The 144,179-nt window shown below is 36.3% G+C and overlaps 1 protein-coding gene across 1 annotated transcript; it reads right to left on the reverse strand.

Annotated features, from left to right (window-relative positions):
* Window positions 1-42,495: 42,495 nt before the first annotated feature.
* Window positions 42,496-95,202, reverse strand: LOC306844630 (contactin-3-like; the record flags this gene model as incomplete). Its single annotated transcript, XM_079376898.1, has 22 exons — window positions 42,496-42,881; window positions 43,724-43,889; window positions 44,691-44,803; window positions 45,587-45,773; window positions 47,791-47,900; window positions 49,666-49,900; window positions 51,042-51,112; window positions 51,445-51,594; window positions 52,556-52,714; window positions 53,406-53,523; window positions 56,956-57,131; window positions 60,667-60,794; window positions 60,878-61,028; window positions 61,521-61,650; window positions 62,997-63,133; window positions 65,701-65,885; window positions 67,500-67,602; window positions 72,975-73,178; window positions 80,299-80,394; window positions 85,108-85,283; window positions 92,878-93,022; window positions 95,148-95,202. The coding sequence occupies 22 exons, from the start codon at window positions 95,200-95,202 to the stop codon at window positions 42,787-42,789; spliced, it is 3,090 nt and encodes a 1,029-aa protein (XP_079233024.1). The 3' UTR covers window positions 42,496-42,786.
* Between the last annotated feature and the right edge of the window lie 48,977 nt (window positions 95,203-144,179).

Raw genomic sequence — 144,179 nt, forward strand, 5'->3', positions numbered from 1 at the left:
CTTGAAGGGATAGTTCACCCAAAAACAAATATTCTGACATCATTTATTCACTCCCATGTTGTTCCAGTCCAGAGTCAGTGGGTTGCAATATTGTTTTGACCCATGACTTTTAAAAATAGTTGGAATGTTCTTCCAAATTTAATTTAATTTAATTTAATTTAATTTTTTTTTTTTTTTAAACCCCATTTTACCCTACATTAGAAAGAAAGTGATTCAGGTTTGGAACAACATGAGTAAATGTTCACTGATCATTTTCATTTTTAGGTGAACTGTTTTTTTTGCACTGTATGATATTGAAAACTCCAACATGCTCATTAGAACAATAATTATTTGTTGAATTTTTAGTGTAGTTAACTTTTGCACATTGATCTGCTCTTCACTCATAAATTATAAAGCATCTTGAATGTAGCCTCGGTTCAAACAACCTATATATCATCCAGTAAACAACAGCTATTAATCACCATTTAGAGGTTTCTTGTGTAGACTTCCTCCGCTTCCATTCTGAAGGTTTCAAATGATGTCATGTATGAGACACTAATTGCAGCTGCCCGAGGTTTTGGGAAGCTGAGCAGGGCAATCAGCTACTTGATGAATTGATGTTCTCCTTGAACTTTATTTACGCAGAGTGGCTTTCAAAGCAATATTTCTGCAGAATGAGCATGAAACAGTAGATCTGAAAGGAGGTCACACTGCCTACTTTTTCTAAAGCAAGACTGCACTATGAATGTCACTGTGTGTTATGGTTATGTGTGTGAGACAGGGATGATGGGTAAGCCTCTGCATAGAGGACTTGGAAGACCTTGATGTAGTGTTATCTTACTTCACATGACAGTATTGTGCAAATATACCTTTGGATCATTTCAAGGGGCAGTTCACTGGGAACTGTTGACAAAAGTAGACAGCTCCCCAGAGTAGCTTGTGGCTCAAGCACAAACTGCATTTTTTAACCAACCCCATCCTTTTTCATTTCATCTAAAGGTGCTTTTGAATGCTGAGTGCGTACTCAAGTCCATTACAAATCACCTCAAGAGCTATTAAAGAACCTAAGCTTGAAATGTGGTGTCAGAATGAAGCACAGTTCTTCTTTCTCTATTTTATCTGTGAAGAAGATTGTGTTTTCATGTATTTTAAAGCCCTGGTTTTCATACAAATGAACATTGCATCATTTTCTCACCCTCATGTTGTTTCAAATAATTCAGTGACAATGTTCTCCTTTACTGCAGCTTTCAGAACTCATTCACTTTTGCATCTATTTAAATATAGTGCGTGAAGATGCATTGTTTTGATGTCAAAGATGCCAAACAGCATTGGTTATCATGTCTTAACTGCAAAAAATCTAAAGTTTGATAACAAGTAAGAGTGAGATTTTCAGTAAATACAAATGTTCATCACAGTTATTTCAGAAAACTTGACTATATACCCAAGTTTTCAAACTAGGATCTGGAGAATTTTACAAAAAGTGTTTTTATTAAAGTCAAGCTAACTTGTAAGCGTGAGATATTAAATATGTTAAATATATTTACATAATGTGTTGATTAAAATACCATTTATCACATCACAAATGATTTCAGATAATGCTGTTTTTCAAACTTTCTGGTCATTGAAAATAGCAACACAATTATTTTCAACACTGATCATGATAAGCATATGTTATGCTCAATAAATATCATCATGTTTCAGGAATTTCAGGAAGGGGCTCCCTTTCAAAATGGATCATCTTTGGGGGGTCTTGGCATCAAAAAACAGCTGCGTGAACAACATGTGGATGAGTAAATGATGACAGGATTTTCATTTTTGGGTGAAATAAAGCCTTAAATCTCAGTGGTTTGGCAATCAAATTGTCTTATAAATGAGCGTCTTTTTTTGGTTTTAGTCCCAAGTGAGAAAGTTGCGCCTGCCGTATCTAATTTATCTTTACTTTGAGTGTTTTACCAGCTTAGAAATATGTCTTTTTGGGAAATACGGTTTTCAAAACTGACAATTTATATGAGCAAACATCTAAGCAGAACGTAAGAACGTCATTCAGAAGGTAACATCTGGTTCGAGCAACTTTGTATTGAAGAACTGTCAAGCCACAGTCTGTGAGAATGACTAATGATGCCTGTCATTTAGAATAAATAACATAAAACTAAACATTATCACTTGTTAAGATCAATTAGTGCAAGTCAGTGACCAAGAACTTGCCTACTGGGAAATTCACCCTTCAAGAAGCTCGATGTTATCTTGTTAAGTTGGAACGCAGTTATGCTCTGTGAATAATGTCCATCCACCCATAGACTTTAATGACCAGAAGGTCTTCCCAAAGGATTGACATTCTGTCATGATGGGGGTGGGAGTTTGGGGCTGATGGGATGGCTGACTGGTGAGGGAGAGAGAACTGATCTCCCGATGCTTGCTGGTGTCTCATTAGACACAATATGATTTGACGTGTCTTGTCAAGGCTTGAACCCGTAACACAAATAACATGTGAGTACAAGGCTCCGGCCACCTACATCGACATCAGCTTGGCCCCTTGACACACGCAGACACGTGTACACATCCAGACAGATATAATCTCATCTCGAGAGGGGATTGCGAATCCAGTGGGGTGTGTTGAAATACCGAGCCAGTTCATCGTTATCGCATAAACATTCGTGCATCTGAGTGTCTCAAGAGCCGGGGATTTGTGTGTGTGTGTTTTTCACTTCTTCATGTGGGAATCGCCAGAAGGATGCCTGCCTGCTTCCCATAAAAATGTCAGTGTCCCATATCTTAATGAGATAAGTTAAAATGTCGGCCAAAACCACAGACAAATAAACACATGAGATGCTTGGGAATCTGTGCAAGAATGCAAATAGAGAAAAAAGGCAAGTTCACATGGTGGGAAAGATCAAATGGTACCAGGGTAGTTTTATTACACCTGATGGGGGGCAGTTATGACCTATATAAGATAGACTGGGGCTAGTTGTCACAACAAGGGCTGCATTTCAGTGACTAAGTGATTTTGAGTAAAATAATAATAATAATAAATAAGACAAATGTCATATTTTTAGTAAATAAATATCACTTTAGCAGTCATTCCAGCAAGGGCCTATGGATGCCTGTTTGTGCCACATACGAAATAACAAAATTTTCTTCCTTTTTCTTGCAATTCTGTGATTTTGAATTGTGATATGCAAAATTGGATTTCGAAATGAAAGATATAATCGTGAGATATAAACTCACAATTCTGAGGGAAAAAGGTCAAAAAGTCAGAATTCTGACTTGCTCTCAATTCCAAATTTACATCTAGGAATTTCTAACTTTTTTTTTTTTTTTTTTTGCAGAAATCTGAGTTTACATCTCCATTTCTTTCCTTCTGCCATTGAATGAAAAATTAAAAGGGAAATTGTGACTTTTTATATCAGAGTTCTTTTTTTTATCTTGCTATTATGACTGTTTATATAAATCCAAATTGTGAGATACGAACTCGTAATTACATTTCTTTTAACTAAAAGGTAAAAATATTTTAAATGTGTAATTTTATATGATTTACTCGAAAGTGGTATTTATATCATAGTCTTTTATTTATTTATTTATTTTTGTGGAACTATCTTGAATATTTTTGTATAATATTTATGATGAATATTTTTATTTTTTATTTTAATAAAATTTTTGACAATGATTTAGGCTGTCATTAATTTTAACCATTAAACAGAACATGTTCAATAAAACTTTTGTTGATCTTCTGCATCATTAAATGTTTTTTTTTCCTACCACAATAATATATTTTTTTGTATTTTAAAAGAGGAAATTTAATCAAATTTATTACTATGAATATTAACAGCACATTTAGGCTGCAGTGCATCAATAAATATGTTTAATTTACATTTGGTTCAAAGGGAAACATTAACTTTCAATTTTTGTGTATAGACTTTTCATACAAACAGTGTGACAAGCTATTCTGTCGCTTCAGCATCAGCTCTCGTATAGGTATTTATTTATTTTAAACAAAAACATTCTGTTCCTAACTGTCATACAATATGGCAGGGGAAAAAAAACAGTCTCTGACAGGGGAAGCTGTAGACAAACAGACTCCAGGCAGTATGGATGTTTTTTTTTTCCGTACACAGAAGGACATTAGTTGCTGTGGGTAAAGGAAGCACCATGCGGTATCTCACGGAAGAAGTGAGGGAGGGAGAGTGCAGGTCTGTTTATGTGTTTACTCTCTCAGCTTGCTGTCCTTTACGTCTGAACTCTGTAAATGAGTGCAGCCTCTAGGGCTGCAGAGGTGATGGGCTGCAGAAAAAGTACCAGGAGTAATCTCCAACTCCCTGATAAGGAACGGCTCTCATGAATGTCTTTCTCTCTCTTGCTCTGTCCGTGCCACCTTGGCCGCAACAGCCCATGTCCCCTGGCTCAGTACCAGCAGCTAAAAATAGCTGAGCTGGCATGTGTGTCCATGGAACCACAGTTCAGGACTTCATTTTTGTTTTATTTATTTCATTTTTTATCTCCGTTTCTCCCTTTCCGCTCTTTCCCAATGCGCTCTTTTTTTTTCCAACGGACATCTGTTCACAAATTTTTCATGAGGAGAAAAAAGAACTGATTAACTGAGGATGAAACATCCTCAAGGGGAAAAGGAGGGAAAGGGAGGCATGAAAACACCGGCAGAAACAGAGGGATGAAAAGTGCCACTGTGAGGCCTTGGCGACAACTCTCAGAACTTGTTGTAAATGATTCAGTGGGTTGATTTTTGACATTAAAAGGAGCATTTGTTATTAAATTATTGACACAACCTTTGAAAAAGAACAATAAGAACCTGACCTAAATGCACTGAATGCCATTCTGTACTGTTTACTGGACTGTTTTATTCAGTCTGTGGTCAAAAAAGGATAATGTGTCCAAGTTCCCCAGTGTTAATCGATGTGTTTGCCCTGTTTTCAGTAAAAGTATCTTATCATCCTAAAAGCAAAAAGCTATTATGAGGTGCAATGAGACATTCAGTTGGTCTTTTCTTACTGACCACAAAATTGCTGCTACTTGATGTAGGAGAGGGATCGGAGTGTGCGGAGCTATCCAGTGCTTATTGCTTATAAAAAGCTGGCAACAGCAATATGATAAAAGCTACCAATATTTAATAAACAGCAATTGGTAGTAGCTGAAATAAATAATAGTACTGGCATGTAATATTGTTCAAACCTGGCTATTCTAATCATAGTTGGAATTAAGATAATTTGAACTCAGTAATTACTGTATTAAGTCTGTCTAATGAAGTAGTACTAATTCACAGAAAATGTATGTAGAATCAATTCAATTGCAATAATATTTTTAAGCATAAATGTAATTTTTTATTTCCATTTTTGACAGTGTAGCATCAGTTAAAAAGTATATTGTTTTTCTCATGAGGTAGGCATAGCTTTTCAACTCCAAAACAAGGGCGTCTGTTCCTGTTTGTCATCTAATAAGAATAAATGGAACCAGCCAAGTTGAAAATATGCACCAGCACTAATATTTATAAAATGACTGCTATTATAATCCATATAGCAGCACTCAGATAAGACTTTCCAGCAGTGTAATTGCTTATAAATCTTACACTTAGATTTTTTTGGGAAATCTAAATATGCAGAACGTTTTCTGTGAGAGGTAGTGTTAGGGTAAGGGGATAGAAAATATGTCTATGAAAAGTCCCCATAAAACATGGGCAGAGAAATAGCATATGTTTCCTCCCTTTTGCTTTCTATTTCAAGGTATTGATTGATTAATTTATTAATTCATTAATGATTCCATTAACAGTTCTTTTAATGTTGGTCTACTGGTCTTAACTATATACTAAACAAAACAAACCCATTTTTTTATTTATTTGTTTTACATATATATTTTTTAATCCTAAAGTATAAAACTGATCGTGTATCACATTTTCACAAATCCCAGAGAAACAGTTCTTTTTGAGTTGGTCAGATGTTATGATTTGTGGTTCAGTAAGTCTTTAGATGATTCAAATGGCAATTCACGAATCTTTTGACTGATTCATTAAAAAGAATTGTTCAATCAAAAATAGTAATTTTCTGCATATTACAAATGTATTGTCTTATTTTGCAGCATCCGGTCTTTCTCTCTCAGTATATATTTGCAATTCAGACTGCAAGCTCATAAACTTTTTACATATTAAACATTTTTTGTAGATTCAATAAAAGTACGGTTAATGGAATTATCATCATCATAATCATTCAGTTACGGTATTTATTTTTTCTTCAGTCCGGTTTTCACACAAGTGTCATATGGTTTTAGAAGACAGAATATATTGCATAAGTCATGGACCAGTTTCATAGTGCTTTTTGTCATTTTGAATTGTTGTCATGCTGCATAATGATTGTTAACAAACTTCTACTATTGTGTTTCACTGAATAAACAACAGCATATGGGTTTGGAACAATGCAAGTAAATAATAACAGCATTTTGTTTTCTAGGTAGGCTGTTCCTTTTAAGAATGCCAAACAGTCACATAACAGCCATTTCCCTGCTGATAGACCTTGTTAAAGCAATTGTTTGTAAGGAAAAGAGATGAAAATAACCATTTTTCTTTGTTCCGCAGCCAGCCTCATCTTGCCAGCTAGAATGTGTATACAGTAGTTCTAACTTGGTTAAAACAAATATCACGGCATCAATGCTGTTTGAATATAATCGAGCTTAGCTCAATTAATTAGCCAGTTCTGTCTCTCATTTCACCCCTTTAATTAGCTGTGAGTTAATGAGCTGCACATTAATGGGAGTGATTCCTTATCAATTGAATAGCTTTCAGCAATTAAGGCCGTCTCAAATCAGCAGGTGAGAGAAAAAAGGCTTCAGTCTCACATCCTGATATTGATTCGAGCATAAGGCAGTGATGATTCAACTGGACTTCATAGACAGTGGAAACCATTAGCACATCTTTAAGTAAGACACAAATCACATGCTACTCAGTGGACGGAAGACACTTTAGTTGCAAAAATTCAATGCTTTTCAATGCAGGGTAATTGTGAGTAATGTTGTTTACTATAGCAAGCCTTGCTGTTTCACATACATCTCTGCATTATATCACCTTTTTACTAATGATGTTAGTAGCAATGACACATACAATTGCATGTCTGTAAGCAATTATGCTTTCTCTACGTTTATTTTACATCCTCTTGTGCATGATGGCACATCTTATGAGTAACATCAGACACTATAGACTGAAGTGGATGTCATTATCAGGCCTTGTTAGAGGTCTGCAGATTTCATGACGCTTTTCTGAAGAAGGCTTGTTTTAACCCCCCCCCCCCCAGCAGCCTCAAAATGTGCATCAATTCAGTGTGCAATTTACTGTCTAATTTGGCTACCTCCACTTCAGCATGTGTGCCCTGGGGCGGGGTAAATTGGTAACAAAAGCTTTGCATGCATTTCATGCCTTTTTGATCCAGCCGCTCATTTCTGTCTGATGAAGTTGGACTTGAATTCAAAGTGCCATTCTCAAAGCTGACAGAGCCTGTTGTTTTGACGTATTACCCACGTGCTGTCAGAGAAACATTCCAGCTTCTCTGATTACTTATCTCCAGAAAAAAAAGAAAAAAAAAAGTCTTCTCGTTATGCATGGTCGTGATGATTTTGGTGGAATAAGGGAGTTATTTTCTTAATGCAACGTGTTAAATGAATAGTTTAGCCAAAACCATCATTTACTCACCCTTATGTCATTTCAATACCAAAAAATGCATAATATAATAACAAATATTAATAATGAAATATTAGTTTATAGTGTTTGAAGTCAGCATTTCATTCTGCTTTCTAAATACTGGCGGACAATTATGATCATACACAAATTATATTATTCTATTGACCAAAAAATATACACTGTCCACTTAATAGAAAGTAAATATTTTGCAGATATTTTTTTTTTTTACATTTTAGCTTCTTTTACATTTTAGAAATATATATATATATATATATATATATATATATATATATATATATATATATTTTTTTTTTTTATTTCATTATTTGTAACAAGTGACATTTAAGGAGTTGTTTTGATTGACTTGGTTGATTTGGTTGGTTGATTGATTTGTTGGTTGGTGAAAATTCCCATAATATCTTCTTAGAATGCTTAAAGCTCAATTTGAATTCCGTTAGTCTGTGCACTCAAAAAAATAGATTTTTGCTGCTTGCTCAATTAATTTAAATGAGCCAGTGCAAAGCAATTCTTTGTCTTTCCACAACTTAATTGTACTGCATGTCATTTAAAAATAAGTAAACTAGAAGTTGACTTAATCCATTCTCTTTGAGATTTTAGGGTTGGTTTGTTTGTTTGTTTGTTTGCTCGGGAAGGGGATTTTCAGTTTCTAGAATGCTTTGTATGCGACTGGATGGGGAGAGGAAAAGTGTTATTGTTAGTGTTTTTGAGAAAGATGAGAGCAGGAGGGACTTGTTAGTGTTTAATGTTCTGTGAGGTTGAGATTCAGAAGAGGTTTCGTTATTTTCTGAGTTGTTTTTTGATTAAGTATGGAGCTTGTGTTCCGACTGATGTGTAGAAGTTGTTTTGTTTAGTCTGTTCTTTGCACTTCTGTCCCACACTGAACACATCTCAAAATATGAATTTTGATTGATCACAGTGACACAAGTTTTATGAAACTGTTCACCAAACAGATTATTTATTGACAGTATATATTTTCAGCGGTACAGTAGGTGGGAATAATCATGTGCATTTTTAGCTTTTTGAGTATGAAATTGTTCTGTTAATAAGCACAGTGCTATGCTTTATTGAAATTTGCATGTCAAGTCACCGTTGAATGTTTGTTGATCCAATTCGGTTTATTGTCTGCAAGTCAAACGAATGCTAGATATTTCTAGCTAGTAGTTAACTGCAAGATCTTCAGTTGCGTTATTGTTATTGTGTGTATTCATAATTTTTTCCCCTATATGGTAAGGTATTTAAGCACAGATTATGGTTTAATATTAAGAAACCTCATTTCTCATGTGTGTAACCACTGTTCAACTGATTTAAGTTCTGCCAAATAATTATTTTGTTAATGTGCTCGTCAAAACGCTCCATATTGTCAGAGGATCTGCTGAGTGTTTGACTGTGATGGACACGCTGAGTCCCAGGCCAGGTCTCCAGGGGGATCTGAGAACCCTGTGACTGGGATTTTTTGCAAAGGGGAAAAAGAGGGCAGCAAAAAAAAAAACTGACATCCTGCTGAGTGCTTGAAAACAGTGACTGTGGGTGAGGGCTTCGCTTAAACCAACCTCTCAGCTACATTTGAGACAAGGACAACAGGCTAGAGAGAATCAAGCTTGTTAGGGAGGTCATTTGAGCAAATGCCCTTCTTTTTCCATGGATATTGCATTCCTGTCTGAGGATAATCAGAAGTAAATGATATATGTGAGACTGTGACAGAATTTCTTGCAGGTTGTACGGCCACCATAGGTCAGCTTCCTTAGAAAGCAGCTCTATTTGACCTTTAAAGTGTCTATTTGACCTAAAAACATAGCTTGTTGGTAAATGTAACAAATGCCCAAAGGACAAAAATAACCTGCACTCCCTTATTGCCTTGCTTGACTAATATGAGATTTTATGGCATTACAAAATTAATGCTAAACAATACTATTTAATATTGATGTAAAACATAATATTTTGCTAAAAACAATCTTTATTATTATTTCAACATTTATGCTCCTAATGCAGTCCCATGCAAAGCATGCTGGGAAATATAAATCCGCGGTGTGTGTATATGTATATGTATATGTATATGTATATATATATATATATATATATATATATATATATATATATATATATATATATATATATATATATATATTTGTTATTTATTCATTTATTATTTTTTAATTTTTTAAATTGTAGAGCTTTTGTCTTTATTTAATTTTACTTATTTATTTATTGAGCTCCTAATAGCCTAGCCATTTCCCCCATAAACTTAAAATGGGATACGAATCTCATTATTAGAGCATTTTGTTAAAGGCTTTCCATTTATTTGGTTTCTTCTCAAAGAGTGAAGTTGAAATCTGATGGGCTGGTTACAATGGCAGAGTCTTCTCCAGTGGTTCTGTTTTAATTAAACGGGCTCTGAGTGGAGTGACGGCACTGCAGCACCATTGTGTCAGCTTCCAGGATGTGATCTGGGGAAGTGGCTGATGCAGACTTTTCAGACTGTTATGGCAATGTACACATTATATCTCAAAGCACACAAGTGTCTTTCTATTTGCTTTCATCAGAATAGGGGGGAAAGGGGTGACCCATTTTCTGAAAACTCTAGGATATGGGTCAGGAAACTGATTGTATGGTCTACATGCAAGCAGCGTTGTGAGCCATGTGTGGTGCACTCTGTCTTATGAAGAAAACTGCGAGGAAATATTGGTGGTTTTACACAATGTTACAATCTCAACAAGTTTGGCCAGAATACAAATGCATTTTGCTGAAAAAACTGAAATGTTATCCCTGTGTGTTTGTGTGTATGAATAAAAAATAAAAAATCTTATATACACACAAACACACACACACACACACAGAAGGAGGGATTATTATATATTATATTTTTAACTGTACACTTTTAACTGTACTGTATTTAAGCTTCAATCTTAAAAATATATAATATTTAAAAATGTATAACACTTTCCTTTTCAGGCTATGTGGTATTTTGAGAGTTTTATATTCCTGGAGGTAAATGCTCACTGGTAGTAACAGACGTAGGACAGAAGAAGCTGTTTGGAATTTTAATCATTTGAAGATGAGACGAACAAATCAATGGGCCGAGGAAAAAAAATGAACGTGGCACCTGGGAAATGTGCCATGAACATTTAAAATCTAGTACTTCCCCTGCTCAAAATCCCAAACAATTAAGAACCACACATCAGAGCTATTAAAAGGGAGACAATTCCAAGCCCTTTCCTTTCTTATTTGTTGCATGTATGTATTCAAAGGTGTTGCATGAATAATTTAAGACTTGCTCATCTAGCGTTCACTGGATATCTGGTGCTTTCGTTGTGCCTTCAGATTTCAAATCTCTCAGAGAATTTACTGTGTGAAAATCCAGACTCAAACAAAATGTTGCTCAAAGATGTAAATGGTTGCCTGCGGTCTTCCCAAAACAAGTCAGTAAATTTGATATTTGACAGGAATCTGCTTCATTAGGTGGTTGTGGATTCCTTATTCTTGACCATAACTCTTTCTTTCCCCGTCGGCGTGGTTAATAATGCAGTAGTGTGGTATGTTAGCTTGCTGCTGGTGGTAGACGAACACAAAATCAAAGATCAGGTGTGACTGAGAACGAGGCGTCTGCTTGGCCTGTACTCTACGCTCATGCATCATCCTTTTTCAAGACTTCTTTCCATGAATAACCATCACTTTCACAGCAAGGCATTAAAGAAGAATTAGTAAGTTTGATATTTTGAAGGAAGTGTTGGTCTAGATCGTAATTAAGTTTTCTAACGGGTGCTCTCTTTCCAGGATCGAAGGACTGATGTAAGCCGAGGCAATTCGGTGTCTCGCTATAAAAAATTATTCTGAACTCCCAGGTGGGAGTTTCACAGCGGTGTTTCCACTGACAGCTATACAAAAGACGACAAGCATGAGTGAGGAAATGACCCATGAGGGAGAAAACATGAAACGTGTGTTAAAAACATGGGAAATCCTGGAAGGAATGGCTGGAGCGAGGTCAAAAAGCATGTCCTGTTTCATTCTCAGTCTACACATGTGAATGTATACAACATGTCTATGTCTTGCTAAGGTTCAAGGACTGAATGCACCCTTAGCCCGAAGAATTAAACTTTGTATAGCGCTATAGATACCTCAAAGTATGTGGCTTGTTGCAAAGAGGTGCACTGTAGACTTAAAGGGATAGGTCACCAAAAAATAAAAATGTTGTCATTTACCAACTTTCTTGTTGTCCCAAACCTGTATGAACTTCTTTCTGTTGAACACAAGAAAATATATTCTGAAGAATGTGTGTAACCAGACAACAACCTAATTTTGAATGGATAAACACCACTCACATTTTCTTCAGGAAATATAACATTTTTTTGTTTACTTTGCTGTTTATTGAAATCAAAATCACATTGAATGTAATTAAAGAAGACGAATGTTTTTAAATCAACCTTCAATAAAATAAATTGTCATAAATATAGAAATATCTTCACATTGGTTGTGCCATTGCCTATCACAACAAACTGAGCTAAAGTTTTCTTTCCCCGTGTGATTCTGTCATTAGGTGGTTAATAACCTGTGATGTGATATGCACAGAGCGGCTTATCTGTGTATTACAAAAACACTCTTTAAGTCTTTTCTTTCTGTGATGTGAATAAGATATATCGGGTATTCATGTTGACGTTTATTAGCTAGCTCTGCCTTCTGGATGTGCACACTGAATCTGTCAAAGGCACAGATGAACAGGCTGCCTGCCACCAGTAATGGGGGTGGTTATGCTTGACGACATGCCAATAATCGAGACTTCATTTTCTAACTAATGAGATTAAGGCATATCAGCCTGAGAGGTACATGTCATGCTCTGTACATACTTAGACAGCTAGAGCTCGCTCTTTTTCTCTTTATTAAACATAATTTGAATTGCAACTACCCAAGTGTCACTGCTGTCTAATGCCTACGCGGGTAGTGATCTACATAAATAGCATAACTTTAATGGAGATGTTAGAAATAACAAACACAATGTTATGATCTGGTTGGTGATATATCATATGATGGAGGGTTGTGTTTAGCATGGAAATGAAATCATGTTAACCATAGAGTTAACCATTTGTTTCTATGGGAAACATGATGAGAAATTTCTAACAGATTTTGTTATTTTAAATAAGTCAGTCATGGTTTAAAAATTATGCGGTATTCATTTTCTTTCTTTCTTTCTTTTCAGTTTATATGATGAATTATTTTTTTTTACAGTTTTATATATTGAAAAATACAATTTAAAAACATTATTATAGAATTACCAGTTTATATAATTAGCAAAAGCTATAATAAATAACAAGGTAGCAATTCAACAAGGTGATGAAGTATGATGTTTTTGGGGAAAAAAAATTAATAGGCTACTTTTTTCAGCAAGGACATATTGGACACATGGTCTGAAGCGCATGGCTCAGGTGCACTTAGGGTGTGTCTGAATCCACTTTTGCTAGTTTAACAAGGGAAAAAACGGTCGGATTTTCCAAACGGGTTGTCCCTATTCTCTTAATGAATCATGGGTGTGTTTTAATGTGCAATAAACCAATCAGAGTTTATCCCTTTAAAAGTCAATTGCGCTTGTACCATGGCAGATTCGCTATTTACATGGCGTAATTTGCAAGAGCAAAGACCTGAACACTTCTTCAGAGCGCGAAAATCTTTTACATTGTAATCCTTTTATTTTTAATATTTAGCATGTTTGTGTGCTGCTGCGCGTCCCTGTGTGTATAATAAGCAGAGTGTGCGCATTGTGCACCAGCATATAGGCGCATATTACTAACGCACCCTTTAAATAAACAAATAAATAAAAATGATGGGTGTATGATAGGGCCCATTAAATTGATCTAAATCACAGTAAAGACATTTTTGTTACAAAATAAATAAATGCTGTTCTTTTGAACTTTCTATTCAAAGACTCCCCCAAAAATATCAGTTGTTCTCAGAAATACAGCAGCTGTTTTCAACACTAATAATAAAAATGTTTCATCCTCAACATATCAACATTAGAATGATCTCTGAAGGATCATGTGACACTGAAGACAGTAATGCTGTTCAAAATTCAGCTTTGCCATTACAGGAATGCATTTGCCTACATTTAAAAACCCAGAATTTAAAGGAGAAAATAACTAGTTATTGTGCATTATTTTAATATTTCTGTTTTTACTGTATTGTTTTGTTGAAAAGAGGCTTAAATAAATAAAAATTATACTGACCCCAAACCTCTGAACAGTGCTGTATTTGTATTCATATGTGTATTAGATTATTTTACAGATTTTATAACAGGTAAAATAAGTACTGCTAAAAATAAAACAGCTAAATTCAGTCTAATGGGATTGTTTTCCACCACAGTAAACCAAAGCCCCCATGTATGACAGGGCGCTGACTGCAACTATGAGAATGAATTGAAAGCAATATCAATATATATCGATCACAATCAGCCAACTGTTCCCACAGGCAAAATATGATGAATTATGCTGATAATATAATGCTAGAGGATAATACAAAAAAAACCTGGAATGGTAGAATTGCAGTGCTTTTAAGACTGTGAGTTAAATTGTAAATTGCTGTGTTAAATGTGGGATAAGACATGGTTCACAATGTCTTATTTTGGCTAGTCTATAATTTGGACCAAATTAGGTATCAGGATTGTTTTTCTCCAAGGTTTTGTCTATTTTTTTTATTATTTTAATTTTTTTGGTTTTCTATGTAGATTCAGGTTCAGCATATGAAGTAATGCGTGTCATGCACAGTGTCATAATACCTGTCATGCAGCTGACTATGGAGATTAAAATTTACTCTTGACTTACTCTCAGATACTTAAAGTCCAGTTCTGCCCCTGATCTGAAGTTTCTTTTCTAGTGTTGTACAGTATATCCTGCAGTATATCATTGACTGTGTTCCAGTGTGCTTGGAAAGATGTTGAAGTGCTATTTTTTTATAGCTACATGCAATAAACAGCAATTGCTCTGCCGTCTGTTTGGTAATGTCCTCCTCCGGCTTGTTATGAGCTTTTGCTCTGCTGAAGTCCTGCCTCAGGGTCTCAGTTTGGCTGCAATTTTGAGGCCTTCTCAAATACTGGCATGGCAAGTCTGTGTGTGTATACTGGCATGCAAGCCTTGGCATTACAGCATGTGGGTCAATGCCGCGGCTGAGGTCATTCATCCGAGCTGTCGTGTCCCAGAAACACTGAGTGAAAGAAAGATAGCGTACCATGAAAAAAGGAAAGGGAGGCTGGACTCTAAATGCAAGAGTCTTTCAAAAAGCATGTTCACAGATTATATAAAAACAAGCAGCAACATCTCTGAATCAGAAGTATCTTTCAGCATGGCAGGTAATCAATTGCAAAGCTTGTGATATAACACAGGGTCCTGTCCTCACTCCCATTTAGCGGTTTGAGGTCTATTACCTCCTGATGTGACTGGAAGATGTTACAAAACATTTCCTCAAGTATATAAGTGTTTGACATGGTATCTAACCCCAGTTAGACACTGGCTACATCCTAATTTGCATACATATGACACAGTGCAATGTCTTTATACCACATATTCTTTTACAAATGCACATTTAGGATGGTTGGTATGCAAATTGGTACACAGCCTCTGACTATAAAAGCTTTTAGCCATAGCAAGTCTTTTTGTTTGGTTCTGAATCTTTGCATTTTTAAAAACATTAATATTCAAGGAATGGTACTGGCGAATAAACCAACTCCTACTTTGAAGTGCAATCATCTAAAATACAGTTGTAATTTATTGTTTATTAATAGCTGCATGATCACAGGCTCTCGAATGACATCGAGCTTATAATTAATACCCCACTCATCCAAATCTCTCACATCAATGGAAATATTAAGTATCGCTCACATGGCTCATTGCGTGATGGATCTTGTGGTATTTTAAATCTCAAGACATCATGATCAAAGGGCAATTAAACAACAGAGTAGGCAGCAAGGCTGGACGAGAAAACACCCCTTTTATCAGCCATAATAAATAAATAAAAATGAATTAAATCAGTTTTCTGCTGGAACACGGCAAAAACAAAAAGTATCATATTTTTTTCAGACCTGCATGGTTCATGTTTTTTGGAGGTCTTATTTTAGACTTTTTCATGTTTTTGTATAAAAAATAACGTGCTTGAATGGGATATAGAAATAATATTATTTGGGAATATCATGGTACTGAAATCCCACTTAAAAATACACCAAAAATGTACCACAATACTATGTTTACCATGGTATTCTTACTCTGGAGTACCATGTAAACTCCGTGGTATTTTTGAAATTACCATTGTATTACCACAATTTTGGCATTTACATGGTGTTTCAATTTACCACTTCAAAATCATGGTACTTTGGTCCCTTTTGTGTGAGTGTGGTAATATCATGGTATTCTTTAAAAATATCATACACGTAACATGTGAATATGATAATCATTACTACTGTATATTAATCAGAACACTGAAAAAAGCTGAAAGACTTAACATTTTCTTGTCAAGAAAACTACAATAATCTTTGTTTTATTTACAACATCGAAAAACTTTTTTACAGTGCATGACCATCACTATACCATGGTACTGCCACAGTTCTTTTTGCAGCAGTCATATCTCAATCAGTGCATGAAATGAAGATTTTCCATTCATGATACGACTGTCAGGTTCCCCTCAAATGTTATCAAAACTCTACTGGGAGTGTCATTGTAAATAGAAGCTGCTCATTTTTCTTGCCAATTTCTTTTAAGAGAGCATCAGCAGTGTACTGTATCAGAGTTGCAGGGGAGCGTTGCTTCTTCCACCAAACATCTGAAATGTTGTTCCATCTTTTGATGGAGCGGTATCTCCCAAAGGAATAGTCTCAGAAGTGTTTTTGGAAGACAAGTGATGCAACACTGTCAGGTGGAGGTAAAAAGCTGCCTGCCTGACACTGAACCACAAACATAAACATGTCAGAATTCATCAGTGTCTTCGGAGGCAAATTGAGGATGCCTTGAAAGCAGAAAATAAAACTGCAGGAGGTTGGAAGAGGACACTGCTGTGCAAAAGCTGATGACCAGAATTTGAGAAAAAAATTCCCAACCTGCTGTAAGTTCTATTATATACAAATCTTGTAAGTGAAATTAAACAAAAAAAAACCCTTTATAAAATAAAAAATTAAAAACCCTTCATAAAATAGCAAATTTGACTTACTAATTGTAAACTGGTTCCTCACAAGTTCTGCTTGATTACTGAAACATTTTTTTCTTGCTAGTTTTTCTAGTTACATTGGCTTTGCTCAATTGGGGTTTTGATTCTGTTCTTTGTAAATTTTTTGCTTTTGAATCATTTGTATTGCAAAGTGTTATTCAAATAAATTTGAAGTGAACTGAATTGAAGCACAATGATTTCTAAACCCCATTAAATCAAAATTGGAGTGCTGTGGTTTGCAATCAATGCACCATTCCTAAAAGCATTTTAAGTAGATCTGCATTTAAAACTTACATTCATTATTTTCCTGGAAAATGAACCAAAAATATTGACAATTCATCTTGTATCAAAGATGCATGCACTAATAAAAAACTTTCTAGAATGAGAATGTTCTTTCCCCGATTACTTTGCTGTCTAGCAATAGCAAATCATGATTTTGTTACAATAACTTCCTCCAGACTTTTTTTTCTTTCAGTAACCAAGCTGTATGTTCAGTCATTTTTGTCAGCTGTTTACAATGACAGCTACTAGCGATGCTTGATGCGCAAATTAATCACTCATTTGAGTCAGTACTTTTTAATAAATCAGTCACACAGTGCTGACTTTGTTTCCACTTTGTAAATATTTAACACACACACACACACACACACACACACACACAAAAGAAAGAACGAACAGCAAATCAGCAACAAGGTACTTGCTACTTTCTTTAAACTAATATTTTATTTTTAGCTAGCTGCATTTTTGAGTAGTTTGTCCAGTACTCATCACAAATAAGTAAACATGTAACATTGTAGATTTTTATATTAACTAATGGTGCTTAGTACTTTACAATTCTCAAATTCAAAGCAAAAACCATGACTAAAGTAACAAATATAAAGTAAAACAAGTGCAAAGTAAAACAAAACCCATACAGTGTAAAGCTTCAGCCACTCCTCGTGAGTTCAGCTCGTGATCCTGATTTTGAGAGCTTTGACAGTGACAGTGAAGAGTCTCTGAATGCATATGAATCTGCATGCTGCTGTGTTCCCACTTAAGCTCGGCCTTATGTGTGTGCGTTCAGAGGCTCAGAAATGCTGGACTTCCTAATTCATATTGTCAGCTGGGAAGGGAAAGCTCTCCCAAAAGCAGAGCTGCTTCTAATCATGGCCTGCAATCAAACACCTGTCACTGGGGATGAATCCACCATCACTACTGCACAGGTACACCTAACTGCATCCATGATGACTCTAAAAGTCATACAACTGGAGCCAAAACACAGTGTTCAGGTGCAGTATGAAATCTTAGCTCTGATATTGTCATGAGACAAAGAAAACCATTTATAGATAAGATGCTCTGAAATGAAGAAGCATTGTAAGCATTTACAAGGCTCTGGGAATTTAGTTTCCCTAGCACACTGCAATCTATTGAACCAGCTAATCGTTTGTCAATATATATACACACTTCAGAACAACAAAGATTTTGTGGCGGGCCATTACCTTTGGCCCCGTTTGGACCTGGTATTAACATCCGATCACAAGCCAGCGTTTCTAATTAGAGGTGCAAACAGGGTCCAAAGCATTTTGTGATCTGATGATTCAGACCACTTTCAGAGGTAGTCAGAAATTACCTCCTCGCATTTGTAGTGTGAGTGCTAATGCACAAACTACTCACCTCGCCAAAACAAGTTTAAAACTTTGCCAGATAGATACAGCTTTAAATGAAACCACTGTCCAAACAAATAAATTGGAAAAGGCCATAGAACATTGGCATGCAGTGACATAAATAATAAGCTATGATTAACAGTGTCTATTAATGTAAACATAGATCCTGTGAACTTCAGTTCAGGCAATAAGACTCATAAAGGAAAATATGTATAACTTTGTTTTATAAATGGAATAATTATTAATTAAATTATTTTAATGCACAACGTGGAGGCCAAGAACCATCCAACGCCAAGTGGAGTGTATTAAAATTGCTTAATGCACAGCTAGCCATGCATTATCCTGCTTATACCATTGTCATTTACCAGCATTTACAAGTTGTTAATGATGTTTGCAGTGCAATATTTGACAGAAAGGGTAAAAATTACAGTTATTTTCGTCATTTACGGCTCATTAGCTCTAGCATTCTGCCCGCTTCAAATCAGATATCTTGTCTTGTGTCAAAGACCTTGGTCAAAATGACATGTACATGGACCACCCACACTGCCTGATGTGTGTGTATACATACCATGGTCTGTCTGAATACTCGATTCTGATTGGCTGGCAGGTATGCGGTAAGTAAGGGATAATACACGGCTAGCTGTGCATTACCCAACTTTAATACACGACATGGAGGCCAAGAACCACCCGACGCGAAGAGAAAATGTGGGTGTATTTAAATATATATATATATATATATATATATATATATACACACACACACAAACAACAGGCAGTGTGGGTGGTCCATGTGCATGTCTTTTTTTTTATATGACCAAGGTCTCTGACACCAAGACAAGATATTTAGCAAGTGAACAGGCAGAAAGCATGGAACAAGATAGCTTTTAAAGGTATGCATGGGTAGCTATAGCAACAGAAAATTTGTTGTGCAGCGAGCGGCTGAGACTTCTCTTGACAGACCTGCTGTTTATTGGGTGACAGGATGACCTGTGATGTTTGTTTGTTTGGAAAGTTGCATAGGCAGCAAAACTCCTGAGCAAAAAGAACGCAGTTCGGCAATAAACCTTGTACTACCAAAACCCTGTCATTTAAATCCCTTTGTCCACATCATCGCATGTGCATTTTGCTCCAATTAGAGCTGGCATTGCAGTCGTTTAGGCTTGAATTCTGTAGCAGGTAAATGATAAAAGCTGACAGAGGAGAAGAAAATTCACAGCAAGCAGTGTAGGCAACCTATTACCAAATAGCATAACTGACAGCAAAAGAATGTAAAGCTATCCGTTCAAAACACCATTATAACATCTCACAGATTGAATACAGTCATTGTTAGCTCAAAGTGGCATCATTACCCGGAGTAAAGCACGAGAGAGCTCGGGATCAGAAGTATCATGATCCACAGCTCCAGGGCGCCAAACACACTGTGACTCTAAAAAAAAAAAAAAAAAAAAAAGATCAGTACCCTAAGCTCACTGTAGCTCTGTGGCCTGTTCATAACATACTAATTGACCCACTCCATGATGCACATGCCTTCCCCCTTTTGGGCTCATGGGATTGCTGTTTTTCCCAGGCAACAGGCGAGACATCATTAGAGTCAACATGCATAGTTACAGATGCCGAGGTCATGATGAATCTTTAACGGAGTGACGTTTACAGCATAAGACTTGCCACGCAAGATATGCAGCATGAAGTTTCCACTGTAATTTTATGAGGAAATGCACACCTCTTCAACTGAGATTGTTATACCCTGTGCACTTCAGCTGCACTGCAATCATACACTGTATGTAGTGTATCGTGAAGACTAGTTTCTGATTGGCATGAGAATGATACTAATAAGCTCTAATGAGGCTGTAGTGAGAACCCATTCAGTGATGAGGACTTTTGGCCCTGTGGATTTCAGGCTGCTCAAAACACACTTTTTAAATCTCACTATAGTGTATTTAACTTGTCAGCTTACAATGTCTATATCTATATGAATTCTAAAAAAATTTTAAACATGCATTTTTTTTAATCAACAATGTAATTTATCTGTTTGATCTCCTTCACATAATTTTAGAAACTTCACATTTCCACATTCTAAACCCAGACGATGTCACTTCCTCTTGATCACATAGTTAACAAAAATGACACTTTATTATTATTTAGATGTAAAGACGTGATTTGGGAACTTCAAAATACATGAATACAGTTATCATATTTAAAAAAATTCTATACATTTTTGAATCATTGCAAAGTGTGTTTTCTGCTCCTTTATTTCACCATCCACAGTGGCAACTAAATATTTCCTCCTAACTGAATTTGATTAAATTCATGGCATGCTGGCGGATGGTATTTTGTAGTGGACATGTGTGACCTTTTGCAATCACTCCAATAAAACACGCTCTAACATTTTTGTCTCTGAATTCAAGCAGATTCATAAAATCCAGCATTTCAGTGTTTGTGACTTGAATGCCAATGACTTTGCTTTTTTGTGTTGAATATGTATAATTCATGTATAATTCACGTCTTGAGTTTTGTTCGCTTGAGGCTTATGTGCAGAACAGCGAATTAGAGTGTAGCCAAAGAACATATTAACATATGTCAACCCATGGGATCTGGGTTTGTGCCATTCATTTCAATGCAAACTGCTGCCAGTGCCCCTCTATGTTAAAAGCCATTTTTAATTTATGAGCAAACAATATAATTATGTATATCCTGTGAATACGACCACCGCGTTTTGAAGATTTGTATTCTGTGAAATGTTCATGACTGATATGTTTACCCATCAGTTTGGTTAATGATGAACATGTGCACATATTTAATAGATGATGATCAATGATTATAACTCAAAACCTCATAAAATGACTTTTGCGTTACATTAAACATGTTTGCATGTAACATCGTTTGACATTATTTAATGGGATAAATGTGTGTAAAGTACATTTGATGCTTTGATATGTTTATATTCCAAGTACTGACATCAGGCCTTGAACTTAGGGGTGAATACTGTTCAAAGTACAATTCAAACAATGTATATTGTTTAGTATTAGATATTATTTTACTTTGGTGACTGTTTGCAATGCATAATTAATATAGGGCCATTTCTATTGGATATCTGGTCATACGTTTAAAGGCTCTGTTCTGAAAAAGAAGGACTCCAAGGATGCTTGACCATGGTCCTGTTATTTTTGTGTTGTTGTTGCGACTCACTGAATGGCTTTCATTTTTTTCTGCTTTGATGGTCATCAGACAGATGCTGTGAGAGCCATGATTAACACAATGGAACTAATCACACTGCTGGCCATCAGTGTGTCCACCAAACTTGACAGCCAGCTGTCCTCCCTGTATTAAAGTGTCTTGGCTCCCGATTAAAAGAAGCATAGCTCACACAAAAGCTCGGTTCAAAAACTCATTGAGCTGCCTTGTTGTGTACTGCCTTCAGAAGATTTGTTCTCGTGTCCATCCGTGCTGTTTTCTAATGGTTTTTCCATGTAAACATAGATTTTGAATTGAAGCACCCCCCCCCCCCCATATTGGCTAACGTATCTCCTTTGGTATTTCTGATTTTGACAACACTGCTTTTGTTCAGACTTTTTAAAAATGTGTTATGATTTCAGAAGTCTCAAGATTCTGATTCAGTATGCTCTTCAATAAAAAGAGTTGTTACTGAGAGGAACTACAGTATAATTTCTGTTCACATCTTGATTGTTTTGTGTTTTTAGAATCTCAATAATGTTTGTTTTTATATAATAAATAATTGTTCCTGTTAAAAAACCCAATGACCCCCTGGTTGAGAACCACTGTGCTAAATGGAGTTTGCTAATTGTTACAACATGTCAGAGGTGTAAAGAGTACCTGAAAACCATACTTGAGTAAAAGTACAGATACCTTACAATGAAAAAGACTCCACTACAAGTTACAAGTTACCAATTCCAAAACAACTTGAGTAAAAGTACAACAGTATCTGATTTTAACAGTAATTTTACTTATACTAAATATAGGCTCAAAGATGCACATGTCAAAGAGACATGCCAGTAAAAAACTGTAACGTTGTGCAGAAGCTGGGGAAAACAGGCAGAGGCAAGGATCTGTATGCAGATATTTTATGGAAAAGCTAGAACAAACAATAAGCCAAAAACCCAAGGGAACAAAGAACAGAATGATGGGCAAACAGACAACCATTACATTCAACAACTCACAAAGAACTAAATAAACACTAGGGCTGTATATACAGTATACAGGAGGCTAACAAGCTGAGCAAGATAAGATACAAACTGACAACAAGCACCACGGGAGACAGGAAGTGACATAAATGTCCAAGACAAGGCACAGAAAATGCAACAAAAACAAGAAAGAGCTGATTTGTGAGGAGAACAATCACACTTATTTTCTGAAACCAAAATAAAACTGAACACCTCAAAATTGCAAAAACAATATCCTTTAAAAAGGCCTCTTCAGTGTAACTGATAAATAAAATAATGTTAAGTAAAATTAAAAAGTCAAAGTCTTCTTGCACTGGATGTGCTGGTTTTGGCCTCATTGCCAGCTGGAGTCATGTCCTGGCAAAACATCTTTGATTCACAACTACTGGCTAAGAAGCTCACATTCATGTAAAGTAGCCTTGTTGACAAGTTTGGGTAAGGGCAAAATGCACAAGATATAGTACTTTCAATGCCCTGTAGTTGCCAATGTCACATCTTTTGTAGCATAAATAAACTGCTGCAGAAAAGCTAGGTGCCATGCAAAATGTACAACCTAGTCTCATGGCATTTACGTACCTGGATGCCCTTTTTAGCAAGACAAATCTGACACCTTTTACTCCTTTTCACACAAATTTACAGAGTTTTGATTAATAAAGCATATTTTTTTGCACAATTACTTTAAGAATATCATGTTACGACTTCAAAACGATACTAATATGCTGGGAGATTTGAAAACTGATGCTTTTGAATGTTAGCATTGCACATATCCAGCCTCGTATCTATGGGTTTTCATAGACAGCAAGTTTGTTCGGTAGCTCACGGAGTATGGAGACATAGCTACTTAGAAGGAGAGGAGCTCCGGTTAGAATCATGATTAGAATGTAACTAGAATCCGGTTAGAATGTAACTACAGTTCGACAATACGTTTTTTATACCAGTTTTGCATTTGTTAACACTATCGGGGTAGGTTTAGGGTTGGGTTTGGTGTAGGGCATATTTCCAACACAATAGAGCATTCATTTTTAGGGACAGACCCCGGATATTTGAATTCTGAACCGCCGCAGTACGTACTTGTAGCAACATAATAAAAACACAGCAATATGTACCTATATCAACATAATAAAAACGTGCCAGGGTTTACGTATTTAACCTGTGTTTTAGCGCCACTCAGTGGACATTTCTCTTTGAAACTGCTGCAAAACGTGCAGTAAGGTACGTAAAACTGTGTCGCACAGAAAGTGCACAGAGGTACGTATTTTTATGGGACCAGGTTGAAAATGTATTGTGTAACTGCAGCACTCATTTCAAATGAAGTGGAGTAAAGAGTACAGATACTCATTTAAAAATGTAGTGAAGTAGAGAGTAAAAGTTGCTAATATCTTTGATACTCAGTACAACTACAAAGTACCCGAAAAGATACTTAAGTACAGTAATTAGTTACATTTACTCAAGTACTTTACACCTCTGCAACATGTCTGATTGTTTTTAAGCACTCTGTGTCACGAGCATGTTTTTAGAAACTGTATGAAGTGAAACTTTTTCTCGTGACACCTGCATTCTGTTCCAATCTGTTGCACTCTGTCGAGCGGTTTTTCAATGCAAGAATGCATCCTGTGTGAACAGCTCCTTCGGCACCATCCTAACTGAAATGGTCACTGATTTAGAACATTGTACATAGGTAGTAACTCTATGTGCTATACAAATCCTCACTTATCTAAGCTAAAATAATTTGTAGCATGGAAGTAATTCATATCATGTAATCATGGTGTATTTTTAAAAGTGCATATGCAAATTTGTGTGTATACATACGCATCAAAATTAATATACTCATTTATAATGTTTAGAAAAAAATATTATATACACTATATAAGCAAAAGTAATGGGACACCTGAACATTACACCAACAGAGACTTTAATGACATTGCATTCTAAATACGTAGACATTAATATGGAGTTGTTCACCCTTTGCAGCTATAATAGCTTCCACTCTTCTGGGAAGGCTTTCTATACAACATCTTCGATGTATCTGATATCATCCCAATACCATCAACACACTGCTTTATATGCAACATGGTATGCAGCCCTTAAGTTATGTCCAGAAACTAATTACTGCCTTCTTTTCAAATAGTTGGGAGTGCGACAGTGATGCAAGACATGCTGTCTAGTAAGGGAGCTCGCTAGGTTTTGGAAGAGAGTGAATATCTGAAGGAGTCAGAGCATTTTATATGTCTAAAGCGTAGAGTGTAGAGCAAAGTTATAGGTTATTCAGTTGTTTGGTGACAATGCAAAGGTTATGGGGACACTTTAAAATTCAAACAAATGATTCATGATTCAAATATGCAGGAGGTATAATGAGTTCATCATATTGTCAGACTCATTTGATCCCTAAGTAGTGCTCTTGTCTGACCAGTGAATGAGAAAATAATTGCATTGTATAAAAACACTGCCCTCTGACAAGACTCTGTAAGTACGTCTCATCTGTGCCTGAGGGACTATCACAATGAGAAAGGCTGTGAAAATATTCATCAGAACGATTTGCTGAAATGCCATCCAGTATTAAAATACGTCCCTTGTTGCAAAATCTTAAAATAGCTTCTGTAAAATGGCAGCTATTTCTTCTACTCTCTCTTTATTAGCATGAACAGCTGGTGTTTCTTCACACTCTGAAATCATGCCCAGAAACATTAACATGTATGGTGGACATGTGCCAAAAGATGTGGACCAATTAAACAAGAGCAGAAATCTGTATTGATCTGTCTGACCAGGTTAAGTTAATTAACAGTCTTCTGTAGCATACCAGAAAACTTTAATATCTCAGAGGTTGCTCATTCAAAGCGTAGGAGATTTAATGGAGGTCTCAGATGTGTTTCATTAAAATATAAATTTTTCCTAAATAGCTTAGGCTTTTCTGAGGATTTTCTGGCATATGGTTCATATGCTGCAAGTGAAACTGCATTTAAAATAGTTCACATCTGTTTTCATTATTATTATTTGTTTGTTCATAGTTATGGTCATGGATTTTGAGGATGAACACGTTTGATGCAGTCTGCACATCTGCCAAATTAGTCTAGCTTTTTAGAGTTTGACTAGATGTACGGTACAGCATGTACAGACTTTCAACATCAAAAGCTACGAGAAGCTTAATTTGTCTTGTTGTTCATTAATATATAATTATATCATCATAATTACCATCATCGCCATTTATCCTCTGTTCTGGATAACAGCTCAAATACACTCAATAAAAAGCAATATATATGCACAGCAGCTTCTCCATGTAAACTTCTCTCTCCACCCACATGTTCCTATGCACCAGAAAACCAGTCGTTTCTCAGTCAGCTGCTGGGTTAAGGGTGCTTTGTTAAACAGAACAAGTGCACAACACAGTTACAGTGTGCTTTGATATCCGGTGGGCCTCCAATATGATTTATTTTTACTTGTCGTTATGCTTTTTGAAAAGATGTTATTACTTTAAATATGTTCAGTGGTAGCTTACCCACTGTTGAGACTTCAGTGGTGCAGATGTAGCCCACCTGCTGTGAGAGAGGAAAAACTCTGACAGAGACGGGCTTGGAGAGAACTCTGGAAACAAGCATGTGAAAAATATACAAACAAAGTTGATTTTAATGCTGTATGCAGCAGCCTATATGGCGACACAATTTTGTTGTTTCTTAATGAAATAATAGGTTACATATACCAAAATCTCATGAGGTGGTGTTAGTTCATATTTAGTGAGTGTCGGACAACGTTTTAGTCCCGAGTCATATAAAATATGCATTCATAATGAATCGTTCATCAACAAATCACCATTAGCTATTGGTAGGAGGTCCAGTTTATATTCAGGTAGTATCACACGAGTCTGCTGCCTAATTAAAAAGGAGAAAAAAAATGTGTGTGAGGTTTAATAGCTACTTAATAAGAACGACAAGGAAGGACGGCAAATACAAACACAAAAGAGAAAAGCGATGATGAAGTTAATCATTTCATTAGATGAATTTGCCGAAAAGGAGGACCAGAGAGTGCAACTAAAATGAGTGAGTACTACTAGTGTATTAATTTTACATCTGTTATGTGAATATTTCATTGGGCCGCCATGCCAAGATTGTTCGTGAGTGCATGACTGCAGTATTGAGTACTGACACTGTGAAGCCTGGTTATGAAAAGGTACAGGGTAAAAGTACGCACGGATGGTTGCATCTTATGGAGACATATAGCTGGTTTATTTATTAGGTAACTTGCTCAACAAACAATTTTTGATTATTACTAATACCTACTACTTTTGTCTTGGATCTGGATTGCCTGTTGCTTGGATCCTGGCTATGCTACTTAAATGCTTTTTCATTGTATTTATTGTTTGCAATATTAGCTATTTGTATTTCTGTATTTATTAAGCAGTATCACACGAGCAAGAGTTCCTTATACAGAGTAACTTTACTAGTTACTTTGTCTGTTTTGCTCCACCAGTGAACCACAATAGTTCCACTTCTACGAGCAGGAAACGGCAGTGGTTTTCATTTGTAAATTAATCGGTGCGAACAAATGATTCAGTGATTCACTCATAAATGTAGTAACTTTTTGCCACCTACTGATGTAATGATGTAAACATTTAGAAACAGTCGCAAAAAAATCTTAAGCCTTCTGATATACAGTGTATACAATAAAATAAAGCTAAATAGAACTAAAATGATGCTATGCTGATATACTGTACTTATTTGGATATCTCTATTCATATTTGGATATCTCCATTACTAATATATAAAATAACCTTAATTGTTGTTTAGTCTATCTACAATGGCCCATCACACTACATATCACTTACTGCTGTTAGAAGCTAAATTATGCATACGTCTTTCCTACAGTTTAGTTCCTGTTTGTCCTTATTTGCTCGGTTTCCTGTCATTAGTTAATCCTCCTTTATTCCATTCACCTGTTTTATATTAATCATCTCGTTTGTTCCTTTGTTCCAGTCCCTTTATAAGTCCTCAGTTCTCTCTTTGTCTTGGTTTAATGTTTATAATGGTATAGTGTGTTGATGCCTATTAAAACTCCTTTTCGTCCACTCCTTGTCGTGCGCCTACCTCTACAACCACAAAACCGTTACAAGCGTATATAGTTTGTCTATTGGTCAAAATGTATAAAATTGCTATGCTTCACCTCAATTTATTACACTGTCCTTTGTTCTTTGACCTATGCCATCTAATCTTTGCTTGTACGGCTAAGCAGCAGGAGAGGAATGTGTGCCTGTAGCTTTTACTTTTTTCCTCAGTGGCTGAATAAAGAATTTTAAATATGATCAGCGCCATGGGGACCAAATTTATGAATGTGATTCAATTTGTTTCTTATTGACACTTGCGTTCTCTCCAGCAGGAATTCTTCCTTTTTATTGATCCAGTGTTTGTTTATGTCTCTTTGGGGTCACAGAATTTTGAAAGATATTGGTAGTCTGTGACCCTTAGCTGAAAATCCAATGTCATCACTTCTGTTGTGTCTTGTTTAACACAAATGACAGGAGACAAGCAGCACTGACCTTGCAAATAGAATGCAAAATGTCCCATGCATCTGGTCTAAACCAGACCTGTCTTAGTCAATTTTAGCTATGTAGTGGTTGTTTTATTCCTGACTCAGTATGCATATTATTTAACTGATGATTATTTTTAATTTTATTTATTTGGCAGACTATTTTATCCAACTAGACTTGCAGTGGTTTCAAGGTTCAACTGAACCCATGAGCTTGGCTTTACCTGTGCCATATTCTATCAAACTATTAAAAATTGTTTTGTGGGCATACGGGCCAGTGTTTCAAACTGGTATCTGGTCTTTCTGAACTATTCATTTAAGGCTCATAAGAGTCATTTGTTTTGGGAATCGGGATGCATTAGTCACTATGAAAGATTATTTCCAACTCAGGATAAAAGAAGGAAAAAAAGCAATGTCAACCATTATTCTATGTTATTATTTCTCCAAACTGCAAGTTCTTACCTTGTAATTGCTTGTGAATTGTAATAATAATTATAAAAAAAGAATTCTCAGATAAAACGTATTTGCCTTTATAAATTCTTTTTTAATTTTAATTTTGTTATGTTTATTGGGTTTTTCAAGTTAAACACAACATACAAGATACAGAATAATCTAAATATATAATTCCCATATAGACTACCTTATAACATACCCCAGACCTCCATCCCACAGTGCCACAAATAAACCGTAAATAAAATCATACAAGAAAACAGAGATAATTAGATGGTATCTAGTCATTCTGTCCTGTTATGCCCAAATAAGAAAGGAAACTACCCCAGAATTTGACAAACAAATCTTGCCTTTTTTCAAACGAAATGAAATTTTTTCCAAAGGTATATAAGATGATACTTCTTTGATCCACATAGAAGTAGAAGGTGGTTTGGAATCTTTGCATCTCAAAGTTATACATTTTATGGCCGTTAAGAGGGCAAGCCTAACAAATCTCAAATTAAGCCCTTTTTGATCGAGTAATGTGATGTCCCCTAAAAGAGTAAGTCTAGGCTCTCTAGGCACAGCAACTGTGGCAATGATCTCTAAGACCTCTTTCCAATATACTTCCAAGTCAGGACAAGACCACAGCATATGTAGGAGAGTCCCTCTATCCGCTTTACATCTAGGACAAAGCTCTGAATAGGAGCTTTTAAAGGAGTGCAGTCTAACTGGGGTATAATAAACTCTATGTATCACATTAAATTGAATCAGTTTATGACGGGTATTGATAGAGAGTGTCTGAGCATCCTTACATATTGTTTCCCATTCATCATCAATGAATGAGCACTCCAAGTCTTTTTCCCACTTAGATTTGACATCACAGATATTACCAGCCATCAGCTGCAACAACTTGCCATAGAAAAATGAAATAAGACACTTAGGACCTTTTTTCTCAGACAAGATAGCCTCAAGAGGTGAAAAAGGGAGCTTGGATAAACGGCCACCTTGCTGGGTCTGAATGTAATGTCTAACTTGTAGGTATTTAAAGAAAAATGTTGCCTTTATAAATTCTGTGCTGAAACAAGTGTCCATAGGTCTCTCTGTATGTTTCAAGCTATCTTCTTAATATAGACTACAAACTCACATTCTCAACTATGAAATATGATTTATTTTTCCTTGGCACAGATATAAAGCATTGCAGGTAACAGTGACACAAGGAACCTTCTAATCTGATGAATTATTAACAAAAAATTCACCTTAAAACATATAACTTTATAGTAAAAAACTACTATATTTTATGCAGTCATGTATAGTATCCACTAGAACACAATAGAAAACTTTTGCACCATTCACATTTCCAATAATGTCAATCATTTAGTTTATACTCATAATTCAGTTAATAAATTCCATTAACGTCAGAATAAAACCACTAGCTTTAGCTGTGCACTTAAATTATACACAAAAAGATGAGATGAGAGATGTTCGCTATTAACCTCAGTACTTACACGTGTGTGGCTTACTTCACCCCGCAGTTACTATCAGAGAATACTCAATGGGATAATGGCCACGACCATTTGTAAAACAAGGCAGCCCTTTATACTGAGCAAAATAACGTTCTTCAAAATCGTGCCCCGAAAACAATGAGATGCCGTGACTCTTAGGCCTAACAAATACTTTTTTTTTTCAACTGGGAAATGTCCTTGGATTGTTTTATTGAATTGCGGAGTAGCATGTCACATGTAAAGTTCAAGGCAGTCTAGGTTTGCCCTTGTTTAGTGTTTTTTTGTCCAGTGTTGTCCAGTCATACTCATTTCCATGGGAACAATATTTTTTTTGTGTGTGTGCATTATTTATTTATTTATTTTTGAGTGTTTGAGTGCTGTTTTGTACACTTCTTTAAGGTGGTGAACACGTATGACCTTCATCCTCAAATCACATTTGCCCTTAAGCAGATGTAACAGACCCTGAGTGATTTTGTAGGGGATAAAATTAACTCAAAAGAACGTTCAGCATCTGAATGGCTAAAATTGGTTCTGGTCCTAATCTGATGTATGCATAGCATGTATTGACCTTAAGCAATATCAAGTTTTCATCCTTGTCAGTATGGGTTCAGTGTGAGAGAATTGCTCTCTCTCTTGATTTAACGGTGCCAGCATGTTGTCAAGAAAGGATATCAGGATGTCTAGCGAGAAGCAATCTGCAAGATAATTACCCTGGTGGGGAGTCTTGCAACACTCAATATGGTAAACTGCCTCCTTCATGTCAGCCAGAATCACTTGCACAATGCAAAATCAGTATAATATTTATTGAGGGTACAAACCAAAACCTATGATCTGCATTAAGCCTTTGCCATCGTTGTACACCAGGGTACTAGTTGCATCAGAGAGGACGTAATTCGTAATGAAAATCCAGTAATAAAAGTCCTGACAATAAATTGGGAGAAAGACAATCGCGATGAAGCCACACAAACTGAGGCACATGTAAATTTTTCCTCACATTGACTCTACGGAGAATTTCTCTGAATTAAGATGTGAATATAACCTAACCCAAAAACCCCCAGAGGGACTGCTCACCGCTTTGAAAAGAAAATATTGAATATGAAAAAGGGAGTTTGAGTTCTCTCACAGGGATGCTGTATGTTCTGATGATTTCATCAGTGTTATAACTCTTCTGCTGATAATCAAAACCATAATGAGCTGTAGGATCTGTTAAATGAGATCTATCTATCTATCTATCTATCTATCTATCTATCTATCTATCTATCTATCTATCTATCTATCTATCTATCTATCTATCTATCTATCTATCTATCTATCTATCTATCTATCTATCTATCTATCTATCTATCAAATGTAAAAACTTTTTTATTTTAGCTAGTTGCCAAGGCAACATTTCTCAAGTTGAAGTACTACTACAATCACTATTAAAAAAACAAACAAACAAAAACACTAAAACTAAAACAAAAACAAAAACAGAAAACTTAAAAATAAAGTTTAATTTAAATAATATTAACATAAACTATAGTAGTATATACATTATATAGCCACAGCATATCACCCTGCAGCCCAAGACCGGTTGCCCACTGAAGCTAAGCAAGGTTGAGCCTGATCAGTACCTGGATGGGAGACCTCCGGTGAAAACTAGGTTGCTGTTGGAAGAGGTGTTAGTGAGGCCAGCAGGGGGTGCTCACCCTGTGGTCTGTGTGGGTCCTAACGCCCCATATAGTGACGGGGACACTATACTGTCAAAAAGCACCGTCTTTCGGATGAGATGTTAAACCGAGGTCCTGACTCTCTGTGGTCATTAAAAATCCCATGGCACTTCTTCTAAAGAGTAGGGGTGTAACCCCCGTGTCCTGGCCAAATTCCCTCTACTGGCCCTTGTCTATCAAGGCCTCCTAATAATCCCCATCTACTTAACTGGCTCAATGACTCTCTCTCCTCTCCACCTGTAGCTGGTGTGTGGTGAGCGCACTGGCGCCGTTGTAGTGTGGCTACCGTCGCATCATGGTGGTGGTTGAGGAGAGACCCCCCCCCCCCCCACATGATTGTAAAGCGCTTTGGGTGTACAGCAATACACAATAAAGTGCTATATTAATGCATCATTCATTCATTCATTCATAATACATATTGAAACAACACCAGTTAAAAGAAATTGTAGACAATAAAATTATCTGTAATTGCATAACTATAGGGTACACCTTAAGAAAAAATGTGCTATTCATTGTGCGTAAAATGTATAATTGCAGAAAAAAATATATATGTTGTATTGAACATTAATGGAGCAACAGATTTTGTGTGAAAATAAACCATACAAGTTGTTTATTTTGTTTAAAAATCTTATAAATGTATGAGGTGGCAACAGGGGCAAAAACCTGGGGTAAAAGGCCCACGGTAGTGATACAAATACTTCAGCTAAAATAATGTTTTGTCTAAAAATGTCTAAGTTAATACTTGTTCAAAGCAATCACTTTAGCAAAGTTTGTACTGTTTTCTGCTTAATTTGAAAATAATAATAATAATAATATTTTTTGTTCAATAAATACACTGTCATTAAAATATGTTCATATAAAAAATATATTTTAAAATACAGAAACAAAATCATTTTAATAAGTAAAGATTCTTAAAGTATTGAAGGAGATCCAATAATAATTGAAAATATATTTACAGTAGTAACCACAAAATATATTTTATTATATGATATGATTAATATCATGTTTTTAAATATGATGGCTAAACATGGTGATTATCTCTAATATGGACACATACATAATATATATGATATTCATAACAACATAATATATGATATTTACCATCTGAATCTAACCATGCCATGTCAACAAATGGATAAGTCAGCGATCTATTAATTATCTTGTTAATTACTGTGCGCGTTTAGCCCCAACAGCAGGGGTGCTTTTTACCCCAAAAATCATACTTTTACATATTCTTTCGTTATTTAAAAACTGTTGCTTTAATTATCTTAAACAAAACTGAAAATTGTTAATAAGACCTTTGTCTCAGAATATATGCATTAATTTGAGCGATTCTCATTTGCTACTTAAATCTACAACATTTTAAAAAACATAAAATATTAGATAAAGTAAGCACAGAATCAACTTTGCACTGCTGTGCGCGATCACGTCAAAAATCAGACAAATAAACACGTGCATCTTGAAAAGCGAATGTTTTATAAGGTGCTAAGCCATGTTTTTGTGCCATCTAGTGGTTTAGATGAAAATAATACAAAAGGCGCCTTTTGCCTTTTTTTTTACTTTTAAGTAGGGCTCGCTGCAGTCCACAACATCCAGGGGGCGTGGTTGGATCCACATCTAGGGGGTGGAGATTGGTAGGTTTAGAGGTGGAGATGGGTGGGTTTAAGGGTGGAGATGGGGTGGGTTTAGGTATATGTAAGGTGGGAGGAGTTAGATCTGGATCCAACCACGCCCCCTGGATCTTGTAGGCTGCAGCGAGACGCTTTTCTTTTACCCCGGGGCGCCTTTAGCCCTGTTGTACCGTACTTAAGTAGTTGTTAGTTCAACCATACAGAGCAGTAAATTACAGAATTTTTTAATTACAGGATGTAACTCTCTTTCATATTGCTTCCGCAAAGCAGTATTATTTTATATTTATTCATTTGTTGTGTATTTAAGATTTTGGTAGATAATTTTTTTTTTATTTTTTAATAATCAAAAGGTTTTTTTGCCAACACATAGATAAACTGGAAAGAAATGATGAAAAGCCTGCCTTGTTGGCAAAGGCTATTTACACTAACTCCACCCACTAACATGTGATTGGGTTAATCAGCACTAAAAAAAGATGCTAATTTAACATTAGCTTTGGTGGCGTAGATGGTAAGGCATATACTATTTGACGCGATCGACCCGAGTTCGAGTCCGTCTTCTGCCAAACTTTTAATAATTTTAATTAAAACTGTAATTTACACTCAATACGTTATTTTTGTGTACTGTTTTATAATGTACTACAATACTGAGGTGCAGATAATTGCCACTATTCGCAATAAGTAGTATAAATAGCTGAAAATCTTGCAATTTTAACATATTGTAAATACAATCTAACTAATTGCACTTAGTGTAAATAGCATATTGTTAAAAATACAGCTATTTTCACTTGGTGTAAATAGAATCCATTACTATTTGCATTTAGTGTAAATAGCATTCATTGATATGTGCACTTAGTGTAAATAGTATCTATCGCTAAAAAAATGCTATTTGCACCTAGTGTAAATAGCATCTAATTACTATTTACACCAAGTGTAAAAAGATTTCTATTTACAAAGTCCCCCCCCCACACCCCTAAATATAATATTCTAGCCTTCTGTTTTCAGCCAGCGGATTTTACCTTAAATTAACCGTTGAGAGCACCCATACTTTTTCCAATAAAATAAAAATAAACATGACAAAAATTTACGGTAAATTTACAGTAAATTTGTGTGATGGGTCTTCTGTCCTGTTGGCATTAACTTGTGTCAATGCATATCAGGAACACAAACCAAACTATAGCTGAGATAAGAGATGCAGTCCTCTTAAAACCCACACTAACCCAGACAGCAAGCAGTGTTGGCCCAGATCCGGCCCACACCTGGCCCGCATGGATTTCACACGGGCTAGATGTGGACCGGATCTGGACCAACACTGTTGCTGTCTGGGAAAGAGTCCCTTGCGCCAGATATGATCCAGTACTCCATGATAATGAGGAGCATCGCCCCACGTCCTCACTCATACAACTACTTCAAAGCATCTACTTCTGTGCCAGAAGACCATGTTGATTAAGCATGTTAGTCCTCATCCGAGCAGAGCCCTAAGGCAGCTCTCAATACGCCAACATGTCAGACTTTGTCCATGAGAAACTGGTGCCAGCGTATGATATAATCTGTCATGAATCATCTGCTGGATTTATACTGCAAGCAGAGTGCATGTCTGAAGACCTTACGGCTAATGAGGGAATATGTCTGTCTGTTGAGACAGACCACGAGAGACTTACTGGAGAGATATTATCTGGATAATAAGGACATTTGGGCAGCTCACTTTCACATCAGCGTGATGAATCGCTCAGTGTGCTTTCTGTCTGGTCCAACACAAACTTGTTATGGTTTTGAAAGGAATAAATTAGCTGTACATATCATGTGGAGTATAATTTTAAGATTAGCAATGAAACATTATCATATGAGTAGCCATTCATTTTTGAATTTCTACTTATCAAAACCCCATGAAACCAGTTAACAATTGCCATTTCCTTTTCTTTGACATATTTCCCAACAGGGAGCTGAAACGGGACACACTGCAGGGCTTGTTAGTTTATGTCACAGCCTATCAAAACCACACCACACTTCTGTCTACGAAAGCAATGAGGACACTTAAAGTGAATAAATTGCAGCCTCTTATATGCAACAGATAAATGGATGAACAATAAAGTGTTATGACACATCAATGGCACATTGAGAAACCTAATTAGCTGATTGGAGGTAGGTTTATAATTTAGGGGGAGGAGCTGTAAAGAGAACTTTATTGGACAGAAGTTTGCGTTGTGCAAGTTGTCATCAATATTTTTGGACCATCTTGACAGAAGAGAAACACTGTTTTTTCTTTTCTTTTTTTCTCTCATATTCACCAAGGTTGCATTTATTGGATGTAAAATAAAAAGTTTTAAATGATTTTTAAATAAATGTATTTTTTTTATTATTTATTAAGGATCGTGTGACACTGAAGACTGGAGTAAGGGCTGCTGAAAATTTGGCGCTATCACAGGAATAAATTACAATATAAAATATAGTAATATAGAAAACTGGTATTTTAAATGAATATATTCAGAAAAAATTTATTTAAATTGTATAATGATATTTCTGTTTTATTGTTTTTACTGTATTTTTGATAAAAAAAAATACAGCTGTGGTGAGCATAAGAGACTTCTTTCAAAACCATTATTATAAAGTAATTAATGATTTATTTGATCAATTATTCCAAACACGACCAGTAGTGTGTTCTTCATTTTTATTTATTTCTTAGTAATATTCATTTCACACAGGCTGTAATATATTTTCTAACAGGAAACCGCTACACTTCCTCTTATTTTTCAGATATTGCTAGTCACCTACATATGAGTTATCTTTTTAAATAGGCAATGATTTTAAAATATAGATTTTGCCATTTGTAACTGATGTGAATGATATTCTCATTAGTAATGTCTGATTTGTAAACGAATTGTACTGTTGAGCAGATTCTGTTGAACCAGTTCACAAATTGAACTATGTTTTGTTCACAAGTTGTACTGATCCAGTTCAGAGTTAGCTATCTGGTCCCAGTAGTCAAATGAATCAGGAAAAGTGTTAAAGATGGCATCCTATGTTTTTAATTGAAAATTAAAACTGAATCATGATGTTTGGGAGCATGATATAAAAGAACCGGTTCACCCAAACAAACTGTGTTACCAGCATTTCTTATTAATGCCAGTCTTGACCAGCCACAATGTGTATGTGTCACGTCAGTGTGTATTTGCAATTAGGAAAGAGATGCAGACTTCCTCCAGACATGCTGTTTAGTAATAAAATCTCTCGCTAGCATTAAGATGGAGCCTGGGCGTCTTCCTGACGAGCTTGGCATTTATACTTAATTAGAAAAACACTCTGGTCTGCTGAACCTTTAATTACACACCATTCATCCAGCTGCTGGAGATGACCCAGACCAAGCCTTTTCCACACTCATCTGAAATTAGGCTTGTTTAGGGAGTGATACATCACTGCATATCAAACAAAGTGGCAATAACTGGCCCAAAATAAGTCTCTGTGACTCAGCTTTATATGCAGCGAAGGTTAGAGTCCAGACATCAGCTCCCAGGCTGCTTCAAATATTGATTAGCACGTCCAGTTAATTAAATTACCATTAGTAGCCTACTATTATCAGGATAATATCGCTTCTCAAAAGAGCTATTAAACTCTTTAACTACTCTTGGCATTTTAAATGAATATAAGACATCACATGATGCTTTGTTCTGCTTTGTTCTACAAGCAGCCAAGGCAAAGCTTGATCCAGTTTAGATCCCGCAGATTAAAAAGGGTCAGCTTATTATTCATGTACCATTTGAGGCCAGCCTGGCAAAGACGTTCTGAATTCAACAATCTCGCATTAGATAACATCTAAGAAGCTACATATGAGCTAATTACGCACTGATTTCTCTGTCCTGCACAGGAAATATGGCAAATATAGATGTCATCAGCCCTTATATGGATTTTTTCCTTCTTCTAATTTGTTTACAACAGAGTAGACTGAAAGTAATGATACTTTGAAAAAAAATTTTTCATGCATTATTTCAATGTCTGCTTAACATTTTTTGGTAGTAATATACCAAATTTTCCCCTCTTGTGCTGTGCTATGATGTTTCTCGTCAAAAATGAATGTTATTTGTAAATATCTCATTATGCTGTATTATCATTAAATCTTGAATTCAATATTTTTGTCGACTTGATTTCTTTCAATTAGCTTAGGTTTTCCATTTCTTTTTGAAACTGACTGATCATAGACCTCACTGATCCGAGTTTATGCAGCAGTAGGTGAGGCCTATGCTCAATCAGTTCCAAAAAGAAATGCAAACCCTGTGCTAAAATTAAAAGAAAACAAGATTGAATCCAACATTTGTTAAGCATAATGAGAAATGTAAGTTTTTTGTTGTTCTTTTTTTTGACTGGAAACAGTAGCTGAGTATAACAAGGGAAAAAAGACAATAAATATATATAAAAAAGTACAAAAATTATATATATTTTTTTGTTTAGTAAATGGTTATACCCTGTGTAAGTAAAGTCAGCAAGTTTTAGTCCAGTGCAATAACATTTTTAATAAAATTTTTAGGTAAAAGGAAAACCTCTTCAGCTCAATACAACATGAGGGTTAATTTAAAATAGTTTTTACAAAATAACATAATATTACATCAAATGTTGCCTTAAGTTACTGTTGTAGGTAAATTTGTTTTCTGAGATCCTGATTGTTTTTATGCCAGATAAATACTGTTCTGATTGCAAAAAAATAATAGATCGATAGATAGATAGTTACTATAGATAGATAGCTAGATACTGTAGATAGATAGATAGATAGACTTTAATGCAATTCTATCCATTTAAAGGCCCCAATGAAATACAGAAGCCAACCAGGCTTTTGACATTTTTATTACGTTTTTAACAGGATTATAAAATTCAACACATATTCACCAAACATTTTTCCACATGCACAGTTTTAGTATACAAGACAAAACAGTTACTTTTCAATATGAAAATGTCATGTTATATGTAAGTCATCTCACAGAGATTATTCATTAATACACCAGTATTAAATTCTCAGGGCCGTGTGCAGTAGAAAACATCAGGTTATCAATGCTGGCCAACTTTAAAAATATATAGCCACTATTTACATCTGGCCAAGGTATTGTCGTTTTTCATTTCAGATTACTTAGAAACATAATTGGATTGTAGCAATAAGATCTGCCATTAACAGCTCAGATTTTTATATCATATCAAAGTTTTGCCAAAGGGAAACCATAATGTGTCGAAATGAAACTCACTGATTATACGGTGTACACAAAATTAGGCAAATTAGACGTCACAATTTTAAGAGTACCAAAGAAATCATTGCTATTAAACAACAATTATTGTTTCAGTGTTTATATGCATCATTACGCAGATACTGTAACTGAGGGTCGGGGCACATTAGAACAAACCGAGAGCACGAGGAAAAACAGCACATGGAAAAACGAACATATTATTAGCGACAAGGGGTGTGATAAGCAGCGCTAACTTTATAATTACTGTAATATGAAATAGTTATATTACACATCAAATGTCTATTTTCGTTTTCCTATGCTGAAAAAAAAAACAATGTCGGAAAATAACAGATGAACTATAAATAATTTGTCATTTCAAAGAGACAATCTCAACTATAGAACTATAAAAAACGCCATAAAATAAACTTAGATAATAGAGGCTTTAAAGTAGTTTTTGCAACCCATTGACTTCTGTAATGTAACATAAGGATTTTATGGAATTTAGTACTATTTTTTAATTCAGCAATAATGTATTAAATTGATCAAAAGCATTTATAATGTTACAAATGATTTCTATTTCAAATAAATGCTGTTCTTTTGAACGTTGTATTCATAAAATAATTTATTTTCATCAATGAATTCATGGTATAAATATTAAACAGCATAACTGTTTTCAACATTGTTTCTTGAGCAGCAAATCAGTATATTTTAAATACTGTTTCACAATATTACTGTTTTTGCTTTTTGATCAAATAAATGCAGGAAAAAAATTTAAAATTTAAAATTCGAGCCAACTCCAGACCTTTGAAATGCAGTGTAAGGCTACATATCCTAAAATGTAGTTTCTCTGTTTTTCTCCTGCTTTGACACAGATGTAGGATTGTAAAATGTAACTCATTCTTCTTCAAGAAACTTCTCATTATTCTCTGCATCTTTCTGCTAAAACTTAAACTGTCTGAATGGGAGAAGAGCAAGGACATCTCAGACACTCAAAGCACAAACTCCACACAAGACGGCTGACAGGAACACCGACATCAGTCAATCAAGAGTCTGCATTGTGACAGCTGCAATATAGAGCAGAAAAATCGATATCCCATTGACTGGGCCACTGCAGCCTAATCACGGTTCCCAGACCTTTATGAAAGCTTGAAGGAGAACAGATAGGCTGTCCTGATTGGGACTCTGCAGCCTCTTTTTTTATTATCTCCTTCGCTAACGTTTTTAACATATCTTCATGGGCTGTGCCGCACCTATTCTGGAGACTTTGGAGGAAGGCTGTGTCACCTTGGTTCACTACCTTGTGCTTTCTTCTGACGTTGAGAAGAACAAGTGCAAATTATGGACTTTACAGCCTGATACTGCCATGACAGAGCCAGGAACATATTGTCCAGTGAATATGTTCCTCGGCATTAAAAAGCGAACCTCGGCATTAAAAAGTCACCCCCGAAGCGCCTCGCCTCTTGTCTCATTGAGGGTACAAATGAGAAATTCAAAATTTAGTGCGTGTTAGATGGGCATCATCGTGAAGTATGATCGCCAATATACTAGTAATCCAATATCATCATGTGGCTGCACGATAATGGTTAAACTGATGATCACAAATATTTTGCTCAAAATGTATACTCACGATTATTAAGGTCCGATAACTATAAACAATAACTGTATTAGTGCCCACACCAATGCACAATATCATTATGTTTATTATAAGCTTGAGCAGTTTTGTCGTCTGCCCTTTTAAATGCTTGAACTCTGTAAAAACAGGATGGATTCTAATTGGGTGTCAGTGCTTTTATCATTCATCAGCTGGGAAAAAAAATAAAAAAATCGGAAAGTGATTGCAATAATATCGTTTGTCTGTGCTGTTATCGCTATACTTGTATTTTTATTTTGAGGAATTACTTTTTACCTTTAATTGGGATTATTGTACTTTAACGTAGGCAAGAAAACATCAGCTCATATACAGGGTTTAATTTACCTAATCTATTTTCCTGATTTATTACTGTATATTTATCTTATCATATAAAAACAAACAAACATTATATTGCATTATAAATACTGGTAAAACAGGAAGCTTCTCCTAAAATATAAAACATGTGAAATTCCTAATATTAGCTTTAAAAATTCCAAATTATGTTCATGTTTTTCTATTAAAACAACAACAAAAATGATTTTGTACTGTGGCACAGAGGTTGCATAAGTGCATCTATTCAGCAACCACAATTGCAAACATTACTGTCGAGATCCATGTTTGGATTTATTACAGTTCATCACTGAGAATGTTTGATTACAGATTTAGTCACGGCAAACATGGCAAATAGCCTGTTGCTGAACCCCCCCACATGCACATGGCTGCCAGACTGGGGAGATTAAGTATTACACTGGGCAGAAAATGTGTCCTTTTAAAAGAAAATCTCTGATTGGGGGATTTAAGTTCCTGACATCTGGCAACACCAAGCATGAAAGCTTGAGGAGGCTTGTCACCAATGCAAGATAACGCAAGCCAAAAAACAAGTATGATAAATAATCAGTGGGCAAATATCACAGACGCAGAAGCTTAATTAATCGACAGAAACAATAATCGTGATCACAATAAAAATACTATTTATAGTGCAACCCAACTATGTCTTTTGAACAATACTACAGGATTAGGATGGAAAACCACCTTGAACAACTGATATTTTTCAGACTGGTAGGGAACTCTGGGGACTTTCACACAGAAGACTTCTACTTGTTTGCAAGGCTTTCAGTCTTTTCACATCTGCAAGGCCATTATAGCTATACAAATTTGATACCTTTCCAGCAGTGTTCCACATCTTGTCACTTGTTTTGCAGTTTATATGTCAGTTTACTAACACTCACGGACATAAGTACAGGTGGAAGTGTGTGAGGCATATGAATGCCTTTCAGAAGCTTACTTTTCTAAGTGACAGAAACTTTCAAACCATATTCAATGACATTTTGGCATGTTGTATTTTGTTACAGTGTATATTAAAAAGCATGAATGGGTTGCAGATAACACGAAAGTTTAAATCTGGTTCAGCCAGATGACATATACAGAGCAATACTCACAGGAAAATTAAGCCTTAATTGTGTAGAGTGTCTAATGCGTAACGCATCAATAATTTAACCGACATGAACCGTCGAACAAAATGCTAAGACCCATCAAAGAGACTGAGAGGGAGCCTTTGGAGTCGATGGCACTGTAATAGAGGCGGGATGACGACGCTCTTTTCTTAACTAATGGAAGATTCCCATTAGGAAAAATCAATGCTTGGCTTTGTTAACCCAGACCCAGAACTTAGTTAGCGCAATGAAACCACAAGAGATCCAAAAATCTGCATTATATATCAGAGCAACTCCCACCAACACTGGTTTCTTAGCCCTTGTCCTCAACTGCAAAACTATTTTCATCTACTTTGGTGCGGACATGAATTTAAGGCATTGATTGTTCTCAAGGATCAGAGGAAAAGATGACGCATGCTTTGGCACACTGCATAAAGAAGCGTATTATACAAAGAACAAAAGCGTTTTGTGTTTTTTTTCCCCCTGTGTGTAGTGTCCCAAAGAAACTGTCATATTATATGCAAAAAATATTTTTTAAACAGTATTTTTGTCTTGTTTTCCAATTAATAAGATTTGTTTTCAAAGTTTATTTTTCTTAACTCGTTCGAATTTTTTTTTCTTAGTTTTAAGCATGATTTGGTTAGAAATTTGAAAAAATGTAATTACCAATGGGATAAGGAAAATAAACTTTGAGCTACAGTCTCTGAAAACAAGTCTTAATATTTTATGCAGTTTTTCTCTCAAGTTGATTTATCCTGGATGTTTTTTTTTTTTTTTTTTTTACAGGAAGAGAAACCAAAAATACTCAACAAGAAAATGTTTTTTTTTGCAGTACTCTAGATCATCCCAAAAACCCTAATGACTCTCTTGCAGGGCTCTGCCATGTTTACTAATGATGAATTCCCCAACATTCCCATGACATTTCAATATCCGGCTCTTCCATACATGTTGCCGGAGCTGGGGAATCCCATCAGGTCAGATTTTGATTGGAAACATAAGCCTTATATGAGCAAAGAGCAGAAAATGTGTTTTTCTTGGTTGTGGCTGGGTCTGGTGCTCATGGGAGGCGAACATCAGGAGGCACTGAGTGTCGACAGAGCGCAAATGAGGAGAGGAGAAAGAGAAAGTGTGCACAGCCTTCCTGCTCTGGATCCACGGGCACCCATGCCTGTAAGCAAACGCACACACAACCATTAAGAAACACTATTTAACCTCCCAAAGGAGAGAAAGAGAGCATTGTGGTTTCAATTCTCAGACAGCTCATTCCTAAATCAAAGACAAATTGCCTAATAATGTAGATAGTGGAGCGGACGTAATATGCAATGTTCAAGAACAAAATATGGTCTGAAACTGTTTTAAAAAGATGTGGAAAATTTTTAGCATCAGGACGTCTAAACTACATATAAATTAAATGCATTCTAATTTATAATTATATATATATTTCTACACTAAATAATATATTCAAGTCAAGTTGTAAATATCATAATTTGTAATTATATATTATTTATTTCTAAAATTTATTGTAACTATACACAGCTACACATTTCATCATATGTTGTTAAAAATATGCAATGAATAGCTCAGTTTGACAAATGAAACATTTGATATATTCATGTTATAGCTTACCTAACATATCACATATCACCTTTTGCATTCATGGAAAGAACCATTATTGAGGAAAGAATCCTCTGAAAGAATCTGGTTGAATCTGAAAGCAAATCTCTGTACGAAGGGGGAGGGAAGTCCAGCAGATTTTGATTGCCTCCCATTTGAAGGAGTGAAGGAATTGGGGGTGATTCTCACTAATTTATATGCAGCTCTGGCTGCGCAGTGACAAAGATGGATAGCGGAGGAGCCTGGATTTCTTAAAAGGTCGGATTATACGACACACTGAAAGACTGAGGCAAACACAGTAAAATATTTAGGCATCCAAACTGACTGAATCCCCATTAAGAGCTTATCAATGCCAGCGGAAGACAAAATAAAAGACGGCAACAGGAAATGACTTACTGAGTTGGTGGATGTGGATGGGCTCGCTTCCTTCCCCCAAGCCTCCTTCACTGAGGGTCTTGATCTGAATGACGTAGTTGTCGTTCGGATTGAGGGTCAACTCAACCGAGGTTTTGTTGGTGATGATGGTGTACATGTCGTTATTCCGGTGTCTTCTGTACAGCACCTGCAGATGACGGCACACGAATCAATCAAAAGATTTGTTCAGAATAATTAACACTAGAGCTGTCAATTTAAAAAAAAAAATAAATAAATACAATTAATTAATTGGACTTAAACAGTATAAGTCCACCAATTAAATTTAGTGCAATAAATTGCATTTTTGCTGAAAATTAAGATAATTCTAAGAAATTTTATTATTGAGGCAATACAATAAACATACAGGACTCTGATTTGAGGCATCATTCATGTCTGCAGTAGTTTAATATTTAGAGATAGTCTCTAAGTATAAGCAACAACAGTGATGTAATGACTAATAATAATAAAAATATATATATATATAACCATGAAAGGAGTTAAACACAGGTGATGCCCTGTTTTTCTAGATAATGTTTACTGATGCTAATGGCTAGTGCTTTTCCCCTGAGCTTCATGACTGTTTTCCCTTGTGGGGAAATTAGCACTGTGAGAGCTGTTAATTGCATGCATGTGTAATTAAGAGAGGTGGAACGAGACATGAAATAGCATATGCTGTGCTCTTATCTATAAAAACACACAAATTAATGGTTTTCAGCCACGTAACTGCCATATCTTTGTAGCTAAATTACTGCACCCCAACAACCCTTATTATGTATATCAATAGTATCAGATGCAAATATGCATTGTAGTTCCTGCTGTCATTGTTCGGCTCACAATGTAGGAATGGAAATGCCTGACTGCTAAAGGGAAAACAATGGGTTGCCTTCAGAGAAACTCTTATAAAATATCCCATTGCATTTTCTGGGTGCAAAGAGATAATGTCACTCACTATGTATCCCGTGACCTCAGATTCAGTTTCGAGAGCGATGACGGGATCCCACTGCAGCACAAGCTGAGAGCCAATCAGATTCCACTCTACGTTCTGAGGGGGCTGTCCAGGGGCTGAGGATTGTTATGTATGAAAGAAATGGGCAGAAAAAGAAAGAAAGGGTTCACAATGCGCGATCAATTGTGCAAGTGCGTTCGATAACAACAAAATGTTTGACAAGCAGATTAGTACCGTCAGCAGACGAAGTTTCTTTCAGCTCAAATCTGTTTCTATCACAGACGGACTTGGAAACTGTGATTCATTCTAATTAGAATTGGTTTCCACAGTTTGATATTGTGTGTTTTATTGACTATTCCTTATATATAAGTTTAGTGAGAGTTGTTCAACCCTTTGGGTCAATTTATGGTGCTTTTAAATGCTTTATAAATAAACATGAGTTGACTTCACTAGACTACTGCAAAAATAGATGTTTGAAAACTCATTCAGTTGGAAAAAACACCTTTAAGTCATGTCACAGCAGGTTCACAGCATGTGTGTAGACTTGATCTGTCCAAAAGTTATAGGTTTTCAATCTTTCCCAGACATAACTCAAAAAACAAAGTGTGAATGTACAATTCTGCTAGTTTATGTACTACTAGGTGCCTCAAGCAAAAAAGCTTTTTGAAAACTTTGAAAGATTTGACTCTGAGGCAGAAATAGATTCCCATAACATTCAGCAGAGTAAAAAAATAAAGGTAAATGTAAGATAAAAAAGATCGCTGTTCTTACACATGGAACATTTTACTAATGTACTGTGGATGAGTAAATCTTCCAGATGCACATATCGAAATAAACGTGTCAGCAACACATGATCACAGAATGTTCTCTGAAAATGGTTTGAAATTAACAGTACTTACGTGGTTTTTTGGTGGTAACATTGACAGGGACAGACTGGGGGCCAGTTCCTGCGGTATTGAAGGCACACACCGCCAGATAATACTGAGTGTTCCCCTGCAGGCCGCTGACATTCACTGCTGTGTAGTTTCCAGTGATCCGCACTTTACCCACTGTATCCGGCTTGGTGTCATCTTCCCAGTACACCACCTGTTCGCCAGGACACAAAACAAGGGCATTTTATATATCCCTGACTTTAGTTGTAAACAGCTCTCTGCCAGAACAATTACAATCACTCTTGCAACCTTTTGTGACCCTAAATATGCAGATTTTTCTCAAAATAAAATAAAATAAATAATTAAATAGATAAAAATTTCTTGGCACGTTCATTTAGCTTAAATGGTTGCTAATGGAAATATGTTAATTGGGTTTACAGTGTTAAATCTCCGGAAAACATATTAAGTAAATGCCAAGAATTTTTATCTGCTGCCAAAGAAAGTGATATGATTTGCACAGAATTTATTAGATTCTATGACAGCCATTACATTTGAGATTTCTAATGCGTCTTTCAACATGACTTGATTTCCCAATAATCAATAACAAAGTGATCAATTCAGATATTTGATACATATTTGACCTCATTTTCATTGTTCACTTCATTTAGCTGATCATTTGTGTCCTTTCTGCAAATTACAAGCTTGAGAACATATCTCTGGCTGCTGGAAATATGATATTCTTTTGAAATGGTATGTAGATTCTCTTGAGGATATGAAATTTCAATTAACATTTAGCTGTGTGCTAGGTGAGAAACAATTAGGCAGCGGAAATGAAATAATCAATTATTAACCCCGGGTCATATGTAATATCAATATTGAGGCATTAAGTATAGGAAGATTTAAGCCAATTTGAAAATTAGACATTAATGAGATATGCCCAAGGGAGGCAGGCATATTTCTAAATTATTTATTTTCTACCTTTTGCTCTCTCTGTTTTTGCGGGATGTAGTACATTGCATCATTCAGACTTGAGTTAAGAATTCCGTTATTCATTCCAATTCAGTTCTTAAATTTAAACTGAGGCAGTAAACAGGATGCAGAATTTTACTTCAAAAGAGAATGCAAGGAAGTAAAACAAAAATGAACAAATTCAAAGGAATTAGTTTATATTGAGACTTTTTGTTTTTGTTTACACAACCGTTTAAAAGTTTGGGGTTGGTAAGATTATTACTTTTTTTTTTTTCTACCTAATCTTTTCTACCTTAATCCTACCTTTTGAAAGAAGTCTTCTACACTTACCAAGGTTGCATGTATTTGATCAAAAACACACTAAAAACAGTAATACTGTGAAATACTTTTACAATTTAAAACAACTGTTTATTTTTAAAAAAATTTAAAAAAGAACACAGCACTTTCCCAGAATGAATTACCTGTGCTGAATTACTCTAAATTGCAATTCAAAGTATGCAAAGTAAATCCTCCTGTTATTCTGAATTTAACACCAATTCAGCTTCCTGTAGGTGTGGCCAATGCAATGCAAATTCCAAATCATGAATTGAAAAGAAGTCTGAAGTTCTTGCTTCCACTGAACCAAAAGATGTCCAAATTATTACACAGATAATATTAAATTAGAAAAATGCAAAGTAGATGCATCTGCGTTAGCAATCTCAGACTGTTGGACCTTACTTTTTGGTGATAGTTTAAAAAGGAATTTTCCATTTCAAATGCTGCAGGTGCTTCAAAGGGCCGTGAGCGCAAATAAATGCTATATACACATACAGCACAGTTCCTTGATCCATGCTGCTTTGATTTGGTCTTTCAGTTCTCGCTAACCAAAGACGAGACAAAAATAAAACCTAAAAAGTTTTTCCCTCATCTAGAATCCAGTGACATGATAGTTCTATTCTTGCCAGACAATATGGCCGCTACCATGGCAACATGGCGGTTTTGTGCCGCAGGGCAGGGGTGACAGAGATGGAGAGAGTGGCTTGTGAGAAAGCAAGACTCTCTTTGCATTCTTGAAAGGCCAGTGGAGAGCTTTCATCCAGCTTCTAAGAGCCGCAGACATTTAACAAAGCAGCGGCACTGTCTAAATACTGGCATTCTCCATGTTTGAGGTGGCATGGGAGAGGTGAGAAGCACTTTTAATAATCGCTCAAAATCCGGATCACATTATTACAGGGAAAACATGATATTTAATATGGCGAACGGGAAGACAATGCAAATCAAACCTCATATCCAAGAACTCTTTCAGGGGTCGACATAATCGGCTCCCAGGTAACTTCGATGTCGGCCGCCGACAGACTTTTTGCTGACACTCTCTCCGGCACTACGCTTGGCACTGTGAAGAAACGGAGAGATGTTGAGGCTCTTATTCAAAAAGCTTTACACAGCAATCGAAGCAAAATTGGATTAAGTCAGAAAACGAAGCCCCGGTCTCACCTGAGAGAGGCCCTACTTCATTTTAATGGGAACTGTGACTGACAGAGACGGAGACAATCTGCTGGTAAAATTCAATTAACACTCTAGCACATGAATAGGCCTGTAAGTGTCTAGCAGGATTTGTTGTAACCTATAGCCGTAATAACTAATATAAGGTTGTCATTCGCGGCTTGAACGAGGGAGGAGGGGCGTAAGCTGTCTCAATCAACTTATTCCATCATTCTCATTCAAGGTCACACCTGCATGTGCGAAGGGAGGGAACTGAGACGATGTTTGAGAACGTGAAGGGAATACTGCTGAGTCTGACTGTGTTTGTGTGTTGCTAATGTTTTAGCTCCACGGGCACACACAATGTATCGCTCACTGGCCTATATTAGTATTTCTGGATGATTAGGCCAAAATAACAGCAGATAAATAAAATAAAGCAGATAACATCAAGGCTCAGACTATTAGGCTTATAGGATTAGTAACTAATTGTTCTATTTTGCCTATTCACTAAAGCAAATATGTGTTATTTTTGCTCATTTTCAGTCTTATAACAAGAAAACAACAGACACAGATTTGCATACAGTACCATTCAAATTTTTATTTTAAAGAAATTAATACTTTTAATTAGCAAGCGTACATTAAATTGATCAAAAGTGACAGTAAATGGTTTAAAAAATCAATTTCAAATAAATGTTCTTTGAATCTTTCTATTCATTATGGTTTACACAAAAATAAGTAGCACAATTTTTATCAACACTGATAAAAATACCTCAACATATTATAATGATTTCTTAAGTATCTGTACACTGGAGTAATGATGCTGAAAATTCAGCTTTGCCATCACAGGAGTAAATTACAACATAAAATATATCAAATTGTGATATTATATCACAATATTACTGTTTTTTGTCATATTTTTGATCAAATAAATGCAGCCTTCGTAAGCATAAGAGACTTTTAAAAAACATATACAAAAAACAAAAAAAAACTTTTGAATGGTAGTGTATATGATATATATCTAGAGACCAGAATATCATATAATATCATATCATAGCCATATTAATTACAACATTGTAGGAAAGCAGCACCTAATAAAAAAAGTTTACTCATAGTACAATCACTGTAAGGTACTACCTCTCGTAAACTTACTGCTTTTTGTAAATATTTCAATGACTGATCTGAAGTGCATTCTATAATTGGAACATACTGTTTGGGGCATGCAAAACAATAATTATAATATTTTCACTATTTTATAAATTAAAATAATTACATTATTGGCCATTACATTATTACAAAAAAAAATGACCCTCTAACAATAGTGTTTTCAATTCTTTTTCTATTCTATCTGCTTGTTTTCATTTTATTTTTTATATATAAAAAAAAAACTTGCTACACGTATTGCATTAGACTAACCAAGACTTGTCATAACACTTACATATTATTGCTTTTTGTTGGTTTTGAATGCTCCTGTTTTCTTCATTTGTAAGTCAGTTTAGATAAAAGTGTCTGCTAAATGACTAAATGTAAATATATAGGCCAATTACTCTTAAAATAAATGTTTTATCAGCCTAAACTTTGATATCACAACAAATCTCTAAAAATCTGGTTAAGAAAAATGTTATTCTGTGTGAATGAGTTCGCGATCGTGAGTGTTGATGTACACAAATCCACTCTACCTTCCTCTGCAGAGAACACTGTTGCAATACTGCTGAAAGGTCCTTCTCCGCGGTTGTTGAACGCTCCCACTTTGACGTTGAATGGCGAGAACGGTGGGATAGTGTCATTTCGGAAAACGTAGCGGGTGACACTGGGTGCCGAGATCACGGCACGGGTCCAAGTAACCATTCCCACTGGCCGGAAAGCGATGATATAACCAAAGCCCTCTCCGTTCTGCAACTCCTCTGGAACAGGCTTAGAGTGGAACACAAAACTATAGTGATATTAAAACAAATTGAGGTCAACACACCAACTGACCCACATGAAAAAGGGCTTTATTAGCACTTAGTTTACAGAGCACTGTCTTTCTCAAGTTGCTTTAATTATTATGCATGCAGTTTTCATAACTTCATATTAGTAGAGAGACTAGATGGAACATTTGAAGGACTTTAGTTACCTGAAAAAAGTGAAATGATGACAAATAAGGTGGAAAAAATAGCATACAAGACCATCAAATTTGGGGTCTGTAAGATTTTTTTATATTTTTGAAAGAAATCATTTATGCTCACCAGGGCTGCATTTATTTGATCAAAATACAATAAAAACGGTAATACTGTAAAATATATTTAGAATTTAAAATAATTGTTTTTGATTTTAATTTTAAAATGATTACATGATTCTTCATGCATTTTAAATAAATAATAAAAGCTGATCTGGTGCTCAAGAAACATTTCTTGTTCTCAATGCTGAAAACAGTTAAAATACTTTATATTTTTGTAAGAAATATATTTTTTTTAGGATTATTTGATGAAATCGAAAGTTCAAAAGAACAGCATTTTACTGTTCATTGTTTAAATGTTTTATTACCCCCCCCCCCCCCCAAAAAAAAACAACAACTTTTGAACAGTAGTGTATATATTAATTTGAAAACAGTTTTTCAAAAGTGTTTTACTGTTTGTATCACTATGCTCTTTTACTGAAATTTCTATTGTGCCAGTAGTTACACAGAATAGTAGGCAAAAATGGCTCCCCAACATGTTTTAGTATTTAGGTTAGCTAAAATAGACTAAATCACTAATACAGTTCATAAAATGCTTTGGAAATTCAAATGAAAGCATTGCTTATGAATACTAGACTTTTTCTTTGCTAAACCCATGATGTGTCTGAACAGAAAGAAGCCTAATTGTGAAGGAAATACACTTCAAAGAGACTCTCTGGCCCTGAGTTAACTTCCATTTGGAGGAGAAGTAGTAAAGCCTGGAGTCCGGAGGCCAGGAAGGAGGGGTCTTGGTGCGGGCAACGATCATAAAATGGCTACATTTCATTCTACACAATTAAGCACCGGCATTTAGCCCAGGCTGGCCGAGGGAGCAGTAAAATCTGACAAATGACTTACCTCCCATGTTATCACTAATTCCGATTTGGTACCTCCTCCGCCTCCGACATCAGTGGGAGCCGTGTCAGGCACTGCGGGCAAAAACCCAAAGAAGAGATTAAAATGCTGCCGGCAGAGCTCTGATTGGGATTTTTCATTGTATGTTTGAGCATCAAAAGTGTATTTAAATTTTCATCACAAAAAGACTCTAAACTATCTTTTTCACAGATGTTCTACCTTCTTTAAACCATCCCTCAGAAATTTGTGAATAAAATAATGCGTTTTTGGAATAGGTTTGAGTGTTGCAAGTGGAATAAAAGTGATGGATGTGACAGATGACTGGAGAATTGAGGATGTATGGTATTGCTCCAGTGCTTTCAATTTTAGTGCCTGTCTGGAATAAGTCTCACACTAGCATACTCACTAGCATCTTCTGTTCTGATCTTGGTAGACGGGGGACTGGGCTCTCCCATCCCGACACTGTTACTGGCCAAGACTCTGAACTCATATTCCACCCAAGCGTTCAAACCCACAACGGTTGCAGTCAGAGTGTTCCCATTGATCACCTCAGGAACTGAGGATATGAAGAACAGTAAAATACAATAGCAACTAACTGAAACAAAATTTACACACTAAAATGACTAAAATGAAAACTAAACTAAAATGAAGCTAAATAAAATTCAAAACAAATAAAATGACAAACATAAAATTATGAATGATTTTTTAAAATTATATATAGTAATTAAAATGACATAAAACTAATAAAATAAATAAATATAGATGACAAAATAAAAAAATTATTAAAAAAAATATTAAAAACTATATATATATATATATATATATATATATATAGTGTTTAAAATTACATAAAACTCTAATAACATAAACATAAAATAATCAAATATAGATAACAAAATAAATAAAAATAGAAAACATTTAAAATTTGGTTTACACAAAAAGGTTAAATAACCCAACTGTTTTCAGTGGCTCTTAAATTCTGAAAATAAAATGGCTATATATATATATTAAAATGACATAAAACTAATAAACTATATAATATTAAAAAAATAATAAAAATGACAAAAGCACATAAAAGTTTAAACTAAAATTCTAATTCAAATCGTTCACTCTAATTACTAGAGAGAGAGAGAGAGAGAGAGAAACAATTTGAATTAGAATTGTATACCTTATATATATTATACATGAGTCATATATAATATATAAGTCATAAATAGTATATAAATATATATACTATTTAAGTATATAGTAGATTATATATAATTATAATATTATATAGTATTTAAAAGGAAATCTAATAAATGCTAGTAACAAAATAAATAAAAATAAACAAAAATAAAATATATAACTAAATAACTAAAATAAAGTTAAAATTGGAGTTAGAATGGTGTAAAACAAACAAACAAAAACTGCACACTAAAGTGATACTGTAATTTTTTATTTTTATTTATTCTCATCTGTTGGCCTCCCATCCGCTGACACACAATGGCATATGTCTGTGATGGGTGATGATGTACCTGTGTCGACAGCTTGCCAGCCGACAGTAAAAGGAGTCCTGGCCTGGATAACATATCCAGTAATGGGACTTCCATTGTCCTGGCCTGGGCTCCAGGACAGCTGGGCCGTGCTGTCTGTGACCTCCTCCACCACAACCAAGTCTGGGGGGCTGGGGGGACCTGACTCAATCACACAGCCCATATGGAATTGAATTAATTAGGAGTGTTTGATTATACTCCACACCTGCTCAAACGTTAAACTGGGCCCATGCATTGTGCATACTGATGACTTAGAAACTGTCTCACTCTGATAAGTAGACAACTATTTGTTTAGGAGTGTTCTAAGGTGTTAGACATGGCGAGTGGTTTGTGCTTGGGCATGCTTGTGTGAGTTTTAACAAGGGCAACAAGGTGTGTGTGTATGTGTGTACGCTTGTATATGCGCAACTAAATGATTCACATTTCTGCTCCAAATAACTCTCTGCCATTTAAATGTTTTCTCTTCATTTGCACTGCATTCTGGGGGCCGTCGTGCTGCTTAGCCGATGTGTAAATGAGCCAATTAAAGACATCCTCTATGATAAACAGCTCCTTTCCAAACACCTGGGACAGAACCGTGATGCGTAATGGCCATGAATACCAATGTGACTCACAAAAACAGCAGCGAAGACGAAGCCCCATAAAACATCCCAAGTGACACATTTAGCACTCTCTGAACTCTTGCTACATTAGCAGTGCCCTTTCATTGAAATACACACCTCGCAAGAAGCTCTTCACTGTGGAAGATGGTTGTGTATATATATAAAACAATGGGCGCAGACAGCAAATATTGTGCATGCGGATATATAAACCGAAGACGATTTGTTCCTACCTTTAACAACGAATATTGCATCAGCAGACAAACTCTCAACGTCTGTGTCGACGAGACAAACGTACTTCCCACCGTGATTAAGCTGGATGTTTCTAATCATAAGATCACCGGAAAAGCTCTGTAAGATAAGTGAAAATATAAATTAAATTAATAATTTCTGTTGTTACAGCACAACAGAATCCACTCTACTGATAAACAGTAGTTTATGAAAGCATGATGCATTATCATTCATAACATATTTCATGAATCAAAACATTGGCTGGTGCCATGCAATTCTGGCACCAAAAAAAAATGAAAAGTACAGGTACTAGAAACAGAATTCAGTGGCTGATTCAGATTTTTTATTCTGTTCACATTTAAAAGGCCATGCAAAAACATTTTTGCATCTTTCTGTGTAATACTTCATAGTGCAATTTAATTAGTTAAATTATTTTATATTCCACGCTAAAGGTAAATCGAGCATAAAAAAGTTAAATTTGTTTTAAAAAAACAAGCAACCAAAAACTGCACACTAAAGTGGTACTGACATTTTTTTTTACAAAAATGTATTCTCATATAGAAAAGTCAGATTTACAAATCAGATTTGTAAATGTCATATTCAGTGGTATTGTATTTATTAATGAATTTTTTTGTTATTTTTACTGTTTACTCCAGGGTTATTATAGTGAACTAAACCTAAAACTAAAATAAAAACCATTCAATTAAAAACAATTAAAGAAATAAGTTACTTGAAACGAACCAAGGCAGTATTTCTCATTTTTATTTAGTTTAACATGATGTACTAAAACAACTAAAACTTAAAACAAAATAAAAATGAATAAAACAATAAACTGTATAAACATAATTAAAATCGACTAAATATTACAAAAACACACAAAATAATTATAATAAAAAGGAACAATTTAAAATTAAATCGAGAACAGGAAATTTTACAAAGAAGGATTCAACATATTAATCAAAACTATGCATAAAATAAATAAGATCAAATATCTGCTTCACACAAGAGAAATCAGATTTGGGAGAGCTTGAGCAGCTTGAGTAACAAAGGACCTGTTTTCAACAGAAATCTGTGTCTAGTATAGTGTTATGATGTAATTATCACCAAAAAATGCAGCTGAGGCAGGCATGCTGATGTTCCCTCTCTTGCTAGCTGCAGATTTCTGCAAACTCAGACACTCATACCTCCCTTTAAAATGGCTGCTGTGCTCTGAGATATGTGTGGACCTAAATAAACAGTCTCAGTGACTAGCCTCCGGGATTCACTCAGATCCTGCTCTCTCAGCCACACAGGAGCTCAGTAAAACACACACACTGTGGCTAATTGGCAAGGCGATACTAATTTTTCCACAATTACATAAACAGGACCAGGTAAATGAGCAAAGCACATGCAGAGTGAGAGTTAATATCGTTCCAGATAAGCATACAGCACATTAAAATCATAACGAATCTGCATATCTAGTACAGATTTCAAAAATAAGATCTTTTCATATTTTAAACAAAGACACTGCTAAGTATAACAAAAGCACAAAGTGTGAAAGAAGCTAATTATATTTACTTAAACAGAAAACACTTATTCTGTGGTTCTGATTAACTGACACTGACTGACTCATTTTAACTGAGCACTTTCTAAAATTAAATAAACAAATTAATTAAATTCAAGTAGGTTTGCTGATATAATTTATCTACCTGTTTCTCCCTGGCTTTTAAATAAACAATATCCAGAAGTTTATTCAAGCTGAATCCTGTATATCGCATTGAAGTCTCTATTGTTCTACCAGCCCCAAACCACAGAGCTCTAACTCTACTGTAATAGTACATGTAAGCATCTGATGCACTCCAAGATCTCAAAAAAAGACCAGAACTTATGTTTGTGGTTTCCTCCATCAAGTTCAATTCCTATGAAAAAATGCCTTAAACTCAATCAATATCAAAAAGAGTGGCCATTCAATGGATAGATTTCAAAATTTGAGGAATGGATGAGAGGACTGCAGAGCGGGTGATGTTTAATTATGGTAATGCACTCATCAGAGGCTGCTGAGAAGGAAGGCATAATCTTTGGGTGCAGAGGAAGTGTAAATCCATGAAAACCATATCTCATATTAACCCACATCTGCATATGTCAATGTCATTTGTAATTGCCCTTGAGAGAAGCCCCATGTATGAACTTAACGTAGCCACTGCCATATGACAATAAAAGGCAAGGCTTGGCTGTGGGTTTGAGGGGCCTGAATCAAGATCATGAAAATGGGACAAAGCGGTGAAAAAAAACAACAACCTTGATTAGTGTTCATTTTATAATAAATAATATTAATATTTATGTTTTTATGTACTAGTTTTATAATATATTTAACTTTTAAAAAATAAATTAGAGAAGCTAAATATACAGTATTATATAATTTAAATAACATTTTCTGCTGAATTAAATTCAAGAAGTTATGAACTGCCCAGCAAATGAACCATCTGGCCCTGTGCTTTTCAAAAAGAACCTTAGCCTGTGCTCAGGTTTCAAATCCTTGAAAGAAAATGATCAAAAGCTGTTTATTATTCTGCTCAAACCCCCAGCCAACCAAAGGAAAATCTAAACCAAAACAGCTAAATGGAATGCGACACAACACTACGCGTTTCTCGAGGCAACATTTCAATTCATTGGAGTCCTGTGGCAATAAGGAATTGTCTCCCCTGAGATTTAAAATGTCCTGTGAAACTGGAAGGGTAAAATGGGAACAAGACTCTTAATTGATCTGGCCTGCTTCCCTGGTTCACTCTGTAGAGAGCAGCTGTTTGGTATACATGTTGAATGATTCACATTCAATGTAGGTCAACGATGGAATGACCCAGAACAAGATGGCAAAATTTATCCCAAGAATCCAATTTCAAACTACAGACATAATGGCAGGCAAGTCTCTTTGAGAGAGAGCATTCAAAGTCCCAATGGCTTGTTCCTGTCCAGCACAATGATTAGATTAAAACCCAGTTACAGTACTTCAAGTGCTTGTGTTTGAGATCTATTCAATAAGATGGCCTTTTTTACATGGTGGGTTCTTTGGTTTGATTCAAATGATGAGCACAAATAACTAAAACTAATTCATTTGAAACTCCTAGTTCAAGTTCAAGTTCAAGTACTACTCAGATAAAATAAATGTTGTAACTTATCTTTGAATTTGTCCAAAAAATTACAACCTGCATTTTATTGTACCAAATTCTCATGCCAGATTTTCTTGTAATTTATCAAATTGATCATATTCTACATTTCCGGAGCATTTATTTATTTATTATGAAAAATAATTGTAACATTTCTTATTGTACTTTAGTCATTCATTTCAGACCTTTATAATGAAACAGACTGCAGACATTTTTGCAGTTTTAATAAATGATTTGTGTAGGTTAGATTATGTCTACACAGTACATCAAACCTTTTTTTAAAAAAAAAAACAGCAAGGAAAATCCTGTTTTCCGAGATATGTTCCCTATAAATTTTTCATGCCTGGAGGTGGTGGTGTGGGATGAGGGTGCTGAGGTTGCAATGCAGCCCTAAAACCACAATACTCACCCCTCCCACTCGCTCGAAGTGGTCGGCGTCCTGATGGAAATCAATGGGCTGACCGTTGAAGGCCCAGGAGAATGCTACGTCCAAGGCTGGATCGGCAGTCACCTGGCAGGGCAGCACGATGCTCTCACCCACCGTGATCTCTGTGCTGCTGGGGCCCTGGCTGATCCTCGTGGGCTCTGTTAGTTACAGTGTCAACACAGTCTGTCAGTTTAGCTCTGGAACACAAACTGAGGCGAGAGAACCACTTCTGTAGCCAGGCAAATAACAAGACAATCTTTTTTTTTTTTTTTAATCTAGTGAGCTGCCACCAGAGGAAGCATTTTAAAGCATCATAGGCATGATCCCGACTCATGGCTTCCTAATTATTCAGCTTCATAATATATCTATATATATAGATATATTAGGGCTGTCAACGTTAACGCATGTGATTAATCAAAAAATTTTAACGCGTTCATATTTTTTTAACGCAAATTAACCGTTTTGACTCAACTTTTTGCCATCATCGCAGTGCAGAAGGTAATATTGCCTGCGTCCCAATATGGACGTTTCCATCCTAAATTCTATGTGATATTAGTATTTTCCAATACTATTTAGGGCAGATAGGGTATGTATATAAATAAATAAATAAATATAAAAACAAGAATTAAGATGGAAATCAATTAGAAATATACTATATACAATTTATAAATATACTTAACAAAATAACAAAATGTATACTATAGTTCAAAATAATAATTAAAAGCCACCCTTTTATCACAAGATTCTACACAAATAATGAAGTAAAAAATCTATTTCTAATACAATGATGAGCCTCATTTGATCTGTTAAAATAAACCAAAAATAAATTTTAAATAACTACCAAGAAACTGAGAGGGGATAAATCAAAAATTGTAGTGCACATATGTTATGTAAACAAAATCTTTTATTTTGGATGTGATTAATCACAATTAATCGTTTGACAACACTAAAAAACAACAACAAAAATAAACAAACAAACAAACAAACAAACCAGAAAATCCAGCTTGAAAATGTTCATTTACAGGAAAAAAAAAAAGAAAAAAAGAAAAATTCTTAATAAATTGATTTAGAAATGTTAAAATGCTGGCACCAATGTTTTTCAGAAATTAAAATTTCGAAATATTCTAAAATAATTGTAACAATGTTACTTACATTACTGTTGTCCTAATGAGCAGTAGGCTGTGGGTTAGCGGTGGTTATCACTGTAATAATCATAATGTCTAGGTACTATACTTACAGTACTATACTTTCCATATGGGGGCTATTAATTTGAGAAGAACATAAAGTGGATTTTAATAAGAGCCAAATGAATTGGCAGCATGTCTTCTGTGAGCAGAACATAGTTGACTGAAGACACTTTGTGAAGGAAAGGTCATTTTAATTAAATTACATTAAGGGGGGTCAACTACTGGTGCATGACAAAAACATAATGAGAGAAAAATACATGGAAGGAGAAGAAAGAGAAACACTATAAAAGACGTATGGGCTCACACAGAGGCCTTAGTGGTATAAAGCTAATGAGTTTCCTCTGATTTACCATGAAAATACTGCCGATTAAACCCGTAACCTATATAATGAAAAATAAAAGTGAGGAATAATTTTCATCCTATAGCTTAATGAGGAGATAACATTCCACACGGATAATGGCTACAGCAATTATGGATGACCTTAACAATGAGTAATTAGTGAAACATGGACTGGGGTGTGTGGAAGACTGAAGCAAGAGGGCACATGAACTACACAGAACACTAGAGAAGAGAATGTTATACCTTCCACAACACAGAAGGCTCAATTCAAAGAAGGTACAGAAGGCTCAAAGTAGTGACAATTCACCCCAAAAAAAGGAAATTCTGCTATTTACTCAATTTCATGTTGTTCCAAATCTGTATGACTTTCCTCCTTAAATAAACTCCTTAGACAAGAAATAGCCACAAAAGCATTATCAGGGCTCGACAATAATAATTACCTTATGGACTGGGCATGTACTGTAGGTAAAACAACAAAATGCAGTGTTATTTTGATTATTCAATTTCTGTACCTGAATACTTATGTTAGACCTACCTGAAAATGTAAAGCTCTTTTTATTACATTTCTATCATTGTTCTATTGTACTTATTTGTGCCATTGCTTGTAATCTGTTTATTTGTTCTTATTTTGTTGCTGACTGTTCACTTGTCTTCAGTAATATTAGCTAAGCTAGTAGTATTTGCTCTATGAGTGAAAGTGGAATTTAGAATTGTGAAATTCTGATTTCTGGTATCTGGTAACTTTTGGTGACTTACTGATTAGAATACAACGTCACATGGACCAATACGATGAAAACAGTAACTATTTTTTTTTTTATGTATTTTTTTTATATATATAATTATTATTTTTTATTGTATTCTATTGTATTCTATTGTGGTGGGGCCGCATTAAAGAAATTTTTTTTTTTACAAAATTTGAATTACTGGCCGGAAAAAATCCTTAGCGTTAAGCTCTGATTATAAGTTTTATTAAGGTAGCCTATAGTATATGACTTGGGAATCAAACACATAACTGGTTGCTAGTGCCATGCTCTACTTGAAATCTACAGGAACAATTCATTGAAGTATCTAAGTTTGATCTGTGAATGGATGCAATTTTTTTTAATCAATAAATCAGTTTATGTGGTTCACAAACCGAATAATTCATTCACAAATTGGAATGACTTCTCAAGTTCAACTTAATGCCCAATTCCAATGGACTGGTAGTGACTGACAGTGAGCAAAGACACACAGACTTAAAATACAGCATTGGACTTCATATTCATATGGACTACTTAAATATCGTTGTTTTGTGTCCTTTTGTGAAGCTCCAGTCAGCATTCACTCTAATAGCATTAAAAATAATGTACAGTATGTTCTTCATATTTATTTATTTTGTGGTCCACAGAAGAAAAACACAAATATTAGTTTTTTGAACGAGTTGAGGATGAGTAAAATATGACAGAATTAACATTTTTGGATGAACTATTCCTTAAATAGGAGTTTGAAAAGATGTCTTAAAACTTTTAGACACAGAGACTTGATAACAAAAGTCATTTGTCTTGAAATAGTGTAGCGCCATTGTGTAGGACTTCTCAGTGTGCTTGATTATATAAAACAAATCTTATGCTTTGTGATTTTTTGACTTGAAAGGCTGACAGCAGTGACAACAGAAACTTAGAAGAATGGAGTTGTCAGTTGGCTAATACATTTCTTGAAACAGCTGAAGCAATGCATCATGATATGTGCCAGATGTGGCATTTCATTCAAAGCTAATCATAGTTAAACCATCAAGAATCCAGTATCTGAGTCAACAATAAGTGTGGACCGGACGATGTATTGTCTGCACAGAAAAAAAATAAAGCTGTTATTCTTCCAAAACTACTTTAGGTCCTAAAGCTAAATGATTATCAAAAGAATCCAAGACTATTTCGAAAGATATGAATCAGCTTTTTATGTTTTTACAACAAAGAAATTTCATTATGTCTTTGTTTGGACAATACAAAATGCTTCTTTTGTCTGGCTTTTTGCTATTTTTTTTATAGTAATAGAGAAAAGAAATGGGATGTCAATAATGGGGTGAGAGAAAGAGTGGCAAAACCAGACCTGAAAAAAATGTTGCAAGCCAAATTTGAACCTCATTATGCTCTAAACCACTAACGTTGATCTGAAAAACACAGTGACTTACCTGTGATTATCAGTCTTCCTGTTGTGCTAGCTGTGCCAAACTGGTTTTTAGCGATGCATGTGTAAGTACCTCCATCTTGCTTAGTTACGTTGGCAATCTTAAGGGTCCCATTTGGGAAGAGAGAAATCCTAAAGATGAAGGATAATTTATTAGCATCACAAAGACTCACATGGCTTCAGTGTGATAAAATATAAACTCCAAAGCTAAATACCTTTCGCTTCTTTGCAGTATCTCGGTCCCTCTTTTCCACAGGCTAATGGCTCTGGGCGAAGCATGTGGCCTGCAATCTAGGCTAACGTCACTACCCGAGCGAGCCTTAAGCACTCGGCTCAAAGGATTCTGGGAGAAGCTGGGAGCAGAGGCTGTAGGAGACAGAGAGATTTGGTCCTCAGACTCACACTTAAAGCCTCAATGGAATCTGTGATGAACAGCAATTGACGTTCAAACAGCTTCTGGCAAAAAAAAAGGAAGAAAGCCTTTTAGAAAAGTCTAAAGGACTTAACAAATAGAGCTGTCCACTTCCACTGGCTTCTTCCAGGCCATTTGTCTTAAACTAGAACTTACATTTTACTGTGCCGCTCTGTGCCGTGTCTTCAATAGACGCCATTTATTTGAAACTGGCCTCGTGTGCACAATACTGACCGATGTGTCATGATTAAAATGAATGAATTTCAGCATGCACAGACATAATTTCACAATCAATATTGGGGAAATATGTGTTACAGTGGAGCACTCAATCACACAAATGTTTTCAGTGCTGCTTTGTAATTTGAGCCTGGGCTGTGACTACACAATAAACTTTTAGCATTCAAATGAAGGATGGAAAGCAGGCAGTGAAAACACAGAGGTCGTACCAAGCACCATCAGTTCGGCGCTGGAATAAATGATGCCGTGCTTGTTCTCTGCCACACACTGATACATCCCGCCATCTGAGAGGTTTAGCGAGGAGATGGAGAGAGCGCCGTTCTCTATTTGCACTCGGCCCTGTAGACATAAAAACAAACAAAGTAAAATGGTTGCTATGCGGTTGCTAGGGCATTGCTGGGCTGCTTGATTACATGGTTGCTTACTGGCCCAAGTCAAAAGAGCCAAGTGCCAAGTTTCTAAGATATTCTGGTTGCTAGATATGTATTGGATACTTCATTCAATGAACTAAATCTAAAACTATAAGAAAAGATGGTTGCTTGAAATAAAATAAATTTTAATAATAAAAAAAAAACTTAAGCAATATCTGGATGGGACTAGTTTTCCAGAGGGTCGATAGAGAAATTTATGTTTCACTGATGTACTTTGCGATTTTAATCCCGTCCGAATCTGCCACGTCTGTGTTTTTCTCACACAACATCTGTAATAATTCTAGAGCAAATTACCTACTGTTTTTTGGTAGACTCAGTGATCCTCTGAGAAATCTAATCCCGTCCGAATGCGAATATCTGATTGCCGACAATATTTTTTTCACAACGCTTTTCGGCCAACGTGAACTACTATAGATGCTCTAACTAATGCATGCATTTTTGATATGTTTGTAATTGTACTCAATTACATAATGTTTTAATTACATATGTACCTTTACAGAAATTAAACATAGTTTTACTACAAATAAATAAAAAATAAAAAATAGTTAAACTAAAGTAACCACAAATTAACCATGGTTTTGCTATACTAGCCATAGCTTAACCATGGTATTTGTTGTAAAACTATTGGCTGATAGCCAATATATTGTGCACTCCACCATGAATGATGGCTTTTTTTTACAACACAGCTGCACTCTAACATTGTACAAAGTACGTGGAGTTGAATATCTAAGGATGGGTTAAGAGAGGGTGGAGGAGGTTATAAAAGAGAATAAAGAAAAATGCTGACCCTCTGCTCCAATGAACAGAAAAGAAATGTTGAACATAGCAGTGAAATACTAATGGCCAATTCATTTGGCATGGGCGCCCAGTCGGAAAAGTATGTGAGACAGGTAGGGAGGTGTTGAGCTGATGGTCCTGCTAATGGAATAGCAGACATTTAAGCCTATCGGCTGTTCTTAAGGGCTGAACTCAGCACAAAGAGTCTCAAGGAGAGATTGACGTGATGTGTGATGGAGGGGTGGGGAGGAGGTACGGGTCACTCTCGGCTTGAATGCAGGTCACATCTAATGGAGTCTTTCTGCTGCCTTATAACTGCTGATGTTTGTTGATGGGAGTCTTTCCTATTTAAACAGCTGTTGGCTTCTTTTTTGCCTCACTTTTATGTCAGCAATGAGAATTTATGTTTGCATTGACCTTGTAAGTGGAGATAAAGCTTTCAGTCTCATTAGGGGCCTTTCAGAAACCGCAAAGTACCTCTGATATAAGAGTTTCTCCATTCTTCAGCCAGCTGTATGAGGGTTTTGGTTTCCCATTGGCTTTGCACTCCCAAAACAGATTCTCCTCAATGGACAATGCTGTGTCCGTCATCGTCTGCAGCCAGTGAGGTGTGGCTACGGAAAGAGAGCATATTAATAAATCAAAAAATGAATGAAGGATCGATGATGGACAGATACAAGAACACACATAAATGAAATGTTACTTGCTAATTAAGACCAGCCATATTACCCAAGGCTGATGAATTCAAAGGCCTTGATGACAGAAACAATTAAAGTAAAAGATCACCCAATAATGAAAAGTCTGTCATCGTTTTCTCACCCTAAGGATAGTTTCAAACCCGTATGACTTTCGTCTGTGCAAAAATAACTAAGATGCTAGACTCTTCCTGGTTGCTTTTTTTTACAGTAAAAGTAAAGAGTAAAAAACTACATATAGCCTAACGTCATGAAGAAGTCTCTTTATTATGTGAAGAAAAATACAATAAAAACAGCAATATTGCAAAATATAATTACAATTTAAAATAACTGTGTTCTATTTGATTATATTTTAAAATTATTTATTTATGTAACGGCAAAGCTGAAATTTCAGCAGCCATTACTCCAGTCTTCAATGTCACATGATCCTTTAGAAGCTGATTTGGTGCTAAAGTATCATTCCTTCTTGTTATCATCATCAGTGTGTTTCAACAGTTATGCTGCTTAATATTTTTTATGCAATCCATAAAACTTTTCTTTTTTGATGAATGATTCTTTGATGAATGAAAGTTCAAAAGAACAGCATTTATCTGAAATAATTATTTTTATAGGTTTTTTATGTCTTTCCCCATTTTAAACAATTTAATAAAACCTTGCTAAATAAAAATATTATCAGTATGCATATAATTTATATACATATAAAAGGAAAAAAAAAATCTGAGGCATAGATTAAATAACAGTATATATGAAGTATATATGAACAGTGTGTATATATAAATACACACACACACACATACACACACACAGTTATATTATATACAGTATATGAACCATTCCTTTAAATTTACTTGATAACATACTTTTGCTGCAAATCCAATCCCACATACACTCAAATTGCTCAAATCACACAGTGTGACCCCTGAACCCCTTTTCAATTCTGATTATTAATTATCATTATCAGAAAAGGCTGCAGTATTAGAATCACATAAGCTGCTTCACCAGCTCCAAATGGCTTGCCATACACCCACTCGCTAGTCTGTATAATACTGAGAGCATGCTTGACGTTCCTATAAAAACAAATAATAGACGACCCATTTCACAAGAGCCATGTGAATATGAATCTAACTACTGAAGTGAGACGCTCAGTGAATATGTCAATTCTATCACAATACGGGCACATGCTCCGTTTCATGCTACAAATCCTTTGACCTCCTTCTGGAAGCTTTATTATCCTTTCGGCTGGCAAACACTCCACTGCCACGTACAGAGCCTTGAGTTCAATTAACAAATTCATATGATTGCATTTCTCCCCACAAATGTTAATTTAAAAGGCCCAGGATAAGACCTACGAATCCTTTAAGACCAACACCAATCCAGTGCTTTTTAAACTGCTTGTTTTTTGCAGGAAGTCAAATAGTGGAACAGAAAATCTACTTTGACAAGGCAAACTCCCTTTTTCATTTATCCTACAGAATTGTATTACAGTTTCACAGAATACAGACGCACAAATTGCATTTAGGCAGTCAGTGCAAATACAGAAAGCCCAAAAAGACTGCCAAGTGTGTATTAGATTTTATTATAGGGCACAAAGGGTATAAAACTATTAATACAACAACGCCATACATTTCAAATTAAGCTTGACTTTTTATGGAATGCCACTGAGACCTTCTACAATGAGGTGCTCATTGCAGAAGGTCACAATCATGTGCATCATGAAATGTCATGTCTCTCAAGGACACAAGTCAAATGAGACACTGGTTGTGACATGTTCTCACTGTGAGTTATGACAGAAATGGCATAGCGAGGTTGAGTGCAGTTTTACGTGGCATAATGACAGTTGAAAAGTGTCATAATTATATCACTCAAGGACCTATAGCACCTATAGTATCATATCAAACTTACAATCTAATAAAATAAAGTTGTAAATAATAAAAATGTATTTTTTTTTTTATTTCAATTTGAGATTTTTAAATGCATCTAATACTTATTAAATTCATTGCCTTTAATAAACTGATATTTATACAGTTGGATCTGCTGCAATCTCAGATAAAATAAACTACAGTATAATCACTTATCCTGTGTTCATTTTTCTCTACAGACAAAACACAAATCATAATGTTCTATTGCATAAATGCAATTTGCATTCTATGAAACACCTCCAAATGAATAAATAACTGCAGTAACATAACCAATGCCACTATCTTATCAACTGATTTATTACTGCAGTTTCAACGCAGTGCAGAAATGCCATATGGCAACAGTCATTTTTTTTCAAATTACTGTAAAGTTTTGAGACAAAGCTAAGTTGTCAGCAAATCAAAGGACACATTCCAGAGTTAGAAGAAATGCACACATTTGTATAACAATAAATTGAAGGAAAATTATATATTGACAAGGTTGTTTGTAAAAAATGGTAAAAGGAAAGAGTTAATAATGAAAAAAATTAAATAAAAACTAGAAATCATGAATGAATAAGAACAACTCACCATGAAAAAACACACGACCCCTCGCAACATTCTTTCCGCGACTGTTTTCTGCTATACACTCATATGTCCCTGTGTCCTCTTGTTGAAAACTCGGAATCTCCAGAATGGCATTAGAATTTTTCAGTTTGACTTTGTTTGGGAAGGAAACATCACTGGTTCTTCTCCAGCTGATCTTGGGAACTGGACTGTGAATCCGGAACAAAGCCACCATTAGAACATGATTTGCTTTAGAAGTTTATCTAAAGCAAATATAGTTTTTAACTCTGTATGTTTATTCCCTAGGAATCAAATCATTACCTTGACATTGTTTTTATCAAAAAAACATACATTGCAATCAAGTTATACATTATACATGTGTAGGTCTTGCTTTTACATTTTATGCATGTGGCACTTTTATTCAAAGCATTCAAGGTATTTAATCATTCATGCATTCCGTAGAACCAAATTCATGACCTTGGTGATGCTGCCACAATATTCTACCAGCTACAGGAACTTTTTCTCATTCACAGAATTCCATCTGTGGAATTATAAGGTTAACTCCAGAATTATGGTTTAACAATGTTCGGTGAGAGGAAATCAGTTTGGCAGAAGCTTTTATCCAAAGTGGCATACACTGCATCCAAGTTATGTTTTTTTTATTATGTGCAGATCTTGTATTTACATTTATCCACTGGAAGACACTTTTATTCAAAGAATTCAAGGTATTTTATTAATCATGCATGCATTGCCTTTAAACCAAATTCATAACCTTGGCACGGCTAGCACCATATTCTATAGCTACAACTTTTTTAATTTACACATTTTCATTTAAGGTCAAAATTATGGTTTAATGTAATGTTTGGTAAGAGGAAATCAGTTTGGCAGTTGCTTTTATCTAAAGTGACATATATTCAAGCTATCCATATTAATAATAATAAAAAAATCCAGAAAAAACTGTTAAGCAGCACAACTATCAACACTGAATATAATAAGAAATGATTCTTTAGCACCAAATCAGCATATTAGAATGATTTCTGAAGGATCATGTGACACAGAAGACTGGAGAAATGGCTTCGCCATCACAAAAATGTAAAATATGTAAAAATAGCAAGCAATTATTTTAAACTGTAATAATGTTTCACAGTTTTACAGTTTCTATTGTATAAGAGAAATAAGAGACTTAAACATTAAACAACCTTACTGACCCCAGCCTTTTATAGTAGATGCTTTTAACCATGCATTTAACTTAAGCATTTTGATCTGTTATAAGACTCAAATCCATGACACACAATCCTGGCATTGCTAGCATCATGCTCTACCAGCTAAGTGAAATTCCATAATCTTTGGTAAGAAAATCCATTTCCCCCTCATTTCTTCAAAGCTGTACGCTATTAAGAAAATCTGAGTGTGAATGGATCTGATTCACGTTAGAATCTGGGGTGATGTGCTCCTTGTATGGTGTGAAAAGCTATCATCTCCTGCTTTTTGAAAACCTGCATTACCCCCCTCTTTAAACGACAACCCTTCTGCTCTTCGTTTGAAAAGAAGCTTGCAGCTCTATTTCCACACTATTTAAGGAGTAAATACTGTGGGTCATTGCTCTCTGCAAAGCGGGCCATTATGGTGAGAAGCTCTCTGTAAAAAGCTTCCGTGGCAGATTGCAAATCGTATTAAGAATGAACCTGAAGTGCTGATCACAAATTCTGTGTATTTTATAACGTGGGATAAAAATAAATAACGCTAAGCAAGGGTGTGAACCCAGGCAACAGTTTGCGGTGGTAGAACGCACACAGACGCAGGTGCATGCATGTTGGACTTACTTTCCCAAGGCAAAGCATTCTAGCTTCAGTGTGGATCCTTTAGCAGCTGGAATGGTGTCGGGGAAATGAAGCTCTATTTTGGGCTCGTACTCTCCCATCACTCCTGCCATGGGCAGACAATACAGCATAGATGCATACGGCATTGTCATTCATGATTTATGATATACAAGCTTTGTACTCCAGAATATAAGCAAAACAACAACAAATGGCAAAACACAAAGACCTGTCATTGTGCCAGAAGATTGTGCCAAAAATACAGAAACATGTTATTAAAGATTTATGGAACGCACATAATAAAAACAGGATCCATCTCAAATGGAAATGTGGCCTCCTTTGAGGCATTGTCAAGGGTGCAGGTTAGTGTTCTTTAAAGAGGCAGTTTAGCTTTCAAGACAGTGGCGTAAATACATCTCTGACATTTACGAATGAACATCTCCCTAAAAATGTCACAAGCTTCTTCGACCCAAGTGAGATATACTGTTAAAAATATGGTTATGGTTGCCAGAACTTTACTGTAAAAAAATATAGTGTCAACATTTTATGTTTTAGAGACAGAACTTCAATTTACATATAAAAATTAATATTTTTTTATTTAAAAATGTAAATATAATGCCAAATATTGTTTTTTTTTTTTTTTTTACCTATGCAATGTATTGAAACCACAATTAAACACAGGTGGTAAACATAAAGCCACATAATTAAAGTTTATGACGAGTACCTATGACGAGTACTAATATGTAGAAGCCGTCATACACACAAACACAAAACATCATCATGGTAACAAACATGACACCAAAATAATGCAACATTTTGTAACATAAGTTGTAACAAAAAACCTAATATATGTATTTGATAAGAGAGAGAGAGAGAAAAACTAAGAGGAAACAATTATTTCAATCATTCTAAGGATGTCAATTTACATTTTTCACTGTGAAATATAAGATGCATTGTTCTTTTTTCACTTCCAAAAAATGTAAATGTAACAGTATTTTACTGAAAAATTACATGAAATGTGCAATTACATCTATCACAGTTTTTCATATAGAGGCCTGTTCACATCAGGGTGGACAACTATAAAGATGACGATAACTATATATTAGTGTCCACACCAATGCAAAATAACATTGTTTATTATAAGCATATGCTGCAGCTATGTCTTCTGCCACTTTAAATTCTCAGGCTCTTTCAAGCAGGATGAATTCATTCTCCAATACATTCGTCAATGTTTTTATCGTTCATTGTTCAAAGTGATTCCAGTGATATTGTTCTCTGTGCCATTATTTATAGTTCTGGTGTGAACTATTCTTTTAATTTTACAATGATTTTTAAAACCATATCTTTATCATTATAGTTATCATTCTTGGTGTTAACGGCCTTAAAGGGATAGTTCACCCAAAATTGAAAATGTGTTATTAATTTGCTGTCAGTTTCTTGCACAGACCGATCTTTTCACTTCATAAGACCTCAATATATCATTAGGATCCACCAGCTGAGCCCTGCCCACAGAGCTCATCACATGCAGACTGTGACGTACTACAACAGCTCCAAGACTCAGCACCCAAGGACGACCTTCTGGAAAACAGCCAGGGAAGCCAGAACGACATCTCACAGCCAGCGGAAACACCAGAGCCAGAGCCCTGCTCACCAGATACACTATCACTCTCCCCAGAATCTCCACTTCTAAGCTTCTCACAGAAAATGGAGGAACTGGTGTATGCTGGGACCAAACTCTCCCACTCTTTCGCTTCAAGCCCCCAGATATCAACTAAAAAACGGCGGGCCCCACAACCACCAAAGACTGCAGGCCCAGCTCACCCTCCTCCTCCTGCGAGAGCTCTCCGGCCGCTGCCACAACGTCAAGGCCCAAACCCCTCTCCATCTGGTGTAGGTGAACCAAAAACAACTGATAACAGCTCTCAGTGATATGTGTCGGGTCCCCGCTATATTAGCAGCAACATTCACAAATGTTTACAGAACAAGCGGGAACCCAGTGTGCCTGTAGCCTCCTCTATCTCTGTTTTATTAAGCAATAGAAAGTCTAAGACCTTCTCAAGCCGTACGGCTAACCCATCTAACCTGCGGCCTATAATGCATCAATCTAAGATTGCTGTAGAGACAAAATGTAATTCCATCAAGTTAGCATTTTTAAACATTCGCTCACTTAAAAATAAATCATTTCTGATCAACGATTTAATAACCACAAACAACCTGGATTTTATGTTTTTAAATGAAACATGGTTAGAAGACAGCTGCAGTGCAACAGTCCTTCATGAAACAGCCCCTCCTAACTTTAATTTTATAAGTGTCTGCAGGACTGTTAGGAGAGGTGGAGGTGTAGCTGCTCTGTTTAAAGATGTTTATCAGTGCAAGCAAATGTCATTTGGTCAGTATTCATCTTTTGAATACCTAGGTATTGTGCTGAAAGGTGCTCCACGCACCCTGTTTATCATTATTTACAGGCCTCCAAAATATTCTCCAGCCTTTGTTGATTTCACTGAACTGTTATCAATGATTTCCTCAGAGTTTGACTGTTTTGCTATTGCAGGGGATTTTAATATTCACATAGATAATGCAGAAATCAAAACTACAAAAGAAATTATAACTGTTTTAAACACTTTTGACCTGAGTCAGCATGTGCACGGACCCACACACAATCGTGGACACACCCTAGATTTACTCATCAGTAGAGGTCTAAACATCTCATCCATTGTAATCAAGGATGTAGCACTATCTGATCACTTCTGTATTTTCTTTGATATATTGATCTCGGTCACCACTGAATCTAGATCTGTCTCTATCAGAAAGAGATGCATTAACGAGAACACTAGTGCGCTATTTATGGAGGCAATATCATTAACACCAACCATTTCTGCAGACTCTGTTGATCTTCTCCTGGAGTCATTTAACTCAAAAATTAAGAATGTTATTGATGATATTGCCCCGATAAAGGTCAGCAAGAAGACGGGGAAACAGAAATCAATTTGGAGAAAATCAACAGCAGTTCAGAGCATGAAAAGACAATGCAGAAAAGCTGAGCGGATGTGGCGGAAGACGAAACTCGAAATTCACTATAGCATCTATAAAGACAGCCTTCATGCTTTCAATGTGGAACTAGCCACAGCTAGACAGACTTTCTTTTCAAACCTTATAAACAGTAACTTAAACAACACTCGCACTCTTTTTGCGACTGTTGAGAGACTGACAAACCCCCCAAGTCAGATTCCCAGTGAAATGCTCTCCGACAGCAAATGCAATGAGTTTGCTTCCTTCTTTTCTGAGAAGATCAATAATATCAGAAAGGCGATTGGCACATCCTCAAGTTATGCAGAGGTCACACAGATTCGACCGCAATTTCAAAAAGAAGTGACTATGTGTGTTTTTAAAGAAATTGATAACAAAATTTTGGAAGAAATAGTACAGCACCTTAAATCTTCAACCTGCTATCTTGACACACTTCCCACATCCTTTTTCAAAAATGTGCTTAACTGTTTAGAGGCTGATCTCTTAGAAGTGGTGAATGCCTCACTTCTTTCTGGGACTTTTCCAAACTCCCTCAAAACTGCAGTTGTTAAGCCCCTTCTGAAAAAGCGCAATCTTGATAACACCATGTTGAGCAACTATAGACCCATATCAAATCTTCCTTTCATAGGTAAGATTATTGAAAAGGTAGTTTTTAATCAGCTGAACAACTACTTAAAGTCAAATGGATACCTGGACAATTTTCAGTCTGGTTTCCGAGCACATCACAGCACAGAGACAGCACTCATTAAGATAATAAATGATATTCGCGTCAATTCTGATTCTGGCAAAATATCAGTGCTGGTACTACTAGATCTTAGTGCTGCGTTTGACACTGTCGATCATAACATACTTTTAGAGAGTCTGGAAAACTGGGTCGGGCTTTCGGGGATGGCACTCAAATGGTTCAGGTCATACTTAGAAGGGAGAGGTTATTATGTGAGTATAGGAGAGCATAAGTCTAAGTGGACGGCCATGACATGTGGAGTCCCACAAGGCTCAATTCTTGCACCGCTCTTGTTTAACCTGTATATGCTCCCACTAAGTCAGATAATGAGGAAGAACCAAATTGCCTATCACAGCTATGCTGATGATACTCAGATTTACCTAGCCTTATCTCCAAATGACTACAGCCCCATTGACTCCCTCTGCCAATGCATTGATGAAATTAACAGTTGGATGTGCCAGAACTTTCTTCAGTTAAACAAGGAGAAAACTGAAGTCATTGCATTTGGAAACAAAGATGAAGTTCTCAAGGTGAATGCATACCTTGACTCTAGGGGTCAAACAACTAAAAATCAAGTCAGAAATCTTGGGGTGATTCTGGAGACAGACCTTAGTTTCAGTAGTCATGTCAAAGCAATAACTAAATCAGCATACTATCATCTCAAAAATATTGCAAGAATTAGATGTTTTGTCTCCAATCAAGACTTGGAGAAACTTGTTCATGCCTTTATCACCAGCAGGGTGGATTACTGTAATGGTCTCCTCACCGGCCTTCCCAAGAAGACCATTAGACAACTGCAGCTCATCCAGAACGCTGCTGCCAGGATTCTGACTAGAACCAGAAAATCTGAGCATATCACACCAGTCCTCAGGTCCTTACACTGGCTTCCAGTTACATTTAGGATTGATTTTAAAGTACTTTTACTCGTTTATAAGTCACTCAATGGCCTAGGACCTAAATATATTGCTGATATGCTCACTGAATATAAACCAAACAGACCACTCAGATCATTAGGATCGAGTCAGTTAGAAATACCAAGGGTTCACACAAAACAAGGGGAGTCTGCTTTTAGCTATTATGCGGCCCGCAGCTGGAACCAGCTTCCAGAAGAGATCAGATGTGCTAAAACATTAGCAACATTTAAATCAAGACTCAAAACTCACCTGTTTAACTGTGCATTTGAATGAGCACTGTGCTGTATGTCCGAACTGACTGCAATACATTTTATGTATAATCATTTTCTTTAAATTTATTTTAAATCATTTTCTATATCATTTTAAAATTCCTTGTTTTTATTATTCTTATTTCCATGTTTTTATTGATTTTAATGTCTATTTCACTTTCTTTTATGTAAAGCACTTTGAATTACCACTGTGTATGAAATGTGCTATATAAATAAACTTGCCTTGCCTTGCCTTGGTGATAATTTTGTGTTCCTTGACATGACTTTTTTTAATTATCAAAAACGTGCTGCCGCTGACTTTTATGAATCACCAAGGACCACAGTTTCATCTAAAAATCGCCAGTTAAAAGGTCACCTATATCTTGGCTGGCCTGAAGATTAGTATTTTTGGGTGAACTATCGTTTGAGGGAACTTACTGTCAGCAAATGAACAGGTTTTTAGCTTAGAATCTTTGCAGTCTTTTACCATTAAAAATACAATCATTTTTAAAGTGTATGCTCCTATATTGTGTTAAATGGTGCGGTATTTGACGGACACCCCTCTTACCGTCATTTCTCAGAACTAAAGGTGTTGGCGAACTGAACACCCTCTCCTTGGTAATAGTGTTATTAACCACGCAGGTGTAATTCCCAACATCGGATGGTTCCACTTTAGCTATGTAGAGATTCCCCGTCTCTTGGGATACAAAGCGCCGGCTGTCTTGCTGGACAAAGTGAGGGTACTCATTGAAGACCCAGGTGAATGTGAGATCTAGAAAGATGTCAGAAACAGAGCGTTAGATCCTGACACAGACATTTATACTTTCAGAAAGGTGTTGGGTCACTTTGTTCGGTAAACTATAATCTTGGCTCAAAAGCGTACAAAGCGTCTGCATTACACCACTCGCTTCGCCTCGGGCTGACCTCTTTAGGGAAGGTAAGGCTCAGTAAACAGAGCGACTCTTCCTTTGTGAGGCGGCAGGAAAGGGAGCGAAACAAACTAGATTAAAGCGCCTCACTGGCACTCTTATGACACATGCCCTGTCCGGCTTCACCGTGGCTGGGGACGGAGGCTTCTCTGTTGGCGTCATTCATGCATGGCTGGCTTTTACTGGAAAGGGCTGAACCAGAGAAGACCGAAGGCTCTGCCACAGTGCATTAGCATGTCATCTACAGGAGACTGAGAGGGGGAAGGGAACGGGAAAGAGGCTTGTGCACATGATGCAACTGTTGGAAAGGTGTACAGGATGGCTGCCACTCAAAAAGTGTCCCTCGAGACTGCGCTGCCCATCCTAAAATGGGGAAACACGCTGGCAGACTGGTTGTCGTGAAGTTGAAAACAATTCTTTATGATCAGGTTGGCCCGGGATTCCCTGCATCAGAGCTCTGTTAGCTTAATAAGACGCGATAACTTTTGGGCAAATGTGCTGAACGTAGAAGAATCGAAGAGAGAAATTGCAACAGTTACTGAAAGCACAAACAAACATGCTGTTCAGAAATACAATGGAGTAAAACCATGGGATACTTCACATGACCTCAGCATTGTGATAATAGACCCTTTTCATTTTAGTAAACATTGTGACGTTTTTCTGTGGGCGGAGCTTAGGTGGTGGCAGAAAGATCCCCCTGAACGCTTCACTAACGCTATAGCTATGAAGTCTGTTAGCTTGTTTTTTAAACAATAACTTGAGAAACACAACTGTGACGTCTACATGACATTGGTCTATATAGCAGAGTTATCTATATTCTATTATGGCATTTTAAGGAAGTGAGGCATAATAGAAATGCTGCAAAATTGTCTTACAGCTGGAAAATAAAGATCGACAAGGTCAAAGTCAAGAGATATTTGATCTGAATGTGCTAAAGGTAATTAATAGAATTCAGCAACATAAAGAGCCACACGATTGAAAAGGCACATTGAGAATGTATTTTGCTAAAAAAAAAAAAAAAATCTTTCAGATTATTCTAATATGCAGATTTTTTATCAATGTTGAAAAAAGTTGTGCTACTTAAACTTTTTGTGAAAACTCTGATTATCTTTTTTTCGGGTTTATGTAATAAATAAAAGTTCTACAAGAACAGCATTTGTTTTGTAACAGGCTAAATGTCATTACTGTCATTATTACTGTCATTTTTATCAATTTAAATTAAATAATTAAATAAGAAGAAGAAGACTAAGAAGAAGAAGAAGAAGAAATATTACTGACGCCAAACATTTGAATGGTAGTGTATAGTGGATTTTAGCAGATGTGGAGCAGAGAATAAATTTGATCGCATACTATTTTTCAACATAAAACAGAGTTACCCTGGAAAAAAATGTTTTGAATATCACAAGAGTAGAACAATAAAACTTCCTCTACTATGATAAAACAGGTTGGTAATAATAACCAATTTGTTTTTTGAGTTCAGCGATCTCAATAGACTGCTAGATCATGATAAAGCTTTTTTATCTATCGGGAAACTGCAAATGTGGAGCAGAGAAAACTTACTTTTAAAACATTTGATCACATGCAGCAATGCAACAATGAACATTCAGCATTGCTCTGCGGGAAAATAGTTTAGATGTTTCAAATATTACTATTGTAAAACAATACAGCTTCTTCCACAATGATAAAACAGGTTGGTAATAATAACCCATTTGTCTTTTGAGTTCAATATGCAAGCCTAAATCTAAACAGATAAAGAGCAACTACTGTATATTGTAATATTTAAACTTATACACAGCAAAAACTTTTATAATAGAATCAGTTGAAAATTTGCAAAGCTTAGCATTCTTGTTTGCCTTTTGCAGTGATAAACAATTGATTACCTACTCGACACAGAAAATGCATTCGTCTGAAAAAACATATTTCTCACTAATTGGGTTGAGACTTCAATTTCAAGTCTTTATTTCCATTTGCCTCCAGATTCAGGTCTGATTGAAAAGAAAGTGATCCAAATGAGAAAACAAATTGAAGCCAAAGAAATGATGGCAGGATCTGCGATCCATAGTAAATGAGTTTCTTTAGAAGGTCTAATGCTAACCAGCATGCTTACTCCGAGTAAAAGGACCATCAGTGTTTCAGAAACGTGTCTCTAAACCACAAAGTGTGTTGATTAAATTTCTGCCTTCTCCAGCACTTTTGAATGATTTAGTTAGGATTTTTAGTCATACTTAACCCACGTTTTCAATCGCTGGTGACATTTAAGCCAAACTTTAAAGTATTCTCATATGAAATGCTCCTCTTCTGGGTTCTCTAATTAAACAAATGCTTAATTACAGATTTATCTCAGCAAACTATAATTGCCCAGCCTATGAAACAAATTCACATCTTCTCATTTCTCATTTGTCGCAGTAATAGTCAGGACCTCTAATTGATATTGATGTCTCTCACTGCCTGGTTCTTGTTTGCACTTGGGGTCTAATGACTTCTGTCCAATTACTGCTGGTTGAATTACAACCTCAGTCTTGTCTAAGGATAGGCGCTATATGCCTAAGAGAAGCACAATTAACATGCAAACATGCATTTCTGCCACTTCTGGTTCCAGCTTGTGAAACAGCATTGGAGTGTGAATTTCTACTTACCTTTATCACACTTCTCAAACAGTAGAGTAAAAACACAGCCTGTATCAATAGCTACGTTTCAACTGTCGGGCCAAAAGTGTGCGTGCTAGTGCATGCCAGGGTCATTTGCGTTTCCACTGTCACTTCCGGGGCTTGATTGTGCCTCGTCGGTGCTTCCTCAGGGCCAACGGCCAGGGTTTTATTTGGCCTGCCAAAAACCTTGGGCCAAAGCAGGCCAACTGGGGCTAGAGGAGTGGGTATCAACAAAGGCAGAGTTTCTTCGCTTCTGGAGAGTGTCAGTGCCGCGGATCATTTCATAAAGTTATAACTATAACAACAGCATTAAAGGCTTTTCTAATAATTTTAGCTCAAACCTCATTTTCAGACAGCAGCGGGTTTGAAATAACTTCTGAAATAACTTCTGATCACCATACAAGGGTTGTTCTGTTCCATTCTGGCCCGACTAGGGATGTCAATTTTCGATCATTTCCACAATCGATCGTCGTTTAAATTAACGATCAATTAATCGATTAATCGTTAATACTGCAAAATGCGTCTATTGCAGTGGCATATAGTCACCGGCATGACAGGATGTGCAAATGCTACTCAAAACGTCAGCTTCCTTACCCGAATGAAAGGGGTTTTTAGTCTAAATAAAAGGCTAGTAGCAGGATCGTAAAACGCATGGATGTGATTACGATCATTTGATAAAATGAAGAGAGCGCACCGTAGTTACGCACGGGATCATTATTTTGTGGGCTGTTTCATATTCTGTCACGGAGACAACTGAATGCGCCTTTTTAAATGGTTTCATGGTGCTCGTTGTTTTATTTTAAAACATTGTTGCAATATTTGCAATTGACATTATCGGGATTTAAAATAAAACTATCCCAAACGCAAGTATGGCGCGTGGGGCTGTGACGTGCGGTCAGTGATCCGTTTCCAAAACCACCGGCATTGCAATGACAAAACACACTGTTACCCATTTGCAACATTTTAATGCGAGTATTATGACACAAATGAGGTACAAAGCTTTGTTAATAAGATAAATAATTGGTTAGCAGGCAAATCTTACATCGCGACCATGCTTTTGGATTCATGCCTTCGAGCGCATGCATACATTTAAATCAAGCTGTATGCGGCTTTTTGTTTTGTTTTGCCAGATGGTCACGAATTTAATATTATTTATTGTTTCTTTTCCCAAATCCTCACTGTCTCACCCTCTAGGTTCGCAGGTTTATTTTATTGTTGTTTTAATCACTGTTTTCGCATCTCTTACTGTGGTAAACGTGGGCGGAAATGAAAGATTTCGTGGCCATGAATTAAGAATTTGTTACATAAACTGCTCCCTTAAATTCATGTGTTTTCTAGGGAACAAATCACTGAAAACTGGACAGTGGCCACAAATTAATATGTCGTATGAACGAATTAACAAGTTGTATGAATGAATAGTAGCTATCTGTCCTGCTCACATGCGCGCAGCCCTGTCAAAGCGAAGTGCCGGATATGCAACAATTATCTAGGGACATTATAATTGAACATGACTTATTACTACATTTCAATACAAAATAACTTGGATCACATTAAAAGCGTAGTTTGTACATTAGTAAATTATTTTCGTGGCCCAGCCCCTTCACTGCCACTCACAGACGTTTGCACATGTTTTGCGCTTGAGCCGCACACACCCCAAAATGAAACTGCTTAATCGACCATCGATAGCTTTTATCGATTACATTGCTTATCGACAATTAATCGATCGTCAATTAATCGTTGGCATCCCTAGGCCCAACGGTGAAACGCATCGTGATTTTGGGCTCGGTGCTACAGGTCCGAGGCTATTAGCCCCGCCTGGCCCGGCCCGTTTAAAGCACTGGCACGCACTAGCCCGAAAGCGGAAAAGCGGCTAATGGAGGCGACAAGAAACAATTGTATGTGGGTTTGTATTTTTTTTTACAATTTAAATCACAATCAGTTCTTCTAAAAGGCCTACTGCAGTTTCATATAATTTCTCAGAGATGATGAAAAAAAAATGGTTTCATGTTATTCATTGGGATGAAAGGAAGCATTTTATGGATTAAAGGGCAAGTACATATGTGTGTAGGAAGCACTTCACAGATTCTGACTACTTCTTTTATTGAAGTTGAAAGTAAATTGCCGTTTGCAACTCATTTTAGATCCATCATTTGACACTGTGGTGCAGGATATTCAATAAGAAAAAAAAAATAGAGCAGGACTTTTATCCATCAGGAATTGATTGGATTGTGAAATGTAGCCCAACTGAACGACTACACTATTCAGTATTTGGTTATTGTTTAACATTATACAATAACTTGCATGTCCCAGTTTTGTTAACTAAAACTAAACTATTAAAATGGGACCACAATGGAAATAAGCCGAAGACTTTTTTGTGTATTTTATCCTCTACAGTTTTGAAATGTTGTGGCCTAATGGTTAGAGAGTTGGACTCGTAATCCAAAGGTTGTGGGTTCGAGTCTCGGGCCGGCAGGGATTGTAGGTGGGGGGAGTGAATGTCCAGCGCTCTCTCCACCCTCAATACCACGACTGAGGTGCCCTTGAGCAAGGCACCGAACCCCCAACTGCTCCCCGGGCGCCGCAGCATAAATGGCTGCCCACTGCTCCGGGTGTGTGTTCACGGTGTGTGTGTGTTCACTGCTGTGTGTGTGCACTTTGGATGGGTTAAATGCAGAGCACGAATTCCGAGTATGGGTCACCATACTTGGCAGTATGTCACTTCACTCAAATGTGTATGAACTAGTCTTTTTTGGACATTTTTGTATTGTTTTAAATTTTGTCTAATAAGAAAACAAACAAACAAACAAAAAATCATTTTGAATATTTGAAACAGAGCTGAAAAAAGAAATTAATTTGAAAACCCTAAAAAATAGACATGTTGCCTTGGCAGCTAAAAGGCTTTTCACAATGAACGTGAAAATTCGGCGTGATGACGCTTTTTTTAATCGAAACAATAGATCGCTATGGAGCTATTGACACCAGGCGCGATCATTCGCGGTGCGAAAAAGCGAGGATTTTTTTTTTGTCCTGTGTGTCGATTTTTTTCCCCCGACGCTCCGCGAAGAAGCGGGCCGTCCAATCAGATCTGAGCTAAGATCACGTGCCTGGAGCAGCTGCTTTTGCACAAGAAGGCAGGAGTGGTGGCGCTGTTTCAAAAAACAGTGTAAACAAACACAGAAGAAGAGTATTCTGAGAGAGAAGAGAGTGAATGCAGAGTTCTTGTTATCTTTGGTTTCTCAGAAGTTAGTTATTCTCACATGTTCCTAATATAATTTCTATTAATTCTCCACTGAATTATGTGATCTGGAGTGTCTGTTTTCTCCCAAGTTCGCAAATGTTATGAGTCAGAGTGCGTTTACTCTCTAATGTTAGATCTTCCTTATTTAAAAAACATTTTTCTACTCATAAATATGAAAACAAATAGACATAATTATGACACTATATTGTTTTGTATGCAGCTCTTGGTATTTTTATAACAATAAAGGATGTTTATGACTCAGCTGTGTGGCGTTGTTAAACATACAAAGAGTGCATGTCTGCCTATAATAGAATCAAAATCAACTATAGATTACAATCAGAAGTTATTACAAGCACTCGATGATGGTTTAAGGTGGGTTTTAAACAAAAACATTAATAATCAGATACATTTTCAAATGTGGCTCAGCTTGATGCTAATTGTACTTCTATTTGTATTTCAAGATGTTTTCTTGTAAAGCATTATAGATAGTTTGTGTTTCTGGTGTAGAACCAAACTTTATTTAGCTATATTAATTTAATGCTATTGAGCAGCAGACGATGTTAAATCCACATATTATATACATATCTGAGGAAAAATGCATTATTGGTCGGCGCCACCTAGCATGCAGGCGTGAATTAGCAGAAGGCGAACATTCGTTTCGCGCTCGGTGTGAAAGCACCGCTCGTCATCGTGAAACGGCCTTAAGAGAAATTAGTTGACATCCTAAAATTACTAAAATTAACCTGGATTAATAAACTATAGATAAAGCAGATAACACAGTTAAATTAAAACTAAAAATGTAAATTAAATTAAAACTGCACCTATAAAATATAGGCCTAAGCTAATTGAAAATATTATTAAATAGATATAATGGTATAGAAATAATACTATAATATCACTGCTGCGGCATAAGTGACGTCAAATGAAAAGCGATGTCATTGCAGAAAAAGAGCATTTTGATTAAAGAATATGAAGACAAATGTTTTGTTTGACTATCCAATGAATCATTCACAATAACACATTAATAAATGGTGACTTATATATATATATATATATATATATAATATAGCAACTTACCTCCAGAATGCAGAGGTGTGCCACATAACAAAACAACCCCTTGGCCTTCCCTTACATTCACAGCACTTCTTGTCTGTGTTTTGAAGCTTTCCAGATCTGTAACAGATTAAATGTGGAATAAAATACATTTGCATGAGGCAATTATTTTGCATGCATAATGAAAATGGCATTTCACATTATAGAAAAACGAATGGTGAAACAATGTCGACTGTGATCGTTTAGTAGCGCTCAATATTTGAGAAAGCAAAAAGAAGGAAACAGAATCAGTGATTGAGAATAATCCAAAGCATACAGTGGGTGTCTAACAATGCAGTCTAGTGAAACACTATGAGGGTGTATGAAAAAAGGGATGCTAACATCGCATCCACCTACCAGCAGTAAGCCGCATCATTACCAGAGATATCTTAATCTCACCCACTGAGCCAGTAGCCTCCCTGTCAATACATGTCCACACGATTCATCCTCACAAATTAACAGGAGGAGAGGAAGTTGGCAGCCGGCTCGCATACCTGGCATGATAAAAACCTTCTCCTTGTTTCGTGACAGAGAAGGCCTTCTGTACCCGTAGCCTGCTGTGCCAATTCCACACCCTTAAGCAAACAAGCCAAGAGCCAAGCTCCCCAACACAAACAATATAGAGTCAATGTGACCGATAAGACAAATTACAGAGAGGGGAAAAAACAGAAAACCAAAAGAAGCAGAAGAAAACATCAGGATTAGGGAGAGGTGGTGGAAAACAGTGGGAAAGATTAATGAGAGATTCCCCGCTGACCAAAAAGAAGTTCCACACAGCCGGGTCGTACTGAGCCGTGGTGAAAGTGGAAAGAGCAGGACTTGCTCAGCTCTTAGTAACAGGATGAATGGATTAAGAGCCAGAGTGGCAGAGCCACGGGCGCTGATTAATGGTCTCTTGTGTTAAAATCTATAAAGCTGGACTCATGTGATGGCTGTAGGCCGTGTGGTAAGCCAAACATCTTCTCAGTGAATGGAGCTGCTTATAAATGGAAAACATTCATATATGAATGTGAAGGACGCAGAGTTGAAGTGTTTATGGATTCATTTCCATAACTCTTATTGATTCTTTCTTCTTATGAGATTGTGGAACATTCAACTTCAAGGTCCGATTCATTAAAGGCCTGAAGCTTGGCATACAACTGGTGTTCAATTTTATAACTGTTAATAAAAAGTAAAACAGAAGTAAAAAATAAATAAATGCATAAATAAAAAAATAAAAAACTGTTTCATGAAAATTAAAATCCTAAAAACTAAATTATTTGAAATAAAATAAAAACATCCACAAATTATTTTTTGATTTTAATATATGGTTTGTTATAAAACTTGACACCTTTACTAACATATAGGGGTGTCCCCGACTAAGGATTTTCATAGTCGAATCTGTATTTTCGAATCTTGCCGATATTCGACTGATAGTCGAATCATATGTTTGGGGGCGTGGTCAAAATACATTACCAAGAGACATGCTGCGTCCCAATTCGTCTACTTATACTATGCACTATGTACTCTTTTTGTGAAGAAAAAGTACATACTTTTGAGTATGTAGCAGAATAGTAGGCAAGCTTTGGGACATACTACTTCATCATAGCTGCTTCTTTAACGAACGCTCTGTTGCTTAGTCACGTGCATCCTGTAACTGTTTAAACCATAGATATACTAGATGCCTCATTAGCGACTGTTTCTATGGGTTACTGTATGTAAGCCGTCCGCCATATTGTAGCGGTATACTTGACGTCATTCACCATGGTAATCACTAATATTTGAAAGATGCCACAATCATGCACAGAACGGCTCAACGGCTCTGTGCGAACCTACAGTGCGGTGAATGACGTCAAAAATACCGTTCCAAGATGGCAGCTGCATCTACATGCCTGGAGCGGTCGAATAGGGCGTCTATCTATGTCTATGGTTTAAACTGCCCTGTCAGTCTTCTTGTCACAGTTTAACATCATCCACATTTTGTTTAATTTGATTTCATACCATATTGGAGAGAAATAAAGACGCACATCGTGGGTCTTTCATGCCGAGAACTCTGCTCATGTGTTTGCATAATGATGCATTTCAAAGTTAAACACCAAATGTATCATTATAAAAGTTCACAGTGTTGCTGAAGATTAAATGTAATGTGGACAACATTAAATCTATATTTTTTCATCAGACAGCAAAAACATTTAAATATATAACTGTTTATATATATGTAACGAGATAGATGTTATATAAATATCAGTTCTTAGGTTCTTTAAGTAAATCCTGCGTTAATGAGATCGCAGTTCCTATTGGTTGCGCCGGTGGCGCTATGGCCCAGTGAGTTCTAACAGTCTGCAGCAGAGCTATGGAGAACTGCTGTGGGTGAGTCATTTTTGTTGTAGCTCCACGCTAAAAGTAAAAATATTGTTTCATGTGAAATGTTATACACTGGTCGAAAAGTATTGAACATCATAGACATTGATTGATGTGTGGAATGTGTTTTCTTTTATATACATGTTATTTTGATACTTTTATTTCCCTTTGGGTGTACTCTTTTCCATGTGCGCCATTTTGCCATGTGCTAATGAAATGAAACGTATTCTGAATAGGTGGAACTATAACTTGACTGAACTTTCCATTTGTCTCCTACTGCTCTGTGTGCAGGTAATTATTTCTTTATCACATAGTGTTTACGAATTTACTCTGTTTATGCAGTTGTGCATTTTCTGTATTTTTAAGTAAATGTTTTGTGCTAATTGTATTTTGTGAAGCACTTAATTCATGGTTTTACTAAGAAATTTTGTATTTCATTAATTTCTCGTACATACAGAGTTCCATAAAATGGATGATGTAAGCTGTGTAATTTATGTACCTCATATTATCCATTACTTTATATTTAGTTTTACTATTCATGTTATTCATGTTTGATTTAAAATGTCTTATACGATCACAAAGCAATAAGTTTAACAAGGAAAAGACAACATTGAATTGTTTAGAAAAAAGGAACATCTGTTTGATTGTCATGGAGAAATTGACATTTCAGATTCCTGTATTATTTTTGTCTGTTTTGTTTAGAACACCATACTGTTATATTAAGGGCAGCAGAGCTATGGAGAACTGCTGTGGGTGGAACTATAACTTGACTGAACTTTCCATTTGTCTCCTACTGCTCTGTGTGCAGGCATCAAATAAATTCTATCATCATCCATGTCCAGTGTGTGAGTGCTGATGAAGGGTGAGACAAACCGGGTCAGATAAAGACAGGAAAGGTCACATATATATATATATATATATATATATATATATATATATATATATATATATATATATATATTGTTAATGCTTTAAATAATACAAGTGGTGAAACTGAATAAATGAAAACTACAAAAAAGTAAATAAGTAAACCCTAAATGATTAAGTGAAAACTAACAAAAAAACTAAACTAAATTAAAAGGCTAATTAAAAAAAATAAAAAATTAATTATTTAAAATACATTAAAACATGACTGCTAAGGAATTGCTATGTGGTCGCTAAACTGTTCTAAACGGTGATATACAAAAATACAAATTTAACATGCTTTTGATCACCCCATTACAATTTTATTTTTATATAGGGTCTGCTGGTTAAAGATCTGAATAGGCTTTGAATTCTAGGGAGCTTGTGTGAGCCATGGTTTGTCAGGTCACAAATCTGTTCTGCTGCTATTGCACCCTTGAGAAAGGTACTCATTCCAAACTCGCCCCAGGAGAGGATTACCCCAATACACAGCCAATAGAAAGCCACCATGGAATAAATCTCCCAATAACAAATTTTACAGTTAAGCATGAATTTCAAACTGGATGCAGGATACAGTTTTCAACAGCTGTCTGAAAGATAAGAAATGCCACAATGACATATTATCGAAGCCAGCGGCATTATCATCCTATTAAAATCATAATTCCCCTTTGACTAACCAATGATCAATATAGGAAATAAATGTCAAGCAAGTCCTGTTAACCAGTCCCCTGAAGTGAGATTCATTATCCCACCCATAAAGATGGGAATCTGTCTCCTAAGGGGGATGTGGGATGCTCTGTTTATTCTTGGATCAATAATTAGACGGCACGAGAGTGAAGAGTCTTTGCTGTCAGAGAAAAGGAGTGCATGGCCAGGCTTGCCATCATCCCAAACAATCCTTCTCCCATCTTAAAAAAAAAAACAAAAAACTGATTTGAGCTTCTGATTTCTTTGAGCATGCACAAGGCCAGCGTTTTAAATAATCTGCCCAGAGGCCAGGTGGCTAGATGGCTATTCTCATACTTGGCAGTTTCCTTTATGAAGCAGACAGTATGGGCATTAATATGGCGAGTCAACACACAACGTACAAAGATGCTGTTGAAGCTGGTGACTAATGAGAATGAGTGATGGAGTTTGAAGTCAATGAAATGGTGCTTCACCTGGTGAAATTGTCGCATTTGACAGCTCATTTGATTGCTCTTTCTTCAGCAATGCCATGTGAATACCAAATACCAAAGCTGGTGCTTTTACAATATCACTTACATAAAGCCAATCGTTCCTCCAGTTTGCCACTGTTTGGAAAAATCGACCCACACACTTGGTATTGGTTGAGCTTATGTTGCTATGTTGGATTTAAATATTTCAGTAAGATCTCTATGCTCATTAAGGCTGCATTTATTTGATCAAAATCCAGTAAAAAACAGTAATATTGATTTATTATCTTTTATATATACAGTGGCTTTGGAAAAAAAGCATAGAATACATACAGTGCATTGATAAATTGACCAAAAACCCTAATTTTAACAAAGAAAGTGCGTTGACATAACTTACATGCAAACTGTAGTGTGGCTTTCTGGCTGAGAATGGTTCCCCGGGTGTTGGAGGCAGTGCATTGGTAGACACCACTGTCTTGGTCCCGATCCAGGTCAGTAATGATCAGGTTACCCTCAGACAGGCGACGCCTCTCGTCACCACGAAGATCAATGAGCGTTCCGTTTAGAGACCATCTGGAGAGACGCAAACACAATCAGGAGTGTGGTCTCCAGAGAAGCTAACTCACCAATATCCATCACATGCATCGATCTGATGAAGCCTGCTTCATTATACAGCCAGATTCAGCATGAAACAAAGCTCATTGCTGACATTTGTTTTCCTTCTTTGTTCTTCTGCAGTACAATCTGACTAATAACTGATGAAAGCAAGCAAAACAGTGCTAAAGAATAAGAAATATCTAATCATTTATTGACCTTGAAGATGTGCAATGTTTAGTCATGAGTAGGTTGGTTTTATTTTCCAATAAAATTGCTAGGAAAAACTATGAAAGGTTAATTATTTTTCAGTGTGATTTCAAGTATTTAACTACACTTATAAATACACAAATATTCAACATGGTGTGTGAAGAAATAGAGCAAATTAAACAGCAACTTGGACTGCTTGACAAAAATGCTGCTTGTTGCTAAATATTTTTTTTTTATTATTATTTCATTTTACACACAAATGTTTGAACTTAACATTAAACCAATGTGGCATCTGCAAACAAATAATGCAAGAACTTTTCTCAGAAGTTTAGTTTTCTTTATCATTTTTGTGCTTACTTTTATCCAACTTTTTTGAAGTATTTTACTATTTTACCAAAAAACATTCAGCAATTAGAACGTATCCAAATACTATTTATGTTCATTTTGAAGAGTGAAGAAAAATTATTTTTGTAGAATATTTTGCTTAAAAAGTGTTCTTGTGCTGTCTTTCTTTAAAATAAATGGCAATTGATTTAATATTTTGTTATCTAATGAAATAACACTCCTCCTAATTTGCCGGTTTATTATTCTTGCTGATGCCATTACAAAGTAGGAAAATCATATTATAAAAGTGGAATGTTTTCCATCAGAAAACCAGCTTAATCAATAACTGTAATCACTGTATGCCAACTTCTGTAACAGGGAAAAATGTATAAACTCAGACCTTTTCAAATCATTCTAGCACTCTACTATTCAGAACTGCCCTTAAAAATCATCCATAGTTGTGCTGAATCAGGCATTTGAGAGTCAAAACTTGGTAGAAAACCTTGGGAATGATGGAAACAATGAGGAAATAAAGGTGTTGGCAGGATCTACATTTTTCCACTGGTGTGAAAAACTAATGAGTGTGGTGGACAACGTGGTTTTAAAAAGTACCAAATCTGACAGACAACAAAGTGTAGATCTACTGCAGCTCTCCGAAGCCCATTTCTGCTGCATTATTTATTGATCTCAGTGTGGCAGTCGAGTTAATCTGACTCCTTTAGTCATCATCTGTGAGTCTAATATCATAGCCACTGTATTTGATATCATTTACTGTGTCATTCGGCCTCCAGGCTTACACGGTTGATTACTGCAAGGCTGTTTGTTGTAGAGACAATATTTGTGTTCTCACAAAGTAGTCAAGTATAATATTATACCATCAAACTAATCCAGATTCCTAATACACTTTCAATTGTGTGATAAATCAACAAAGCTTCTGCATCCCACATAAAGTGGGACCCTCTGCATAAAATGAATGAAATAACCAGTATATTATCCTGAAAGGATCTAATATCATCTGTGTTGGTACATACACGCCTGCACAAAATAATGTTGTCATCTATTTCTTAGTATACGCAACTTTGATCAAATCAGAACATCCACAGGGCACCTAAACACAACAATAGTTCCTCTAATTTTTATGAAAACTGAATATTTGAGATTGCAAGCTTAAGAAATGTGGTTACTATGACACCTTCATATAAATATTTCTGTGGTTAAGATGAATCACAATGCTATAAGACACGTCATTTATCACTTGAGAAGCCAATGCAGATATATGGAATAAGTGTAGCATCTGAAAAACACTGCAATAATATTAACATTTAGAGAGGATTATAATATATTTGCATGTGTTAATATGCATATTTTGCTCTCTACATAAGTGGTATAGTCCTAAATCGGTTGGATTGCCTCAGCTAGACTGCTTGTTTGAAAATGTTTTTATTTTTTTTATTTTTTTCAGTTTAGACCAGAGGATTGAATATATCACAGCACTCAGAGGCAAGCTGCTTCTGATGGATCAATAACCTTAGAATAATATGGAAATAGGAAATATTGATTTATAGCACATGTGCTGAGATGCTGTATGAGTATTCAGGGGGAAATGATTTCATGCTAATGAAAATATCATGCCCTCTTCCACCCAGCCTTCCCCCCTTCTCTTCATGTTAAGTGAATGTCATACTTTTTTTTCTTTTTTCAAATGTGGTACTCATTTTATTAACTACAGGCTAAAAAAAATTAATGAGGGGAAAAATTAAATAGTGCATGTTTACTATGAAACAAAATAGTCGCAGTGTAACAGTGTAGCAGCAGATCGTTTTTCCCGTATTGTCATCCAAGTGAAATGGTTTATTGAAAGAAAAAAAAAAGTATGGCAGGGACTTGGTTCAATCCATCAGTTGTTGACTGGATGGAGGCAGAGCTGAATTTGTAAGAAAGGGCCGGGGTTTCTGCAGACAAAATAACTGGATAACTCCAGGATACATCGCCAGAGAGAAGTCTGTCGTTTCACTGGTTGATCGAATTATGACATTCATTTTTATGTGCATATGCATGGATGTATGATTCACAATAACATCAATAACATGCATTTAGAAAATAGAAAAGCTTGATACTGGGGCAGGACCCTCCCCTCAAAAGTACCCTTCTATCTACCTATATAGGGTACATTTTAGTTCCTTTTGACAGTGCTGAACTAGCACATTGTGTCTAAGTTTATCTTACAAGATTCAAAAGACCATAACATCATACACCCAAAATCTGAAAGATTATTTATTGATTTGCCATGCATACTCTTTTTGTATTAGTCCTATATGAAATCATACAGAACAGCAATGGTCACAATCACAGTGGTAGGTTAAGGTAACAGAATTCACATATCCTGATGGTAATTGGTGCATGAGTTTAATGGACAATTACGCTGTCCTCACACACCGAATTGTCCAAGCCTTCAACAGTGTCATTGACATTATGATATTATTACTGTCATGATTAACATCTCCATCATCATAATCTTTATTATAATCTCTATGTTACTTCAGACTACATTAACAAACTGCCAAGGCACAAAGCCTACACCTGCTCATTAGAGAAATATCAGAAAAGTGGACACGGAAAGTGCAAAAAATAAAAATAGTGACGTACAAAACAGTCAGCTCCAATTATCTTTCCAAAAGAATGCTCCGCAGTGCTTCGTACAACCGAGAAAGCAACCTGCGTTCAACAAAGATCACGCTGGAGTCGAGTTAATGAGGGCCGACACAAGAGCACCTCTGACTTTCTCTGTGTAATCTCTGCATTTTAACCAGCTCTCCTTCACATTCTCGTCTCTGATGACTGCCTGCTCCACAGACCAGGGTGCAAATCCTTACAATCTCGAAAGCATGCTAGGCAGGTTGAAAATCCTGTCAGGTTAAATGTAGGTTGGGAAAACAGATTCTGAGCTTTTTTAAAGGATTTAAAACAGCATCGCAGGGAGACCTAAAGTGAGTGAAACAGAACTTCTTTGGCACTAACAATGCCAAGGTGATGGTTTGATTCCCCAGGAAAGCATAAACTGATAAAAATGCATACCATGTGTGCAAGTTGTTAAAATGAATGTAAAGAAGTTTACTTAGATGAACAACAGAGCAACACTTTGTTGCTCTTTCACAATGAGGGACTCTCCAAAACCTTTACTCTCTGTTCTTCTCTGGTGGAATGAGCTGCAAACCTGCACTGCTGTGACCTAATTCAAGAACATATCTCTTCAGCAAGCACTTAACCACCCCAAACCATTAAAGAAATGCACTTGCACACTCACACGCAAAGTTTTCTTCTCTGCATTCTCTCTTGCTTCCTAAACTAGTTGCCAAATAAACCTGCCATTGTACTTTACGAATATTGTTGGATCCTTGACTAATTAATTTTTTTCCGCTTTTGTAAGTCGTTTTGGATAAAGGCATCTGCTAAATGCATAAATGTATAATGCAAATTCTTGCTCTATGAGTGTTTGGCAACCACAAGAGCCCACAAATGATTGTTGATGAGAGCTGTCCTGTGGCCTCAAATTCTTTCACAGCCTACCTTATCTGTCCCTGTAGACCCACATTAACACAACTTTGCTTTTACTGGACCAAAAAACAAACCACAGATTACTAGAGAGTTGCTAGGGTCAGGGTTGTTACTTCTCTGTGTTTTTTTTTCTGTGTAATGTCGGCATTCTGAAGATCTTTTGCTCTGTGCTTTCACATGTTAAGCACTAAATGTTCTTCAAAGTGCAGACCAATTACCTGACCGGGGCGAAAGAAGCCTTCTTATGTGCAAGTGTCACATGAAGCACATCAGCATGTTCTATAGATGTGTTAAAGTATAATTGCATAAGCGAGGTGCTGGACAACACAACACAGGCCACTAAACCTGTGTGACACATTTGAACTCTATAGAGAATTTTCTACTTTAAAAGCACTATTGGGGAAGTCAAACAACTCTGCTAAACACCTCAAACAGCTACACAACCTCAGCAAACAGCGCTGACAAAACAAGTGGAGAAACACCAACAGAAATGAAGGCTTTTCAAACTACTCATCAACACCCTTACAACAGTTTATCATTGTTTAACTTTAGTAACAGTAGCTGTGCTATTTTCACAAAAAAGTCTGAAGGAGGATGTCTACTTAGTTTTAATTAAAACTGTGATTCTCTGATATTTAGGTGAAAAAAAAAAAACTTGGCCTTCAGATATTTCAAGAAATAAATTATCACAAGACTGATGAACGAAAAACAAATCAGCTAAGGAAAACAAACATTTTTATCTGACGCAAATTCAGTTGTGGTCTAGCATACCATAACGTACATATATATATATATATATATATATATATATACACTACCATTCAGAAATTTGATTTACATTCAAATATTTCAGTTACATTTACATTGACATTCTTACAAACATTTCTACATCAAGTGAATTTTGTTATTTTTTTCACATTTACATTTATGCATTTAGCAGACAGTTTTATCCAAAGCGACTTACAGTATATTACATGTATATTCAGGCTATACATTTTTTATCCGTATGTGTGTTCCCTGGGAAATGAACCCATGACCTTTTGCACTGTTAACGCAATGCTCTACCACTGAGCCACAGGAACACTATCAAAACAATCCTGAAAAAAAATATTTAGCACAAATAAGCATATAAAATTGATTTCTGAAGGATCAAGATTAGAGTAATGGCTGCTGGAAATGATGTATTTCCAATACAGGAATACATTTTAATATATTAAAATAGAAAACAGTTATTTTAAATTGTAATGATTGTTCAAAATATTACTATTTTTGATCAGATAAATGCAGCATTAGCGAGCATAAAAGACTTCTTTCAAAAACATTAAAAATCGTACTAAACTTTTGCATTGTAGTGAATATGAATTTAATGCTATGATATAAATTGTTTATTCTTTCTATCTAAGCAAAATAAATTTATTGATTTATATGATCCTATGAATGTAATAAAATACAGCAATCCGTATTTCCTTAAAAAGCTTCTTTTTTTTTTTTAGAGAAAAGCAGAAGCCAGCCAACTCCTCTTCTCTGACTCAGCTCTGAGTTACTTTTCTATGGAATCTGAGCCCAAGATGCAAAATAGCCTGGCGCGTTGTGTTCTCAAAGTTCACATCGGCCCTTGCAGATACTGAAATACCACCAGACTCTGCTGGAACACTGACAATTTCTCTTGACAAAGAAAGTAACTGGATGTTCTTTGGAGACTCTTCCTCCTCTTACTGATTTGCAGTAGAACTGGCCACCCTTCAGTCAACACTGGTTGGCACAACACACTCGAAATGAATGCTGGGGTGGACCGAACCTTTCGGGTGCCTTTTGACCAGATTGGATTTTATAAGATCAGCCTTGAAGAATTTACTGTCAGCGATAACTTAGCAAATGTCTCTTTTTCAGTTCAAGAAATTATCTTTAGAGTGTCACCGATCTTATCAGTGTCTGGATGTATTGTTGTAAAGTTCACTGAATGATGGGTATAGGTTTTATCAAACACACAAAGAGAAAATGTCCCCAGAATCCTGAGATAAAATCTATGGTGGTGTTCAAAGCAAGACAATACACAGCTGGTACCAGTGTTGAGGAAACTACTCTGAAACTGTATCATGCCAGATCATTAATATGGTAAATTTAATTTATATGTTTAGTGGTTAAACTATAGAAATCCTGTTCTTTAAACAAAAAATTTGAAAAAAAATTTAATGATTGAAAAAAGTAGTTTGTTATCAGAAAGCCTTTTATTTAACTGAACTACTGTCATGCAACTGATCAATGGAATTAGTAGCATCACTGTTCGCTGTTGCTAGACTGTTTCCTCCCTTTGACTGTGCAGAAAGGAAATGGCTAAAAATACGAAATGTTTATCACACAGCCAATTGCTTTGGGAACATGATTTTTATGACAATCCAAAACCAAATATACCTAATGTCTGTGAGAAAGGAATTAAAGAATTAAAGGAAGTGCAGTGTATTTCAGAGTGACAAAGCTGAAAATGACTATTTTGGATGTTGTTGAATATATGCATGAGCCGCTTCATTTCCTTTTCACCAGAGTTTATTTATAGTTACATATCTGCATAAATAAGCCAAGAGCTGGGTCGAAAGTCAAACTTATTCGACCTTGAAGACTATCACTGTATTGTCTGTGCAAAAGTAAAGGCAGTATCATGACTTCAACTGTCACTGTGCTCTTCTTCTTCCTTTACATTGATACTCTCGTAATGTTGAGTTAAAGCAGTGTTTTCCACAAAGATGCACTAAAGGGAAATGTAAGTGTTTAAATCGAATGTCACTCACAAGGTTATTACTTTCCTCCCTTGTGCTTGCCTGAGCATTTACATGATGCTGACCCAAGCTACGAAACACAATATACCACAGAGCTGGAGCACGCTACTATTTTCAGAGCACACGCCTCACCAGGGAATATGCGGGACAGTATCTTAGAATCTCTAGCACAAATTAGTCATTTAGACCCCTCCCATTTTCAAAACCAATTTCCGTCCTTACAGTAGCATGCATTACCCTCTCAGAAAGATAAATTTGGCATGCTAATTCCTAAAGCTCTTGCTGAGATGTGTACACACCAAAGAAGTAATGAATCTTGAACATATCTCCTTAAGTAGGCTAAATTGCTGTTTTTGTAATATATCTTTTTTTTTTTTTTTAGATGAGTCTTTAGTAAAGCAGTTGACGCACATTTAAAATTGGCACTGGTGAAACTCTGGAAAGCAAATGGAAAATGGGTCACAGTAGGAAGCCACTGGGATAGGCTGTTAGAAATACAGTAGTTTACTGGATTTATGCAACGGCAAACACGAAGGACAAATAAATTGCCTCTCACCTGGAAAATCAATAGCAATCAGTGTCATTACTTTTCAAGCTGATCCTTATGGGAATAAGCAGCCAATTTGCCATAACCAACTGCTTAAATGGTTTGTAATAGCAATGAAAGAATGCATAAATTGCTAGCATAGAGCACTAGATTAAGCTCATACCTGTACTGAGGGGAAGGGACTCCAGATGCCTCACAAGTTAAAACAGCCTCCTGCTCAGGAGAGTAGATGGGCAGTATCAGATCTTCAGGTTCCTTTCTCCAGCTTGGACCAATAAACTTTATGTCTTCTGCAAGTGCTGATGAGACTGAGACAAAGAAAATCCATTTGTTGTACATTTAATAAAAATACAGTTCAATCATCTCAGAGTGAATGATTTCAACTAGCATTTACCGGCATGGGGAACATAATGTATAAGAGCTTCATTTTGGTGTACAAGACATGCTACGTTGCTGCTGCTGAAGAGCAAATACAAGAATTTGTTTAGCTTAGTCAAAATACTAAAAAAAAAGGACAGCCTGTTGCAAGAAATAGACCCCATAGCACATCTCTAGATGCTGGAGAGGAGGAGGGAAGGACAGAAGTTTTCATAATCATACGGCAGGATGGCTTCAGGTAAGGTACATATGGTTACGTGGATTAGGAAGTATACTTCTGATTGGCTAATGCTCCAGTATTGAAGGAACCAATCAGTTCATGGGAGTTATCATGACTGAACTAAGTATTTATTTACATTCCAATGTCCAATTTTAATCGCATTATTGAAATAATGGTGTGTGTGTGTGTGTGTGTATGCATGTTTATGTATGTGTGTGTATATATATATATATATATATATATATACATATATACACATACAGATACACACACATTTATATTGCGCAAGGTTTGACAACTGCTTTTATTTGATACTAAAAATATCCGGGACTACAGAAAAATACCATTATTCACACATCTTTCTCAGCTCCTTACACTTCTACATTTTTCTAGAAGTGTGCACCAGAAGACATCACGCCCCCATTGTCAGAATGTTATGTAATATATCTAAATAGATTCCAGAGACTTACAGCAATTATTTTTTCTTTATTAATTGATATTATACAGAGATACACCGTGCAGCCATATTTACAATAGAATTCTGCAAACTCATAGAAACACCATACAGGAAAATAAACTCCAGTGTCAGCTGCTGTTGTGGTAATATCAACAGAAGAAAGATTGTGTGTATCATTTCTGAAATTACACACCATAACTAGGATATTTGATGCATGTGTCGGTTATAATTGTTCTGTGTTTCAGTTTCATGAATACAAGATGAAAATAAAATGATTTAGTCTGTATTTCTCTTCACAATAGCATCTGCACTCTCATGAATCAAAACTTCTGTTGTAAATACTGCCACCAACGAACAAAAATAAGTTTCCTTTGAGTTGCATCTGTAATCCACTGCATCCAGAGAGGCTGGAAGAGGCAGCAGTTTCTAGTGAGATACAGAAAAGCCTCCATCCCAGGAATCCTGATAATCATCTTTGACAAACACAGGTATAGGGCCACATTCTCACTGCAGCCTTGGGGAAAACAAACATGAATGGATATAAAAGGACTGGGTAAAGAAAAAACAGATATATATTATATGTACACTACCATTCAAAAAGTTGAGGTCAGTTTTTGCTTTTTGAAAGAAATGAATATTTTTATTCAGCAAGGATACAATAAATTGATAACAGTAATGACATTTAAATGTTTCTATTCATAAAAGAAAAAAAAAATGATTTAAAGGATATATTTCCAAAAAATATAAAGCACATTAGTTTTCAGCATTGATATTAATAATAAATGTTACTTAAGCACCAAATCAGAATTATTTCTGAAGGATAATCTGAACATTCCACCACAGGAATAAATTACATTCTAAAATACATTAACCTAAGCTGTGTTTTTTTTTTTTCTTGTGTGTGTTTTTATAAATACAGCACTGATGAGCTTACCCACAATCATTTTGAAGAGGCTTTCAAAAAAATCCATGACTCTTGAAACTTTTGAATGGCCTGTATATATAAAGAAAACTAAGTTGGGGTTCAAAATTAAGGTTGTTTTATTTATTTAACTTTTTTATTCATATGAGGGGGTGCTTTCCTGTTGAAGTCCAAAAAGGCATTGCTTTCTCAATATCATATTGTTATTTATTTTCTGAACATAACATGATAAGTCAATTCAGTGGTATTCAAAACAACAATATATTCGACATGAATGTATGTATAAACTTATCTGACTTCAGGATCTTGTCTGAAACCTGAATGAATCAAAGGCTTAAGCTCACAATGAAATTCTTCCTTTTATGACAGTCCGTTACACATATACATTCAGCCCCAAATAAAAACAGAATGAAAAAAAAAACATTCAGTTTGAAAAACAGCAAGACAATAATTTACCTGCGAGGCAGCCAATGATTGATAGCACCACAAGTCGTTTCCATAGTAACGTCATCTTTAGTTGCCAAGGGCAAGTATGACTCTCATCCAATTGCTTGTGAATGGAATGATTTCTCTCTTGAATGTGAGCCGAATAATCTGTGGGGGAAAGTAATTACAGAAATAATTAAAATAAGACATTCCGAGTCAAATATGACAGATGCGCTGCCTTTATATACAGATCTCAGAGATTACACCTCTGTTGAAGTGATCACCTCGACCGTGGGGACAAATAGTGGATCAAATGTTGTTGGATCAAAGAGAAAGTTAACAACTGAGATGTTTTCAATGTGACGGCGACTAAACTATTAAAGCACTGCAAACAAAAGCCCTGGGAGACTGGAGTTAAAATGTGCAGAAAATCAATGCAATGATGTTTTGAGTGTGAATGACAGATGGGAGCGATGCTTCGATGGAAGAATAAAACAAGAAAGCAGACAGTTAGAAACCCCCAGCTGTTAACTCTGTACAAAATAGTCATCGCACATTTAAAGAGAGTAGCAACTGCTTTTGTTCTGAAGCTTGATGCAGCCTAAATTATGCATTATTATTCGTGGTAGCAAAGAAACAAACAGAAACCTGCAACATCAGAGAAATCAGGGGGCTGGAATTTGTTGACCTCAAAAGCTACTTTCTCTTGACTATTAATAGGAGCTAGAAGCCAACCTAAATACTGTTAGCCGCTTTCACTAGCACATAGCATTCCACCCACATATACAGGCAAAATGACATCTTCTGAGGGCCTGCGTAGGGTTGAATCTGACAGAATAATTTGCAATGACTTCTCAGAGGACCTTTCATTTTGATTACCAGAAATGCAGCAATTTACATATGAGGTTTATGCATATCTCAATTACAGTGTGATGCCATCTTGCAGGAAATATCCTTGCATTCAAAAGCAGATGGAGTGCAACCAAATGGAATAAAAAGCAGTGGTCTCGAGATGAGTTTTTCAAAGTTCAACTACTTTAAACTAAACACCATCATAAAAAGTGCTGGGTATCGTAACTGATTTAATGTAATCTGGATTAAGTAATACAATTCCAAAAATAAAGTACTTGTAATTAGATTAAATTACATTTTACTCATAATCAAACTACAGTTACTATTATTCATAATTTATTGATTCTCCCTAATTCCTCTTTTCCCTAATTCAAGTTTATTTGTATAGCGCTTTTTACGATACAAATCGTTGCAAAGCAGCTCTACAGGAAATTAAGTTTCCACAATATATTTATATATTGCAGAACCTTAATATATTTAATTTATGGCAAAATTTGGTAATTCTGTATGTTGTCTGAGCTTTGGCATCATCTTTTCTCAGGTGTTCAGTCATCTCAGATCATTTAAGGGTTGGATCCAGACTGAAGTTTCTGTAATTCCTAGTTACCATTGGGATGTTAATCCCGTGGCAGAAACAGAAAAACAAATAGAGACATAATTAGCATAGCTGCTGTTCCATCTAAGCAACAATGATTTGTTCAACCCAAGCTAAAGAATAATAATAATGTACATTTGATCAGATATAACTGCAGTACAAGATTATAAGATGCATTATGTGAATGCTTGGCTAAAGAGATGTGTCTTTAATCTAGATTTAAACAGAGAAAGTGTATCTGAACCCTGAACGTTATCAGGAAGGCTATTCCAGAGTTTGGGAGCCAAATGTGAAAAAGCTCTACCTCCTTTAGTGGACTTTGCTATCCTAGCTACTACCAAAAGTCCAGAGTTTTGCGACCTTAGGGAGCGGCTTGGATTGTAGCGTGGTAGAAGACGAGTTAGGTACGCAGGAGCTAAACCGTTTAGGGTCTTATAGGCAAGTAATAATATTTTGTAAATGATACGGAACTTAATAGGTAGCCAGTGCAGAGACTGTAAAATTGGGGTAATATGATCATATTTTCTTGAACTGGTAAAAACTCTAGCCGCTGCATTTTGGACTATCTGTAGCTTGTTTATTGAAGATGCAGGACAACCACCTAGCAGTGCATTACAATAGTCCAGTCTAGAGGTCATGAATGCATGAAGTAGCTTTTCTGCATCAGAAACAGGTAACATGTTTCGAAGCTTGGCAATGTTTCTAAGATGGAAGAATGCTGTTTTTGTAACATGGGAAATATGATTTTCAAAGGACAAGTTGCTGTCTAATATAACACCCAGATTTTTTACTTTAGAGGACGTAATAGTACATCCATCTAGTTGCAAATTGTAATCCAAGAGATTCTGTGTACTGTTTTTTGGTCCAATATTTAATATCTCTGTTTTATCTGAATTTAATAGGCGGAAATTATTGGTCATCCAATCTTTGGTCAATTATTGGTCATCCAATCCACATTTTTTACACAATCTATTAGCTTAGATAGTTGAGAAGTTTCATCTGGTCTTGTTGAGATATATAGTTGAGTATCATCATCATAACAATGAAAACTAATCCCGTATTTTCTAATAATATTACCAAGGGGCAATATGTATATTGAAAATAGCAGAGGACCTAGGACAGATCCTTGTGGTACTCCATACTTTACTGGTGATAATTGAGATGACTCCCCATTTAAATGAACAAAGTGGTAGCGATCGGACAGGTAGGATCTAAACCATCTTAAAACCTGCCCTTGAATACCAGTATAGTTTTGTAATCGATCTATGAGTATGCCATGGCCTATAGTGTCGAACGCAGCATTAAGATCAAGTAATACTTGCAATGAGATGCAGCCTTGGTCTGAAGCAAGAAGCAAGTCATTTGTAATTTTAACAAGTGCAGTTTCTGTGCTATGGTGAGGCCTGAAACCTGACTGAAATTCTTCATAGAGATAAGTTTTTTGCAAGTAGGAACACAATTGAGCAGACACAACTTTTTCTAAAATTTTAGACATAAACGGAAGATTTGAAATGGGTCTGTAATTTGCCAGTTCATTAGAATCTAGTTGTGGTTTCTTAATAAGAGGCTTAATAGCCGCCAGCTTGAATGGTTTTGGGACGTGACCTAAAGATAACGATGAGTTAATAATTCCCAAACTTTTTTTGTCAGCTGAACCTCTTTCTCCTAAGATATTTACTTTTAGAAGCCCCTGAGATTTTAAGGTAATAAGTTAATAATTAAGTATCATATTTGCATGCTCATGGTTATCTGACATTGGTTGAAGATTACATGGCATGCTGATAAACAAATAAAATATATATTTTTTTAGTAAATGTTTTATTTTGATTCATGTCATTTTATAATTATTTATTTTAATTTAACATTTTTATGATTTAATTAATTATTAGCTTTTCATTTAAACCACAAATTGCTTCATATTTTCTTATTTTATATGCCATCATATGGGTTTCTGGATCAAAAAGCTGCATTTACTGTATTTTATACTATAATATCTTGACAGATTGGCATGCACTTTGGGATTTTTATAGCATTTCATGAGGGACTGACTCCTGTGAGTATTGGAGATTTTCCTTTACTCGCTTTATTTTGCTTTGAAAATCCCTAACTGTCACAGTTCCAGCTCTATGGCCTGAGGCCATATGATTTTTTTTTCTACAGAACCAGTTAGTCAGTCTTTATTTAACACCCTGAGATTTATAATCATTTGTGTACACTCCTTTCACAGTTCGTTTTTAGAAAGCTTACTAATTTCTTCTGTACTGGCCCTTTAAATCAATAAAGGCATGAAGGCTTAGAGAAAGGGTAATCTGCTATCATTTCGTTATAATCGCATAATCTTCAGAGAAGCCCCTTGTTTAATGTTGTATCCCAGTGGGGATAACTGCTGGGTGTCTGTCGTAATTGCAGGGACAGGGGGTCTCTGGGTAGATTTGACTGGCGTCTTTCAAGTTTGGGGGCACATTATGCCGCAGGAAACTCTGTCAGATTGGATTACACAGCTCAGCTTTTGACTGAGGACAAGAGGGGAGAGGAACTGTAGCAACAGTCCTCCAATGAAAAACATTACAGTTGTCATTATGACCTCTGCTTGTAACCTGCATGCAACCCAAACAAAAAAGCATGCTAACATGCAAGGCGAAAAAATAAAGGACAACTCACGCCCTACAGCAAGGCTTTTGAGAGCAGATTTCTGCTGGAAAAAGAAAATGCAAGATAACAAACTGGATGTAGAGTTCAAATTGTGTGCAAGTCACATCCAGCAACACGCGAGAAGGCGCATGAATTGCAATTACAACCAATCTCTCATGAGTCTTCCAAAGAACTGAGCTGTGGTGTCATTTTCCACCAGCTTCCACCAACCATCTTATTAAGCAAAATGATGAGCATTCGACTAGCTAAATGAGGCAGGCAATGCAGCATGCACCTCTGCAACAGTGCTATGCGATAAAAAGCCATTGCATGATTCTATTGCACCAGTAAATGAGAAAACTACTTGGTTAGCATGAACATTTTGCAATATAATTGATATAAGAAGCGGTTAAAGGTGTCTGTTTTGCAATTCAGGCTGATTTCATTCATGTCAAGATCTGAGGGCTAGACCAGCATGCGCAACAGTCTACATGTGATTACAAACGGATAATATATTGTATTACAGAGATGATCAGCAGTATAGAAAGCACTGATGAACATGCCAAACAATGTAGCTCTTATGATTATGGCGCATGATATGCCAGCAACCCCACTGGTAGATGAGAAATACTACATATTGTGCAATCAGTAAATGTCACACTTGAAGCTAAAATAGATTCCACAATAGATATTGATTTTATGTTTAAAATAAATCCCACATATCAATTTGATTCTTACATTATTAGGCAATTTTGTTATGTGTTCCTGGATCAAAATCCTAGTTTTGGAATAATATTTTATAAACCAGATGGTTTTTTTTGGTTTGTTTTTTTATCAATCAAATTTTAGGGTTAGGTTTAGGCTAGTGATTCTTAGGCAGGATGCAACCTAAAAATAGGGTCATGAAAACTTCTGGGAAATTCTGTCTAAAAGCTATTGTTGATTGATGAAGGCATCCTACTTGGCAAACTCATCTCTTGACAAACTGAGGTTCTGGAGGGAAGGGGCCCCTAAAACCATCCCCGTCATGCTTTTGAGCAAGCCACTTAACCCCAGGTTATTCCATGGGGATCGTCCCTTTAATATATATACATCTTTGGAAAGAAGTGTCAGCTAAATTACTTCTTACACTAAAGCTCTGAACCTGAGCATTATGTGTACTTTTAGACTATAATTACTGTAGATCAACTGCTTGGTGGTACTTCGACTGACATTAAACATTTGGTGTGGGAGCTAGATTCATACTCCAACTATAATATTGTGTTTTAGACAGTGAGAATAAATCATGTCCCATGCTTGACTATCAAGCCTTAGCAATTAAATGGAGGAAAGAGTACTGTGATGGTGTCTGCTGCAACCACTGTTGTTATTGTGAACTAAAACTGTTAAAAGTAGTTTCCATTAAATTTACAAAACAAAATAAAATATAATAAAATAAATAAAATTTTGTAGCTTGAGTACAAATGGCCAATAATGAATGAATACAGAGGTGAGCACAACTAAAGCAGAATCCTTGAACAGTGGTATACACAATTTAACTGTGCTTATCCAGCACAGCATTTAGATTCGTAGGCCAACATAGAAACAGATTTCCTCTTTTGGTGATAAAATTGAAAGGTGCGTTCTATAGAAGTGTCATAGGGCAGCAAGAGAAAGTGCACTTAACAGTAAGATGACAGCCAGCAATTGACCCCCCCCCCCCCCCCCCCCCCCCCAAAAAAAAAAAAAAAACACACTTTTGCCTTAAAGGGAAAGTTCACCCAGGAAATAAAATTTTCATCATTTGCTCAGCCTTGTGTCCTTCCAAACCTGGAACTTTCTTTTTACTTTCTTTCAAAAATTTGAAAAATGCTATAGTCGTTCTTCTCCACACAACAATGAATGGGGACTCAAACTTTGAACTATATATATAGTGGTGTGAAAAATGTTGGACCCCTTCCTGATTTTTTATTTTTTTGCATGTTTGTCACACTTTAATGTTTCAGATCATCAAACAAATTTAAATATTAATCAAAGATAACACAAGTAAACACAACATGCAATTTTAGAATGAAGTTATTTATTATGAAGGGAAAACAAAATCCAAACCCACATGGCCCCGTGTGAAAAAGTGCTTGCCCCCTAAACCTAATAACTGGTTGGGCCACCCTTAGCAGCAACAATTGCAATCAAGCGTTTGCGATAGCTTGCAATGAGTCTGTACAGTGCTGTGGAGGCATTTTGGCCCACTCATCTTGGCAGATTTGTTGTAATTCAGCCACATTGGAGGGTTTTCGAGCATGAACCGCATTTTTAAGGTCATGCCACAGAATCTCAATAGGATTCAGGTCAGGACTTTGACTAGGCCACTCCAAAGTCTTCATTTTGTTTTTCTTCAGCCATTCAGAGGTGGATTTGCTGGTGTGTTTTGGATCATTGTCCTGCTGCAGAACCCGAGTTCGCTTCAGCTTGAGGTCACGAACAGATGGCCGGACATTGTCCTTCAGGATTTTTTGGTAGACAGCTGAATTCATGGTTCCATTTATCACAGCAAGTCTTCCAGGTACTGAAGCAGCAATACAGCCCCAGACCATCACACTACCACCACCATATTTTACTGCTGGTATGATGTTCTTTTTCTGAAATGCTGTGTTACTTTTATGCCAGATGTAATGGGACACACACCTTCCAAAATGTTCAACTTTTGTCTCGTCAGTCCACAGAGTATTTTCCCAAAAGTCTTGGGGATTATCAAGATGTTTTCTGGCAAAACTGAGACGAGCCTTTGTTCTTTTTGCTCAGCAGTGGTTTTCGTCTTGGAACTCTGCCATGCAGGCCATTTTTGCCCAGTCTCTTTCTTATGGTGGAGTCATGAACACTGACCTTAACTGAGGCAAGTGAGGCCTGCAGTTCTTTAGATGTTGCTGTGGGGTCTTTTGTGACCTCTTGGATGAGTTGTTGCTGCACAATTGGGTTAATTTTGGTCTGCCGGCCACTCCTGGGAAGGTTCACCACTGTTCCATGTTTTCTCCATTTGTGGATAATGTCCCAAAGCTTTAGAAATGGCTTTAGAACATTTTCCAGACTGATAGATCTCAATTACTTTCTTTCTCATTTGTTCCTGAATTTCTATGGATCTCAACATGATGTGTAGCTTTTGAGGATCTTTTGGTCTACTTCACTTTGTCAGGCAGGTCCTATTTAAGTGATTTCAAGCACTTTTTCACACAGGACCATGTGGGTTTGGATTTTGTTTTCCCTTCATAAAAAAACCCCTTCATTCAAAAACTGCATGTTGTGTTTACTTGTGTTATCTTTGATTAATATTTAAATTTGTTTGATGATCTGAAACATTAAAGTGTGCAAAACATGCAAAAAAAAAAAAAAAATCAGGAAGGGGGCCAACACTTTTTCACACCACTGTATATATATATATATATCTTATGGTATGTAAAGATTCCTAAAAAAAAATAAAAAATAAATAAGTGGTCCAATAACATTTGTGCTATATTACACATTTCAAAGTAGCTTTAAAAGATCTTCAAGAAATAGTTTGACCTGGTTCACATAATCAGTCTGAAAGATTTCTTCAGAGACAGTGATTGATTTGGTTGGAACAGTTAACAGTTCAGTGGAGGGCAAGATTATTAGTGAAAAATTACTTAATTGACTTGACTTCAGCAGACTTGGAATATAGCATCACATGAACCACAAGTACGTTCTACAAAATTCATTTGTTTTAGTTCCAAAGAAGTAAGAAAGTCATACGGGTTTAGAACAACACAATGACAACTTTCATCTTGGGGTGAAGTATTCCTTTAGGCCTCAGCCAGAGATTTAAAAAAGATAAAGAAAATGCACTTAGATAATGAGAGAAAAAAAGTTTGTGATCCGGACTGCAGAAAGCAAATTCGAGAGATGGATATTAATAAAGGCAGAATATGGGAAAAAACTCACCGTTATATAAACTAACATTACTTTCATCTCTAATGAATTCCTCCCGCATGTTCAAAATTATCTTTGGTCTCTCTTTAAATAAACTTTATACGCCACAATGAGAGGAATAAATAGTCTCGGAGGAATCCAAGCTGTGCTGTGGAGTGGTTTGACTGAATTCTGCACACTGCTGTTTCCCAGTGTTCTCACCTCTAATTTGGCTGTGCTTGTTAGCAACAAAATGAGATGAGCCATGCATCCCAGATGCATCCATAAATAAACATGAACACACGAGAGAAGGATCCCATTCCGATTTGAATAGCAGATGTGGTGCGGATAGAGAGCCGAATGTGTATTTTCTCCCGTGTGTCCTTCCTCTCTCTGTGTCTCACTCCTGCAATACATAATGGCACTAAAGTTCCCAAAGCTTAGTCACACCTTTGTGAGATTATAAACCAGGCCATAGAGGCAGTGTTGGCTGATCTATGGAGAGGATGATAGTTTATTGATCCACATAGCACTTGTTTGAGGGGGTTTACTTCAAAAGAAACTAACCCAGGTCGGATCATAAAAGTATTACATGACAATGTGGGTTTTACTCTCTTACTGACAACTGTAGTGTTCTCAAATGTTTCAACAAATTAATTTCCATTCTTTTTCCAGTCATTCCTTATTACTTTGTGGAACTAGATTAAACAATTATTCTTTTTAGCATTCAGGTGGCTCCAACAAGACCCCCAACTGACTGATGTTTCAAGCTGACAAGTTATATTCTACACAACCATTTACAAAAGAGCAATATCTATCTGTTTAAATATTTAGAACAGAGCAAAACCAGAAAAAAAATAATAATTTCCAGGCCTGCAAAGCACAATTCCATGAAATTTCTCTCCATGGGATTCCATATGCGTCTTCCATACTCTGAGGCATGCATTATACGAGAATTTTGTTATGGATGACTTGAATCAGAACAAATGGAGATGCTGAGGACCTATAGGTAGCACCTGCCAGTTGTTATCCCTTATACATCATATTTTGAGTCTGAGGAAATACAAGGTTATCTGCAAGATAAGAGTAATGTTTGTGCCCCATGTGATCTTCTGCCCTACATGACTGAGATCAGTGCAGTTCACATGATAAATCACACATGTGCTCTCTAGTACAATAGCATATGGCTCTGTCAGAGTTCACATAATATAAACAAATTTGTTCACATGCTATGTTCAAAAGAAAGTTTATTTGTGGTTAAACTGTATTAGTTTAACAACACCTGATTAAATTGTTTTCACTGCATGTTGTTGAAAGAATATCATTTGTCAAGGAACATTTGGTTCAAAGATCATGCTAACATGGCGGATGTAGTCTACTATGTCCGGAAATATATTGCTACTGCACACCTGCAAACCTGAAGAACGCCAAATCCAGAAGTAAGTCCTCAATGAATTCAGTACACAACGCTCTTTGAAAGTATGAGATTTGGGGCACAGATTTTCCTACAGTAGTACGCTACCGCTACTCTGATTCTCGAAGAATTATGCTTCAAAAACATAGTGTAGGCTCTCGAATAAATTGTGATCCTGTTCTTTAGTGAATCCAAAACATACAGCGCTATGAGTGTAGTCCGATTCCAGAAAAGCATTTTTGTGATCTGATTCGATGAGCACGACAGGGTCTCGAACCAATGACTCTGAAGATCTGAATCTTTTTTTGGTGAATCTTATGGATTTGTCATGGTGTTAATAAATAACCTCAAGTTATTTATTTAGTTTTGTTCACATGAAACGAACTATGCTGTTACATTTAAAGCTCGTACGTGAGACAGGTTTTGTTGATAGGCTACACATATAGAAACAGAGTTCTGTTCTTATTAGCGGTATCATATGAATGAATATCACCACATTTTTGTTTGATAGGCTATTTGATACTCTGAAAAGTCTATATGAAAAGTCTAAACCTTTAAACATTTTTTTTTTTTTTTTATCAGACTGTCTGTCCTTTGAAATCTCAAATTATCCCACATAGCCCACAGACTGCAGATCGAGTAGACTAATGCTTTAAGAATTACACTTCTTTTCTCCCTCCTATAGGCTATTCCTTCCTTAAAAGTACTAAAAGATCGTACGTGGAACCGGGTTTGAAGTAGCCTAATTATTAAATTCCCATCCCTATCAGTAGGTTGACTCATAAGTCATTGGGGTTGTGCTCAAGTGTAAAAGCAGCGCTTGCTTTTCATATTTAACATAAGGCATTGTATATGTCTAACGATATCCATAATGTATAAACATTATGGCAAGCTGTTTTGACTTTTATTCCTTCTCAGGATATGAATTCTTGATATCAACAATTCAGTTTTTACTAGTTAAAATGTTATTTCTTGATATCAGGAATTATATTTCTACTAGTAACAATGTTAATTCTTGCTATCAACAATTACATTTTCACTTGTTAAAATGCTAATTCTTCATATCAAGAATTAAACTGTTGATATCTGTAATTGTATTTTCACTAGTTAAATGTCACCATAGGCTGCCATTCAAAATCAAATGTTGATATCAAGAATTAATTTCTTACTAGTTGAAATTCCAATTTCACATATCAGAAATGCAATTCTTACTAGTAAAAATGTCTATTCTTGATATCAACAATTTAATTGTTGATATCAGAAATTATCCTCCCAATTGTTGATATCAGAAATACATTTTCAGATATGAGAAATGAACACTGTCACTAGTGGAAATGTAATTGCTGATATCAAAAATAGCCATTGTTACTAGTAGAAATCTAATTCCTGATATCAAGAATTAAAATTTTAACTAGTAAAAATTTAAATGTTGATATCAAGAATTCATATCCTGAGAAGGAATAAAAGTCAAAACGGCTTGCCATATAAACATTATTTGACATCTCGAATAAAACTTGCGCTTACTGCTTAACTTTAAATAATCTAATAGCGCTTGGATAAAGATGAACTCACCGTGACGCGCTCCCGTTCACTGTATTCCGAGTCAAAATAAGAGAAGACGTGGGAATTTACTCCATATTTTGTGATGGGATGAACATCAGCACCTCTAACCCCCTAATGTCGTCGGTAACATCTTTCCTGATATCGTTCTCTCACTTTTAGTACAACATAAATGCCCTCTAAATAGAAGTCTGTGGAGACGGACAGGAAAACGAGATTTATTCCCTCTCATGCAGGGATGCTCCTCGTATTCCCGCAAGCGCCCCGCAATTACTCCACGAATCACAGCGCTCCGGCGTATCCACTGCACGCACGGTTCCGACCAGCAGAGTGATCCAGAAAGACGGTTGGTTAGGTAGCCTATATATGATGCGTATCTCCTCCTCCAGCAGGCGCTCAGTGGATGAAATGCGCAGTTGTGGTACCTTACATGCTGATGCACCTCCAGCTGAGAGTGTCTTTGTAAGCAGGCTGCACGCCCCAAATTCAATGAGCAAAGTGCCTCTAAGGGAAGATTTTTATGTGATAGTGATCATTTGCACCACTTGTCTAATGCCTGCCCTCTCCTGCATTGCCATTTGCTATTTTCTGGTTTGTGCGTTAGAAATAGGATGTCTGTCATAAACTGGACCCTTATTTGCAGTCTTGCAGTATTAGAACTGTAATAGCATGTAAAGGATCTGCTTTAATTCCCCGTACATTTGAATAAAGCTCATACTGTATATGTGCTATGCTGAGATATGACAAGGGCAGCTCAGGATAAACCTAATGTAAGAAGATTCATTTGTTCCACAAAAGCATTCCACCCTTAGGCACTTGGAGTTTGTTCACAGCTCGACTTAGGGGAAATGAATGCTAGTTGTCTCACGTTTTACTCCTGTGAATATTTCTCAGTCCAGGTTTATTTTTGAAAGTCAATTAAAGGCACAAGCTTTAAAGTCTCTGCTACCAAAAAGCAATTAAACATGTCCACCAATAAACGATACATTGAACGCACATCAATCAACCCAATGGGACATGTTGTCACGTTATTGCCTAACAAAACAGTTAATGAAAAACCAAATTTCGTAGGTTATATTTTAAAGCAATATTTTGTTATTAAAAATAACATTGAAAAAACATGTGACAAGTTACCTCAATAATTGAAAACCTACCTTGAGCTGCTATTTTGTGTTTGTTTGATTATGCAACAACAGCTATAAAATGATGATAATTGGAATTTTTACTTTGAGTACAGAATTCTTTAACTTTAATATAGCCTACTGTAACATGATTTTGAACTAGGTATTTAAAACAAACGTTCAAAAAGATACAGCTAGAGAAAACATGCATTTGCGTAATTGACTCAAAACCTTATAGGTACTGACATATAGCCCTTGTGAAGGTCCATGTGTGACAATACCAGTCTCCCATAATTTAAAACGACTAGGAAACCAGTGAATCTTAGATAACCCTACCATTCCAGGTCACTTGGAATTCAGCTACAAAACAGCACACCCTACTGCTGAATGCCACCATAACACAGCTACTGTTCCTCTTGTGAACCTCACAAAACCTTTGTACTTCAATGCTATACACTGCTGGAAAAAAATATATATAAATAAAAATCCTGCCTAAGGTGACTTGCTGGTTTAGCTGGCTGAGTTCTGCTGGTTTGATGGTTTTGGAGGGTTTGGGGCCAACTGGTAAAGCTAGGAGACCAGCTAAACAAACTTAAACCAGACTGAAGTGTTGACTAAACTGGACTCTGACTCAAGTCCATCTCGAGTCAGATTTCAAGACCATATTTTCTATGATTTCTGACCATTCAAGTCCAAGTCCAGGCCAGGTCCAAATGCACCTGAAGATATAGTGTTGGGCCCGAGTCTAAATTGTCCAGACTGAGGTACTAAAACACTGCAACTTGTTTAAGCTGTTATTGTCATGATAGACAATGAGAACTCAAGTGCAGGGAAATGGTGGTTTTAATTATAAAAGCAAACAAAACAGAAACATAAATTACCCCGAGGGGAAAAACAGACCGACAGAGCAATGCAAAAACAAGGACTAGAAACACACAAGACTTACTGCACCAAGAACATATGACAACGTGGCCGAACAGGACTGCAAACACCAGGATCATTTAAAGGAGACAAACGAGGAGGCACCAGGTGTACACGCTGAGACAATTAGGGAATAACAAGGAGGGCGGGGTCAAACAATCAGCCGGGGGAACACATGGAACAATCACAACACAAACCCATGTGCTCAGACAAGACAGTGACATCTGGTGGCCAACCAGGGCACACCCACAGGATACGTGACACTACCCCCCAACAAAGGAGCAGCTCCCAGATGCTCCACCTGCAACACTAAGAACACACAAAAACATGAAAAATGAAAATACAAAATGTCAAGAAGGGAGGTGGGCAAGAGACAGATCAGGGGGAGGGATGGTGGGCCAGGCCCGTGCAGAGGCAGGGGGCCCGCAGACCAAGGCCGAGCAGGAGACCAGGACGGATCCGGAGGGACGGACCAGGGGGTTTCCGGCCCAACAGGAACCCCAGCGCACTGCCAAGGTGGGGCCGGAGGGACAAGCCAGGCAGTGAGTTTACGAACGGCCTCTGTGGCCGTGACAGGGCAGACAGTCAGTTCAGAAACGGCCTCTGTGGCCGTGACAGGGCAGGCAGTGAGCTCAGGAACGGTCTCTGTGGCCGTAACAGGGCAGACAGTGAGTTCAGGAACGGCCTCTGGCAGGGTAAGGAGCTCGAGTGGAGCCGGCAGGGCGAGAAGTTCGGGTAGAGCCGGCAAGGCGAGGAGCTCGGGTGGCGCCGGCAGGGCAAGGCGCTCGGGTGGCGCCGGCAGGGCAAGGAGTCTGGGTGGCGCCGGCAGGGCGAGGCGCTTGGGTGGCGCCGGCAGGCCAAGGAGTCTGGGTGGCGCCGGCAGGGCAAGGCGCTTGGGTGGCGCCGGTAGGGCGAGGCGCTTGGGTGGCGCTGGCAGGGCGAGGCGCTTGGGTGGCGCCGGCAGGGCGAGGAGCACGGGTGGCGCCGGCAGGGCGAGGAGCTTGGGTGGCTCTGGCACGACCTCCTGGCCAGCAGTGAGCTCCTGGGTAGCCTCCTGGCCTTGTGGGACGGAGAAGGCCTTCCTCCGCCTCTTCCTCCGTCTCCGGGAGCGGGGCGCCGCTGCGGCATCCTCGGCCACCACTAGGGGATTGAGAGCGGGCACCGCCGCCTCGGGAGCGCTGTGAGCGGGCACCGCCGCCTCGGGAGCGCTGTGAGCGGGCACCGCCGCCTCGGGAGCGCTGTGAGCGGGCACCGCCGCTTGGAGAAGCGTCAAAAACTCCACCAATTCCCCAAAAGTCAAGTGGTCTAGCTCCCTCATCCACTCCTCATCGAGGGGCTCATCAAGGGCAAGGTTAAAGAAGTCCTTGAGAGCCACCTCGTTGTATCCCAAACCCTCTGCTGCCTCACAAAACTTCCAGGCAAACATCCTGACGTCAGTGCCCCTCTGACGGAGAGAGTGCAGCGTCCTGACCTGGAGGATCCGTAAAAAAGTGGGGTTCCTCACGTTAGGGGCTGGAGGATGGGAAGAATCCATTCCCCGCTGAGTTCTCTGATGTCGGCCACGTTCTGTCTTGATACGTGCAGTGCAAATGAAGCGAGAACTCAAGTGCAGGGAAATGGTGGTTTTAATTATAAAAGCAAACAAAACAGAAACATAAATTACCCCGAGGGGAAAAACAGACCGACAGAGCAATGCAAAAACAAGGACTAGAAACACACAAGACTTACTGCACCAAGAACATATGACAACGTGGCCGAACAGGACTGCAAACACCAGGATCATTTAAAGGAGACAAACGAGGAGGCACCAGGTGTACACGCTGAGACAATTAGGGAATAACAAGGAGGGCGGGGTCAAACAATCAGCCGGGGGAACACATGGAACAATCACAACACAAACCCATGTGCTCAGACAAGACAGTGACATCTGGTGGCCAACCAGGGCACACCCACAGGATACGTGACAGTTATTTTTCATCGCCAAATTAAACTCTATTTACTGTTATAATTAAACCAAGCAATGATCCTATAGTCTTTGCATTATAAATATTTAAAGATAATTGAGAATACATCCATATCATTTTGCAGAGTGAACCAAACACTCAACAGTGTCAATCAATAAAACCTGTGGTATTTGAAGGCTGGATTCTGTTGTGGCTCAGGGTTGGAGATTTTTCTTTGACCCCGTGTCAAAGCCCAGAGCAGTCTCTAAGAATCAGTAAAAGATAGATGAGACACTGATGAGAGATGGAGCAAAAGGTCTCTGAGAAATGTCTGGTAAATAATAGCACATTTTTTCTTTTAATTATGTGCACTGGACCCCCAGTGATTATTTAGCTTGAGATGAGAATAAACTGATATTTTACAGCTGTAAACATTAAAAGAATAATTCACCCAAAATGAAAATTCTGTTTTTATTTACCTAACCGCATACATCTCACATACAATTTTCCATTAAACACATAAGAATTTTTAAGAATCATATTTTAAAAGGGGGCTACTACTGTATCATTAAATAGAAACTTTTCTTTGCAGAATTATCAAGTAGATTGAAGAAGACTTGGAATATCTTCTATGGTCGTATGGAATACCTCTAGGGTGCTTTTTCAGTATGTTTTACAAGAAAATGCTATTTTAGTCTTTCTACATCAAAATTCCATGGTTAATTCAATGTGCAAAAAAAAAATGTAGTAATTTCAGAGTGAAAATTGTTTCAAAGAAAATCATACACTGAAAAAAATGGTGTAGGAACTGTTGTTGTAAAGAATATTGTAGCTGTGTGAAAACTCAATTCTTATAGAAAAATATACAAGCATACAAGTTTGGAATGACTTGAGGGTGAGTAAATAAAGAATATTATTTTAAGGTTTGTTAATATAAACAAGGATGACATATATATTTAATACTTGCTCAATTTGTGGGTTGATGGCTTACATAAATATTAAATGTTTTAATGGACAAGTAACTTCAGGTTGTTGCCTCCTAGCTGAGCCAGCGACCCAAACATCCAAGCAAACGTTGTTATGAAATGCAGCCCTAACCTCAGATTTCATTATCCAGACTTGAGGATGAGACACTGGCTATGTGCAATAAAGACAAATCTTCTTATTTTATCTTCCAATACAGAGGGGAAAAATGGCATCAAACAGAATTTGATCCCTCATTTGGTGGATATCCTGCTGGGGCTTGTGAACTTCAAAGCTGGGCAGGTGACACAGATCCATCTGGTTCCCCTATAGGCTTTGAGTAAATCAAGGGCACCTCACTGCTTATTCAGTATGACGTGTCTTTCACTGTATTCTCTAGACAACGCACAGTGTCTTACTTGGGCACTCTCGAGACACAGATGAGTTGTTCCAGTATCCCTTGTGATGTGTTTTCTTCCAAATTATGTTTCTTGAGCATCTCGTTTTTGTTTGTTTTTTTCTAATTGGCATCTACAGCTTAATCTAAATGAATATTTTTGGAAAACATTGTTTCCAAATGCAGTTGATGTTAAAATTGTATTCTGAATGGGTTGAGTTTAAATGAGGTGAATGAAGTTCCAAATCAAAGCTAATTTCGCCAGAAGAGGAGTATTGCACCATATATTTTAAGTTTGGTTTTATTTATTTATGAACCTATAAATCTCTGTCTCCTAATTTGTTTGCAATGCCCTGAATTCCAAGAAAATAATTATTTATAGCTTTCAAAATACATTTATTAATGGAACTCCTGAATGACCTGTCAATCATGGCTCATCATTAATCATAACCAAACAGTTGGGGAAACTTTTAATGACTCGTCATCAATCATTAATGTCATAATCATCAATCACGATCAAACTGTTGTGGGAAACTTTTAATTAAACTGTGCTTGACCTATATATTTATTTATTTGGTTAGTTTAATTTTTTAGCAAATGAATTTGGATTTTTTTTTTTTTTTTTTTTAAAGTAGCATTTGCAAAAAGGATAAGCCTTAAAATATAATGTAATATCAACCATTTCATAACTGGTTTCAATTCAATTCAACTTAGAGCCAAAAAAAGAAAAAGAAAAAAAAAAAGATCTTTCATGCTAAATTTGATGAAAAACACTGAAAGTACCAGAAAAAATGTAATCATTAGTGTGTCAGACCTTGGCTGCCTGGCCAAGGAAGTAAATGAAATTCATTTCCAAAGAGCTGTGTACCTATTCATGCCTCCATCAAACTACATAAGTTAAGCACAACTTGCTGTTCATATCAGTTTCAGTTTTAACCCTCTACTGCATGATATTCCTTCAGGGTAGCAAACTCATTTTCTTCTCTTTTAAAGCCCAGGATGCTCATAAAATGGCAATAATGTGGCGTATAATGAGCAGATTACTTTGAATAAACCATTTAAATGCGTTTCTTCATCAAATTACATCCTGCTGGTCATTTAAAAAATAATGCACCATGTGATATGTTTATAATAATAATAATAATAATGATAATAATAAATAAAACTTATCATGCATGTTTATTATTCAAGAGTTAACCCAGCATAATTTTATTCAGTCAACAATTAGGTAATACAAAATTACAGTTGGGGTTTCATTTTGAGTTCCACTGTTAACCCTTTGTATGCTATTGTTATGCATTGATCTTTTATGTCACAGGTATGATGAAAAAGTGACATGAGGGTCAGTGTTTAGTTATTGTGCGATATTGATTCACATTGCTTGTCTTATACGTGTGTCATAACTCAGGACTGTTGGAACACTTGTCAACGTGTCCAGCTCACCAAACAGCCCTATTGACTAAATTGTTTGATCCACAACAGAGAACACAGAAGCAAGAGCAGAGAAACAGGGAACGGGGCATCAATACAAACACACATAGTGCTGTTTTTCAGATAGCTGCATGGTCGACTGCACACTCATCTTTCATGACTTCTCCTTTGGAGGCTGTTACAGCCCACTGGTATTAATTAAAAAGAGAGAGAGATCTGTACCGCTCAGCTCTGACCCACGACAGATATTGCTCCCAATTAGGTGCCCTCCTAAGTCTCTCCCGCTAAGGCTTTTTGGCAACATGGTTTTCAGAGTGATGATTTGAGGTTGTAAATGATAGCACAGCTGTGGTCAGGACTCCAGTTTATTCTGAACATGATGCAGTGCTGCGGACTCTCTTGAAATGTCTTACACTCTACCTCAATAAAGTCTTGCTGAGTGCACAGTCGTCTAATATTAAATGTTTTTCAAAAATTAAATTCATTAATTATCACTATGTTGTTCAAACCTGCTTGACTTGTGCCTACTTTCTTACGTTGAAGGCAAAAAGAGAAATTCTGATGATTGTGCTACTTAAGATTTTCCATGCAGTTACGATGAATGAGAACTGAATCTTTCAAGTTTTTAATTATTAATTAAAATTAATTATTGATGAATGATTCTTTTATTTATATCTATATGAATTAGGAATAACTGTTTCAGAGAGTGATTTATTTAAGTGTAGCTACAAATGCACAACATCTGAGAAAAGAAAAAAGTCTTAAGGCTGATAATACCAAGAACAATAACTATGAATATAACTATAACAGTAACTACATTAGCATCCACACCAACTTAAAATAATGTTATATGTGCGTGATGCCATTATGTCATCTGCCACTTGAATGAGCTGGATGGATTCTAATTGGCTATCAATGTTTAAAAAAAAAACTTGTTGTGAAAGTTATTCCAAAGATATTGTTCCTCTGTGCCGTTATAGTTGTTGTGTGACATCTGCTATTCTCTTAAATGTAGAACAACTTTTAAAGGAACATTCCACTTTTTTTGAAAATAGGCTCATTTTCAACTCCCCTAGAGTTAAACAGTTGAGTTTTACCGTTTTTGAATCCATTCAGCCGATCTCCGGGTCTGGCGGTAGCACTTTTAGCTTACCTTAGCATAGATCATTGAATCAGATTAGACCATTAGCATCTGCTCAAAAATGACCAAAGAGTTTCGATAATTTTCTTCGATAATACGCCAGAATACAGGGGCGGTCGTGGCCTAATGGATAGCGTGTTGGACTTGTAACCCAAAGGTCGTGGGTTCGAGTCTCAGGTCAGGGATTGTAGGTGGGGGAGTGAATAACCAACACTCTCTCCTCCCTCAATACCACGACTGAGGTGAGACCCTTGAGCAAGGCACCGAACCCCTAACTGCTCCCCGGGTGCCATTGGCTGCCCACTGCTCCGGGTGTATGTTCACTTGGATGGGTTAAATGCAGAGCACAAATTCTGAGTATGGATCACCATACTTGGCCACACACCACATCCCTTTCCCTTCTTTCTTTCTTTCTTTCTTTCTTTCTTTCAGAATGAGAGTAAAGTTCCTAGACACATCAGCCTAGAAAATCTCAACTTTTCATTTTCCGTCAGTCTTAGTACACAATGTAACTACAGAAGAGTCAAGCTTTAAATAGGAAAATTATCGAAACTCTTTGGTCTTTTTTGAGCGAGATGCTAATGGTCTAATCTGATTCAATGATCTATGCTAAGCTAAGCTAAAAGTGCTACCGCCAGATCCAGATATTGGCTGAATGGATTTGAAAACGGTAAAACTCAACTGTTTAACTCTAGGGGAGATGGAAAATGAGCCTATTTTCAAAAAAGTGGAGTGTTCCTTTAAAACTACTGTATTTCTTTATTGTTACCATTATAGTTATCGTCCTTGTTGTGAACAGGCCATTACTGCATGTTCTGGTGTGAGTTTTTTCATTCATTAGTCACATAAAGGAAACAAATAATTTATTCCTCTCCCAAGTGCATTCATCTCTACAGATTCGAACCAGGAAACGAGTGCTGAACTAATGATACACTATTTTAAAAGTGATCCATATGACTTTTCTACTGTATTCCAAAGTCTCCTAAAGAATGAATCTGTGTTTACACACACAGAAGAAAGAAACTAATACAGGTTTGAAACATGATGCCGAATAAATGATGACCGAACATTCATATTTTGGGCAGACTGGTTCTCTGTGGAAAAAATAAATGGGCTCAGACGCTCAATAAGCAAAGCCACATAAAACGTCTGTTGAGTCCTTTAGATATGAAATATCTATTGTGCCTGTTTGAGTGTTGCAGCTGTCAATATCAATCTTATCTCTGCACAGAGTTTGTTTAGTGTCTGTTTGCTTCCTTTAGCAGATAGAATAATTTTCTTCTTGACTGAGCATGTTTGCAACATTCACTCAAAAACCCAGTGCCAGCTTTTCAATCAATTGCCTCCCACTTGACCTTGTGCTAAAACAATCTCTGAACCAAGGGTGTCGCTAGACCTTTTCACAAATACTTCAGTGGGACATTTTAGTGAAATACCACTGTGATCCTGCAAAATATTACTGTTAATAAATCCTTGTCTGATGATGGAGATTGCCATAGTCATCTGAAAATCATTTTCAGCATCCTCTGATTTCTTTCAACTGTTTAGATTCAGAACCAGCAGCAATGCCACGTTCGTACATGAATCATTGTTGCTCTAAATCGTCAAAAAGAAATTGTTTGCGATTCAGTTTGATTCATTTGGACACTTCACTCACGCACCGAATTGCTTGATGTTTACCTGCAATCAGACGGAAACAAAATCATTTATCAGCAATGAAGCAGCATTTTATGGAAAGTGTAGCTTGTGAACAACTCTGTTGCAGATAAGACCATTTATATCCATATATCCGAAAAGGAAGCAAAATAAAATTTGTATATCAGTGTATCAGAATAAATTCAAGCTAATATTCCATATGAGCAGGCTTGCTATTTACTTTTATTTATTTTGTGAGTAGCCCTGTTACTCCGAGATCCTGATTGGCTGACTAAATCCTCACTAAACTGATTATCAAAGAGTGGTAGGCCTATTCATTTAATAACTAAGGACTAGCCTGCTCATTTTTCAAATATTGTCAAAACACTGTGCAAATGAACACCTTGCCCTTTCCTGTGTCTTTTTTTCTGGATTGTTACAAAGTTACTCTCAAATAGAAGTGTACAGTATTTTACATTTCTGCTTTTTGACACATGCTTATTAATAGCATGTGTATCACCACTAGGGATTCTGAATTTCCTAAGGGGATCTTTAAAACTGGATCATATCCCAGGAGACCCCTGCTAGCCTGCATCTGACAGCTAAAAGATCACTATATTTGTATGCTCAACAACAAATCATATGCACATAGAAGCCAGAAAGGCAAGACCTTAATGCAAACTAGCACTTTGAATCCATCTCCTTATCCTGCTCTGTTTGTAATCTGAAGTGTTATAAATGATACTGTATTCCCATGGAGCTGTTCTATGCTGGAAGAGCAGGAAGTGAATGAGCTTTTGATGTTTTCTTTCTCAATGTAGGTTAGGGGAAGTGTGAGGCCCAGGTGGTGTGTGATTCTACAGAGCATTGTCTGAATCAATACATATGCTATTATAGTGTGGCATGTCTTTTGTTTACGCCTTTGAAAAGGATATGCAATATGGAAGCACCAAATTTATGCATGAATGTATGCATGCATGTGTTAGATGTTTGGCTGCTCTCCAAAACAGAAAAAAACAAACAAAAAAACAGGTTACAGTGTTTTATTTCTCATATCCTTTTCTTTCTTTCTCACTCGCGCTGATGGCAGTTCTAATTAGTGTTTTTATTGAACAAACATTTGGATTTGTTACTCATCCACATAGATCACTCTTGTGCATCATTGGATTCTCTAAGTGAATTACAATTGTCTTTGCAGATTTCTAGGCATATGGCAGTTGTTATTTATTTATTTATTCCTTTTGTTTATTTAAAATGTTCAATTACATATATCAGATCACCAGTATGCATCTGTAAAATGCATCAAATCAGATTATGGACTACGCAGAAAACAGAAATTCAGAAAACCTGGAGGCAGCTTTCTGTTGTTTATGAAATGTGCTTTGCAAAGTTCTTTATTTTGCTCATACATTTTTAAATATGCCTGACTGCAATCTGTTTTAAATGTAGACACATCGTGTTACATAAGATACTTCAGTCGTTCAATTAACAATTACCTAACAGTCTAGTGAAGTGAAAAGCTGTGTATGTGTGACAAATATTTTCACTTTAAAGCATCACTTCTGGACAAAATACTAGTCTATAATCTTTAATAAAGCTTCCTCCAGTGATAAAGTCCATCCTCTGTTTTCTCTCACATCAAAATAAATCCACTGACATATTTGTTTACAACTGGTTTCACCTGTAAACGTTGCTTGGTCTGTGCATATTTCTCTCTTCTGATTCAGACAAGGCTTTTTTTACACTGGAGGAAGCAATATTATGTTTAGAAGATACGTATTTTACCCAGACGCAACTGTTTGAACTTAAAAACATTTTAATTATGAATTTGTTTATTACAAACATGCAGCTTTTCAGTTCACAAGACGTTAATGGGCTGGAGTCATGTGGATTATTGTGATGTTTTTTTCAGCTGTTTGAACTCTCATTATGACGGCACCCATTCTCAGCAGAGAATCCACTGGCAAGTGATGCACTCCAAACCTGTTTCGATGAAGAAGCAAATTCTACATTTGGGATGGCCTGAGAGTGAGTACATTTTCAGAGAATTTTCATTTTTGGGTGAACTATTCTTTTAATTTTCCAGTTCTGTTTGGCTGCCTCTAATGGTGCAGAAAAGAAAACAGGTTTAATATTTTGAGAAATCTCTGTTATACATTTTCGTCAGCATAGATTTTGTTCAAGGACGAGTTTTTCCTCCCTCACGCAAAACTCCTAATCCTGTGGAATGCTATTGGAATGACTGGAACTCATATGCAAAATTTTCGCAGAGCAACAGTAAATGTGACCACACCTTTGAGGTCCATTGATCTAATTTTTCTTTTGTTATGACCTTACTTGTTTAAATCACTTGCAAACAGTGTCTCTGAACCAGTGCTTTTACTCAGTGTGAAGCTGGCCAAGAAGGCAGGATACAGTAGCGCATCTCCCTTTATCACTCCTTTGTCTCATGAGAAAGGGGCATCCCAGCCACCACCGATATCTTCACTTATTCAGCATGGCATCCTTTCAAGCCAGGGCGTGCCATTCGCCTATTTATTTAAACGGCATCAATATTTAATTTGCGAACGTGTTGCAGAAGATCACAAGAGCACTCACAAAGGACCTCAGGCTGAATATGCAACGCCTTGATAAATATTTCAGCACTCCATTTCGCCAGCTCCCCCACTGACTCACAGTGTGCCTCGAGCTGATGCATGCAAGAATTAAATATGTTATAGCAGTATTTGTTCTTGAAAAAAGGATCAGAACAAGCAGGGCATTGCTGAGGTGAGGCGTTCAGAAGAAGAGCATTTAGGCTTGATATTGCTTCATTATTGTGTGGCAATTATAGACACACATACAAACACCCTCACATACTGAAAATCAGTGCATTTATTTCAGTCAGCCGTTTCACTTATGCACTTGGGTCATTTCTATTATGCTATACACTGTCATCTTAAAATATGGGACATAATGTTAAAATCACATTTTTGGTTTAATAAAAATAAAAGAAAAATAAAAGAAAAAAGTTGTAGAAAAGAAGCTACAAAATAATATATATATATATATATATATATATACGGTATATAAGCATTAGCAAGTTTTTTTCTGTGATATGAGGTTTGAGTAGTTTGCGTACTTTTGTATAAAATCATCTTTCACAAGATGGTTAAAAAAATTACAAATAAAATTAAAATAATAAAATTTACAAAGTTGACACGATCATATAACTTTAAATCTATTTTTATTTTTGTAATTTAGTTTTCTGTCATTTTGTAAATAATTAAAATCAAATTCATGAAGATGCAATTAAACATTTTTGAAAATCTAAGATACCCTTTTATAGAAATATTACAAGCATATACATTTTTGAGAAGTTCAGGTTCTGCATAACGGGAATGACCCACATAATCTTCTCTGTTCCCTTATAGCACCTCTAAGAATCCATAATAAGAGGAATTACAGCCATATTAGCTTCACATATATATTCAAATTGAAAATGCATAATACATAAGTGCACACACACACACATATATATATATATATATATATATATATATCATATCATATAAATCATATAAACATATCGCGGGGATGTAGCTAACAAACTAGAAAATCCACAAGGCCTTAAGGAGCAGCTCCTGTAAAGATTCTCTCTCCACTCATACGTGGGCATCCATCAATAAGGCAATTGTTTAAGCTCCCAGCAGAGCTCGGCTCTGCCTGTGAAATTTATGAGAGCCAGAGCAAACAGACGAGTGGATGAATGGTGAGAGTGAATCCCACAGGCAGACGGAACAGAGTCCTTAACAATAACAACACAATCAATCAGGTCATACACGCTTCACACTCAAGCCTAAGACTGCTCCCAACATCCCCTCTGCATCTTCTGCCTAGCTCATCATTGCGCTTCATGGTAAAAGGCTATTGAGGATGAATGATAGGGCACAGGCTGCTGTGTTCATACCAGATTTTGTGACTCAAAGGTGGCATTTGTTACCATCATCAGCATGTAACTGAGCAAATGGATGCAACTTCCTCTGCATATTTTATCTGTTGTTGCACAACTCTAGATGATTGGAGAAGGATTTATGATACGGTAACAACCTGAAATGACAAAATTGAGTGTAGATGTAAGAAAGCAGTTTGCACTAAATTACACAAATTCACTGTGTGGATGATGTTAACGTCTTTCGCACTGGAAAAAGCCTCATGGTTAGCCAAATAGCCGCTGGCATCCCAATAGCAATCAGTCACTGTATTTTACTCATTATGCAGCCCACAGGCTGCTGAGAGAAGCTTGGAGGAGGGTTTTATCCACATCGCAGCTGTGAATAGCTAAGCTTAGCCAGGGTTCGGGTGAAGGCTCTTGAATTTACAAAGGGTACAAAACGTACATGCTACAACTGCGCATAGATTACTACTAGCATGAAGACTGGAGGCAATGCAGAAAATCTGAGGTCTAGGGTTGCAAGTGCACAAAGGATAGAAGAACAGACAGCATAAAGTCTTGCCACAGAGAGGAATTCTGTTTTGCCTACAAACAATGATGCATCTTTTGAACAGAAAAGATGCTACAGCATCGAGACACAATCTGTCACCACAGCAGTGCGACAACACGGCGCATGGGGACTTCATTATAAACTTGACTGTAAAACTTTGAGATGATCACAGAAAATTGTGTCTGTTTGTATGTTACTTCTCTCTCTGTCTATTATTTTTTGTATTTGTTTTATCTCTCTCATTTTTGCCTCTTTGTTTAGGCATGCATTTTGTTCCTGCCTGGCCAGTTCTACCTTAGCAACTGTGGCCGTCCGTGCTATTATCAGACAACTTTTTGATCTTTCCTAAAGGATGTCTTTGAAAGTGTTTGTGAAAGTTTTTATTATTTTATAATGGCATCTTGTGGAAATGTCCAAAAATACAATATAACGTTACTTGTAACAACAACCCAGAGGTTATACGCATACATTTTTCAAATTTTTCCAAATCTTTAAATAAATCCTGTTCATGCATAAACTGTTCATTGCTCATTCCCAAATGAAGATATTACAGTAATCAGTAACATCAGCAATGTCTACCATACATTTATTTTCATATTAATACAGTAAGCAGAACAGAATTGTGAGTGTATTTTGTTGAAACATAAGAAGAATTTCTATTCATTTTCATGATCTGTGTGATGTTTGCTGCAATAACTTTGGAATCTCTGCAGTTTTAATTACGTTACTCTGTGTTTGAACTACTGCTCAAAGGTGAGAATAAAAATAAATTAATAATATTATTCAGCAAGGACATATTAAATTGATCAACAGTGACAGTAAAGACATTTATGATATTACAAAAGGTTTCTATTCCATCTGCTGTTCTTTTGAAAGTTATATTTATTAAAAAATCCTTAAAAACTGTACCAATTTCCACAAAAATATTACACAGCACAACTGTTTTTGACATTGATAAAAATGAGAAATGTTTATTGAGCAGAAAATCAGTGTATCAGAATCAGTTCTGAAAAGTCATGTGACACTGAAGACTGGAGTAATGACTGCTGAAAATTCAGCTTTGCATCACAGGAATAATTAACATCACAGTGCCTTGCGAATGTATTCATACCCATTTTTTTCACGTTTTGTTATGTTGCTGCCTTATGTTAACTGCTTTAAATTAGTTTTTTTTCTATATCAATCTACACTCCATACACCATATTGACAAAGCAAAAACAGAATTGTCACAACTTTGTAAATTAATTACAAATAAATAAATAAAAAAACTGAAATAAGTATTCATACCCTTAAATAAATATTTAGCTGAAGCACCTTTTTTGTTTGATACGACAAGCTTTGCTCATCCGCATTTGGCAATTATCTGCAATTCTTCTCCTCACCTCTTCACCTCTCAAGCTCTGTCAGGGTGGATGGGGGCAGACACACATTTTCAGGTTTCTCCAGAAATATTTGATTGGGTTCAAGCTCAGGCTCTGGCTGGGCCACACAAGGACATTCACAGACTTGTCTATAAGGCACTCTTGCTGTGTGTTTAGGTCCATTGTCCTGTTGGAAGGTAAACCTTCTGCCCGTCTGAGGTTCTGAATGCTCTGGACTGGGCTTTCATTAAGGCTATCTCTATATTTTTGTGCACTGAGCTTTTCTTCTACTCTGACGAGTCCCTCAGTCCCTGCTGCTGAAAAACAGCCCCACAGCATGAGGCTGCTACCAGCACACTTTACTTTTGGGATGGTACTCTGCATGTGATGAGCAGTGCCTGCTTCCCTTCAAACATGATGCTTGGAATTGAGGTTCATCAGACCAGATGATATTATTTCTTACACTCTGAGGGTCCTTGAGTCTCGCCACACTGCCATAAAGCCCAGATCGATGGAGTTTTGCAATGGTGTTTGTCCTTCTGTAGATTTCTCCTATCTGCATATACGATCATGGAGCTCAACTAGAATGACCATCAGGTTCTTCGTCACCACTCTAACCAAAGCCCTTCTCCATCAATTGCTCAGTTTGGCTAGGAGGCCAGCTCTAAGAAGAATCCTGGTTGTTTCAAACTTCTTCCATTAAGGGTAACAGAGACTACATGGTTCTGTGACCCTTCAATGAAGCAGAATTTTTTTCTGAGCCCTTCCCCAGATGTGTGGCTTGACGCAAACCTGTTTCTGAGCTCTACAGACTGTTCTTTTGACCCCAGGGCTTGGTTCTTGCTCTGATATGCATTATCAGCTGATGGACCTTTTATTAAGATGTATGTGCCTTTCCAAAACATACCCATTCAATTGAATTTGACACAGGTTACCTTCACTCAAAAGCTAGTAACACCTACAAGCAATATGAATGCTCCTGAGCTAAATTCCAACTGTCCCAGATAAGGGTATGTCTACTTATGCAATGGAATCATTTAAGTTTTTGATTTTTAATAAATTTGCAAAGATGTTAAAAATCTTTTTTTTTTCTTCTTGCTTTACCATTATAGCGTATGGAGTGTAGATTGATGTGGAAAAAGGTCATTTAAAGCAGTTTAACATAAGGGAGCAACATAAAACGTGAAAAAAAAATAAGGGTTATGAATACTTTCTCAAGGCAATGTGTGTGTGTATATATATAACTTTTTTTTTTGTAAAAATATTTAACTATATTACTGTTTTTACTGTGATTTTGATCAAATAAATGTTGTCTTGGTGAGCATAGCTCAGACATTACATTAGAAAAACACTAAAAATCTTGTAGTGTAGTGTAAGCCCCATTCGCACCAAGAACGATAACTATAAAGATAACGATATTAGCATCCACACCAGAGCTTATTCTAAGCGCACACATGTCTGCTGCTTTAAATTCTCGAGCTCGTTAGAGCAGGATTGATTCTGACTGGCTGTCAATTTTTGTATCAATCATCGGCAGGAATAAATTGTTCTGAAAGTGATTCCAACTCTCTCTGTGGTATTATCATTATAGTTGTGGTATGGACTCTGCTATTCTTTAATACTGAGAACGATTTTTAGAACTGTATCTTTATCGTTATCTTTATAGTTATCGTCCTTGGTGTGAACCTCTGTGCAGTCAACAGTAACCAAGGGAGTCGGAGCTTAGCAAAGGAATAGTTCTCTTTTTCTTAGTTCTGACATTCTTTACTCGCTTTTAGTTTTGTGCACCCTCCAACCTATTTGCATGCTTTCCCGCAAGTGTCTATCACCATGGTGACTATTTTCTTCTTGTGTTGGAGCACTATATGACTATGACAATTGCATGAACAACTAAAAGCATAAATGGGACCTTGTCTGTGACCCGACTCAACTTGACCTGAACAAGTTTGATAAAATGTGGCCAAAAGACCAAACCAAAATCACTCAGCGCTAAGCTGAAAGATGACAGTTATTGACATTTTTATATATATTTTTTGTTATATCTATCTATCTATCTATCTATCTATCTATCTATCTATCTATCTATCTATCTATCTATCTATCTATCTATCTATCTATCTATCTATCTATCTATCTGTCTATCTGTCTGTCTGTCTGTCTATAGTGGCATATGAATTAGGTAGCGTAACTCAGACAACAGATATGGTGGAAAAAAAGAAATACACCTATCTGGTGTGTTTTTATAGTTGTTTCCATTTAAATGCAAATACATACTGTATCAGTGGTGACTAGAGATTAATATTATTCTGTTTCCCATTCTATGGTATGGTATGCCAATATATGTTTGTTTACCTACATGAAATTAAACAGTGCTGTGCTGTGTGCAAGTCTCTCTTTTGCCTGAGAGTTGTGTAAAGTCTGGCATTCTTGATTGTATGTCAGTGTTTGTTGAGGAAGATCTTACATCACCAAGGCCAGTGAATTTAAGCAGATCTCTCTACACATCTCTCTCTTAAATGAAATTTGGTTCTCGCTCTCTAAAGCGGTTGTCTTGTTTTAGATGTATTCAGAATAAGCTCTGCAAAAAGACAAATATACTGTAATTTCTTTCTGGGTTGAATAAAACCTGGGGGACAGAAAGTTTCTCCTAAAACAGGTTAAGCATCCTCAGCCACACACCTACTCACCTTAAAAACTGAATATATGCAACCAGAGGCAAATGAGATAGGCTTTCTATGCCAACACTTCACTGCGGCAAACTTTTAAATACACATGCAGTGTTTCCAAAAGCTCTCATTCAAAATTGATCATGAAGTTCAACACTTGCTTAAAAGCTTAGAAAAAAATGCATATGTGTTGTTCTGTGAACACTTCCCCACAGAATCCATAAAATACGCTCGTGAGTATGACTAAAAGGCTTGTTAATGCCTTGGACTGCATTATGACAAGCCTTGCATACATTAAAGCTGCTAAAGAATTGCTGTGCTGTATTGACTTTCACTGTGAAGTTGTTATTTAGTATTCTGCTGCTTTCATGTTTGTGCTATACTGCAATGTATTTACCTTAAGTAAAGCTATTGTACAAATGAAAGGAATGGGGGGACTGTAATTAGCTGCAGTTATTTCTTCATTTCTCTTATTGATCAAGCCAGTGTGCAAATAATTTAATACAGCCTAAAGAATCAAACATGCTCTTAAGTGTCTAACAGCTGAGAAATTACATCTGTGGTCTATGGCAGTGCACTTGTCCTTGTATTTATCTGCTTTGCATTGGGAATCCAAATACACCCTCTCACCACTCTTGTAAATAATGAGAATAGGGACTTGCATTCCTCTGTTGCTGTTAATCACATCATTTCTCAATCTAATCTCACTGATGGAGAATGTGATGCTTGATGAAGTAATTGGTGTGGATGTGTATATGTATTGAAATTCAAATATCTCTTTGCCGTAAAGAAATAGAGTAACCCCAAAATGAATATTTCCTGAATATTTACTAACCCTCAGGCCATACAAGATTTAGATGAGTTTGTTTCTTTATCAAAATGGATTTGGAGTAATCTACCATTTAGATGTTTTAACTTTAAAACATTACTTCTGGCCAAAATACCAGACCATAATCCATAATATCTTTTCCTCCAGTGAAAAAGTAAGTCCCTTGTATACATCAAATTCTACTGACAAATGTTTTCAATTTTTCCATAGAAGAAGCAGAAATTGTGCACACAATTTTGAGTGAACTAACTGATAGGCATGTTCCACATTTTTTACTTTATTAATTTTGTAGATATTTTCATTTATATGTTTTAATTATTATCAATACTGCAACAATATTCCAAAATAAAATATACAAGTATGGCCATGATCAACACTTTACCTGTTCACATCCCACAATGGCACAAAGCAATTTTAAAATCTGACATTAGCAATAAAATATGGAAAATTTAAAATGACTAAAATGGATATATTTTGTATTATTCTACCACCAGTGGTACTAAGCAACACTGATGTAGGCTATAGACATTTTGAGCACAGTTTTCAGACAATAACAGTAAGCTTCAGGCATCCGTAGTGGGTGTGAAGTGAACATTGCTGCTCCCTAATAGAAACTCAGAAAAGAAGCTGTGTTTCCCAGAGCCTCTTCAGGCATCTCATGAACATTCTGGGCTAAGATCACTGGCTTGTGTAATCCTTTATAGAGACAAAGGAGTTGTCTTTAGCGCTTCGCTGATGCTTTGCTTGGTGTAAGCTTCTTGTAAGTATTTTCACACAGTCATTTCATCACAAAACCAGGATTTTGAGGAACTCACAGAATGATGCTTTTGCTGTCAATACGGCCTTTCCGAGTAACGTTAGGGATTACTGCACTCGGCTAGCTGAAATAACAGCAAAGGAACAAAGCTCTGATTGGTATCTCAGGTCAACAGGTTGAAATTTTGTTATAGCGGCTGAAATGGGGAGGTCACTTTTAAGAAATACTAGATAAATAACCATTGTGAACATGAAATGGTTTGAAATGGTTCTATTATCAGCAGTGTGTTATCTCTGCTCTCTGCCCATCTGTGATTGTATTGGTTTCTAGAAATTCTGGCTTATGTCATAGAAGTTTGTTATATCCTTTCTACATCCTATAATATAGATGCTCAGAATAATAGTTCTAACACAAAAGCTTTGCTCTACAAAACTTTGTGTGACAGAAATACATAACTGGTCGTGCAACTAAATACACAAAAAGTAGTAATTTTGGAAGACATTTTTAGTGTATTTTCCTTTTCTACATGGTTGCTAAGATGATCATAGACATAATATATTTTTGCCAAGTCATAGTTTCTCACATAGCATGAACAGGGAAAAATATAAGTTAATTTCTCGTAAGTTCTATTATCAATGTGGGGTGAAATAAGGAGACATAAAATGCATATAAAGACCTGGAAAAGATTTTGTGCTATAACTTCCAGTAAATGATGCATTGACCTGGCACTGAAAATCAAAGATTTAAGCTTTAATTAAACTTTAATGAGAAAGTTTTATATACACTATATTGACTGCTTCTGGTAGTGCTTTTTTATTTTATTTTTTGGTAAAGAACAGCCCGATTTCATGGCAATTTGTTCATATTTTACAAGGTGGCTAATTCGTATGAATTCATACGACCTCATTCGTACGACCTCATTTGTCGATTTTTGCTAAATCATGCGTATTTTACGAGTTGCCAATTTGTATGAATTTGTACGAATTACCTACACCTAACCCCGCCCCTAAACCTACCCGTCACTGGGGTTTAGACAAATCATACAAAATCATACACGTAAGCATCATACAAAATCATACACGTAACCAATTTTACGAGTTAGCCACCTCGTAAAATTGGTCATGAGACAGCGTTGTCCAGAACTCTATCAGTAAGGCTCAAGTACCCCTTTATCGACAGGTTTGTATTCTTTTAAATTCATTAGCATTAATGTGATTGCCATTAAATTAGTGTTAAATAAAAGCACCATGAAACACCAAGAAGCTATCTTTCTCTTCAACAAGACACTTGAGCTTGTGTGCCTTTCACAAGTATAAAAGAGAATGCAAATTTATTTATAAATTAAATCCAGGTGGAACGGTTGAGAAAAGAGAAGTCATTTGCACTCTTTGTAGGAATTTAAAAACTGCAGCAGTTCGACAATATATGAAATATCACCCATGAGCAAATATACTCTCATTAGTAAAAAAATAGTATCATTAATTTCACATCTCTAGTTCAAATCAAAATGTTAACAACTCTATTTTTCAACTAATGTGCTTTTTTAATTAAGTGGGTATCACTAGACCACCTTTGTGTTGTTTTTGAAGGTTGAATGCCTTAGTCCTTTTTTTAAATATGGAAAAGAGCAACCAGTACAGTCCTTCAAAATCTCAAAAGTCATGGGGTGAGCAACTGACAAAATGTTCTTTTTTTTTTTTTTTTTTCTTAAAAACTATATTAGTGAGATATAATTTGCCATATGCAGTAATAATACACTATGTTTAATTTGCATCCATATTTCACAAACTTGTCGTGACTGTTACAGACCGGGATAAACAAAATAGTGTAAATAGAGTTTTGTCTATTTTGAAATGCAGTGTGCAGATGGCTCTGGCCTCATAGAAAGATCTGTTAACTCACTCTGTATGTTCTCTGCCCATCTGTGATTGTATTAGTTTCTAGAATTTCTGGCTCATGTCATACACGTTTATAATATCTTTAGTACAGCCCAGATTATAGATGTTTAGAATAAGATTTCTAACATGAAATCTTTGCTCTACAAACTTTGTGTGACTATGTGATAGTACAAAGAAAATAACATAGAACAATTGGTTGTGCAAATAAAATGGTTTTATGGTTTCCACCATAAAAATGGCCAAAGATGTGATTTTTGAATGCTTGTCAAAGTAGATACTTAATGCAGTCAGGTGTTGTAGTTGCAACATTCTACAGTTAACTCAGCCATGCTAACCAGCCAAACCTTGACCCCTTGACACACTCCTATTGCAAAGAAATACATATTTGTAGGGTCACATGATCAGCACACGACATCAGGGCCTGACACATCTTCCATTACCAGTAAAAAACTGAATGCAAATATGCCAAGCAGATAGGCAGAGCACATCAAAATCCTCCAAAGAGATGTGACATCCTGCTCCTTAAACCCATAACCATTGCGGCAACTTGTGACATCAAAAGCAAGCTCCTTAGGAAGATCAGAGAGAGTACAATTTGGAAAGTCAAAGTGAAATTACCATCCATGTCCACGTAAATTATTCTATATGAAAAATCCAGCACTTGACGAGCAGCTATGTCTGCGTATGTGACTGTGAGCGTGGATAGGTGGGTGTACTGATATAAAAATGAAAGACTTTTGACAGAATCCTTATTTTTATGAATCATCTTCACAGTCGGTTAAAACATGATGGTGCCCCATGGAATGCAATAAGTCACGTATTTTTCTCTTTTCACTTGAAAGTCTCTTCGTTTGATTAGAGTCTGGTGTGCTTAGAAAGTTTTGAATGTGTGCTGTCTGAAAATAAAGAGCTCAAGGTTTGAGTTCTTGATGAAATTTCAAAGAACAAGGACACACCAGGGCAGAGACACAGTTGCTGTTTTACTTCTCTCTGGCTTAATTGTTCTTTTGTCGTGCTTGTACTGAAAGACAGTTGTGAAGCCAAAGGTGACAGGAGCTTGATGGAAAGACTATGTAACATCACCAGCGTTCGCATTTTATTCAGCTCTTTCTAAATCATCCCATATAGTTGCTTACATTCAAGGAACATTGACAGTCAAAAACCTCAATTTAGTAGGACAGCTGAATCACAGAGAAGTATAAGGATGTGTTTACACCTGGTTCATGTATTTTCAGAATGGAGAGCTGTTTTATCTTGAAAAACCAAGTGTAAATGCCATTCAGGATGTATTCTTGGAGACGGATGGCAGTCTTTTCATTTAGAGTTCAAGTCTGGTGAACTCTGGTATCCTCAAAATAAAGCAAAATGCATAGATAGATAGATAGATTGATGCATAGATTGATACATAGACACATTCCTTGACATGTTTTGCGACATTAATTCTGCATTTACAGCAAATTTCCTCAGACATACATCGTTTATTCCAGATATCATTGGGAATAAACGGGTTCAACAATAGGGTTCAGGATTATAGAGGTGGCAGCCCTCAATACCCAGAGAAGATGAACAATGAAAAGCCCAACTCTGGGTTCAAACGAGAGGGAAGCGTGATTCATTATGCAGTTGAGAGTGGAGTTGTACAGCTGTTGAACATCACCCAGGACAGACAGAAGTGCCACCAAATTAATTTGAAATCCGCCCTCCATTATGAATGAGGGCCAGGTGTTTCTCATTAAAAGTGGGCACACTGTCAGGAGCACTTCAAGCTCACACACACACACGCAAAGGCAAACACACATGCACACACTCTTTGGTGGGTGTTAAATTATACACTACAAATAAGCTTGTGGCAGAATTTACCTCTGCTGTAAGATTGTGTGGATGTAAACGTATGGGGCTTTGCTATTCTTAGGCTGTCATTTCTAAAAACCTTGTTAGGGCAGTTCTTATAAAAAAGGTCTTTCATTGACTTGATTTGATTGAGCATCTATTATTTGACTGTACATTTTTTTTTTTTTTTACATTTTTAAAGAAATGTGAGTGTTTTATTCCTATGGATAAATTGCTGTCATGATGCCAGGATGTTGCTAGTAGACAAGGTGTTTTGGCTGGTTGCTTACTGGCCCAAAAGACCACGCAAGTCTAAATATTCTGGGCCTTTATATGTAGATGTATGTGTAAATTATACATTACCTGTAAAATGACTGAGTAATAAAAATGTTATAAACGTTTTTGAAAGTAGTCTCTTATTGTCACCAAAGCTACAAAAGCTACATTTTTTTCCTTTTCAATTTTAATAAAAAAAAATAAATAATAAAAAAGTTGAACTTTCAAAGCTAAATTGGTGCTCAATTATTCTAAATATGTATTGCCATTCATTTAGTAATAATGTTTTTTATTATTATTATTAATATTATTAGCGATGTTGAAAACAGTTTTTGCTGCTTAATATATTGTAAAAAGCTGTGATAGATTCTTTGATGAAAATAAAATTCAGTAAACAGCTATTTATATACGCAGAGGTCTTTTGTAGCATTATAACAGTCTTTACTGTAACTTTTGATCAATTTAATGCATAAAACTTTTATATTTTAAACTGTAATAATATTTCACAATATTACTGTTTTACTATATTTTTTACTGTTAATAAGTGCAGCCTTGGCTAGGATATAGAAACTTTTCAGAAATCTTAATTATTCCAAAATTTTGGTAGTGTACATAATATTAAAATTACATAATTTACAAGAACACTCTCACATCACTGAACAGCTGAGTTATCCTATTGGTCCATTGTCAGTTTGCAGACAGTCAGTTGTGTTCAGAATATGCAGATCCCTCCATCTGGTGTCCTAGACAAGCACCCTTAGCGGCCTGCCCAGTGCCAGAGTGCCCGGTCTCACCCAGACTCCTGCTTCATGAGTTGATCCAGGGTGTCAATGTGACCTGATCCTCAATCAGTGCCAGGTGTTTCTGCCAAGAGAAAGAGCTGAAAATAACCCTACAGTTCATCATGGGAAATAGCCAGCTGGATGAGTGCGTGCATGTGTGAGCAGAGTATACATGAGGTATGCAATGCTTTATTCAACAGGGGCAAGAGATGCAGCTTCAGATGAAAAGAATCAGCAGTATCCCATATACTGTACCTGTTATGTAGCCTACTATTTAAATATTTTTTTTTTCAAGCAAATCTGTATGTGAGCTGTTTTTAGTGTCCTCTCAACATTATTAATAATAATAATACATTTTTATTTATAACTTTATATTAAACAAAATCTCAAAGTGCTACAAATTCAAAAAGAAGAAAAAACATAATTCAAATAATTAATTATGATCATTATGATATCAGAAGAGTTTACAGAGGATTTCACAAATGATCTGATCCGAAAGTGAGGTACTATTAACAACAATAAATTAAAATAGATTTTAAAATGCATACACAATCAGATTTTCTTGTGGCTTAGTTTAAATAAATGGCATGTTATATATGTATGTATATATATAGAGAGAGATTTCTGAGAAAAAGATTTCCAGTATAATATTTAATACAAGCAACTGCTATTTAATTATAACTATTCAAAAGTCCCTTTTTTGACTATATTCATTACATAAAATATTATTTCAGAAGTCCATCATAAGCAACTGCTTTTCAAATAGCATCATTCAAAGTACTTTTCCTTTTTTTTAGACGACTTGAATGACAAATTATTTTATAATAGCAACAAATATCTTACCAGGTTTGGATGCAGTTGCTAAAAATGTGTCCTGGGGGTAATTATTGCCACTCAAATTCATTCATACATCTCTGGAAAAAAATCCACATCTCTGAAAAGTGATAGTATACCAATCCGTTTAGAAAAGCATTATGTACTGGCAATCCATCTATCCAGGCGACTCCATTCTTTTAAATCACAGTAATGTTTTTCTTCTCACACAGGTCTAGGCTTGTTTGAGTGAAATTATTCTTCTGTGGTTGATGGTAAACTGTTATTATTCTCTACTGAAGTGGTGAAACAGCTGCTAAATCATTTCCTGCCGGTGGATAGATGCCAGATATGATTGAGTGAGGCTGCAACTTACACCTGTTTCCAAACATCGTGGAACCGCAGCAACAGGAAACTCTGTCATAAAAACATAACAAGAGGTGATAGGAAACTTGTGATAAAAGAATATTAAGGGATGCGACTGCCTCCTACATTTCAGATTAGATGGATACACACACAGCAATTGTTTTATTTTCTGCATATGGCATCACCAACTCGTTGGTGTATAGGAAAATGTATTTTGTCATCTGTTTTGGTCTTCACAGAGGAATTTATTGCTTTATTGCTCAGAAGTTATTTCTCTGCAGCTCAGGAATATTAATGGAGTTTTGTTTAATTAAGTATCAGCTTTGACTAAGATGTTTTCTTTACAAAATATACCATAACTGTCATGCTCTAAGAGTAGCTACAGAGCTATAAAATGAACGAGAATAGGTAATTTGGTCTTGAAAGAATTTAACGGGAAGTTCTTGAGGTCATATTGAAATCTCTGAGTTATTTCACTAAATGATTGCACCGCTATTGCACAGTGCAAAAACTGCTGTCTTATTTACTAACCACCCGCAATCCAGTTTAACCAGGCACTAAATGTGCTGAAATAGTGTGATGCTGTGAGCATTCACATTTGATCATTGGAAAATTGTTCTCTGCAAATTGCATTCAGTACAGATTTTAGCTGTGGTTGCACCATTTCCTGATTTGCATTAAACACATTCTCAGCGCAAGCAAACAAACAAATAACACTATCATGGGTGAAATTCATTCTCAGTAAATTCCACACTGTATTTTGATCGCAAACTCAGGATTTATATTTAGTCATAAGAGGGGTTTTCAAACCAGGTTTATTTAATTTTGAAACAGAGAAATTATTATTATTATTATTGTAATTGTATAGTATCATTCTAAATGCATTTGGAACTTCTATTAGACACTGGGGTCTCTTTTCCTCAGAAGGTAAATCTATTGAGATTTTAAAGAGATCTCAGATCTGTGATGGTTCTCTTTCTTGTGGAATTCAGCAGTCAGCATTGTTTTGCTCATAGTTGCCATGGTAACTGTGACAGTGATAACTTTCATGTCTGCAGGTGTGCAGCTCTGGCAAAGTTTCAGTTCCTAATTTCTTGATATCTTCTTGAATAGTTTAAAGCCCTGCGCATGATCTTCCGTGCACGTGTCATGTTATGTCACGTGTCTTTCAATTTAATGATGTTACATGAGAAATGTCCTCATTACACCAAGTTCAGGGCAGTCAGAATATGACTTTTAACGTCTTTTAAGCATTAACCTTAGTGTATTCTGCCTGAGTCTAGCAAAATCTTCAAATGCTCCTCAGCATCAGTAAGCGCTACTGCTCACCTGTAAGACCTTGCTTCCATTCCATATTATATTCTCTTTAGGTTTTTAGACTGCATCTGCAGTAGATTGAGACTGAACCTGGAAATGGACATCAGTGGCTTCACTTGAGCTGCCCAAATCCAAAGCAAGCTTGCACCTGCTGTGTTATCTGTCTAGTGTTGAAACTGGAGTAGAATAGAAAGGTACTCTATTGATTGAATTTGGAAATTTGCTGAGGTTTAAGTGCAGTCAAAAGAATACTTTGCCAAAAAAGGGGGGGAAAGGGCCAATTGCACAATATATGCACACTGTATAATGAATGAATAAATTTGTCATGTTTAATATGGTAGTTCATAATGATCAGAGTGCAATTTGAGGTGCACAACGAATGATCATAGGGAACACTATTGTTCATGGTTTATTTGTTAATTTCTTTTAAAATAACTCATGTGGATTAGACTTAAGAGTTAATTTTTTTGTGACATAATTTAATACTTTTATTCAGCAAGAATGCATTAAATTGATCCAAACTGAGAGTAACGACATTTATTTAAAATAAATGCTGTTATTTCAACCTTTTTATTCATCAAAGAACCCTGAAAAAAATATATATCATGTTGTCCATATAAATACTAAGCAGCACAACTGTTTTCGATATTGATAATAATAATAATAATAATAATAATAAATTAACTGAGTAATGGCTGAAAATTCAGTTTTGCAATCTCACATTTTAAAATAGGCAGCAATAGATGCTATTTACACTGTGTAAATAGCAATTAGATGCTATATACACTAACTGAAAATAGCATATTTTCTTAGCGATATATGCTATTCATACTAAGTGCAAATAGCAATGGATTCTATTTACACTAAGTGAAAATAGTAGTATTTTTTTTAGTGATATGCTATTTACACTAAGTGAAAATAGTAGTATTTTTTTTAGTGATATGCTATTTACACTAAGTGCGAATAGCTATAGATTCTATTTACACTATGTTAAAATAGCAGGAGTTTTTGCTATTTATGCTACTTATTGCAAATAGTGGCAATCTGCACCTCAGTATTATAATACATTATAAAACAGTATGCAATAATAACTTACTGAGTGTAAATTTAAATTTAAATTCAAATTATTAAATGGATGCCACCTAATTGAGACAAAAGTCCTCCCTACACCTAGCCCTACCCGATACTTTATTTTCAACTTTTTGATTATTTCCTTCATTTTTATTTTAAATAAATGCTTTTCTGATGTGATTTGAAATTTTGAAAAGGGAGAAAAAAAATTCGGCAAAAGACGGATTCGAACCTGAGTCGATCGCATCAAAACTAAAATGCCATGCACTTAACCAACTATACCACTGGAGCTGATAACTAACAATCATCTTTTGTAATATTGACTAGCCCAAAAACACCTTGGTGGGTGGAGTTATTGTAAATAGCCTCTGCCAACAAGGCAGGCTATTTGCACTTAGTGTAAACAGACACTCTGTTTAAAATATATTCAAATAGAAAACAATTATTTTAAATTGTAATAATATTTCAACATTACTGTTTTACTGTATTTTGTATCAAATAAATGCAGTCTTGGTGAGCATAAGAGATCTGTCAAAAATATAAAAAAAATAGGAAATAACCTTGACTCATAAATGATGAAAAATTATTGTTGATTGTTAGTTCATGACATCTAATACATTAAGTATTAACAAACTGATTTTTTTTGCTGTAAAGTGTTATCTTAAATCTAAAATTACCCCATAGAGCGCCAAAACGAATCAATCTCATTTGCAAATTAATAAAGAAACAGTGTTAATGCTGTGTTAATGATCAACCAGAAAGATATGAACCTTTGATATTTTTCAATGAAAAAGTCTTTAATCACTAGTATTCAGATGTAAAATGTCTGCATTAAGATTGATGACTACTTGAAGAACATCTGCTCTGAGCACAGCTTGTATGGAGCCGTGCGAGTGACTCTTATGTGGCTGTTTTCATTTTCAATAATGGCTGGTACTGCAGCATCCCACACCAGATCTGTGAGCCGGCACCAGTCTCTTCACTCAGCTCTAAGGAGTAACATCAGACTATTTAAAGCTCTCAACCAGTCAGTGAAGCACCCTTCAAACCAGCACTGCTCCCTGTGTAACAGGACGCAGGTGCAGTATGACTGTACTGCTAAAGCCAATTAACAGGGTAGTCTGCTTCAAGAGACGTTCGAATGATAAAATTACTGGATGATCACAACAAACCATGGCTGGATTTGATTCGGAGGCCCTTGACATCTGCCAAAACTCAATGTTCTGTAGGACATTAGAGGACCTTGTCATTGTGAATATATAGAATATTTATGCAATACAGCACAATCACAGAAAATAAAAGCTCTCATGAAACTGGGTTGTCTAAGCATTTTTCTTGCTATTTGTGTTCTATATTGAGCCAGAGAAGATATTAGAGAAGATATTTTGATAAATGTTGGTAACCAAACAGTTTGACTTTTATTGCATGGGGGAAAATACTATGCAAGTCAATCGGACAAAATTATATGGGTTTGGAACAACTTGGGGGTGAGTAAATGATGACAGAATTTTCTTTAAATGGTGAACTGTGAATCTAGCAACTATTTTCTTAGAGTCTGCTAGCATAGAGACAGTTATTGGGATATTTGCTATTTATCAGCACTGTTTAGTCATTTAAATATATGTTGCAGAGATGGAACCCTGCAGATTTCTCCCCATACTTTAAAATTGACTAAAATTGAGCATAGCCATTGGCTTGAGATGGGATCATACACTCCAGCTCTCCATTCCCGATAAATAACTAAATAAAATGCAAAAACATGCTGGTTTTGAACTCATATAGACTTCAGTTATATTTGTATGTTTTTCCATTTTTGCTTCTTTCCTTCTCTCTCACATGCCCTCTTTCTACTATTAGACATCCTTTCTCTCTCTATTTTCTATTCAATCAACATCACTCCAGTCCTGTGGTCAGGAGCGTGTGGTCAAGAGAAATTATTGGAAATTGGAGATGTATCTGGTCTTTATTGCATCAGTGTTGTCACAATGAACCAGGTGCCTTACATGCAAGTACAATTTGTCCTCAAGGTCCATATCAGATCAACACAGTCCTCGGTTAAAGGGATAGTTCATCTAAAAATGAAACCCACCCTCATGTCATTCTAAACTTGCATGACTGACTTTCTTCTGTGAAACACAAAAGATGATTTAACAAAACAACATTGGACCCCATTGACTTTTATTGTATAAACTGAAAAATCATTGAGACATTTTTCAAAATAACTTCTTTTATGTTCCACAGAAGAAAGTCAGTTGGTTTAGAATGACATTAGGGTGAGTATATGACAATATCACTATTTTTGGGTGAACTATCCAATTAACAACAGGTCCGTTATTTTTTGTGGGGTGTTTGTGAAATATGTGTAAGAAGTGTAGTTGTGCTTAGCATGGACCGTGAATACATGGCCAAGAAAGTCATCATATATGCATAATTATAGTTGAAAAATGCAAAGTTTCTTTGGCATACTCAAAGCAACAGATTTTGAAATGCTTATGACTGACAAGGTCGCTTATGACGACCTTGGCTTGCGCTCACCTAATAGCGACTGGCTGCCTTCCGGCATTTTTTGCATCTCATTTGCATAGCATTTCTCAACTTTTTGACTCAGTCTTACCATTTGCTCTACTCCACCATCAATCCCACAATCCCCTGCGCAAGCCTGCCGCCAAGCTCCCATAGAGAGCGAACTGGAAAAGCCCTCGCCGTGTAGGGTCACAAAATAACTGCATCCTATTTTGTTAGACCCCACTGGACATTCACAACCTCTTACTTGGACACTTTTTGTTTTTCCACTCGTTTTGACTTTTGATGCATCGCCCTTAATCCCACAGTTGCTGTCGTCAACTCCCGACACTCGCTTCCACTTTTATCTTCTTGTCCTCGCTGCAGTCAATAAATTAAGATTCTAGGGGGGAGCAGAGAGAGGAGGATTGAGCGACATGCAGTATAAAAATGGAAATAACAAAGTTGTACGCAAACTTTTGTCAGTGCTGGGCCGTGTTGATAATTAATGTCAAAACAGTGCAGTGGTATGGGGCAGCAGTGGCTTCATTTTGAGCCTGACATGGTCGCAGTGCGCCAGCAGGCTTCAGAGAGCTTCAAGGGCTGCAGAAGAGACATATTCCAGCAGAATGCACCGCCAAACCCTGCCACTGCCCCTCTAATGAGGAGAGGGACTGTCAACAGTCGCTTCTCTTGCTCCCTAGCCAAGCCTTGCTTCCTTATTCGTTTTCTTTCCGTCTCCCTCTCACTCCCCATGGGATCCCGATTCCCCGTAGGCCTTTTCTGCCATTCACACTGACTTCACAGATTAATCAAATGCCCTCTGAAGTGCCCTCAAATGCACTCTCATTTTCACCCTGTTAAACTTTGGACCCATTACCAACAAGCCGGTTACATCGATGGTTTTGTTTTCATCGATGGGATCGTTTTACATTCTCAGCATGGTTTTCCATGAGGAGGCAAATTAATGTTACAACACAAGAGATCAAATAGTGTGTAAATCCTTTATTTTTATGAAGTATCACTGTCCAACACCAATGGATAAAGTTTTCTCTATTTTCATCCCTCTACATTCTCATGGAGGTCCTGAAATTTGGCATGGACTGTATGTGAGAGGAGGCAGTGCCTCAAAATTACTTTGATTGGCTAATTTAAAGCGTCAGGGTGACAGTGCCTACCTATGGTGGTTCAAAATTACTCTGCAAATCAGCCTGAATAAAAGAATATGGGACTGGCGAATCAGTGCAAACATCAAATGGAGCATAAATATACACTGGGCTAATTTCCCCTGAAAGAAGTGGTTCATACAAAACTTTTCAATGGGGTTAGAAAACTTTTTTTTTTCACAATTTCTACTTTTCCACATAAGAAAGAAGTACATACAGATATTTAACAACTCGAGGGTCAGTAAGGTAAGTGCTGACAGATTTTATTTTATTTTTTAACTGTCATTGTAAGAGTTTGTGATATTCCAAAGCTGTCGAGATAACACTGGTTCCTGCAGTGGTCAATTTGCTGGTGCTTTTTCTATTTGCATATGTTTTCTGAAGTTGCAGTGCGTTGAGCTCTCTCGGCCGCTGTAGATTCCACTAAAGTAACAAAGCACAGTGTTTTATAGCGAAGCTGATCGCATGGCACTTCTTGCATATTTTATGAGGTGGCAAATTCGTAAGAATTCGTACGAAGGACCAACCCTAACCCCACGCCTAAACTTACCTATAAAATCACACGAGTGAGGTCATACGAATTTGTACGATTTAGCCACCTTGTAAAATATGTATGAATTGGTCATGATATAGCATTGTTCATAGCCATTTTAAGATAATCTATGTAAAAATGCCATATATATATATATATATATATATATATATATATATATATATATATATATATATATATAAATGGGTAAGGTACATGTTCAAAAATATAAGTTATAAGCACCATTTCATAAGGTGGGGATGATGTACAGTCAACAGGCAAAATACGCAAGGTTTTCCAATTAATACAAGCTGTACATAAGCTGTACTTAAGGATTTTTTAAATTAGTTTTGACAAGTACATTTCCTTTTGAAGTACATTTGATCTTGTTTCAAGGATTTTTGGATATTTTAACTGTAGAATAGGAATTTATGCTGCTTAGATATAGATAGTACAGTTCTCTGTGTGTTTAATGAACTCTGCATATTTAAATATTTTCCCTCAAGAACAATAGCTTCTAAATTTGGCAAATTGTTAACAGATGGTGCTTGGCATGAGACTACCCAAACAATGACAGGTGGCGTCATTGATATTTGATGGGGAGATGGCCTTTTCTATATTCCCTACTTTTTCTAGATTACCAGTGACATCGAATGTGTTACTGGATCTAACACTATGCTCGCCCCACATTTTCAAATAAGGGGGGTTGTGGAGGTTGTCTAACCATGAAGGGCGAAAATTAGGCCACATGCTGTGCAAAAGTGCTTCAGTGGTCAGTGCACCAAATGGCCAGTTTTATGTATGAGTGTGACCTGCAGTATGTTTTTGTGTATTTTCAGGTCCAAAGTTGATTTAATAGATAAATAATCAGTGTAAATCATTTAAAGATAGAAGATTAAGAAGAGGTTTCCTTAACAGAGCTTATTAAAGATCCATGTAAATGTGGCATGAGGCCTCTAGAGCAACAGCAACACATTTAGAGAAAATATTCATTGTTTTGAGAAATTAATTGCGGAAAATCTCATATTTATCCAAATAGCCCCTTGATAATGCTAAAGAGCAGTGACTAGAGAGTCAACACGTTCATTCTGAAAGCACCTGAATGAGTAATGATGTTTTTCACTGGTGAGGAGCTCAATTTAAAATCAGTCGCAGCCAAAGCAATGTATTACACAGTGTAAACCCATGCTGGGTCTCATTGGTGTGACGGGACCCATGCTGAAGTAATTAAGGACAGGGTCTTTGCTGAAGGGCACAATAAACAGTCCTCTAGAGACCAAATGCACCACCATTAAGGCAGCAGGCCATTGCTTCTCTGGAGAACCCCTTGCTGACATGCACAGAAACGGGTCTTAATTATAAATTCGAGAAAGAAATGGGGGAAATGTGCATGGGGAGACACCCTATTAGCAAAGGGACATTGAAAGTCAATGGAGATATAATGCGTGACTGTAGGGATTGATCATAGGCATGAGTAATTTGTTTTTTTTTTTGCTTTTTATTGATTTCTTTTTTGCTCGGTTTTGTGATATAACTCATATAAAGCTGTTAAGTTAAGTATAAGTATATCATTGTATCACTGTTAAGTATATCATGTATATCCACTTTAACTATAGAGTCTTTGTGCATGGCGAAAGAGTTATTAGTGTACGGGTGTGTGATTAAATCCTAATGTCTTTGGGCTAGTGGTGCACCTGGCAAATAATTAGCCCATATGGCCTCTATGATGCCAGTTTGTGAAAATTGTTTAGTAGCATGGCAATTCACTTTTTCCACCAATAGGGGACATCGTATACTTAAAAATGCTTTCAAGGTTGTGATAATGAAATAAGAAAAAATTGCATTATTATTGCCAGACAGAGGAGGGCAGCACATGCCCACTTTTAACACAGAGATTAAATTCAGAACTGCATACTATCATACTACTCTTACTATTGCTGCCATATGTTTACATTTCAAATATATTTAAATATATGTATATTTTATACATCGAAATATATTAAATATATTAAAATATGTAACTTAACATAATGTCACATGGAATGATCCAGCACAAATTCAAATTAGCTTTAGAGATATAAAGGCAAATATTTAATAACCTCTGTGCTTATTAAAACAGAATCATTATTTGGAAAAAATGTTCATTCACTTCTCTTATTATGAACACCACACACACACACATTATGTGTGTGTGTGTGTGTGTGTATATATATATATATATATATATATATATATATATATATATATATATATATATATGCACTACAATACTTCAGTATTATTAGTCATATTACTTGTTATTATAACAATAAAGAAAGAATACATCCTCTGCTCCAGGGGGCATGCTGATAATAAATAATTATAATTATAATGCATTTATTATTATTATTATTATTCATACTTAAGTTTTGTAGCATTACAAAAAAACCTCATTATTATTACCGCCTTGCAGAAATTCCCATGACATCTGTTCAAAAGAAAACATATGTTCACATGCACTTCCACCTCATTACTGACTTGTTGCTGTTGCAATGAACAATGCAGAGATTGAAACGAAACAAGCATGAACTTACATAACAGTTCTGCACTTCTGAACACTACTGAAATTTCGCATGCTGCACAGTATTCTGCACATGCAGACAAAAACACTCTTTCGTTTGAAAGAGGATCCTCTAGAGCATAGTTTATTCATTAGTCAGTCTAGACCTCCATGTCTGTCTCATACAAACAGATGCATTCACACACACACACACACACACACACACATATACATATACAGACTGCACAGACAGGAACCTGATTAGTGAGAAATGTGATTCCGCTGTTTGGTGTGACTGACAGTGTCAGAGAGCGAGGGTCTCGTCTCTGGATGATACCATCAAAGTGCTGCTTTATTTGTCTTGATGAGGAGGAAATGCCATGTCTCCTCTGCTCCGGGGGGCTTGCTGATGTCATCAGAGTGGCAATGAGAACGTTTGCCTATCTCTGCAGCTGCCAGGAGCCACAGCGCAATCTCACATCATGAGATATAGTTTGTCGGCCCACCATATTGTATAAAGGTATAATTTGTTCCATGTCCGTTTACTTACTCTCTAACCATTAGGGGAAGTCGTGGCCTAATGGTTAGAGAGTCGGACTCGTAATCGAAAGGTTGCGAGTTCGAGCCCCCGGCCGGCAGGAATTGTAGGTGGGGGGAGGGAATGTCCAGCGCTCTCTCCACCCTCAATACCACGACTGAGGTGCCCTTGAGCAAGGCACCGAACCCCCAATTGCTCCCCGGGCGCCGCAGCATGGCTGCCCACTGCTCCGGGTGTGTGTTCACGGTGTGTGTGTGTGCATTTGTTCACTACTCACTGCTGTGTGTGTGCACTTGGATGGGTTAAACGCAGAGCACCAATTTCGAGTATGGGTCACCATACTTGACAATACGTCACGACTTACTTTCCTGTTCATGATTTAAACCCATGATAAGGTGTTTCTTATAGCTGAAAAGCTTAAATGTTATACGAGTACATTCCTAGCAAAATCAGTGGTGCTTGCTAAGTGAAGCATCCATATAGTGCATTAATAATATTGAAAGGCACCCTCTTCATAAATCATAAAGCCAAGTGTATATTTTAATGTATAAGGATGCTGTGAAAAATATACACTGTTCTTAAAAACTTTGGGGTCAGAAAGATTAAAAAAAAAATTTGTTTAAAAAAATTCAATATTACAGTTTAAGATCTTATATATATTTAAGGTATATATATATATTTTTTTTTTAGTAGGCATATTTTCAAATGTAATTTATTCTTTACAGTAAAGCTGAATTTTCAGCAGCCATTACTTCAGTCTTCAGTGTCTTAATTTTGTGGTCAAGAAGCATTTTTTGAATATATATAGTAGGCCTATAGATTTTTTTAAATATATGTAATAATAACATATATCCTGACAACCATTCACAATACCGTAGCATCACGACGGTGACTTCTGCGCTTCATATATTCTTCAGAACTTTTCTTGCAAAAATTTAACGTAATTGTAAACATTCATCTTCTATTTTTCTGCAGTGTTTTTGGATAATGGGTCCTCGATTAGGATGTTGTTTAATGTGTCCCATGCTGTGCTGTTTTAATTTGAAAGTAGTTGCGAGACGGAGCGTCTGGCTTCCATGCCACTGCCAGGCTTATTGCGAAGAGGCACATGCAAATTTCATGCAACACTGCTTGGCTTTGTGTGCACCAGCAGACGTCTTTGAGCGCAAGGGGCAGGGCACTTTCTCCACCCTGACAGATTTATCAGTCGCCCTTTTGTGTGCTTGTTTTATTCCACTGTGGATCCTCACACTGAAACCTGAAGTAAACACATAAGAAACACATAAGGTCCATCAAGATTATCCCTTGGTGGAGATGTACAAAAGCAATATATATGGGCCCCTGAATCTAAAGACCCCTTCAGAGTGGCATGGTGCAGATGCATATGGTTTGCATGTGATTATAATGGGAATGCGCTATAAAAACAAAGCAACTAATGAATGTGTTAAAAGCTAAATAAATCCTATATCCATCACCCTCACAACCGTAAGCTACGCAAGATCTAATGATATGCATTTGGATAGCTAATGAACTTCCTGCGTACCACCTAGATTGAATTTCCATAGCAACCGCTGTGTGCTTTTAAAGCAGTTGCAGCAGTAGCTGGGGGAGGAGAATATAAAAAAGAGGGAGTGGAAGATGAAGAACTTTGCATCCCCTCTTCAAGACCTCTAAACGAAGATTAAGTTTTTCTTTCACCCAACTTTGTGTTTCATTTTCTTTGATGTAGTCTTGTGTACTAATCTCCCATTTATCCACAGGCAACAGGCTAAGCGTTAGCCTTGAGAACCGGCAAAAGTGGAACTGTAATGCTTATTATTCGTGGCCGATGCTAATGAAAATATCACTATTACTTTTGATCATGAGATTTGAAAAGACCCCTAACCCTATGTATTGAGCGTTAGTGCACAACTGCACAGTTGGATACCTCAAATCATGTGATTTTTTGAGGACAGGTTTGCTGTTAGTTTTTAGAGTTATTGGATTTTTTTTTTATAATTGTCTCCTGGCAAATGGGTGAAAAACACTTGACTTAAAGGGATAGTTCACCCAAAAATGAAAATTGTCATAATCTACTCATGCTAAAAGTATTCCAAACCTGTATGAGTTTCTGAGTTTGTTCTGATGAACACAAAATAATATATTTTAAAGAATGTTGATAACTGAACAGTTGCTGGTAGCCATTGACTTATTTACCAGTATTCTTGAGCACCAAATCAGAATATTAGAAGAATTTCTGAATGATCGTGTAATGACTAAAGAAAATTCAGCTTTGTCATTACAGGAACAAATTACTTTTTTTTTTTTTTTTTTTACATATTGAAATAGAAAACCGTTATTATAAATTGTAATCGTATTTTAAAAAAAGATATTGCTGTTTTCACTGCATATTTAATTAAATAAATGCAGCCTTGGTGCACTGTTTTTATTTGCTATACATTTTTTAAATTTTTTTTGGCTTCATGGTTTCCATAGAGGCACACAAAGAGACAGGCCTATCAGACCTTCTGTCTGGATGGAGAAACAGTGGCAGCCATTGTATAAAGGGAAAAAAGAAAAAAGAAAGAAAAAAAAAAAACGGAAGGGAGAAAGAGAAAAGGGGGCATGCGTGAGTCCATTGACTCTGACATGTGGGTGTCGAATGTTCCTGTCAGAAACAAATGTCATTCTATCACCATCCAGTCATGTCTGACCAGTCCTATTTCCCGTAAGGATGACCATTCACTGATTCACGCACTGATCTGTGGGTTTTATTCTTCACATAGCTGTGTCTTTTCTTTATAAGAACTGTTCATTCATGTCTCACTTTTTCTTTACAGCAGAGTAGT

This window comes from Barbus barbus (genome assembly GCF_936440315.1).
Source record: "Barbus barbus genome assembly, chromosome: 25".
NCBI lineage: Eukaryota > Metazoa > Chordata > Actinopteri > Cypriniformes > Cyprinidae > Barbus > Barbus barbus.